The sequence below is a fragment of the Zootoca vivipara genome, chromosome 10 (assembly GCF_965207765.1).
Source record: "Zootoca vivipara chromosome 10, rZooViv2.hap1.1, whole genome shotgun sequence".
Classification (NCBI taxonomy): Eukaryota; Metazoa; Chordata; class Lepidosauria; order Squamata; family Lacertidae; genus Zootoca; species Zootoca vivipara.
The window spans coordinates 19432425-19576603 of NC_142593.1; the positions used below are offsets into that span (position 1 = coordinate 19432425).

General features: G+C 42.9%; 3 protein-coding genes across 7 annotated transcripts in view; all 3 read left to right on the forward strand.

Moving 5' to 3' along the window:
- Nucleotides 1-363, forward strand: part of LOC148684386 (uncharacterized) — a 2661-nt gene extending 2298 nt beyond the window's left edge. Inside the window, exon 1 of the mRNA XM_088653217.1 lies at nucleotides 1-363. This exon is cut by the window's left edge and continues 2298 nt beyond it. The gene's annotated coding sequence lies outside the window, so the exon portion shown is untranslated.
- Nucleotides 1-1045, forward strand: part of LOC148684387 (uncharacterized) — a 1288-nt gene extending 243 nt beyond the window's left edge. The window contains exon 2 of the mRNA XM_088653180.1: nucleotides 363-1045. Within this exon, the coding sequence (XP_088509306.1) occupies nucleotides 363-1045 (683 nt within the window). The remainder of the gene's footprint in view (nucleotides 1-362) is intronic.
- An 11805-nt stretch (nucleotides 1046-12850) lies between these two features.
- On the forward strand, nucleotides 12851-62047 carry TRIM36 (tripartite motif containing 36). 5 transcript variants are annotated; one of them, XM_088653220.1, is made up of 12 exons: nucleotides 12912-13161; nucleotides 28746-28983; nucleotides 30676-30705; nucleotides 39260-39585; nucleotides 47172-47318; nucleotides 49486-49581; nucleotides 52272-52525; nucleotides 53308-53432; nucleotides 54025-54318; nucleotides 55927-56224; nucleotides 57319-57411; nucleotides 59882-62047. In XM_088653220.1, exons 1-12 carry the CDS (start codon nucleotides 13099-13101, stop codon nucleotides 60246-60248), a joined length of 2331 nt encoding a protein of 776 aa, XP_088509346.1. In that variant the 5' UTR covers nucleotides 12912-13098; the 3' UTR covers nucleotides 60249-62047. The 5 variants fall into 5 exon arrangements, with proteins under 5 accessions (XP_034955834.3, XP_034955837.1, XP_088509346.1 ...); XM_035099943.3 differs by lacking the exon at nucleotides 30676-30705 and having other exon boundaries at nucleotides 12851-13161; XM_060280152.2 differs by lacking the exons at nucleotides 12912-13161; nucleotides 30676-30705 and adding an exon at nucleotides 25928-26237.
- The last annotated feature ends 82132 nt before the right edge of the window (nucleotides 62048-144179 follow it).

Here is a 144179-nt window from a genome sequence, read left to right on the forward strand (position 1 = left end):
GACAATGAATATCGTGGCCTTCTTTTGAATGACATTCAGTTGTCCAGCGCAGAACTGTTAGTACATATCCGCAGTTCGAAAACTGATCAGCGCGGCAAGGGTGCCTGGTTAAGGTTAACAGCTTCTGACCATCGAGGTCCATGTCCTGTGAAGGACACTAGGCGTTATTTGTGCCTGAGACCTGCTGGCGCTGGCCCACTATTTATTCATGAGGACGGTTCCCGGCTGATGAGGCACCAATTCACGCGGGTCTTGCGCATGGCAATCGACGCATGTGGGTTTCCAGCAAAGGAATATGCTGCACATTCTTTTAGGATAGGGGCTGCTACCTCTGCAGCACATTTAGGCCTCCCCACAGACAGGATTAAGGAATTGGGCCGTTGGAAGTCGAACGCCTATAAGGGGTACATTCGTAAGGATCTTTAGCTGGCAGCCACTTACCTCCTCCCTCTCCTCCCTTCATTCCGCAGCTTCACCCTCAGTACGAGTCTGGATTTGTGGGCACAGCATCGTGCACTGGGCGCGAGTGCGGGCGTGCAATCGGGGCCTTGGCAACAACCTGGGTTTGCCGGCTGACGTGTGCGTTTCCTGGATCTCAAGGCGTGGGATGCGTTGGGAAGAGCTGATGCCTGCTGTGACAGCTCGAGCTGCTGCTTGCGGTCCCCCTGATATCCTCATTATCCAGCTGGGGGAAAATGATCTTGCTTACAAAAAGAGCGTGGACTTATTGCTCCATATAAAAAAGGACTTTGATGGACTTGCTGCCTTGTTCCCGGCTACTACCTTGTTTTGGTCCACACTGCTCAAGAGGAGAGTGTGGCGCGACAGTCATAACCCACGGGCCTTGGAAAAATCCAGGAAACTGCTGAATCGTGTTTTGGCACGCAAACTGCGTAGCATGGAGGGCAATGTTGTGGAGCACCCTGAAATCAAGTTCAGTGAGGCGGCTCTCTACCGTGATGATGGCGTGCATCTTTCAGATCAAGGAAACGACATCTGGCTGGCTGATATCACACGAAGCATTAGGGCTTGGTTACAGCGGTGAGGGTATTGGCGGCGAGCCCCTTTTGGGCTCGGGTGGCGGTAGGCATTGGAATATGGAGTTGTCTGGTGTGTTCGAGGACTGGTTGTGGCCATCATCCAACCCTCCTCATATAGGGGTATCCCCTTAAGGGATCCGGCGGTCGTGGATCCCGTCCGACGCCCTGCGGGTGGCTAGGGCCATGGCACGACCCCGGTGGCACCAGGGGGAGCTTTCAGTTGTATTTGCATCAACAGGCTCCTCCCTTGGGGTGTTAACCTGATATGACCCCCCGCCGCGCGGGGTGGAGTCACGCTTGCTAGGGAGTCCAATGCCTAAGCCAATACCTCTCACTTGCTTTAACCAATAAAGTTGTGGCCTTATTCTACCCATTAACCTTAATACCACGTGTCACTGTGTCTTTATTTCTTGCGGGGGGGCGGGTCCTCGAACCGCAATGGGAACTCACCCCGTCCAGGGATTTGAACCCCCTATCTTCTGATCGGCAAGACCTAGGCTCAGTTGTTTAGACCACAGCAGCCACCCATGCCCCTATATGTCTAAGGTAATTCTCAGTAATTACTTCTCTACACATTTCCTTTCCAGGAATTCCCTTCCCACAGAGATGTGTCTGGCACCTTCATTGTGTAGTTTTGACATTGTATGTTTGAAGCTGCACCTCTTTACCCTGGTCTTTGACATTTGAGATAAGTGTTTTCAGGACTCCTCCTGTTCCTTTGATTGTAATTTCTTTAAACTGTTTTTAATACTGACTTTTAAAATATTGTATCCCACCCTGTGGTGATTGTTGAAGGGTGAGTGATTTATTCATTAACAACAACAACAACAACAACAACAACAACAACAACAAAACACATGGTCAAAAACACCAAACAACTACAGCTGCATTCAGATGTGGAGTTTATTGTGTTAGTTCTGGTGGTTATAATGCTAGTGTTTCTCTCCCAATTTCTAATGCTCCTTTTACACTGCAGTACGTGCTGCATTATGGAACTGTGGCTTTTTGATTGCTATACCACCATGTCACGCTAAATTTTAAATAGTGGGAAAGAACTGGGTGCTGGGATACCACCCTAAATTTAGCCACATGAAATTGCAATGCAAAACTCCTGTCATTTTCGGGGTTAACAGGTTTGGAAACAGATTTATTTCTGGAAACAACACAGAAACGAGCGCTAAACTTCCCTTAGATTTTCAGAAGTGGAAATTGTCAGGTAAGGAAACATCAGGAGAGTTGAATAAAGCGCTATCTGAATGTAGCCTATGTGATCATTGCAATATGGCTTCAGATGCCACTGTTCCTATAACAGCACACTAACCAATATACCTCCATCTCCTACCAAAGGCTGAAATACATAATCTAACAGTGGGAACATGGAAGGATGTAGCAGCCAATGAGGAAGGCCACAAGGACAGTTTTAGCCCTACCAAACAGAGGACTCTGCATTGCTGTCTTTATTTGTGTTTTCCTGAGCACACTGGGAAGGAAGAGTCTCTTGTTTTCCTGTGGCTGCTGCCAGTCTCCATCAAAGGCCCTCTCTACAAAGTCACAATAGTTTATGGAAAATTGATAAGCTACTAATGCAAAGGCTCTTATGCTCTGAATGGCCTGGGCGCAGCAGCACAGAACGTCTCTCTTAATGCAGCTGGCAGAATAGAAAGCAAACCCATTTCTGCACTTGAGAGTGAAGTGTAGCTGTGATTAGATTCATCTATAAAATGCTTCACACCATTTGTTGTTCTAACAGAAGGCAATTCCTAAGTGCAAGAAGGTTGGTTGCACTGAGATACTGTACTGCTTTCCTTGATCCGCTATTGGATCCTTCTGTTGCCTGGCAATAACCTAATCCTACACATAAGAGGACAATAAAAACACTTGCTACACCATTATAAATCTTCTGCTCTTGCTCATAGTGTTTGCCATATTTTGTACCCCACCCTTCCTCCAAGGAACTGGAGTGTTCATGAGGCTTTCCTCCAGAACACTGACCGATATTGTGGTTTGATGTACAGTCCTTAACTTTCCCCTGTGTCATCTCAGGATATTTCTGCCCATAAGATCCAGTATGTTTTTTGGTAACTGTTTTTATGAAGATGCCCAAAGGAGCTTTGAATATATTGTTATGAGTTGGTGGGGGCAGGCTGCATGACTTGAGCCCACTTCTAATTCCTGGATCCAGCACAAATTCAATTCCTGGAACAGCCAGGCTAGCTTCCTGGTGAGGTAATGACACTTTATGTATGGGCCATTAAGGTAACAAAGGAAAGTGCCTCTGTGCCAGATGTCAAAGTTAGAAAGACAAAGGCTGGAGTTGGGAGTTTTGAGTGATGTGAGATAGAAGCTGGAAGACGGCAGGCTGGGCAGCTGGGAGAAAAAGCCATGCCTGCTCTCTTCTTGATTCCAAGGTGGTGGCTATGGGAGAAGAATGACCTAACTTGGGGTCTTGATGCTGTGAGCCCCTCCATTGTAGACTCATTTGTATATATATGTTTAAATAAACCATATATCATAAGGACACCAGAGATTCCACTGTGCCTCATTCTGAAGAAACATGAACCCTTGGATAAGCGCCTGGGACCCCTGGGATCTCACACCACTCGGCGATTGGGGTGGCGTGCAACAATACGAAGGATTCCAAGTCCTCGGTTTGGTATATTTGGAATTAAAGCAACATAAAAGGGCTCATTGGCTGCAGGAATACCCCCCCTACCCTATTAGACATGCATTCATTCAGCTCAGATTTCACACTATGCCCATAATTGACTGGTAAATTTTAGGGGGGGTGTATTGTCTTTGAGTGTATCCTGAATAAAGGGGCGAATCAGGCAGATCCTCACATCCTGATTGGGCTGTTGGCAAAGCATGTTTGGGCAGGAGAGGAAACAAAAGCAAAGAAGAGGCAGCGCCGGAGTACCAAAAGAGGGCAATTGGAGAGGAGGTACAGCCAGGATGGGCAAACTGTCCTGAAAATCTTTGCCTTGGGGCCAAGGCTTGGCTTGCACCACCTGAAGCTGCTTGTACCCATTCTAATGCAGTTGAGCATTAGAGATATTTGAAGATGGCTAGCGTATCTCCTCTCAGTCTCCTCTTTTCCAGGTTAAACATACCCAGCTCCTTCAATTGTTCCTCATAAGGCTTGGCTTCTAGACCCTTGAAGACCTTGGTTGCCATCCTTGGCGCACATTCCAGCTTGTCAACCACCTTCCTAAATTGTGGTGCCCAGAACTGGACAGAGTATTCCCGGTGTGGTCCCACCAAGTCAGAATAGAGTGGTACTATTACTTCCCTTGTTCTGGACACTATACTTCTGTTAATGCAGCCTATAATTGTTGTTGTTTAGTCGTTTAGTCGTGTCCGACTCTTCGTGACCCCATGGACCATAGCACGCCAGGCACTCCTGTCTTCTACTGCCTCCCGCAGTTTGGTCAAACTCATGTTCGTAGCTTCGAGAACACTGTCCAACCATCTCGTCCTCTGTCGCCCCCTTCTCCTTGTGCCCTCCATCTTTCCCAACATCAAGGTCTTTTCCAAGGATTCTTCTCTTCTCATGAGGTGGCCAAAGTATTGGAGCCTCAGCTTCACGATCTGTCCTTCCAGGGAGCACTCAGGGCTGATTTCCTTAAGAATGGATAGGTTTGATCTTCTTGCAGTCCATGGGACTCTCAAGAGTCTCCTCCAGCACCATAATTCAAAAGCATCAATTCTTCGGCGATCAGCCTTCTTTATGGTCCAGCTCTCACTTCCATACATCACTACTGGGAAAACCATAGCTTTAACTATACCGACCTTTGTAGGCAAGGTCATGTCTCTGCTTTTTAAGATGCTGTCTAGGTTTGTCATTGCTTTTTTCCCAATAAGCAGGCGTCTTTTAATTTCGTGACTGTTGTCACCATCTGCAGTGATCAAGGAGCCCAAGAAAGTAAAATCTCTCACTGCCTCCATTTCTTCCCCTTCTATTTGCCAGGAGGTGATGGGACCAGTGGCCATGATCTTGGTTTTTTTGATGTTGAGCTTCAGACCATATTTTGCGCTCTCCTCTTTCACCCTCATTAAAAGGTTCTTTAATTCCTCCTCACTTTCTGCCATCAAGGTTGTGTCATCTGCATATCTGAGGTTGTTGATATTTCTTCCGGCAATCTTAATTCCGGCTATGATTATTTTAATCTTGAATCTTCTGTTTACTTTTGTTGACTGTTTGACTGCGATGGCATCTTTTTTATGCTGGGGTTGTTAATCAATGAGGGAGTGGGATAGAAATTGAACAAGCAAACAAAAATGCTGTCGCCCAATATTCCTCTTGTGGCAACTTTGCTTCGGGCCCAGCAGGAACTGTTGAAGGGAGAAGAAAGCAATTTGTCACAGGTCTAGCAGCTCTGACCGCTGTCATAGGTTAGAATGAGGTGACAGGACTTTAGCAGAGGAAGGGCCCACACCAGCCTGGGGGGGGGGGGAGAGCTGGAGCAATCTGCTTTGCCATCTAGGTCCAAACAGAATGAGGGTATAAAGTTACCACCTTTATGAACATCTTTTCCTCTGTGTTGGTTGAGGACAGTTCTTCTTTCTCTCTGTGCTCATGTTGTTAATCTGGATCCTTTGTCCCAAAAAGAAAACACAGAAGACAGTGTTGAAAAAAGTACTGGAGATGTGCCGAGAGATTCAAACAGCAAGCTATTTAGCTAATGAATTATCTAATGGAAGCGCACAGTATCTCGTAACAAATGAGCTTGATAGCTATTCATGCACTCAGTTTCCAGAGAAATAAAGGGTATATTGTGTCAGGGTTTAACCTGTAGAAAAGATATGGAGTAATGTTACTACAGTAACCTTAAACACCTGGAGCCTCTGAAAAGGGCCATTCTGCCATTCTAAAGTAACCTGTGGACACACTCCATGGATAGATTTAGTGAGGTTACATAATATGTTCGGGTCAGGTTTTCAGCTCCCAGTCTCTGAATAAGCTATTTTTCTACAGAAAATCTGAGGCTATGCAGGCATTCAAACCTGTTGGGAAAGTTATGGTACTGCATGTTCAGATTCAAAAAGGACAAAGAGAATAATGGCACTTCAGAAGGCAGAAGACACCTAGATTCTGAGCATGGAAGAATCAGAGCTATTATTGTTCTTTAGAAATCTACTTTTTAAAAGAACATAATTGGAATGAGGTATGTGAGGAATGAGCAGTGGCTTATTGTTCCTTGTACATTTCTTCTATATTTTCTCCCTATGAACAAATATCTCCTCTAACACCAGATTCAGGAGGCTGAGTGCCAAAGCATGGAAGTTTCTTTTTTCATTGCTGGGGGTTGGACTAGATGATCCACGGGGTCCCTTCCAGCTCTACAATTCTGTGTGTCTAAAATGCATAAAATACACACCATTAACGTATACATTAAGTTTGTCCTTCCTGGCTTATAGATACAGTGGTACCTTGGTTCCCAAACTTAATCCGTTCTGGAAGTCCATTCTAAAACCAAAGCGTTCTAAAACCAAGGCGTGCTTTCCCACAGAAAGTAATGCAAAATGGATTAATCCATTCCAGACATTTAGAAACAACCCCTAAAACAGTAATTTAACATAAATTTTACTATCTAACGAGACCATTGATCCATAAAATGAAAGCAATAATCAATGCACTGTACTATAAAATAAACAAGACAGTATTGTAGATGATAAAAATTAAAATAATTATTTTTTCTTACATGCACTGATGGTAGTCATTGTTTGGATGGGGGGGGGGAGTTTATCCATTTCTGTAGTCACACAATCAATCTGTAGCTGAACTGGGTTCCACAGTCACAAAAACAAGACAGAAAAACGAAGTCACAAGCCAAAGTCACAAAAACAAAGTCACAAGCCACACTCACATGTCAGTCCCATAAAACGAAGAACAAGTCACAGTCAAAAAACGAAAAAGCCACACAGAAATGCAAACAAAAGCTTGAAATACCACTTCTGTGTTGTGTGGATGATCAGGACTCAACAGTCAACAGACTCAACAGGAAGCTGGATTAGCAGCGGGCGACTCAATTTACGCACTCAACAGGAAGCGGAGCATGTTCCGCTTCCAAGGCAAAGTTCACAAACCAAAACACTTCTGGGTTTGCAGCGTTCTATTTCCAAGTTGTTCATAAACTAAGCTGTTCTAAAACCAAGGTACCACTTTACTGCCAGAGGGAGACTCGCCAAGGTGGTAAGGGTCAATGCTCCTCTGAGAGGGAACTGTTCCATTCAGCCTTAAAGAGCTGGTCCAGGTAAAGACTGAGTTAAGAAGGTCCTTTTTGAACTCCTTTGTATCAGGCAATTTCTGCCCATTCTTCAATGCTCCGTCCTTGGGCAAGGTGCACAGTGGTTTGGTGGCATCCCAACTCTTATTTCCTGCTCCCCCCGGATGACACAAATTATCTAGATTCATTGCTTTCAATGCAGTTCCAGTTCCAGTTATGGGGCAAGAGACAGCTCTTCCCACAGTGATGGGCACCAGGAACTAGATATGGGGAGTGCATCCCTGTTGGGTTTTCTTGGACCTCTTGGTGGCTTTTGATACCATTGTCCATGGTATCCTTCTGGACTGCATGGCTGGGATGGAAACCAGGTGGCACTGTGTTCTGATGGTTTCAAGCCTTTCCTGAGGTTTGGTTTCAGATGGTTGTGTGGGGGAGCTTCTGGTTAACACCTCGGCTGTGAACCTGTGGTCACCCACAGAGTTTCTACTCTGTCTCCTTCAAGACTTAACTTCCTGCAGCAGTTGAATGTAGATGTTATCTCTAGAGTTTGGAGCCATCACTATGCAGAGAAGACCCAACTCTATTGCTCCTTTCCATCACAATCAAGGAAACTGTCAATGTTCTGAATCAATTTCAGTGAACAGTGAACAGTCTAGATGAGAACAAATTAAAACTTACGGTAATTCAGACAAGATGGGCTACTTAAAGGATTTATTTATTTTGTATGAGCCTGCCCAGCTGTTTGTTGAGAACAGAAGTGTGTTTGTAGGGAATTTTGTTTGTTGCCTGCAGAACATTTGGGAGGCATTAAAACTGTATATCTCACCTGCAGTCTGACATGGTACATCCCTTCGTTTGTTCTGTGAGTCCATCACCTCTAAGCTCCGCCTTGGTGATGGTTCCTATGTCCAAGGCTTTTTAAAAAGCCGATTACTTTCAGCAAAACCAATAATGACAAGTAACTGTATTATAGGATAAGCTTTTATGGACTCGTACTCACTTTGTCTCCTGCCAACCTAGCAGTTCGAAAGCACATCAAGTGCAAGTAGATAAATAGGTACCGCTCCGGCGGGAAGGTAAATGGCGTTTCCGTGTGCTGCTCTGCTTTGCCAGAAGCGGTCTAGTCATGCTCGCCACATGACCCGGAAGCTGTACGCCAGCTCCCTTGGCCAATAAAGTGAGATGAGCGCTGCAACCCCAGAGTCGTCCGCGACTGGACCTAATGGTCAGGGGTCCCTTTACCTTTACCCACTTTGTCAGATGCATATGATCAGGTAGGCCTGGGTCCATGAAAGCTTATGTCCCAATACATTTTCAGGTGCTACATCTGAGGAGGTGGGCTTAAGACAACAAAAGCTTAGACCACAATAAACGTGTTAGTCTTGAAGGTGCCATGGGATTCTTGTTATCAATACCAGTGTCTTATACCAACCTAGTTATATTTTGCTTACATTATGAGTATTTGGTTCAGCTTTGCTCTTGACGCCTGGAAACTTCTGAGCGTTGCTAAAGTGCAAATAATAATAATAATAATAATAATAATAATAATAATGTATTACTTATACCCCACCCATCTGGCCGGGCCTCCCCAGCTACTCTGGGCGGCTCCCAACAGAATATTAAAAACACGATAAAACATCAAACATTAAAAACTTCCCTAAACAGGTTTGCCTTCAGATGTCTTCTAAAAGTCAGATAGTTGTTTATTTCCTTGACATCTGATGGGAGGGCGTTCTACAGGGCTGGCGCCACTACGGAGAAGGCCCTCTGCCTGGTTCCCTGTAACCTCACTTCTCGCAGTTAGGGAACCACCAGAAGGTGCTCAGAGCTGGACCTCAGTGTCTGGGCTGAACAATGGGGGTGGAGACGCTCCCAGGTATACTGGGTCGAGGCCATTTAGGGCCTTATTCTTTACCCAAACACCTCTGAATTCTAGTTCTGCTAATTTGCATGGTACTCCTTTGGATGCAAATATCTTTCTAATAAAACAAATACATTTTGACTTGCAAATCTGAAAAAGGGAAGAGGAAATTTCCTCAGGGACAGGGCACTTTTCAACATAACATTCAAATACAGCTGAAGTATTGATGTAAACCCCACAAAACAATGGATTTGTGTGCTTAAAGGATAATATTATGAGGAGTCATCCTTACTGTGCAGTTCAAACATGTGTATCTGGAAGTAAGCACCATTGTATACAATGGGGCCTTCGTTCTACAGATTCCTCCTTATTAGAAAGGAATGCCCACTGAATCAATACTAGCTATCCATAACTGAACGGCAAATGCACAAAAAAGAACATTTTTAGCAGCTGCTCCACACCTCCATGCTTTCTTCTCTATGAGGGTAACTAAAGGCTGAACATGGGCATTTTATAGTCACAGTCTTAGGGAGGCTTTTAATGTTTAATCAATTATTTTATTTTATTTTCTGTTGGAAGCCGCCCAGAGTGGCTGGGGAAACCCAGCCAGATGGGTGGTGTATAAATAAATAAATAATAATTATCTAGGGAGTTGATTTTTAAAAGTGAACTACCCACTCTGGGCCTTTAATCCAAAATACTAACATCCCTGCAATAGCTTATAAGTTGCATGTATTTCGGGAGGATCAAAACACTCATTTATTGGAATGCACGGTTCACATAACCATCTGCTTGATATTGCCCAATGCACTGGCTCCTTTCCTGTGGGTCATGTGCAACTGATGTCATTTGCATGCTATTTGCATACTTCGGCAAACCCACATTCTAGAATGTTAACAGTTGTATGCAAACAACAAAACCAGTTCTGCATGTGGCAACATCTGTGTGAAACCTGCAGGTTGCAGGCAGGGAGCTCACCTATGCATCCATTTCAAGTAGCCACCATGAGCCTTACTGGTTATTATGGGTATCAATCCTCACACACCTGTCATGTCCAGTGAAAACTAAGGATGCCCTCCTCTTCTACTATAATCCTGTTCCTAGGACTGAAGCTGTAATTGAACAGATTAAGAATATAAATTAGGGCAGTTTCTGGACTCCAGATCCCCTCATCTCTGACCTCTGGGTATGCTGGTTGCAGAAAATAGGAGTGGCTGTCTAACAACATCTGGAAAGTGGTGGGTTCCTCAACCTGCTTTATGGCATTGAGTGACAGCTATTCTATTATCTGTGTAATTCCAGCAGTGTTACGTATTTAAATCTGAGGCTGCAAATTTACCTGGGAACAGGTCCCGTCATCAGTGGGATATGCCTCTGAGTAAACAGGGACCCAGGTGGTGCTGTGGGTTAAACCACAGAGTCTAGGGCTTGCTGATCAGAAGGTCGGCGGTTCGAATCCCTGCAACAGGGTGAGCTCCCGTTGCTCGGTCCCAGCTCCTGCCCACCTAGCAGTTGGAAAGCACATCAAAGTGCAAGTAGATAAATAGGGACCGCTCCGGCGGGAAGGTAAACGGCATTTCCGTGCGCTGCTCTGGTTCGCCAGAAGCGGCTAAGTCATGCTGGCCACATGACCTGGAAGCTGTCTGCGGACCAACGCCGGCTCCCTCGGCCTATAGAGCGAGATGAGCACCGCAACCCCAGAGTCGGACACGACTGGACCTGATGGTCAGGGGCCCCTTTACCCTTTACCTTTAAACATGGGTAGGGTTGGGCTGCAACACTATTTTTGAGAGTTGTCTCCATTTTGCTGTAGCGCAGAGACAAAATCATTATACCCAGCAGCAGATAATTCTATAAAAGCCATTTGGTACAGTATGTGTGCCTTGAAAAAAAAAAAGACAAACCACTTTCAGCTCCCAACCATTAAAAGATCTATCCAATCAATAGAATGCTAGTTTGAGTGCGGTTAAGTGCCTCGTCATTCATCGTGACCTTGTTGTTATTTACTGAATCTTGTCACAGAGCCAGCTTTTGGGGGGTGGTTGGGCAACTTGTAGCATGGTACCCCCACTTCTGTGTGTGGTGGGCAGCAGCACAATCACACACGCACAGTGCATGGCTGAGGGCTGCATTTTTCATTTCCTACAGTGCCCCAGGCTGATGCTACACCAGGGAAATTGAACAGTGGGGAATTAAAACACCAGCTAGGTTCGGCAGTCTGGCGCTGCTCAGATCACTAGGCTGCAAATAAGAGGGATGCAGGGGGCAGGACAGACATTAGCGATGGGCCCTGGCAACTGCCCCGCTTGTCATCCTTAAACTAGGAATCTCGAGGTAATCTACAGGATTACCTCTGAACTAATCCAGAGGGGCAGGGGTAGGCCTTGTCCATATCTGAGGCTGGAATCCTATACACATCCTTTACCTAGGAGTAGGGTGACCATATCCAAAGGGGCTACTTCACCTTTAACAGCTGTGTCATGGAAGACACCAGATCCTCCAAGCATCCCCATTTTCCAGGGACGCCCCCAGATTTACATAATCATGGTTTCTGCTTTGATCCTGGAACGTCCCGCTTTTCCTTAAGAGGTCCCTATTTTCGTTGGAGTGTATGGAGTTATGCAACCCCCTCGAGCCAAGGTGATAAGTAACTATAGAAGACATCTGAAGGTAGCCCTGTATAGGGAAGGTTTTTATTAAAAATATTTTTTTATATATGTTGGAAGCTGCCCAGATTGGGAGGGATAATAATAATAATAATAATAATAATAATAATAATATGCCCTTTTAAAATGAGGGTTTTTTGGGGGGGTTATTGTTTTTATTTTATTTTTAGTGCATTTATATCAGGGGTAGGCAACCCAAGGCCCGGGGGCTGGATGTGGTCCAATCGCCTTCTCAATCTGGTCCCCGGACGGTCTGGGAATCAGTATGTTTTTACATGAGTAGAATGTGTCCTTTTATTTAAAATGCATCTCTGGGTTATTTGTGGGACATAGGAATTTGTTCATTATTTTTTTCCAAAATATAGTCCAGCCCACCACATGATCTGAGGGATGCTGAACCGGCCCATGGCTGAAAAAGGTTGCTGACCCCTGTTTTATATCTTGATTTTATTCTGTGAACTGCCCCGAGACCCCTGGGTATAGGGTGGTACAGTATATAAATTCAATAAATAATAATGGAATAGGACATCCCTATTTTCATCGGGGAAATGTTGGAGCGTATGGGGCTGTAGACCTATGCCCATCCTTTACCTGGGAGTAAAGTGGCCAGATGCAATGGGGCTTCTGCACCTTTAACATGTGAGTCATAGAAGCCTCACCTGCCGAAATTCCCCGCTTTCTGAAGGCGCAGGAGCCTCTTCCGCCCTTAGGCTACCCTACCTGGAAGGAAGAACCCCAGACTTAAGAGTGAAAGTTGCTTAGGAGTAAACATGAATCGGATCGGTCCGTATTGGGTTCTATATAAAGAGAGGCCTATAGTTGGGGTGCCTCGACCCTCCTCGCCGCCCCCCTCCGTTTGATCCCCGCTTGGCGAGCCCCCTGCCAGGCTCGCGGGGCAGCGAAAAGGATCCATCATCTCGTTGCCTCGAGGCGGAGCTTAAATATCCCGAGATGGGAGTTCAGCTTATGAAAATTTCACATCCCTCCAGCCTCTCATGTGTTCCTTCTTTCCGTTAGCTCAGCCTTGACCGGCTCGCAAATAGAATCAATTAAGGCAACGGCGTCTGGTTTCCCTCGGAGCGCCCAGGGCGCTCGCTCGCTCGCTCGCGACGGCAGGGTGGGTGGGAAGGAGAGAAAGAAAAAGAGAGTAAAAGGAAGGAAGAAAAGAAGAAAAGAAGAAAGAAAGCACTGCCAACTGAAAGTGACGCTGCCTCGGCGAAGGAGCCGGACTATATATTTATTTTTGTGTTGGGGAAGGACGTCGGGGTTGTTTCCTAGTCGCCTCCTCGTTTCTGTCATTGACAATGTCCGAGCCAGAGGAAGGGAGTGAGTTTGGCTACATAGTGGATCTGCTAGAAAAAGGCAAGGTAAGGCCACGAAACGGGGAACCCCGATTCCTCTTCTTTTCGAGTCGGGAACCTCGCAGTCACTCCCCCTTGCAAAGGCGTGACTGGGCGCGCGCGTTTGTTGCTGCTCGCCTCCAGCCGGGATCTGGCGCAATTGTTTATTTTCTTCCAGTTTGCAATGTGCGGCGGGAGCGGGAGGATTTGCCGAGTTGTTCCCTCTGTATTCCCCCCCCCCTCGAGGCTGGGAATATAACCCGAGAGGAGGGAGGGCGGTCTGCCTGGGTGCAAAAGAGCGACTTGTCCCTCGCCGTTGCTTTTGTCTCTCGGAAAACCTCCCGGGCTGCAAGCGGGCGATTTGCAAGGGGGCTGGGAGTGGGCGGCGGAACCGGGCGGGCGTGGCAGGCGAAACGGGACGGCCGGTCCGTCCCGTGCAAAGCGAGGAGTACACGCGAGGCCGCCCTGCTCCCTGAGGCAGCAGGTTGGGCTTTGCCGAGGAATCGATAAGCCGCCAGACTGCAGCCAAGCCCCGGCTCGTCTCCTTGCTGCGCCCCGCTCGGTGCAGCCGAGGACTAGACGCGCGGCAGCAGCCGGTGGCGCCTTGAAAGCCAAGGGAAAGGATCCGGCCAGTCGAGTTCTTTTATAGATAGGGATATATTTGCATGAAATAACCTGGCGGGTATATGTACCAGGAGCAATTTCCAAAGTTTGTGGTGGGGGAGCTTTGCTAATCTGTTGGAGCGGAGGTCTTGTTGTGGCACTTGCTGAAGCCTTTTGGCCCACGGAGTTTATTCCACGAGAAAAAGTGTTCCGTCTTTTAAGTGTTCCGTCTCCGACGTGGTGCCCTCTAGAGACAATGACACATTTGCCGTCTTCCCACCCCATTTTCCATTGCGGTTTTTTATTTCTCCCCTTTTCTGCACCCTATCTTCTATCTCTATACCATAACAACAATGCTATATAGCCTAATCTCGAATCCCTTCTGTTGCTTATACCGGTAGTTCAAATCCTGCTCGCGAGTTCATCATTTTAGAGTATTTAAGTAGTCCGGGGAAAAAAGGCTTCAATTCTTCCACCAAATAATCACCGTTAGGGTCTCTAATTTTGGCTGTTAACTTTGCCAATTCCGAATAGTCCATAGGCTATAATTCTCAACATGCTTGGCCGTTTGGCAATGCCAACAAGTTGATGGGATTTGTAGTGCAAAATATATGGAGGGCGCTGGTTGGGGAAGGCTGCTTTAAAGTGTACCATACTCTGTTATATCCAGAGCCAGCCCAATGCTGCCCCTGCCCCCACAATGCCCCCCCCATGCAGACATGGGCCCCCTCTCCCCACTGTAGCAGCCGCACTACCACCAGCCTGGTTGCTGCAACATAACAATGGCAAGGGTTGGATCCACCGCCTGAGGAAGAAGGCTTCAACTCACCTCATGCCCCTGGTTATATCCATCAGGTGGCCTTGGGCAAAACTGAACAATTCTGTTCTTGCCAACTCACAGGGTTAGTATGGCCCCCACATCCCTGAGAATAAGCCACTTAGTTCATGCTACAGAGGTATAGACTGGGGTTGACAGAGGAAAGCAGATCATTTTGGATCTATTTGAGAGAGCGATCTGGGGCCAGGTGTGCTCTCTTGTACTGGGAGGGCTTTGGTCAGAGAAAAGTGTCAAGGAAGGTGGCTGCTGCCTCTAGAGTCTTGGTTTCTAGTACAATGGTACCTTGGTTGTCAAACGGCTTGGCTCCCAAACAAATCGGCTCCCGATTGCCGCAAACCCGGAAGTGATTGTTCCGGTTTGCGAACGTTTTTCGGAAGCCGAACGGGCCGACACGGCTTCTGCGGCTTCCAATGGAGTGCAGGAAGCTCCTGGAGCCAATCGGAAGCTGTGCCTTGGTTTTCGAACTGTTTCGGGAGTTGACCGGACTCCCGGAACGGATTAAATTCAAGAACCAAGGTACCACTGTATTTTCTCCAGCGCCCCAGAATTATCTCATCTGAGGGGGTGGTGGTGGAAGCAGCAGTGATTACTGGATAGTTTTGGGGTGGGAGAGGCCTACCATTCAACATGGTTGTTGTGCAAGGAAAGTTGCAAGCAGGCTCTCCTTGTTAGGAGTCGTTCTGCAAAGAAACAGAAAAGATGATTGTAACTTTAAGAACTGTTTCTGTAAGTTCTGGGTGTGAGTTCTGATCTGATTGGTTGGTTACAGCTGGCGATGAGTACAAAAGGAGAAGTGGCAGTTTGAATTTGCCTGCAGAGAAAGAACACCCACATGCTGTATGTTTGTTGTTTTTGTAGAGCTAAAATAAATCCTTTATTTGAGTGTTTTATGCCAGTCTCCTCGTCTCGTGGTTCTGCCATCAGAGAAAACCCGCCTCCAATACTCCTAGCCTCCCACTTCCATTACTGGGGCTATTGGGGTGTTAGCTTCAGCAGGGTTTCTTCACCTTCCCTGCTAGTCAGAGCCTGTTCTGTGCTTTTCATGCATTCAAGGGGAACGTCTCTGTTTGGAGGGACTGGACTGTTAAAAGTGACAAATCAGCATGAGGCAGACTTGCGCTACTAGGCAAAGGAAGATCCCACTAGCTGCTTTCTCCTGGGCCCATACTTAATTCCTCTGTTCTAAAGTGTTGACGGTGACTGCTGGGGTTAAATTAGAATTAAGCAGGAATAGATGTAGTTTATGAGAACAAGTTGATTTGAAAATGTCTGGGGTGGAGGTTGAGAGAGAGAATATTCCTTACCCTGATGCAAGCATTTTAAAATAAATCTTCGGCTGAATTCTGATTAGGTTAGGATGAGAAATTGGAAACCTTCTGCTCAGTAATTTGATTACCGCAAACTCAAGGCCCATGCTAACAGCTTTTGGCAAAGGGGCAAAGCTTCTCAGCAAGGAGGAGTCTGTCTTTGATCACAGAACCAGAGTTGGAAGGGACTCTGAGGGTCATCTAGTCCATCCCACCGCAATGCAGGAATATTCAGCTGTTCCTTACGGGGATCAAACCTGCAACCTTGGCATTATCAGCACTATGCTAACCAATTGAGCTATCTAGCTGTTCTGTGTGTGCCCCCTTTCCAATCTGACTGGCTGTGTTTCCTTCAAGACACTCTTACGACAGCACAGATTGCAGGGCTTGGAAATGCTCCCTCTCGATAATTTGCATGTTCCTTACATACCATGGAGGTAAGCATCTGACAAATGCATCCTTCCAACCAAGTATATCTTGCAGGTATAAGCACCAGCGGGGTGGGATTAGCCATGGCTCCTTTTTGCAGGTGCATGCAGTGGCAAATGTGTGTTTTGTATTGCAGGTAAGGTAAAAGGTAAAGGACCCCTGGATGGTTAAAAGTAAAGGTACCCCTCACCATTAGGTCCAGTCGTGGACGACTCTGGGGTTATGGCACTCACCTCGCTCTATAGGTCGATGGAGCCGGCGTTTGTCCACAGACAGCTTCTGGGTCATGTGGCCAGCATGACAAAGCCGCTTCTGGTGAACCAGAGCAGCGCACGGAAACGCCGTTTACCTTCCCGCCAGAGCGGTACCTACCATATTTATCTACTTGCACTTCATGCTTTTGAACTGGGGAGGAGGAGCTGGGACCAAACAACGGGAGCTCACCCTGTCATGGGGATTCGAACCGCCGACCTTCTGATCGGCAAGCCCTAGGCTCTGTGGTTTTTAGACCACAGCGCCACCCGCGTCCAGTCAAAGGCAAAAGGAAAAACAAAAACAAGTCAAAAGTATTGCATAACACAGGTTGCCACCCTTTGGGGGCACATTTGTATAAAACTACAAGTGAGGCACTCAAACTATATCATTGTTCTTCCTGTGTGTGGCAATTATTCTGTCCGTGATGTTTCTTCCTGTGCTTGTAAAATGTTATGTCTATCTTTTCCTGGTTGTTGTTGTTCTCCATCATGCCTTGGGCGGAGGTAATATCCCATTGTTTCAGAAATTTCTCCATTGCTCTGGCATTTGTTAACCAGAGGGGTTGTCATGGGCACAGCAAGCATGATACAGCTCTCCCACATCCCAACTGTAACTGTAACACCCACCCACCCCAAACTTACCTTCTGTGCCGCAATGAGGCTTGAAGAAAAGTCTTCTGTATGCTACGGAACGCCTTCTAGTTTAAGCAGGAGGGCAGGATGTGACCCTCTCTGGGTACATACATGCTCACAAGCAGTATGTTGATGACCCATAGCACAATTTGTGAAGCGCCCTTGAGACAATACTATTTATTGAGCAAGATTACGTTTACAAAGTTTCTGTTGATAAAGATGACTGTGCTCGAAAACCTATCAGTCCTAACGCTTCCCTGAACACAACTTGATTTCCACAGAATCTTTGAGGTAATGGGTGTGTTGGGCACAGCAGAAACTCTGTTGACTTAAAACTTTTCTGGCTTTTCTGTTATCTTCATGTCTACAAATTAGTGTATGAATAAGCAATAGTCCCATGTTGCTAAGTGACACTCCTAAAAATAATTTCTCATTCTGTGGCAACAGATAGGGAATATGCTAGGGGAAAGTTGTCATCTTTCAGGAAATGATTTAGGACTTGTAAATGGAGCTGGGGGGGGGGAGAGGAACTGATGGTGTTTGCATCTTCTTCACACTTTGAAAACCAAACTCCTCCTAGTGTGATATCACTTGTTATTGTAACTTGGGTATTTTCTCTTCCCTGCCACACAAAGTGTGCAACCAGCAGCCTATAAAACCTGGGGGAATTGAAGTTGCTTTCAATACTTTGCTGCTGCATCACTGCCCCCGACTCTGTTGTTGCTTCTATTGCTTGGCCAGCAAAGGGGCTCAACCTGTGGCCTATTATCCCTATTAACTCCTTTGACCATTGGCTATACTGGAGGGGCTGATGGAACTTGGGAGTCGAGCAACATCTCCAGGGCCCACCCCTAGACTAAACATTTCTTGTTGAGGCTCAACCACCTCCATTGGGGCTCTCCATCATTCCCAAAGGGTGCGTTCGTCTTAGGAGGGCATTTTGTGCCCTCTTCTACACTAGTTTTGCTGTCTCTAGTGATGCAGACAGGAGTGCCTGGCGTGCTATGTTCCATGGGGTCACGAAGAGTCGGACACGACTAAACGACTAAACAACAAAACAGTGGTGCATAGGTGTCCTAGTGATAGGACTAGCCTAGGTGCAGTGGCATGTGGTCAGTGGGCAAGTGGGACTAGGATAGTCTCCTAAATGCTCCTGGTAAATTAGAGTATTAAAGCAATAAAGCTTGGTGCCTCTTTCCCAAAGTCCGGAAAACTTCTGCCCAGCTTAGGGAGGGAGGCACGATGCTTATGCACATAGCATAAGGAGATTGTGAGGTCAGCTTCCCCCCCATCGCCCCCCCAAGCTGGTGTCTTTAGCCCTAACTGTCCCCCTACGTCCAGGGGTCAGCAAACTTTTTCAGCAGGGGGCCAGTCCACTGTCCCTCAGACCTTGTGGGGGGCCAGACTATATTTGGGGGGGAAATGCTGTATGAACGAATTCCTATGCCCCACAAATAACCCAGAGATGCATTTTAAATAAAGGGACACATTCTACTCATGTAAAAACAACAGGCAGGCCCCACAAATAACCCAGAGATGCATTTTAAATAAAAGGACACATTCTACTCATGTAAAAACATGCTGATTCTGAGACCGTCCGTGGACCGGATTGAGAAGGCGATTGGGCCACATCCAGCCCCTGGGCCTTAGTTTGGGGACCCCTGCCCTACACCACTGCTGGTGAGAATGTGAAAAATGGCAGCACTAAACCCCAGTCTAGAAAGCGGTTGAAGCATTTCCCCCTGCCCTGTTTAATGAATAAAGTCCATTGGTAATTGGCAATTGCTCCTTTAGTAATTTAATTTTTAAAAATGAAGTTTGGGGGGGGGAGTCCTTTGAACATCCTCTTAAATTACCAAATTAAACATGCCTCAGCTGCACAAATTCATGTCAAAGAGGCAGCAAGGCAGCAGGAGAGTCTGTAACTAAATGGGAATGAAGCTCTCAGCTAAAATAACCAAAGTGATTTCATTTCAAGGTAGCATAATGATATTGCTGACTATAATTTCTTTGTTATTTGTGTGCGCTGTTACAATCTGGCTCTGTATATCCTGCCGTCTCTGAGTTGTCTGTCCATCGTCTAAAAGACTGGGCTTTTGGAGCAAGGGGTTGTAATAGATGGTGGTACTCTGTAGAGCAGGGCTCTACCCAAACTTCGGTCTCCAGCTGTATTTGGACTGCAATCCCATTGTCCCAGAGGACTAGTCCTGCTGGAGTCCAAAGACAGCTGGATACCCAAGGTTGGGAAACCCTGCTGTAGAGAAACTAAGACCCAAAATAAAAGACAAGCAAGGTCTTGCTTCATGTTGGAGAGAATATGTCTCTGATCGGCAGCTGCTTTGAAGCCTTAGTTTTTTTGATGTTAGTCTTCAATATGAATTGTGGCTAAGAGGGCTAAGGGAGAAACCATTTCCTCAGCTTATTCATAAAGTATACTTGCAGGGGGGGAAGTTTGCTTGTCTGGAATGTTGTTTAAAATTAATGCTGCTCTTTGTGTTGCAGCAGGAGTTTAAAATGCACACCATATGATATGCATTGTCTTGTGGAATGACAGCTCATATTCCAGTGCACTTCAGGATAGAGTGTCTAACTTTGCAGCGTAGAGAGCAAAAGAAAAGTTTTGCATAATGTTACCAGCAAAAATGCAGCACATTTCCATTATTAATATTAATATTTGGTAACTAAGATTTTTAGGGTCACATAACCTCCCTACACCCCCAAGAAAATTCTGTCCACTTCTGCAGGAGAGAGAATCTGCTTCCAAGTTTTCCATATCAAGATTGGGCATGGGATTATGGGGTTATGATTCAGGAAGTAAAACTCTTGACAAAATATTTTGTTTAGGGCATGTGTTAAGCACAAGCCTAACTCTATCCAGTAGGAACCAGAAACAACAGTAGCAGAGAAGCGGAAAAAAAAAGTTGTTTCAAATACAGGAAGCTTGGTTAAGGCTTGGTTAAGGCTTCTGGGCTATAACAGCTTCCCCAGTATTATGCAATCAATTTAAATATTTTTAGCGAATATATTGTGAAATCTTGAGCCCAAATTATTTTTGTAACTTCATATTAGAGAAATATGATGGTATTCTAAAATACCCGTGTACCTAATTTGTGAGGTTCTTGAGCAAACAAAGGGTAATAAACAAAAGAGCATAGTAAACTGGCTACTGTTTACTCCCAATTCTCTGATGACATTTAGATTAATATTTCAAAATCCAGCTGAATATATGAATGCAGAATCTCTTCCTGAGTGAAAGCCAGAGACGCAACATAGAGATTCCCCCCCCTTCAGACAGACGTATGTCAAAATGGAAAGGCTATTTATCAAAGGCATTTTAAATAATTCCTTGCTTACTCTTTCTGACAATAGATCCAAATAAATATATTGCCTAACAGTGGATCTTGGATTTTTTTTCTCATGAACCAACCTTTGCTTATTGTTCCTGTAAATAATTAAGTTACAGCTCTCTTCAAGAACTTTGCAAGAATCCCTTTCCCCCTCAAATGCCTAGTGCCCTTTTTTTGAGTAAAGATGGACAGATTGCTCTGTCTGTGTGTCATCTGCCCTGGATGGAGTGTGTATTCTGTGGTTTCCTGTGTCTTCTTACGCCAGCCCTGCCTTCTCCCAAGAGAGAGAAATGCTGCTCTTAATGTAATCATTTCAATAGATAGAACAATAAGTGTATGTCTCCAGGACCTTTCATGGGCGTAGGCAGGGGGGGCAGCAGGGGGCAATTGCCCCCCCCTAGAAGCAGGGCCGCTGGCCAGCCTGCCCCGCTGCCCGCCCGGTGCCGTCTCCCTTCTCCCTGGCTGGGGCTTTCCCTCCACCTGCCCCGGCGATTGCAGAGGGGGAGGAGGGGATCGGAGCAGCCCGATTTCGGGCTGATCCTGGCTCCCCCTCGCCCCTGCCAATCGCGGAGGGGGAGGAGGGAGTCGGAGCAGCCCGAAATCGGGCTGCTCCGATCCCCTCCTCCCCCTCCGCGATCGCCGGGGCAGAAGGAGGGAAAGCTGGCAAGGGAGAAGGGAGACGGCACCGGGCGGGCAGCTGTGGCCCCTCCCCCGCCCCTTGGCCCCGCCCCTTGCCCCCCTGATTTTCATCCTGGCTACACCCCTGGGACCTTTGCAGAATCAGAATTGCTTTGTCGAATCCCAATAGAAATTAGATGTGTGTGTCCAGGCTGGGGGTGGGAGCTGAACTTTCGCCTGCAATTCTGTATATCTATGCTTACCTGAGTAAGCCCCATTGACCTCGGAGGGGCTTGTTTCTATTTGTATAGGATTGCACTATTCATTGTATTCTTAAAGCTTTTGCGGGATTGTACTGACCTCACTGGTTTTACAGCTGCTGCTGTGATATTTTGCATTATTATTATTATGTTTTGGGGGGTTATTGTACAGTGGTACCCTGGTTTCTCGAACTTAATCTGTTACAGGAGACCGTTCGACTCCCAAAGCGGTTCAAAAACCAAGGTGCAGCTTCCGATTGGCTGCAGGAGCTTCCTGCACTCAATTGGAAGCCATGGAAAGCCACCCTGGACGTTCGGCTTCCAAAAAACGTTCACAAACCGGAACACTCACTTTCAGGTTTGCTGTGTTCGGGAGCTGATTTGTTTGGGGGCCAAGCCATTCGAGTACTAAGGTACCACTGTACTTGTTCTGCAATTTTAAATTATACATCTTCCTGGGAGTCTTGTGCAAAAAGGTTGTGTTATTTATCCCTACATAACAGTCAGAAGTCATCTGGTGTGGACTGGAAGGTCAACCTGCTGATTAAAACCCCGACTTTGTTTCAAATATGACACTAAACAGTAGACAATAGAAATATTCCGTCAAAATGCAACCCAAGGATGGTGCCTTTGTGCTTCTTAGGGAAGTTTTGTATACGCTTTGTTCTCCTGGAGCAAAACAGGATAATTGATTATCTGGTGCTTCTGAGAACAAGAAAAGAATTTTTAACTACCTGGTTTGTGCTTAGCCTTTCTGCTGAGATAATATTGGATTGCCAAACTTTTCAAGGTATTATATTACAAGTAGCTTTGAAATCTAAATTATATCACAGCTGAAACAGTTAAGAAGAGCAGAGAGATACTTACACAATAGCCCTGGTCCTAGGCGGTTTAAAATATGCTTCTGCTACCTATGAAAGTAAGATGACCTTTAATTCATTGCACTTTTAATCTGCGTAGTAGAGAAAGATAATTGAACTCTTGGTTTGAAAGGTCCTTAAATCCAAAACAAACAAACAAACAAACATATCAACAGGTTAATCCCTTTGATCTGTTAGTGACAGGACTGAGCAAGCAGATTTTCACAAAGGAGTCTTGACAACAACAAAAGTTGGGAGGGACTGCAAAAAAATCTGCCAGTTTTATAATGAATCTACTTTGTGCCTGTGTGCGTGCAAAAGCAGCTATTGTTGCCTTGTGGTCAGTGAATAGATAGATACTGGTTGTGTTAGTCTCAAGCAGCCTTTGTGCACCCCCTCACCCTGCAGTGTAAGAAAGACTTGTTTTTAATGGTCCCTAACAACTGAGCAATGATTCTATATCAATTAATTGTTGCATTAACCTTGAATATTATTGGTAGCACAGCAAAGACTGATAGGGCGCCATATGGTATTTTTAAAGAAAATTCTTTATTGATATATATAAAATGTTACAAAAGACAAAATTTACAAATCAAAATCACACCCAATCTTACAAAGCAAAGCAACATCCATTTACCCAAAATAGAACAAGAAAAAAGGCAGAAACAAAACAAAACAAACAAACAAAAATGCCAGAAAAAGGAAGATAATATATATAATGTATATATAAATCCCCCCTTCCCCCCCATCCCACCCTCCTCTTTCCCTCCATTTCCACCTACTTCCCCCCCTCCTCCCTCCCATTCCCTTTGTTTTGTTTATAATATATCATAACGTATATTGTATACGACAATACTGGAGAGAGGGTTGAGTGTGGAGGCCAATAAAGCAGAAAATGGTGAAACAAAAAAGGGTCTATCTAGTTTTTTCTTTTACTTATTTCTTTTCTCGTCAGACTTCCTGCCAGTTCCTGATGTATTTTCTTAGACTTATGCGGAAGGGCGCCATATGGTATCTATGGGTACTACTTATGTACTATGAAATACAGTAATCCCACTGGAATACTCTAGCATTCTCAAACTTCTTGAAAGTTTACAAATAAGACTATATATGCATTGGACTTTTTGGGAATGGGCTGCTTGTTTTTCTTGAAATTAGCCATAAACTAATTCATTTTTGCATATGAAAGATTAAAACTTCGAGGTTTAATGTGGAAAGTCTTTGCCCCCAACCTCTTCAGTCCCCTCCCCCATTATTTTGAAGCAGTGGTGACTAATTTCATTCTTCTGAGACTGAACATGTCTCTGGAGCCAGTAATATTTTTAGTCCATCTCTTTATATGTATGTAAACTTTCAAAAACAAACACAGTGCTGGACAGGGAGCTTTGCCAAACAGACAAAATGTGAATAAGAAAGTTGAAGTGCTTTGTTGCAGTGTGGAAAATATAAGAAACTACACTATCTCTTGTGACCCAAGTGTATTTTTAAAAATCCTCCTCCTGTGGTTTGGGTAGGAATTGCAAAGCAATGGTGGAATCAAGCCCCCCTACAAACTTAAATACTTCACGGAGCAGGCCCCGATTGAGTGGGGCAGGGGGGGGGCATTTGCCTCAGGCAGCAGGTTGGGGGTGGCAGCAAGACAACATCCTGTTCTAATAGGCAGAACCCAGCTGGAATGTCGCCGAGCGTGTATTGCGGCCCAATGGTGCGCCACGCTCCCACGCTGCAGTCCTCCTTCACTTTCTTGCTGAAGCAGCAGGAACATAAAGGGGAAGTGAGAGGGTGGCTGGTGCTTAAAAGCCCCCTGCCATGCTGAGGATGCCAGGCATGCAGCCTTTAATGTCTGCCATGCACGAGGTAGCCGCCCCTTCTAACACCTGGGTCACAAAAGTGTCCCACAGCCTGACGCCTGTCTCTCCCATCAGGATTCTCACAAGCTCAACTGTCTTGCCCTGTTCTGATCTGTGAAAAATGCAAAAACAATGAAGGCGAGAAAGTGTTTCTGCCCTTTGCCACCCCCCCCTTTGTTGCAATTCTGCTGGCAGCCCTGGTCACTGCTGCTGCAGTTTCTTGCCTTCCTCTTCCTCTTTTATGGAAGCCTGCATCTCCACCCCTCCCCTGCTATGCTTCTTTCAGTGGCAGACAGGGTGGAGGGCAGCTAGCTGTGTGGAGCTTTGCTCCTTAGGGCAAAATTTGTAGATCCAGCACTGCCCAAGGAGCATGTACAATCTGAATAGATGTAGAAGGAAAAGAGAAAACTGGCAAATGGAAAATGCAACACTATCAAAATAATGAATTCCATTAAAAAAAATCAAGTCAAGATGAGTAGTAAAGTCAGCTTTGTGTTAGACTCTAATTCAACGTGCTTTAATTAAGCCTTTCCCAAAAATGTGAGCCAAATACAACTGCTCTCAGTCTAAAAAAATTAAAATCTGGCGAATGTGATTTTAGAAGCTGAACCCCATGGAAGCACAGATGGTATTTCCTCCTCCTCCTGATGGAGAGATTCAGTTTGCTGGATGTTGATAAAGGAGAGGTCTGCTGCCTAGTTTCAGATAAGAGTTCCCTGAATTTGTTTCCCTCTGTTCTGGTTAATGATAGCTTAAGAATTAATCAAATTGAACTGACAGTGATAGAAACAGACAAGTACAGCCCATTTGCTCCTCATCCTCCTCTTTTTGGGCTCTCTGATGTTGCAAAACTATGTACAGTATGTATGTTTACTTAGAGGTAGGTCACTGGATACAGTAGGGATCGCTCCCCAGGAAGCATTGTTGGGAATACAGTTTTATCAGTCTAAGTTTGTGTGACTCACTTGAGCCAACTCATTACTCTTGTGCAGCACAAACTGTTAATAAGGTGATTTTAAAAGCTTCGCTTTTGCCTCCATGGTTCCATGATCATTCTTTTGTGCCTGGAAAACGGGCTTGCCAAAATAATCTGACTTCATTTGCAGAGGAACTACAGCAAAGATAACCCGCTCCATTTGCCGCCACTTGGGATGCCTTGTCTTGAAGGGGTACAATCCCCATTGCCCCTAAGGCAACCGAGCCCTTGTGGTGCTTTCCAGCCAAACAAATACGATGACTCACCGTACCCAGAAGCACCCATTTTGCATGGGGCTGCCTGTCAGGGCTGCACCGATTCCCCCAAAGCCCAAACACTACAACCCTACTCAGCTCCTCCCCTGCAGTCACCCCCAGCTGCACGTGGCATCAACTCAACAGGAGAAGCCATCCCTGTTGCAACTCAAGGCCGGGGAGAAGCAAGACTGGCCGGCATCTTGCTTTGGCTACGAGTCGCGTGTGCATGTTTTCTGGCACTGCCCCCCCCCCCGAGGGAGGACAGACGGGGCGGGGCGCAGTTCGCTTCCCCTTTCCCTCCACGCGTTTGGCTCCTGGCGCCTGTGTGTGTGTACGCGTGTACACGTGTCGTTCCCGCCCAGCCTGCTTCATTTCCCCTCTCAAGGAGTAAAGTCCCTCCGCTGCCGCCAACCCGCCTCACGGCAACAAAGGTGCCAGGTGCCGCCCCTCCCACATTGTGTCGTGGGCGTGGTTGCCAGGCGGCCCCCCCCCGCCGCGGCCCTGCCCCCTCTCCTCCCCTCCGCGCGCCAGGCCCCTCCCCCTCCCCCCGCGCCCCACCCTCCAGGCCAGCGCCGGAGTTTCCTCGGGGAGGTAGGCAGCAGTCGGGTGGCAGCTGCTGCTGGGCGCCTCGTAGCTGCTTCGCGCGCGCGCTCCTCTCTCCTCCTCCTCCTCTGTCTTCCTCCCTCGCGCCGCGCGCTCCCCAGCGGACCTCGCCGGTCCCGAGAGAGGCAGCGAAGCGAGCAGAGAGAGAGAGAGAGAAGCAGGCACACGCGCGCGCCGGGCACCCTTCGGCTCAACCGCCCGGGAGCAGCAGAGGCGGCGGAGGGGCGGTGGCGTGTCCAGGATGGAAGGGGACCGGCTGGAACCCGCCGTGAGTAGCCCCGAGAGAGGGCTGGGGCTGGCGGGAGTTCTTGGAGGGAGACGAGTGGGCGGGGTGGGGGGCACGTGTGTGTGTGTGTGTGTGTGTGTGTGTGTGTGGCGTTCGTCAGAAATGTGGGGAGATTTACAGGGACTGAGCAGGAGGAAATGCTCTCCTCCAGTTTTAGAGTAGTTGAGCTACCTACTTAGGTGCCTCGCCATGAGCAAGGGGGGAGGGGGAGGGACAGCTGCCCTTCTCCCTAAATCAAGTGAATAAATAATTCAATTCAATATACTTTATTCGACCGATAGTCAGAAACAAAAAAACAAGTGAATAAATAAAAAACACACTAAGGTTCTGCCCCCGCCCTAATATGAATCATGCCCCCCACAACATGAATCCTACCGTAGCTACACCCATGTGCCTTGCTTCTTGATCAGGGGTGCCAACTTGAATAAAACATTGGAGGGGGAGGGAGGTAAGCCTGACCCGCATAATCCATCACAAGGCACAGCATATACTATTTAAAAGGGAATGGCCATCAACCTCAGGGGGGGGGGGGAAGGTGCTCCCATCAAATATTTTATGCTGAAGGCACTCCGGCTCCTCTCCTCTGCTCTTGATGCACAGGGGAGGAGCCCACTCTTCAGGTAGAGTCGTATTTTGGCAATCGAAGCTCTTCCTTGTCTCTCCTTTTGGTGCTTAGCCTTCCTGGTCTGTCTGCAAAAAGATACCCCAGCCTCCTCCTCTGTCCTCTTTCAGCATTTGCATTACAGCTGCTGGTTTTGCCATGTATATTACAGTATATTCATTCTTTCCTACGTGGGACGTGACTTCTCCCCCTCCATCTCTTGTTCATTTTGACACGTACAATAAGCAGTACTTGGGTGTGTAACCTCTCGCTATATGTACCATGTACCTAGAGCATTGTGCAAACTCATGCTTGCTGCAGTTGACCGCTGGGTGGACTCTGCCCCAAGGAGGAGCTGTCAGCTGCTGCAGTCTGACCAGGGGTCTCTTCAGATCTCTTAAGGGATTTCTGGGCGTGGGTGGGATCAGACAATGGTGCGCATTGGAGAGAATGAGGGGTGTGCCAAAGGTGCTCACTGCACATGCTAAGAAGCTGTGAACAATCCCTGCTTTTCTCTGTGTGCGGAATAAAGTAGATGCATTTGTGTTAGGGTCACCTGTGGAAGCTTTGAAATTGAGGCCAGCCGCATGAGAGTGAGTGGCAGGCATGGGGAAAACATAGCAGTGATAATGCAGCCTGATCTGGTATCCCTGGGCTAATGCCTGTCATCCATGTTAATTTGGAATGTCCTGTATGGGCTGCATTGTCTCCCCCTGCCCCCTTTCTGGGATGTACTGAAAATGTAGGGGGGGGGACACTTTAAAGAGTGGGAAATTATTCTGGCTAATGAATCCATATAAAATTATCTTGTGTACCTTGTTAGATTGATGGTAGCTTAAGTAGTCACTTGCAGTTGGATCTGGAATGATCAGTATTGAACTGTGACTCAGGAATGCTTCAAAAATCTCTTTAGCTAGAACAATAGTAGCACAAAAGAAATGAGGCTGTACAACATAGGTAAGAGTCTGTACGTACAGCATAAGCAATGCTACTTCAACCAGACCACTTTCAGCTGGCTTAAAAACTACTCTCTCTCCAGTCAGTGTGTTAGGACTAATGTTCAGCGCCATCTCTCTTCTTCCTCTTCTTTGGATGAAAGGAAGGTGCAGCTTTTGTTTCTGGAGAATGAATGGAGGGTTGATCATCACTCACTGTGCTTTGGCAGCGCAGTTCGCAAACCCTTTTCCCAAAAGGCAAAGAGCTGGGCATTGCGGAGTCTGTCTCCTAATTTATTCAACCAGGCTATAACTTATTCTGACTGAGCTGTAACTGGGACAAACATCTCTTCTCTCTTACCTAACAATGTGCTTTTTTGTTCTTCAGAGTCCTTTTGGAAGAGAGGCAAAGCAAACTGCAGCATGCACAGTAGTGTCTATTTAAGGGGCAGTTTTATTTCAAGTGCTTTGGTTACCAAATACAACTTCCCTTGCAAGGAAATAAAATTTAATGAGATAATTTACTACAATTGCATATATTAATGGAATATTTGAAGAGTAATTGATTATACAACTGCTTTAATATATAAAGTTGTTCCTACATGTAAAAACATTTTGGTAGTAACTTCTTATGATATTTACTTCCTTACCAAGGGATCACTGAAAGTGCAACCCTCAGAATATATAGGAATTACTGAGATTTTCCTTTGGATATTTGTCCTGTCTGTGGCATTAAGATTTATTTTAGTGCACTCATATCCATAAGTTCAATAGGACCCTGTGCGGTCTTTCTGAAAACTGAATCTCAAATAAATATAGTTTAATAAAGTTGTTCTTCCATATATAGCTCTGTGGTTGAAATAACAAGTGAAATGGGAATACATTTTTTGTTTGTTTATGTAGTTGCCTTACTGCTGCTTGTAATTTTTTTCATTCCTTGTTGTTTGCTTCCAGGTTACCATTAAGAATATTGAACGAGAGCTCATCTGCCCAGCATGCAAGGAGTTATTTACCCATCCACTTATACTCCCTTGTCAACATAGTATCTGCCACAAGTGCGTAAAAGAAATTCTCTACTTTACGCTTGAAGATTCGTTCAATGATGCTGCCTCAGAGTCCTCCAATCAAAGTAGCCCTCGCAACCGAATGCATTCCCCTAGCTTGGATAGAATTGACAGGGTTAATAGATCAGGTATGTAAAAGTAACGCTGTGATTAGTGGATTGCAAAATTTATTTGGAACAAGCCAAATCTTTTTTAAAAAATTGTTACATTCCTTAGTGTTCTATAGGTCGTTCTTATTATTCTCAAGATGTATTAATACTATTATTAGATTTCCAGTGAAGTGGGCTGGATCATACATGTAGTGGTGGCTGGTCCCCAAAGGAACAGAAGGCAGGGAGACCAAAAGCAATGAAGCCAAGGCCAATGACAGGCAGAGCCAACTATTTCAAATTTTGTCCCCATCCTCCTCCTTGCTGAGTTCTACAAGAGCATTGCTGCGACTAAGGAGGAGGAAGCTGACAGGCAGTGCCACCCTCTGGTAAGAAGACAGGCAGGTAGAGACTGACTGGGGGCAGTTCCCCATTTGCCCTAATGAACCAGAGCCCACTGTATATATTTATATTTCTAGTAGTATTGCGATTGGGTTTACATTCCCTAAAATTGACTTTACTAAGCATATATTTTGTGTTTGCGCTGATTTAATTTCTAGACCTTTTAGAGCAGGCATGTCAAACATGCGGCCCTCCAGATATTTTGGCCTACAACTCCCATGATCCCTAGCTAGCAGGACCAGTGGTTGGGGAAGATGGGAATTGTAGTCCAAAACATCTGGAGGGCCGCATGTTTGACATGCCTGTTTTAGAGCACCTCTAAATCCATCTAATTGGAAATAAGCCCTGCTAATCGGTTATTCAAAAAAGGAGTGTTTCGGATCATGACTTTAATTCCCCACTCATTTCTCTGCTCTGCTATACCAGGTTTGCCGTGTGATGTTGTAATTGTACACAAAGCCAACTAAAATTGCCAGATAGGTTTTAGACATGCACCAGGTCAGGCAATGTGTCCACCTGCCATTTGTCTGGACAACAGTATTGCCTACTCTGTTTTGCAACAGTTCTTCGGGATCTGAGGCAGAGGTCTTTCCCATCACCTGCTATCTGATCCTTTTAACTGGAGATTTCCCAGGGATCCTGCAGTAGCATTCTTCCTTGTACTTTTGGTAGTTGTAGTCCTGACACACCGGAAACTAAATTTTACTAGTATTGTTACGGGGGTAGATGCCGTAAGTGGAATACCTTGTGTTTTCAAAAGGGCTTATATGACTGTTTGCATATGTTAAACTTTTATTTAATGAATCTATACGTGCTACTGCTGTTATAATGTGCTTAAGTAGGGCTATGAACTGTTGGCTAGTTAACTGGTTCTGGGTTTGTGTTTGGATATAGCACTATGAATAATCTCCTTATGGTAAGTAAATTTAAGGTTACATTAATTGTCTAAGACAATTATAATTAGCCAATAATAAATGCTTTGAAATGTAACAGTTATCTTATGTAGTTTAAAAGAAACAAGAACTGTATTAAAATAAACCCTCATCTTTTAATTAGAGATATTGACAACTTGATATTAATAGACATGATAAGATGAAATCAAGCCCCCCCCCCAATGCCTCATAACAATTGTGCAGCCTGATCTGGTCCTTGTTTACTTAGAAGTAAGTCCCCCTCAAACACAGTGGAACTTAAACGCAAGTAAGTGTGCATGCAGTTACAACCTAATCCATTTTTCTGTTCAGTGGGAAGAAGGGCAGCTGACCCATTATTTTAAGTATACCATAGTAAACCAGCTTCTAAAAACAATTTTCTGTTCATTGTTTACAGCCTCACAGAGGAGGTCTCTTGGGTGCAGAGGTAGAAATGCTTCACTTTTGTATGGCAGTAGTTAGTATTTGGCTCTTATAATAAATATGTTTGCCTATACTTCTCTTAGACATCAGTGGTCAAGTCCAAGCTTAGTGGGTGGATAAAGGGAATATTGTTGAGGAACTATTACTCTCATCTTTGTGGAACAGATATGAAGGTCAACTGGATTCAAGAGTGCAACTTGGTAGCTCTTATTGCATGATCTAAAAAAATCAATACAAATAAAAGAATATCCTTTAGGAATAACTATAACCACAATGCAATTCTCTGTGTTTCTACGGAGGAGTAAGTCCCATTGAATTTAATGGAGTTTACTGCTGGATAAATGGTATAGTATTGCAGCCCCATTGGCAAGGTCACTCTTAGATTGCTGACTTAAACTGAAAATAGTATTGTTGTTTGTTGGACAAACTATGCTTAATCTTAACTATTTTTAGTGTACACAAGCCAACTTAAAGGGTGGAATTCAGAATGGAAGCATTTCTGCTTGCCCAGTGCAATGTCCTCCGCCAGCTGCTAAATGGGGCATCTCCCAACCCTCCTGAGCAGATTTGGGGAGGGTGCAGGGGGAGTTTGTTGCACTAACTCCACCTTCTCCACAAGAGGTCTGAAGGGTGGCAACAGGAGAACAGGCATTTTCTGCTGTGGCTCCCTGTTTGTGGAATGCTCTCCCCTGGGAGGCTCGCCTGACACCTTTGTTACATATCTGTAGGCTAACATTTTTTCTCCAAACAAGAGAATTGCTTGTTCTTCAGTCTCCCCTTCCCATGAGAGACGGTCAGAAGTACCGTATTTTTCCATGTATAAGATTTTGCTAAAAAAAAGTAGGCAAAAATTGGATGTATTATACATGGATAGTGAATGCAGAGGGGGGATGTGCGATTAATGGCAGCAGCAAGCAGGAGATTGGCAGCGGCGATTGTGCGGGTGATTGGGGGCTGTGGCAAGGCCTGCTGGCAATTGGATGTAGCTGCGGCGATTGGGCAGGCGATTGGGGGCTGTGGCAAGTGGGTGGGCAGGCTGTTGATGGCAAGCGGGCAGACAATTTGCAGCTGCGGCGAGGTGTGCGATCGGCAGTGGCTGTGGCAAGCAATCGGCAGTGACGGGCAGGCGGGTAAGCAATTAACAGAAGTTACCCCCACCCAAGCTAAACAACTTAATTTCTTAATTTGGGGTTAAAAAAAAGAGTCGCTTATACATGGGGGCGTCTTATACACGGAAAAATACGGTACTTTCTACTTCACTGATATCCCATCTTGTGCTTGAAAATACAGATTACAAAATGTTTGCCTTATACATAAATTCTCTTTTTAAAGTGCATCTTGTGAGGATGAATGCATTCCAGAGTGACATGAATGGAACTGAAAAAGGGTTCCAATGCTGAATCGATTAGTAAAATTTATTAACCTCCAAGGAAAACAACATTGCATGATGTAAATAAAGGTTTCTCAAAGTTTGATTCCTAAACTGTAACTGAATACCTGCATATCCTTAAGTGAAATATTTTATCTGAGGAGAGCAAGCATTCATTTTTGAGCTTGAATCCAGCTGACCTTAAAACAATGTTTTGTTTCAAAACACACCCTGGAAATTTACTCTTTGATCTTCATTATGCTGGTGATATTGCTTATTAAAAACATGTAAGTTGAATTAAAGATGTGTTATCCCTTTTCTAGTTCTGCTGGCTTTTGTTGTAGGAAATCATAACAGTGAGAATGTTTTTTCTTAAGAAAAAACACACCCACACACAAACCTGTTGTGGGGACGGAAAGGCTCTGTTACTTACATGAAACTCATTGCATGTGTGTAAAAGAACATGAATTGCAGCTATTAATACTACCCTTGCCATGCATGTGGGAAGAAGATTAAGGTAGGTGGTAGTAAGGACCTATTTGCAGCATATATATATATATATATATATATATATATATATATATATATATATATATAGTCAAATTCTGCATTTATATTTGCATGGAGGAAAAAAGTGGGCAGAATACAGTTATTGCAATTTTTTTCCTGTGTTTATAATATGCACATTGCACATAGTACTTTTATAACCAAATTTCCAAAGCAATTAACAGCAAAATTAATTATAAAACAATAATAAAACTGGTGGAACAAAACCCTGTATGATTTTAAAATCATATAAAGCAGAGCAAGGCAATAAAAGTAGGACTCACTCAAACTTTGGAAAATAAAAAGGTCTTCGCTTGTTGCCTAATGATAAAATATTTGTTGCCAGCCAAATCTGCCTGCAACAAGGGATGACAGTTTGAAAACTTCCTCCCTGGTTGCTACTTACTTAACCCCTTGAAAGTTGGTGCACCTGAGGGTATCTAACGCAATAGCAATATTAAATTTTAGACAGATCCATATGGTTGAAAAGTCTTTCAAGTACCAAGATCCCAATATGACATGGCATGCCTAAGTTAAAAATAGGGCTGTTGTGTTCTGAACCAGTTGAAGTTTATGAACTCTCATCAACCAGATAGGAAAAAAGTTTAGCCCTGTTTTGGATTACAACTTGCATAATCCTCACAATTGGCCATGCTGCCTGGGGCTGATGGGAGTTGTAGTCCAAAGCACCTGGAGGGCATCATGTTGGCCAGCCCTGGTCTGCAACAAAAGTCATGTGATACTTAAAGAAAAATGCATCTGTTATGGCAGGGGTCCCCAGACTTTCTGCGCGGCGGGCCGGTGCCCGCCGCGCCGACCGCGCGGTGGGCCGGAGGGCAGGGGAGTGCGCGCGCAGCGGGCCGGAGGGCGGGGGAGTGCGCGCCCGTGCGCATGCGCACACGCACACGGGCGGGAAAAAAATCGCCAAAAATCGCTTGTGCGCATGCGTATGGGCCTCCCCCGACCCGGAAGTGCACCAGAAATGACCTCTTCCGGGTCGGGAGAGGCCCATACGCATGCGCACAAAGGATTTTCGGCGATTTTTTGCCGATTTTTTAGATCGTCGCTGCGCCGCGCGCCGTGAGAGCGGGCGGCGGCAGCGGGCGGCGGGAGTCGTCGCGGGCCGGATTGGAAGGCCGATTGGGCCGCATCCGGCCCGGGGGCCGTAGTTTGGGGACCCCTGTGTTATGGCATAAGGAATTGTGGATTAAAGCCCACTTTGCCTTGAAGGTGTCACAGACACTTCTGTTTTTGGATATGAAATATGATTGAATGCAAATAAGGCATATATAACATGAGCAGTTCATATTAACACTAAATTCTACCACCTTAATCATATCATATTCTCAAAAGCAAATAACGAAGCAAAGGAAGTAGTCAGTGGCTTCCCTACTAAAAGGGGAGGATTGCCAATTCTGCTGCAATTTAAAAAAACACACAAAAAACTGGGCTCTTTTGCAGCTGTGTGAACGAGAGTAAAATGCTATGTAAAAGTTTAGTCCAAGCAAAGATAAATAGACTACATGAAAAGGGATGGAACATCTTAGATCTTTTATATCTATGAATCATCAGCATGGTGTCACCAGTATGTATGTAAAAGCATGCCTTCATTATCATGCTTCTCCTTATTTTTAATTAATTGATACAAAGGCCACATTACTGTGTTATCTAACTCTATATTTTAGCCTGAACTACAGGGTTCACACCTGCCAACACTTCAGAAGCATGCTACTGGCTAAGCATTTCAGACTGCATTGTTTAAACTTGACCACTGCATCACAGTTATTTGTTTTTTAAAATTGGATTCTGTTTTTTGCATTTGCCTGCTTAATTGTCATTTTAAATGGTCAATAGTTTGAATATACCGTAAGTGATTTTAGTTGCCTGCCGTACTAGCCAACGACTGCTGCTGTGGCACCTGCTTTTAATTGCATGTTGCATGTTACATTCTTTTTTTTTGCTTTAAAGGCCTTGAGTTATTCAGTGTCTGCAATTAATATACTGCATGTATGCCTTGTTGTGACTTTTGAGATTAAACTTGTTTAATGTATGGGCATGCTTTAGGGTTCCGTGATCAAATTATAATGCACTCATCACTATAATTGCATATTTTTCTATGAATCTAAGGGTGGACATCTTTCCCTGGAGTGCGGTCTTAGATGAGCTGCTTTCACCTCTTTACCCTTGATAATTAACATAATGGGAGTTTTGAGTTCTGAAGTGTACCTACAGCTAATAGAAAAGATTGTTTTGAGGAGTAACTTTCTACTAAAAAATATTTCATGTGGCCAATTCTCTGTTATAGGGTTGGATCCAGATTTCTCTTTTTGTGTCAGGGACGAAGGAGTCCTCAAGATAAAGCCTAATGTTCTTAAAATATAGCTTTAGAACTAGGAAAAAGTTATATTGGCTTATACTCTGCATACTTTAACCAACTAATTTGGAGGTAGCCACTTCGTGGCTGTGATGCTACTATGCGTAGGGGTGACAGTATGTTTCCTGTATATAGGGTTGCTGCAGAGTCATAGGAGCCAACCCTGAATTTTATTTACTTTTACTATTTACTTTTACAATTTATATACCACTTTAATGTCTAAGCGGTTTGCAAACTAGATCTAGGACATTTTAAATAAAAAACTAACACAAAAAATACCAGAGGATTTACACATTATATAATACACTATTAACTAAACAGAATATCTTTTTTAGGATAGAAATAAACCACAAAATACAAAGAAAAGTCCGTATTGTAAAACATAGTAAATGCTAAATAAAGTATTTTCTAAACATCAGCAGATATATTGCATCTGAAAATAAATGTAATGCCCAATAATGATATTTAGGCAAAAGAAAAATCAACTCATACTTCCCAACCACCACCAAATCAGTTACCGTAAACGATTAAACAAACCAATCTGATCAAATTCCCAGCCCGCATGGAATTTAACCACAGTTTTGCCCAGCTTCCTTGCAGGATCAATGCAGTGCATCAAACACATAAACACTTGAATTTACGATTCTAGCACATCCTCAATCTGCACTGCACACCTCAACCACTACCATAATTCACTCTTGCATCCCAGAAGCGGTAGCAGCAGTAAACTTTTAGCCCTATGATAACGAGCAGGGTAATAAGCCTTTCAGTTGCAGTCCTACCTCTCTCCAGCATAACAAAGATGTATCTCCTGAACCCAATGTAGTATCACCTTCATTTTCAGTTGGCTGAATCACATGATTTTTGTATAAAGTTGTATCTTCATTTTTGAGAGATGGCTCCTGTGAAAAGAAGCAGAATTGCAAAGCATTTGCACTCTTCTCAGTACCTCAGCTTGCTTTGGAGAAATATTCATATGCATAAATGCTCTATATCTGAGAAATATTTCCTGCCAAGTTTTGACATCCCGAGCCCCCAAGTTTCATGGTTTAAGAAAACAGAGCTCTTACAATTAAAGAATGGCTAGTTAATTTTTGGAAACTGGTAGAAATGTGTAAACTTAAGAGTTGGTTCGACTGCGTGATGGAAGAGGAATTATTTTAAAAATGAATGGATCCTGTTGATTGAATATATGAAAAATAGATATAATATGGATATTGAAAAATATAATTAGCATCTCTATATGGTAAGAATACATTGTCAAAACTATTGATTATTGACTGTGGATTTGTATATATGCTGAGCTGGTATTTATTTTTAATGTGAAATAGTGTTATATTTATTTTTTGATATCTTGATTTTTATAAATATTTGGAAAAAGAAAAATAGAACTTAAGTGCTATGGGAAAAGCATAGAGAATGAAAAATAGGAATCCACAGGGCTTTTGGTGTCCCGGCAACTTCCTGATTTATTTTCATAGTATACATCATTCATTTTAATATTAATTTATATTCTTCTATTCTCCTAGTCCCCCCCCCTCCAAAAAAAATCCAAATTCTTTGAAAACCTTGATCTTGGAAACAAATTGTGTGAAATGTGTGAAAGTTGGTGAGACTTATATAAACATTCTTATGGAATTTAGATGTTTGTGATGTGTCTTGGAAAAAGTCAGAGTTTTCTCTTTGCATAGTGAATATGTCAAGATCTTAATACTGAAGAGGGCTCTGTTGCAGTTTGTTCCAAGTCACTATTATTATTATTGCCGAGCCAAAATGTAGTCATGAAAGCGACATGTGAATATTTCTCACTCATGTATAAAAGTCTATTCTCAGTTGAGGTGACTGAGACATCCAATAATCTGGATTAATTCTAGCAAGGCAGGGAACACATGACAAGCATTTGGGCCAGCCGTGTGCCCCTAAGCTCATCCCTCAGTTGGTTCCCTGCCTTGACCCAGGACCCATTTTCCTTGCTGCTCCTTTCTCTCTCAGCACTTGACTATTATCTTTACTCTTTTCTGGTTACCGTCTCATGGCTTGCTCATTTGCCTTTCTAGCCTACTTCCATGTTCCTCTCTTCAAAAGGAATAGTTTTTTTTCTTCTTGCTCTGTTCCTCCTCTCGTCTTTCCTTCCTTTTCCACAGCTCCCTCCGCCAAGCAATTAATGTGGGCTACAAAGAATATATTAAGTAGTGGTGCAGGAAAGATAAAAGATGCCTACGCCAGCCACAGTGGAGCCACCAGCTGAGATTTTGATTCATAGATACAATAGGTATCAAACGTGCTTTTTCCCCAGCAGATCCTCAGTGGGCTCCAAAAACTTCTGAGGGCCATTTATGGACTAGAGCAGGCACCCCCAAACTTCGGCCCTCCAGATGTTTTGGACCACAATTCCCATCTTCCCCGACCTCTGGTCCTGTTAGCTAGGGATCATGGGAGTTGTAGGCCAAAACATCTGGAGGGCTGCAGTTTGGGGATGCCTGGACTACAGGCTAGCCCCTGCCCTGTCTGCTTTAGCCTTTGTCTTCCTTATGGATAATTTTTTTGTTCAGTACATGAAATAGGCAGCGATTGATAACCTTGCATATTAGTTTGTCAGACAAGAGAAGGAAATGGGATGTCATTAGAGGTGAAAAAGCTGTCCTGTTGGTTCTAAACCTTCTGCCTCCCCCCAGTAGATACCAGCTGTTCCAAAGCTTTAGGATCCTATCCATACCTATGATGCTTCATGGAAGGAGACATCTCTCCTCTGCCCTCGGGCAGTGCACAGATTTCCAACTTCTACCTGCATATGATTGTTAAGGCTCTCACAGCACTTCCCTTTGCAGGATGATCTATTAAGACTGCTGTCCCCAAAGGTCTCCTTTTCTAATGGCAGTTACCACCACTTGCAAGTTCTTAGATCTGGAAGTCTTTTGATCAAAGAACATTAAGCACATTTTTCAGATCTTTTGAATGGATCCTCTATTTCTGATTGTTAACTCTACCTTCTTTAGGGTACAAGAGCTGAACTTGCCTGCAGCCCTCTCACCTAAGGGAGAGAATCTGGCACTAGCTAGGCATTATTATTGAACAAAAACAGTCAGTCAAACTTGCTCTTTGTTTCTTTCCACTAAAGGTCATTGGGAAAGAAAATATCTAGCACTGCAGCTGGCCAGATGGTGCAAAGCATGCATCTTTTTGCCTTACAATTTACAGCACCTCCCAAAACCTCAACATATCATGGTTCACTCCAGCAGGACAGCATACCCTTTGGCAACATTTTACGCTAATGATCCCTACCTAGAAATCTGGGCAGCCCCATGGAAGTCCCCACCTGCCTTTACTAAACATTATATATCTCAGTGGTCGTTGTCCCTCAATCTCTAGCTTGTATTGGGTATTCTCCTGTGAACGAGGATTCTGTGCCACTTGTTTTTTTTCTGGGTTCACATTGTGGTTTTGTTTCTTTTTTGGTTTGGACTTTTCTTGGCACTTCTGTCTCAAGCTTTGCTATGAGATGGAACTGGTGGAGAAGCTTAGGGTGACATGGCTGGCCCAAATGTTTGTCACATATTCCCTGCCTTCCATGGTGATAGGAATAGGATAATAGGATAGGATGAATAGCATATTGGATGCCTGTTCAACATAACTAGAAAGAACCTTCAAGGTAAGTGTCCAGTGTTCCTTTTCTCTTTCGTAGTTGCAATTGTTTTTATTATGCTTCAGCCAAGATTTGCAGTTGGGAATGAATTTAAACTCAAGCCTGCTGAGCATGCTGGAGGAGCTAGCCTCATCTTGCTATTCAGGATATTCTTACTGTTAGGTTTTTTAAATTTAGATTTGCATCCTGCCCTGTCTTGCACTCAGCATGTGCTATAGCAATATATTCACCAACTCATCAAAACAGTAATAGATTTTGGTAGGAGACAGTGTGTTACAGAGGATGTTAAGTGAAATTCAGGGTGAGCAAAAATTGAACAGAGACTTGCCACTCTCAGACCTCTCTCCCTTAAACTATGCTGTCTCTTCCAACAACTCCAGCATTTTTCAAGTTGGTCCGAGGATTGTCAAAAGATGAAATATCAAATGTTTTGCTCTAGCTTCCATATTATCTTTCTTTTGCAAAGTTGTGCAATTTATTTACAAGCTTACTAAGTATGGCAGCCACATGGCATATGCATTAAAGGAAATTTCTAAATAAAGATCTAGTAGCTTATCATTTATTCACCTGCCAAATCATTTTCCTTATCAACATTGCAACTAAATCAGGTCCTGCCATCTGCACAGGTTGGAAACGCAATTCCTTGACTCCTAAGACAACTACTTTCCCTTGTCCTGGATGCCGGCATGACATAGACCTGGGAGAGCGTGGCATCAATGGCCTATTTCGCAACTTCACTTTGGAAACTATTGTAGAACGATATAGGCAGGCAGCAAGGGCAGCTACAGCCATTATGTGTGATCTCTGTAAACCTCCACCGCAAGAATCCACAAAGAGCTGCATGGATTGTAGTGCAAGTTATTGCAACGAATGCTTCAAAATACATCATCCCTGGGGAACTGTAAAAGCGCAACATGAATATGTGGGACCAACTACGAACTTCAGGCCTAAAGTAAGTGAGTTTGTTTAATGTGCAATAGAACTGGCTTGCCTCTGTGCACATACAATTTGTATGCTAGCTGTTGCTGCATAACAATTACTTAAGCATTCTTGATTTTAAATTCCTGAATTTTGTCTTCTGATTCTGTTGTTATGACTGTTGATGAGCTGCATTTTAGAGAGAACTGTAATATAATTTCCAAACAGAAATTGGATGTTGAGCATAGTTTTGTAAACTTTTAAGAATCTACTAAAAGTTTAAATTTGTTTTAGTTATTACTTGCTTTGGTAGAATGAGTTCCAAGAATTGTTGTTGTTGTTGTTGCACATTTAGCATAGCATATAGTTTATGCTGAGTGGGATATTTTGGGGTGGTGATGGTAACTCTGTAATTTTAAGTATTTTACAGGTTTTTTTCTACCTTATAAATTAGGATTGGGCAAACTTTTTTTTCTGTATTAAGAGCCATATTCCCTTTGAGGTAATCAAGTGGGCCAGAGCCACGTGACTCTCTTTAAGGTTGGGGAACCTGTGGCGCAACCAGATGTTGTTGGGTTGCAACTCCTGTAATCTCTGACCATTGACCATGCTCATTGGGGCTGATGGGAACTGAAGTTTGAAGAGCGACGTGTTCCCCACCTCTGCTTTAAGTCTTCCAAGTTGGTGGCAACCACTACTTCCTATGGGAGCAAATTCCATAGTTTATGGACTGTGTGAAGAAGTGCTTTATTTTTGTCTGTCCTGAGTCTTCCAACATTCATCTTCATTGGATGTTCACAAGTTCTAGCATTATAAGAGAGGGAGAAAAGTGTTTCTCTACTTTCTCCACACCATAGGTAATTTTATTATGCTCTATGGTGTCTCTTCATGTTTTCTCTATATTGAAAGTCCCCAAATGTTGCAACTCTTCCTTTGCATGCATTTTCTAAACATTTTCCAGCTCTGCAGTAACCTCCTTGAGGTGAGGCAACCAACATTGTACTCCATATACCAAACAAAATTTAAAAAATTCCTTCCAGTAGCACGTTAGAGACCAACTAAGTTAGTCATTGGTATGATCTTTTGTTTGCATGCACACTTCTTCAGATACACTTCTTCACACTTCTCCATATACCAAGTGTGAGATCATCATAGATTTGTATAATGACACGATATTCACAGCTTTATTTTCAGTTCTTTTCCTAATGATCCCTAGTATGGAAATCACCTTTTTCACAGCTGCCGCACACTTGGTCGACACCTTCATAGAGGTATCCGTCACAACCCCAAGGTTACTACCCATGGTCAGTTACTGCCAGTTCAAACCCCAAAGGCGTATATGCAAATTTAAGATTGTTTTGCCCCTAGATTCATCACATTTTTTACAATGAATTTGTATTTGCCACTTTATGGCCGATCAACGGCGAAGCATGTGCCCCCCCCCTGGACTGGGCTGCTGGGGAGGGGGCACACATGGAGCCCATGTGGAAGGTGAATGGAGCATGCCTCCAAAATGCTCCTCGCCCGCTGCCTCCATCCATCTGCCCACTAGACAAACCTGCCTGTCTCAGGTCCCAGGGCTCTCTTCCTGTTGTGGGGGCGCCTGACTGTGCCCCCTCAAAAATGTGTGCCCAACGCCATGCCCCCCGGGCCCTCTAATGCCACGCCTCTGCTGCCCATTCACTCAGTTTAGAGAGATTACTTCATAATCTCTTTTTGTTTTAACCAACAATTTGGTATAATCAGTATGATCTGATGTTTAAGGTTATCAGGCTTTGCTGCTGTCGCATGGTGTTTTTAGTATCTTCACCTCATTTGCAAAGTCAGTTGGTAACTAACCCCAAGGCTCAAGTAATCAAGCTATGTGGTACATGACAGGGAAAGCAAAGCTGCTCAGCATTCGTTTGCGTTGGCTGACTTTTTTCCAACACTGTGAATGCTCTGTATATGTGCAGTGTTTAAAATTAATTTGACACAGGTCCTCCCATTTTCACATTTTTAAATGTGACAGAGTCTGATTCCAAGGGGGGGTGGGGAAAAGAGAATTCACAATCCTATTTGGTGCCTCCATTATAATTGCTACACCTCATGGGCATGGCTGGATCTTAATCATTTATTTCACTTCTGAAGTTTTCATTGCCTGTCCCCTTCACTGTATTACTTTCACACAGTATATGGATATCTTTATTTGGGACTTGATTTAATGTTGGAAACGGCTTTGTGAATGAGAATGAGAATCATTCTTGCCCTAAGAGGCTGTCTCATAACACCTGAGGTTAAAATTGGCTGTACAAAACGTATAACCTATTCAGCTTAGCAAAACAAATGAGGTTATTTGCTTTTAGTTTTATTGAGGCTGTGTTCCAGATTTTCATTCCCTGGATAGTTAACAACTTCCTTCCAATTTCCAGCTTATAAATCACTCAGAGTTGATTTATTTGTGTTTGCTTTCTGCTTTTCCCAATCCAAACATATTCTTTAGCCCAAATATAGGCTTGGGTCCCCCCAAAAAACCATTGCAAGGCACGGTGTGAATGCAGTGGTGCTTTTCTCTCCACTGAAAAGCTGAAAAATTCTGTGAGAGTTGGGGTATTCCTCAGAAAGGAATGTGGTGCAGTGCAAGAGCTACAGGTTGTGTGTGTGTGTGTGTGTGTGTGTGTGTGTGTGTGTGTGTGTGTGTAAAAATTGGTACATCCATTTGGGCTAGTGAGAGTGCCTTTCATTTGCACAAATAGAGCATTGTATTCAGCCCCATCATTGTAAAATTACAATTTTAATAGAAAAACTATTTTTAAAAGAAAGCTCTTCATGACCCCATGGACCAGAGCACGTCAGGCACTCCTGTCTTCCACTGCCTCCCGCAGTTTGGTCAGACTCATGCTGGTGGCTTCGAGAACACTGTCCAACCATCTCGTCCTCTGTCGTCCCCTTCTCCTTGTGCCCTCCATCTTTCCCAACATCAGGGTCTTTTCCAGGGAGTCTTCTCTTCTCATGAGGTGGCCAAAGTATTGGAGCCTCAGCTTCACGATCTGTCCTTCCAGTGAGCACTCAGGGCTGATTAACTTCAGAATGGATAGGTTTGATCTTCTTGCAGTCCATGGGACTCTCAAGAGTCCTCTCCAGCACCATAATTCAAAAGCATCAATTCTTCGGCGATCAGCCTTCTTTATGGTCCAGCTCTCACTTCCATACATCACTACTGGGAAAACCATAGTGTTAACTATACGGACCTTTGTCAGGAAGGTGATGTCTCTGCTTTTTAAGATGCTGTCTAGGTTTGTCATTGCTTTTCTCCCAAGAAGCAGGCGTCTTTTAATTTCGTGACTGCTGTCACCATATGCAGTAGTGATCATGGAGCCCAAGAAAGTAAAATCTCTCACTGCCTCCATTTCTTCCCTTTGTATTTGCCAGGAGGTGATGGGACCAGTGGCCATGATCTTAATTTTTTTGATGTTGAGCTTCAGACCATATTTTGCGCTCTCCTCTTACACCCTCATTAAAAGGTTCTTTAATTCCTCCTCACTTTCTGCCATCAAGGTTGTGTCATCAGCGTATCTGAGGTTGTTGATATTTCTTCCAGCAATCTTAATTCCGGCTTGGGACTCATCCAGTCCAGCCTTTCGCATGATGAATTCTGCATATAAGTTAAATAAGCAGGGAGACAATATACAGCCTTGTCGTACTCCTTTCCCAATTTTGAACCAATCAGTTATTCCATGTCCAGTTCTAACTGTAGCTTCTTGTCCCGCATAGAGATTTTTCAGGAGACAGATGAAAAAGAAAGCTACCCTACAGTATTTCAGACAAGATAGTGGTATTGTTGAGCTAGTCTCCATGCACAGCATCTGCAGGATAACTATTTTAAATGGTTATTTGTCCTTTCTTCTGTGAAGAAAGAGAAGCAGATGGAATCCTGTAATTGCTTGTAATCTTGTTAAAGTGAATTAACCTTAAAATGTTAAATTCAAGGCTGCTGTGGGTTTTTAGTCCAATCTAATTATAACGTCTCTTATATTAGCTTTCCTGCTATTTAAAATTGTAAACAATCATATGAATCGCTGTAACTGAGTAAGGTGAAAAAAGCAAATCTTTGTAACATGCAAAACAAGTAATTAGGTAAAACAACTAGATTGAATTTTGCTTTCCTTTTTAATGAACACCAAATGCAAGAAACAACATTTTCCATCCCTTTGCACAGCCAGATGGCTTGCTTTTAAAACACTTATTTTTTGGCAGTTAATGCTTCCATTTGTTCACCAGTTTTCCTTCACAGTCTTTTAACTAATAAGCATCCAGTGCCATCAGCAATGATATCCTTTTAAATTGTTTGGCAGAGATTGACCATCAAATCCCTTTTGGATTGCTTTTTATGGTGATTCCAGTTCTTTCTGAAGGCTTGATTTCAGAAAGTGGTGCTGAGGACTCTTGTTTGACTTCTTGGCCATTGGCCTATGGCAGGGTGGCAAATGCTAAGAACATGGAAACTGCCTTATACCCAGTTTTTATTGTATTATTATTCCATTATAAAGGTAAAGGGACCCCTGACCATTAGGTCCAGTCGTGACCGACTCTGGGGTTGCGCGCTCATCTCGCATTATTGGCCGAGGGAGCCGGCGTATAGCTTCCAGGTCATGTGGCCAGCATGACAAAGCCGCTACTGGCAAACCAGAGCAGCACATGAAAGGGCGTTTACTTTCCCGCTGTAGCGGTTCCTATTTATCTACTTGCATTTTGACGTGCTTTCGAACTGCTAGGTTGGCATGTATATTCCATTATATATATATATTTAAAAACACACTCTTTTATTTCTCTTTCTCTTGTTTTCCTTCCACTCTTCCTCTGGCCCTTTCCCCTCAGGGGAGCCTCCCTTCCTCACTCTGAATTTCAGATTCCTTGCCACCTTTGTTCAGCACGCAGGGAATTGTAATACTGGCATGGCTTCATCCAAAAGACTGTGACAGGGCCAGGGGATGAGGCAGACAAGTGAGGAGGCATTGGTGGGCTGTGTCAGTGAGGCCCACCTGAAAGTGAACTGAGACTCGTTGGCTGTCCCCAACCCATATGGTATCTTGCAGGGGTCAGTTTTGTTTCCCTCGCTGCTTAGCATATACAGTGAACAACTGGAATTTTGAGTGCATTGCCATTAAAATGCAGTTCTGTTTCCCTTGACATCAGATTCTGGAAAAAACTGTTTGGATTGTATTCAGCAGTGTTAGCGATAAGGCTTCTGTCAACGAACAGAGAAACTTTTGGCAACTCCCCCTCTCCCTTGCACCTGTTGTTGTTGTTTGTTGTTTAGTCGTTTAGTCGTGTCCGACTCTTCGTGACCCCATGGACCAGAGCACGCCAGGCACTCCTGTCTTGCACTGCCTCCCGCAGTTTGGTCAGACTCATGTTGGTAGCTTTGAGAACACTGTCCAACCATTTCGTCCTCTGTCGTCCCCTTCTCCTTGTGCCCTCCATCTTTCCCAACATCAGGGTCTTTTCCAGGGAGTCTTCTCTTCTCATGAGGTGGCCAAAGTATTGGAGCCTCAGCTTCACGATCTGTCCTTCCAGTGGGCACTCAGGGCTGATTTCCTTAAGAATTGATAGGTTTGATCTTCTTGCAGTCTCCCGCGGCAGGGGGGGGGGGAATCTCTGAAGATTGCTTCTCTTTGCTGCTCTGTTGACAGAAGCCTGGTAAGTGAGCAACACCATTGGGTACAACTATCCATGCTTCAAAACAATGCCTGGAGGCATTACTAGATGAGGACCAATAAAGTGGAGCTTAATCCAGATAAGGACATCAATGCTACTGATTAGGGAATAGAGATTCCTTTTGTCTTGGATGATACAACACTTTCTTTGAAAAAAATAGGTTTTCAGTTTGTAGGTAGTGGGCAGGGACTGACTTTGTATTTGGATGTCCAGATTGTAGCTGTGGCTAGGGGTCCTTTTGTCATCTGCACCTATTCCTGAACAGATCTAACATGCTTTGTTGACACACACCTTAAGAAGCTGATTTTGAAACAGAGTTCTGGAGTCCACAAGAGGGAAACACTTCAAAATCTAGTTGAGCAATTAAGGCTGCCCAAAAAGTTGGTTTTTTGAGTTCTCCAGAACTTTTCATTCAGCTAGAACAGGCATCCCCAAACTGTGGCCCTCCAGATGTTTTGGCCTACAACTCCCATGATCCCTAGCTAACAGGACCAGTAGTCAGGGAAGATGGGAATTGTAGTCCAAAACATCTGGAGGGCCAGAGTTTGGGGATGCCTGAGCTAGAAGTTACTCAAAGCAGGGATTGTGGGAATAAGAAATTAGGCTGGATGTTGAAGCCTGGCGATTGCAGTCTGGATTGATCTCAGCTAGCTTCTTGCAGGTATCAGATATACCTAGGATCCTGGGATAAGAGCAGCTGATTCCCCATTTTTGTAAACACAAAGCCCATATCTTATCCAGATTTCTCTCATGCATTTAGTGAAACACCGAGGCTCCTGGTTAATAATAATATAATAATAATTTATTATTTGTACCCCGCCCATCTGGCTGAGTTTCCCCAGCCTCTCTGGGCGGCTTCCAACAAAGATTAAAAATACATTAAGATGTCACTCATTAAAAACTTCCCTAAACAGGACTGCCTTCAGATGTCTTCTAAATATCAGGTAGTTGTTTATCTCTTTGACATCTGATGGGAGGGCGTTCCACAGGGTGGGTGTCACTACCGAGAAGGCCCTCTGCCTGGTTCCCTGTAGCTTTGCTTCTCGCAGTGAGGGAACCGCCAGAAGGCCCTCGGCGCTGGACCTCAGTGTCCGGGCAGAATGATGGGGGTGGAAAAAACACAGGTAGAAACAACAAATTGTAGAAACAACAAATTGATTTTAAGCCTAATGTTCTCTTGCATTGAGTGTAAGTAATGTCCATTTATGTGTGGGTCTGTGGGGTCTGGTTTTGTCAGTCCCTCTTCCTGCACATAGCGTCCTATTCATAACCAAGCCCGTGGCTTTTCAGTGGGCACAGGGAGCTGCAGGTGGAGAAATGAGGTGGGAAAGTCATGTTCTCTGCATGGAACAAATAAAAGAATCCAAACCTATGTGGCTGTTAAGAACACACAGTAGTGGGAAGTATGTTTTATTCCCCTTTTATTTTTTTCTCAACTAGTAAATTGCTGAATTTCAATAACATTAAATTTGCTGCTATCCTTCAAAATTCCCATTTGTTACAGTGGGTCATTCTCTAGGCAGAAATTATGGCATTCAGATATTTATCACATATGGTTGGCTTAATTATACTGAAACATGTTTGTATGTCTTCCCCTCCATATTGTCGACTTTTGATGGCTACTAGATTTAGTCTTTGAAAATCATGTTTCTGAAATGTTCTTTTTGCAAGAAATTGGTTGGATGAACTGAGGTATGATAGCTATATGAATTCTTGCCTTTGTCCCTTTTAATTAGTTTTTATCAAAAACTAAATATATTTTAAAATCTTGTTTTTAAGTTACATTTCGTTGATGCTGTGTGCATAGTCTAAAATCTGAGCATATTCATCCACAGAAAAATATATATAACATACTGAACAATAAATAACCTGTGTTGCTGAGCAGTTCGTGAAAGACCTTTTATATTATTTTATTCTTGTCAGATTTTAATGTGTCCGGAACATGAAATGGAAAGAGTAAACATGTATTGTGAAATATGCAGAAGGCCTGTTTGTCATCTTTGCAAATTAGGTGGCTCACATGCAAACCATAGAGTGACTACCATGAGCAGTGCCTACAAAACACTCAAGGTAAGTGGGAATGCTCTATTTCTTCATCTTTGGTAACAAAAGCACCATGAAGTTTTTTCCTGGTGTATTTTAACACACACCACAGATATTATTTGCATACAGGCTCGTTTTTGCAAATGTAGGCACCATCTGTTGAAATGGTACATTTTTCATTTATTTTATTTATCGGTTTGCTTTTTTATAACAAAAAGTCTCCACGCAACATGACAAGAATAAAATGCAACACATAAAAACAATTTTAAACCTGAAATATTTTTAAACACCGATAATACACAATACATAAAATGCTCATCAGGATGATCAAGGGCCTGGAAACCAAACCTTATGAGAAACGGTTGAGCGAGTTGGGTATATTTAGCCTGGAAAAGTGGAGACTGAGAGGAGATATGATTGCCATCTTCAAATATCTAAAGGGCTGTCACATGGAAGATAGAGCGAGCTTGTTTTCTCCTGCTCTGGAAGGTAGGACATGAACCCATAAGTTACAAGAAAAGAGATTCCAACTAAACACCAGAAAGAACTTCCTGACAGTAAGAGCTACTTGACAATGCAACAGACTCTTACGAGAGGTGGTGGACTCTCCTTCCTTGGATGTTTTTAAGCAGAGGTTGGGCGGCCATCTGTCATGGATGCTTTAGATGACCCTTGGGATCCCATCCAATTCTAGAGTTCTGTGATCCACAACATGTTAATAAGAACCAAGTCCCACCCACCCCACTAAGATATATGCACCACTATAGGAGGCACCATTAATTATCTAAAGGCCCGGGTAAACAGAAAGTTCTTAGCCTGGTGCTTGAAACATGGCAAAGGTGGGGTCAGGTGAGTCTCGCTGAGAAGACCCTTTCACAGCCCCAGGGCTACCACTGAAAAGGCCCATTCTCGTTTGGTTACCCTCTTCTCACATCTTCCCTTGGGTGGGGCACACTAGGAAGGGGCTTCTGTTGAAAACCACATAAGATTCTATTCTTGAGGTGTTTGCTCCAGTGGCAATGGGAGCCAAAGCACCCACTGGGCAGATGTCGTGTTTGTATTAGGCAGTGGCTCTGAATAACAGTCTGCTTGCATAGCATATCCTTCCAGAGCCAGCACCTGGCATTGCCTCCCATGGCAGGAAGCACTGCCATTAGCCACCCGTGTCTTGTAGGAGATTTGTAGAAATGGGTGATAGCATAGATAGATGGGGCTGCAGAAGAACAGATTTGGTCTCTGGGGAACCTTAAGGCCTTGGGTGCAGCCTGTCCAATGCAAACTCTTGAAATAGTTGTGGCAATGCCATTTTGATCGCTTTAGAGGTAAAATCGTTTTTTGGTTTTATTTAACTAACCAAATTACAAAATTATTTATTTATTTTTAACAATCAGACATTTTTAATTAGATGTTGCCAGCCTTAACCCATAAAACAGAGGTAGAGGTTATTGCTCTTAAAATGTTTAATATTCTTGAAGCATGGAAGTTTAAATTTGATTAACACTGTTGGCCATTCCTAGCATGGCTCATACCAGCTGTTCAAATAGACAGATGTTTTATGATTTTGTTTGTGGAACAAATGACATTTTAATTATTGAATTCACTTCATTCTGTAGGGACTTTTTTGTCACGAGGAGTTTTTATGTATGAACCATACTTTGAATAAAGCAATGAATGTTTTGATGACAGGAGTGAATTGGTACTCAGACCCTCTTAGTTACTCTTGTTTCAAATTGAAGCAGTCTAGTAGTGATTACAGAGGTTCGGATAGAATGAAGTGACATTGGTTTCCATGAATGAAAGCTGGTTTTCTTCACCTGTAGTGTTGCAGAAATGACTTTTGGGATGGTGGACATGTGGATCATGACTAGTTCTACCACACACTCTTTCCCATCATGCTTTAGCGGTACTTACTTGAATTATACATCGTTTTTATCTCACAGCCAGTGGCGATTAGCTGTAGTAGCACCTAAACACTTGCTTGGATGGGATGGTATTTTGCATAACACTGTTGCTTATTGAAGGGGATTTGCTTACTTATTTATTTAATATCCTGATATTCCTCTGAAAAGAGCCCCAAAATTCCCTGTTTGCTTCAGAGATTCTGACTCAAAAAGCAGCAGAACATTTAGCCTTAGAATTCCTGTGCAATGTTTTTATTTATTTTTCTAACCAGAATTGCTGATATTTTTAATAGGAGAAACTTTCAAAAAACATAAACTACCTCATTAGTAAGGAGAGCCAGGTGAAAAGCCAGATTACAGAACTTGGTCTTTTAATGAAAGAGGCAGAGGTAAGACTTATTTATTGGCATGTGTTAAGCTCTCTTGCGATGTGTGTTCATTTTTAACAATGCTCATTTTAATGGTAATTTCTGCATGTTGGCTAGGTGTTGTGTTTTGCCCAAGGCAGTAAATAAATGATTTTTAATAATAAGCTTTCCCTAAAAAACCCCTCATGTATATTAGCCATAGATCGTTCATTTATATTTAAAATACTTGCATACAAATTTCTTTAAAAGTGGAGTGGTTCCTCGATAGGTATTGTGTAATTGTTAAGCTGTTGCGCTAGGAGTGATGAGACTCTGGTTCAGATCTCTACTCAGCCGCAAAGCTCACTGCAGCTCAGTCGCTATCTTTCAGCCTCACTTAAGTTTACACTACAATGTATTTACACTACCCTGAGCTCCTTGGAAGACGAGTGGGGTGTAAATGCACCTAATATGAATCCGTCAGCCATTCTCCCTCCTCCTTCCTCAGGTTTTAGTTGGTTGTTTCAAAACTTACTTCCCTTTTCCAGTTCTGTTTTGTCCCTGAGACCCAGTTATTCATCCAGTTATTTGGCAGAGTTGCCCATAAATGTGTTTCTAAAGAACATTTAAAACAAATTACGTAAGCTGAATAAGAATCTGGCATATTTGGTTAGTAGGTGGGTAGAGAATATTTCTCTTCATTCTAGGAATTGGGGTGAAAAGATGCACCACGGTAGGCTGGTATTTATAATGCAGACTTGAAAATCTTTTTTGACTGTGATGAAGGATATGCCACAATATGGTATTACATGCAAAGTAATACCATACAATACAATACAAAGCAATACAAAATTCTAACATGGGTTAGAGGAAACCAGTATGCATTTCTTAAAAGCAAGTAACAGGAAGTTACCTACATCCTGAAGCAGATGAGACTGTGGGCAGCGGTTTATATTGGTCCTGGTAGGCATTTTGCAACCATTTTGGCTGAAGGCAAATTTAACATTTGGAATGTGTGAATGCATTTTGGAGTTTCTAATTTTAAGAAAGTGGTGCTCCGTAAAGAAAGAAGTCTAAAGACCATGGGTAGGCAAACTAAGGCCTGGGGTCCGGATCCGGCCCAATCACCTTCTAAATCTGGCCCGCGGACGGTCCGGGAATCGGCGTGTTTTTACATGAGTAGAATGTGTGCTTTTATTTAAAATACATCTCTGGGTTATTTGTGGGGCATAGGAATTCATTCACCACCCCCACCCCCAATATAGTCCAGCCCACCACAAGGTCTGAGGGACAGTGGACCAGCCTCCTGCTGAAAAAGAGTTTGCTGACCCCTGCTAAAGACTAATGTGAGAACAATGTTCCAAGAGTGACAGTGACTTATAAATAAATCTTAAGGCACGAAAATATGTAGAAACATTCTCCATAGAGCCTTTGTACAGATTCCATCGGATATCAATGTGGTTGCAAACAAGAGTATTTGATGGAAAAGTTGCAATCTCACAAGGAAAAGTGTTTCACCTGTGTGTGCGCGCTCACATGAGATATTGGAGACAGTGACAGATTTGTGTGTGAGAGAGAGGCTGTACCCAGTTTGGCAGCCTGATGCACCTTTGCAAGCAAATTCCCTCCCCCTCCCTGACACCACCAATTTTGGTGGCAGTGACAAAATGATAATAATAGTGTAGACACAGTGGTTGGGGGTAGGTAGAACTCAGAACCTGATAAAGATCCTTCATAGTCACCACCAGATCAACCATTTGATGAGCATAAAGGGGGCAATAACCTCTTCTCAGCCAGTCTGCATTGATAAGCTGAAGATGGTGGATTGAGCTCTGTCTGTGTGCATGTATGTGTCCTTTGTGCATGTATGTGAGAGTGCAAGACTGGGCAGCACACATCCACTTTTGAACACCCCCCCCACTGTTTCCATGAGATGCCCAGTGGGTTGTCCAAGGGTGAATGTGACCATCTAGCCCAAAAAGGTTAGCCAACCTTGTGCTTAACCATTCCCTCCATGCATTTTTTCTAGCGTGAATCCACTACTTACCACCTGGTATTTGCCCTGTTAGGTAAAAAGTATAAGTTTAGCTTGGTCTTAATTATAATGTAATTTTCCATTTAGGTTGGAACCAATATTTTCAATGAGTTACAGCTACTTGCATATTTGTAAACCCTCCAAAAACCAACTGTAACTGAAATAGTTTTGAAGTAAGTACAGTGGTATCTTGGTTCTCAAATAGCTTGGCTCCCAAACAAATCGGCTCCTGAACGCCGCAAACCCGAAAGTAAGTGTTCTGGTTTGCAAATCATTTTTGGAAGCCGAACATCCGACGCGGCTTCTGCAGCTTCTGCTTGACTGCAGGAAGCTCCTGCACCCAATTGGAAGCCATGCCTTGGCTTTTGAATGGTGTCGGGAGTCAAATGGACTCCCGGAATGGATTCAAGTTCGAGAACCAAGGTACCACTGTACCCAAGTTACTATTTTATCTTTATTGTAGCCAAAGGAACAATGAAAGTGATTTTAAAGGCTTGCATTATAATTAGTGCTATTTTTAAGTGCCACACCTATCTCTTGATAAAACAAAATAGTAAACTTGGGAGTTTTCTTTTAGTGTTCGTTAGAAATCTATAATTAGATTTATTTTCATACAACCACTTCAGGTAAACCTCACTGTCACCTGAATATGAGACCAGCTCTGGTAGTTATTGAAAAATATGTTTCTGTTTTTCAGCATAATGGTGAAAGAGCTAAGGAAGAAGCATCTCACAGCTTTGATAAGTTGTTCGATGTTTTGGAAGAGAGGCGAGCAACTGCACTCAGGGCTATTGAAGCCTCCAAAAACCTAAGACTGGAGAAATTGCATTCTCAGATAGAAGAATATCAGGGACTTCTAGAAAATAATGGCCTTGTAGGGTATGCCCAAGAAGTTCTTAAAGAAACAGACCAGTCTTGTTTTGTTCAAACAGCGAAACAGCTTCATGACAGGTATGCCATTTATATTCTAAAATGTTTAGATGATGTACTTCAAAACATGCCTTGTTCTTCACCATTATTTGAGTATAGAGATCTGCATGTGGGGCAACTTTCCTCATGTGGAAGTAAAATTATTTTCTGCCCACTTTCTGTATTTTGGATCTAAGTGATATGTTTTGAGATCACGGGTCTCAGGTAGCTCCAATACACTTGTAATTTCTTTGCAGAGGAGAACATCCTAGTAGACCGTGTCTCTACTTTCTTTCAAACGTTAGCTTATGTCAGCTATGCATCATGAAGTTTCTGATTAATTGGATAATCAATATATACTAAACTATTGGGGATTTCAATTCCACTGTTACATAGGAAAGTCAAAAAAGAAGAATACTTTGGCAGGTGACTCGATTTATTCATTCTGAGACATTAGCAAAAACTAAAGGATCATATATTTTAGTATGTGTCTCTGTAAGGTATTGTGCATTTGCAAGGACAATCAATATTATATTTTGTGAATGGTTCATGTTCTTATGTAGCCGCATTGTTTTATACAAATGTCTTACAAGTATAATACAAAGTAGTTGTATTCTATGTTACAAATCAAGCACTACTAGAAGTTGTTTCTTTTCGTTTTCCAAGGCATATCTTATCAGTAAAAAAATTTGGTGTGGTGCAACTTGCAAATTTTTATTCTGAAAGTGTGGCCCAGAGAGAAAAGTTTGAGAACCACTGGCTAACTTGTTAAGAAAGAATGCACACATATATATATCTAGCTAGTAAAACTTTTCCACATACAGAATTCAAAAAGCAACTGAATCTTTGAAGAGCTTCAGACCTGCAGCTCAAGCTTCTTTTGAAGATTTTGTTCTTGACATAGCAAAGCCACAGGAGGCTCTTGAGGACATGTCTTTCCTTTCGAGTGGTAAGTTTGAAGGGAAGCTCTGCTTAAACCCCCCCCCCCCCCAAAACAGTCTTTCCAAACACAATTTGCTCTCAGCTGAGTTTTCAAAGTTCTTCAAAAGTCAGTTGTATACCTGTAACAACTATGGGAATTTCTTAGAAAATACCCTAGTAGGCCATGTGTATTGGGCATTTTTGGGAGACAGAACAGGTCCTTTGTATTGAAGAAGTAATCATCGTGTGGCAAGGTCAAGTCAGTATTTGACACAGCTGTGTGTGCTGTCATGTGCATGCCGGAGTTGCTTTTTCTTGTAACCTAGTTGATCTCAAAGCATTTTTAGATTGGGAATGAGTCCTGGAAAGGTGTTAGCAGGAGCAGCCAATGATTTCCCTGGAGTTTAAATGTATTGTTACCAGGGGGTTGGTAGACTGTATGAGCAGCACTGCTGTTGAGTGAGTAACAACCAAGGATGAACAAGGTCCAGCACAACAAATTCTGTAGAATTCCCTCCCACCCCAACAACTATCAGCTTGGAGAAGTCTTTGTTTTTAATTTAGTGACGTTAAAAGCTTGTTTGCAAATCTAAAAAATTATTCTTGTATGTTCAATTCAGGTGTTGATATACCAGAAATCAATGAGGAACAAAGCAAAATGTATAACAAAGCTTTGATCTGTTGGGATCATCCACAGAAAGCAGGTTCAGCTGATACTTACATCCTTGAATACCGTAAACTGAACAGAGAAGATGCCAACCCAGCATGGCAAGAGACTGAGGTCTTCGGCAAGAGTGAGATCATCTCTGATCTTGACACTAACAGCAGCTATGCCTTCAGAGTCAGAGGATACAAAGGATCTATCTGTAGTCCTTGGAGCAGGGAGGTTACCTTGCACACACCACCAGCTCCAGGTACAATTCATGTATTTTTGCAACTCCCAAACTGGTGGCTGTGGAAGGTTGAAGTCTTGCTGTGCGTACATATATGAACACCCACACAGAAGTACATCCACCAGCAAGTCACAATAAAATTCCATTAAATTAATATTTTAAGTTCCCCACTCTGCCTGCTTTAACCATGAGCCCCAATATTTAGCCCAAACAGGTAGCTCTAGCAACATTTCTGAAATGCGCACAGGTTTGCTCTTTGGCAAGCTTTTAAGGTGAACTCCATAAATGGCAACTACCAGAAGTGTTTCTATATCCTATTTAAACTTGATGCAGGGATTTGTATTGTTAGAATGATGCACTTGGTTGATCTTAGCAGGAGGCAGTCTTTGCTTCTGTTTTATACATCACTTAACATTTACAAACACTAAAAATACAGTACCTCTTTGCAGAGATACAACCTAATAAACAATATCAAAGGGGCAAGGGACATGTAAACAAGCAAATACAGATACATAATTGTTTAATAAAGCTACGTAAATGTGACCAGGTGCAATGGCTATTGAAGGAGACAGTTTTAGGAGAGGAAGAACCAAAAGTCAAGTACTGTATCCATAGTGGAACAAACGAAATACAAAGGAGAAGTTACGGTAACCATGTAGAGCTCTGTTAATAAAAGAGAGGTCTCTTTTGATCACAAAAGCATTAGTACAATGTGCCCCTGATGAATCAGCTTCATTCTCCTACACCAAGACTTCTGAATAGTTTCCAAGGTCAGCCCAGTCACCTTGTCTCAGGGTAATGACTGATGAACACCAGGCCTCATCAGAAAGAATAGGCTGCAGTTTTCTTACCATGCGTAGCTGCAGTGGAGATGATGCCCTTGGCTGCTAGTAACACCTGAGCTTCCAGGTGCAACGGCTAGTCCTGAAGCACTCGAGGCTTCTGGTTGTGAGGGGCTGGGGGGCAGGTGGGTGGTGAGGTTGGCACTGGCAGAACCATTCCAGCACTATCACCAGTGTGTCCTGACATGGCTACTGTCCCTTCAGGTAAGTCACAGCAATACTGCTGTGGGGAGGGTGGCTTCGCAGCACCACCTTACCATGCTGGTTACCCATCCCACATAAGTGTTGTGGTCTGCTGGCCAATCTTGTTAGGATTTGGTTTTGTGTTGGGAGTAACCTTGGCTAAAGAACCAAGGAGGAGATTGTAAACCATAGCAAGCAAAACTGTTTAAAATATTAGAACTCCGTAGCAATCACAGTTTCTTAAAATAACAGATATTTAAGGGAAGAAGGGAGAATGTAGTGCCCCAGTTGTTAGCAATTTCAAAATTATGATATAGAGAAGCCAATACCATTTGGCCCACAAAAGGAAATGAGCATAATTATGGTGTCTTAAGGAGAAGGGCATCCTTAGCGTCATGCTTATCAAAACAAACAAAATTTTGGGAGGTGAAGTTAATTCCTTGCACTTTAATAGGAGTCATGGTGCCACTAACGTGTTCTAGTAATTATGTCTGAGATTCCTTGTCCAGTCTGCTGATAGAGTAAAAAAAAAAAAAGAATTTTATTTAAAAAGAAAAAATAGGAATATGTTATTAGATGCTGATCTAGGATGCGTATTTTTCAGTTTTTAGTTTCCTTTTCGATGACAAGTGTGGCTACAATAGCGAACGCCTCATGCTGAATGCGAGGAGAAATGCTGTGGAAAGCAGGGCTGGATTTCCTTTGCTTCTGGGAGCTGAACGTATCCAAGCTGGTTGCTACACTACATTAGACTATGTTGTTGGAGACACCGGTATTGTGAAAGGGAAGCATTTCTGGGCTCTCCGCGTGGAGCCCTACTCATATTTGGTGAAAGTAGGAGTTGCATCTGATGCTAAGATCCAAGAATGGTTCCAAAATTCTCGTGATCTAACAAGCCCAAGGTAAGTAATACTTTTCATCTCTTTCATAGAAGCTAATGCAAAGGTTATACAAGATAAAAGCCATATTGGTTGAAGTAACAGCTGGATTGCTGCGCCAGCTGCCTTCGCATGGGGAAGGCGGTCTGCCTCTTTCTCCTGGTTTTAAATTCTCAAGTTTTAAATAAAACTTGGGATTCTCCCAAGCATGCTGATACACCCCACATGCTTCTCAGCAGCCCTCTTTCTGGTTCCATTTCCAAGATTTCACTATTAAAGAGTGATCGTTTCTTTTTAGAGATTTTGTTTCACGTGATTTCCATTGGAATGGGTCTCTAAAAAAGCGACATGCTCTTGATTGCTTAGTCATGTACATGACATTTGTTCCTGCCTTTTCCCCCTTGTGAATATCGGTCACTGTAATGTACATTTCCTAAAGCTTGTGTAGGGAAGATGAGCACAGATTTGATGCTAGTACTTGTGTATCAGAGTTGGTGCTCGCACTCGTGTATCAGATATCTATATCTGCATTTCCAAGAAGCACATGGGCATAAAAGGACAGATTGCTGATTTCGTTTTGACTTGCGTGCTTGTACAAGTCAAATTTCTACTCAGTGCAGCAGCGGCAACAATAAAAAAGCATTCATTTCAGAGGTGCGATGGAGTGTGATTCAAAAGCAAACTGTTACAGATCATTGCTCAGCACTGCAGCAGCTCACACTAGCAGGCAAGAAGCCTCCTTTTTACGGTATTGTATACATTGCTTAAATTGAGCAGAAATAATATGTGCATGCATGCAGACAGCAATCCTTTCACTGCTACTCTTCTAACTCAGCTCAGACCCTTCAGGTCAGTCTCCTTTGACCTCCTGCATCTAGCAGGAAGGGTGGAAATGAGGAGGACAGGATCTAAGCTGCCTTTTCAACTTCTTCTATTCATGTTCAGCATCTGGGGAAACTAATCCTCCTTCACTGGATGATGATTCCAACGCGGCTGCTGTGATGGGTATTTTGCTAACGCTGGCTGCCCATATTTGTCCTGAATCAGTTGCTTTGTTCATAATCCTTGTTTTCCCTTTTCTATAGTACTGACAAGTGCCGTTTTAATTTTTTTTTAAGATTACAGTTGCGTGACACTGTCGGGGAGAGAAAAATCTTACAACATGAAGAAAAGGGCCAGAAAGAGGAGGAGGGGGGAAGAATGGAAAAAAGGTGGACAATTTTTAAAAAATTAATAGTTTGCACATTTCTCAGAAGTACAGTTCAGATTGTTGCTAGTAGATACATACATCTGCCCAGCTACTTTACATCCTGTGTAAAGGAAAGATGCAAAGACTTGTCTCCTCAGCATGTGCTGCTGCTAGTAATTACTACCATTACCACTACACTCAGCTGCAGTGTTTTCTCCTGTTGCACTCTTAAAAATGGAAGTAAAGCCTGTTTGGGAGAAGAACTGGAGGCCAAAGAGATTTCATGGGTGTGGGAGGTGTTACATCGGCAAGTGCGAGCTTGGAAATATTTGTCCGCAGGGATATAGATGGAAGCTCTGTAACCAATATGTGGGTAATAACCTGCATAGAATAAGTCCACCTTAATCATCATCATCGTCGTCGTTGTCGTCATCATCATCATCATCTGCCTTAAACAAAGAGTTGTATCCAATGGTGACTTGGCATAGAAGTGCTTCGTCCAACCAAGGCTCCTTCTTTGTGCTAATCCCCCTTACCAATTGCAGCCCTCTAGTCCAGGCTTCCAGAAACTCAGCCCTCCAAATGCTTTTGGCTTACAACTCCCATGATCCCTAGCTAGCAGGGCCCAGTGGTCAGGGATGATAGGAATTGTAGTCTCAAAACATCAGGAGGGCCGAGGTTGAGGAAGCCTGCTCTAGTCCATACCATTCTAGAGTGTCCCATAATCGGTGCTTTTTTATGGGGGTACACAGGGGTACGCATACCACTAAACATTTTGTGAATCTTAAGTTTGGCCTCCCTGAGGGCAGTATTTCAATATGGGTAGGAAAATGAGAGTACACCTAAACATTTTTTTTTTACAGAAAAAAAGCACTGCCCATAACCCTTGGGAAAAGCTTTTGGGAGTCATTGGATAGGGAAGGATCTGTGAAATCGAGTGCCCTCCCTTCTTCAGTTGGAAGCCCTTCTGTTAGCACAAAGCCGCCATTGGATCTAATCCAAACGCTAAAAGTTTACTTTTAGCATCCTGTAGCTCTTTCGTAGTAGTAGTCGTAGTAGGTGGAGTTGAGAGAGAAAAAACGTGAAGGAGTTAAGTTATGACACATAGACACTTATAATTTCCAATTTAGACCTGGTCTTTCTGCTCTTGGCCATTAAAGTACATGTTTTCTGGTAGCCAGTATCTAGTGGCTCACTTCTAAGAGTGTAGCTTTTAGTGTTAGGGTTTCCTGCTTGCCAGGAATAGGATCCTGCTTTACCTGCTGGGGATTCCTTTGTTATTTGCCCCACCTCAATTCATGGAGAGCAGTAGACTCTAGCTGTAAGGTTCCAGATAATTACTCTCATTTCTGCTCAATTATCTGGAAAGCCATGTTAGGGCTGACCTAGTTCCTAGTGATTTTTGCAGAGAACTTATCACTGGAGGCCTGCATATGGTAAGTTCAGCAGAATTACAAGGAAAGGTGTTTAATGTTTATAACATTTGGCATAGAACAAAATAGTAAATGACACTGCAAATTTTAATCCACTGTACCATGTGTTCACGTTGCCAGAGCCTGTTTGGCTTCACTTCCTCAAACATGAGAATTGCTGGTTAACACTGCCACTGAAATACTATTTTCAGAAGAGGAATTATTTTAACTGTTTCAGAAAGTTAGAATCCTCTTTGATTCGTTTGCTTTGTTGAACGTTGCTGATAGAAGTTAACCTGTAGCATATAGTAGCATAGTCCTCTTGATCTCGGAGATACCAAAGTTGCTGCTTTACACAATGCCTCAAACTTTGACCTTGTATACTATTTTCTCAACTGTTTACATTTGTATTTGGCCTTCCTCGGAGGAAATCAAAGCAGCATTTTAGTCTTACAACAGCTTTTGAAGCTGAGAGACAAGTGACTTGTCCAAATTTCCTGAGCTTGCTTCACAGTTGAGAGGGGACTTACCTAGATTTTCATTCTTCAAACACATTTTGATTTCTTCCATCCTGTGGAAGGCACATCAATGGGGCAGGATGCCCTATATGCATTGCAATTGGTGCTTGCCTTGAGCCTTGGCCTTCGGCAGTACAGATCAATTGAATAATGTGGTATCACTTGAGATGGATGTAATGTATCTCCAAGGACACAAGCCAGGATCCTGCTCCAAGGACCTTGCTGTGGTTGCAAGCCATACTGGCAGGATCACGGAGGAGGGCCATTTTTCCATTGTGAAAAAATGTGGTTAACTCACATGATCATGCACTCATTTCTCATTTAAATCTGCGCAAATCTTCCTAGTGTTGATGCTATGTAGATTCTCTGCACACCTTCTCCCTGCCCTCTAGCATACTTTGGGACTGCATGGCAGAGGATCTGGCTTCATGCACAATGTTTTAAGGTTCTGTGTTTTATTGTGTGAAATTTATTGTGCTGGACTGTGAGAAAACATTGAAGATTTTAGGAGATATTCCAGTATGTCTAGTATACATCAATCAATGTTGTGTTCTTCTTCTAGATATGAACAAGACAGCGGTCATGACAGTGGGAGTGAAGACATCTTTGTTGAGTCCTTGCAGCCTTTCACACTGGTAACCTTAGGCATGAAGAAATTCTTTATTCCTAAGGTTTCTCCTGCTCCAGCTGCTTGCAAAGATTCTATGAACAGAATTCTTCCCATGCCATCATGCATTGGAATCTGCCTTGACTATGACAAAGGCAAAGTTGGATTCTATGACGCAGACAGGATGAAATGTCTTTATGAGCGTCAGGTAGACTGCTCTGGTAAAATGTATCCAGCTTTTGCATTGATGGGGAGCGCAGGAATTCATCTGGAAGAAACGATTGCAGCAAAATATTTGAAATACGAAGATGAAGACATGTAATGCCCAAGGATCCATCTTTAGCATTATGTCTTAATTACATCATATCTCCTAAGTGCTTTTGCTGCAACCCTGCTTTTGAGTCAGTCTGTTTTCATTTCGTTTTTTCAGTGTCACAGAATTTTTTCCATCTCTACCAGATTTCTTTTGTCTAGAAAGAGCTTTCTGGAGTCACCCCTTGGCCTGCCTTTGGAGCCTTCAGAAATCAAATGGATTAGCAGTCTCATTGCCTTTCATAAGCTGGAAGTCTGGTGGCTATCTGGTTTTGATTTTTTTACTTAGCTGATGCTTGCTGGCATTCACATTCAATTTTAAAATGGAAATGGGCCCTGTGTAACAGTGCATTTCTTATGGTTATGCATTATGTATGCTCCTTGCTTGAAAAGGAGTTTATTTCACTACATTGTGAGTGGTTATATTTCCTGGTTACTATATTTGCATGTAGGCAGAGTACATTGTGAATCCACACTGCAATAGAACACATAATAGATAGATGTGAATCACAATGATTGTATCCAAGATGAATTTATTGTGACTTACGCAATTGACTTTTACAAACCTGTCTGTCTATCAGTGATTAATAGCAAGGTTCTTGTGTGTGTTTTCAGTATTGTTGGTTATTTCCTATATACTGTATTTCAGTATATTTAAATATAAGTGCAATTTCTCTTGAAACATCAGACCTTGCTGTTGAAAACTGCATATAGAGAGAGATTTAAAAATGCAGGCCCAAATGGTAATATTATAGATTTATTTTTTTAAAAGAAAAAGTGAACTTCTTTTTTTTTGCATAGTTTATACTGTAACTTCATTTTAAAAAGGATTTTAGTGTGTTTAGAATAAAGTGTACTGACCATTAAGTTTGGAGCACTTTTGCCTTAGGGTGTCCTTATCAATTAGACGTGTTAGCTAGAAAGTAATCCATACAAAACTGACTGAAGCTCCATATAGTCTGTTTAGCTTGTGGCGAATGTCGCTCTTAAGCAGAGGTTGGTGAAGCACTGCACTTCTGATCATCGTTTTCTTTTGGTGGAATTAAATTTGAGTAATATGTTTTGCTAAATACTGTTCAAAAATACCGCAACAGGTTTCCCAAGGTTTGGCAGCTGCTGATCATTCGGGATCATAAAACTGTAGCCCAAAGCGTTACTTTTAGCTTGTGTTTATTTATGAGATGCTGACTAAGCCATAACTTATTTATTGTACAGTGAAGTGATATTCTGCTTTTTAAAAAGAAAAACCACCCCTCCCCAATCATAATTTAATCAACAAGTGGATTTGGACATTTCTGCTACTTTTATGCACTGTACTGCTTCAATTAGTACTGAGAATTAGTGGAATGTTTGGGACCTATTTAATATAAATGTGGTGCTTACACTTCAGTTGAAGGGACCAGGGACAAAGATACTTACCTGTCTATGCAGAGCTCCGTGCTTTAAACTAAAATTGAAAAGTTTTAAACCATCCAGGAAGGTTGTGTCATGGTTTCATTTGGGGGGGGGAGGGCGGGGGGACCCCATCCAGTTTCTACTGAAAAGAAAGAGCACTTTACATTCAGACTAAGTGAAACCTTGTGTGGATCATTCACATATAGCTGCTATAACTAACAAACCTGTTAGGGACTACTGTGTGATCTGCAAAGCTCTATACAAGTACATCATGTAGACAATTTTTGGAAAATAATATTTGAAGCTTTAATGCAAACCGTAAGGCCTTGTTTGAAAATATTGTGAAGTGGAAATGTAACTTTCTCAAGATTTTTTTAAAAATAAAGTATGTCAAATAAAAATGTCCTTATTAAACTCTCTTTGTTATTACTAAGATAATGGCAACTCCCTAATACTTGCTGCAGCCTCTAGAGTCTAGATAGACCATCTACAAGGGCAATCTGATGCAGAATCCGTTACAGTAGTCCAGGTGGGATGACCCGAGAGCATGGGCAAATAATGTGGGTTAAACCACAGAGCCCTAGAGCTTGCCGATCAGAAGGTCGGTGGTTCAAATCCCCACGACGGGGTGAGCTCCCGTTGCTTGGTCCCAGCTCCTGCCAAACTAGCACTTCGAAAGGACATCAAAGTGCAAGTAGATAAATAGGTACCGCTACAGCGGAAAGGTAAACGGTGTTTCCGTGTGCTGCTCTGGTTCGCCAGAAGCAGCTTTGTCATGCTGGCCACATGACCTGGAAGCTGTACGCCAGCTCCCTCGGCCAGTAACGCGAGATGAGCACCGCAACCCCAGAGTCGGTCACGAACTGGACCTAATGGTCAGGGGTCCCTTTACCTTTTTGCTGCACGGCTGTAGCTGAAAAACCAGCCTAAGCTGGGCATAAATACTTTTAGCCACTTGAGATTTCAGTGCCAGTTGGAATCCGGTACTCCTAGATGCACCCCTTTCATTCAGGTGGAATGCAACTTTTCCCCCAAATATTATTAGGATCCCCAATTCCTGGACATGAGAATTAGCTATTCATAGCATACCAGTCTTGTGTGTCAGGGTGGAAGCATCTTCCTTCCTCATTGCTGGCCTGCCAGCCCCAAACCTACTGATTGGACCCATAAAAGAGATGTTCTTTGCAAGTTTGGGCTTGACTTGATCTGGAGACTATTTCTAGATCCTTGGCCCTGCAATAAGGCCTTCTCTGTGCACACTGCCAACTCCAAACAGTACATCAAGCCAGTCCAAGTATTTATGAAAGGATTTGTTTGTTTAGCTAGCCCGTTTGGTTAGATATGTCCTGTCCCAGAACTCTCAACCCCTTCCCTTCTCCATTTGCTCAGATAACGCCCCCTGGCTTGTCTTAAAGATTCTGATATGCAGTTTTATTTTCCATTGCTCTTGATGCATAAAAGCTTTTGTTTGCTAGTCCCGGTTCTGACACTATCTTAGATGATGATTACACATTTGCTGGTAATGTTTTAAAAGGGCTAAATTTTGAGAAGTAGATTTTTTATATATAAAAAATATACTTTTATTTGTTCAACATAAAAATTCCACAAAGATGAACAATTAACAGTGGGAACATACAGAGTTGGGGAAAGCTAATAGTGCTGTCCTGTCAAGTGATTTGAGTACAGTATCAGATGAAGAAACCCCATTCTCAAACTGATTGTTTCTTGAAGCTTATCATAGATATGCTAGTATTGTCATTAAAGCTTTCCCCTATATTTTTCTTAACTAACTTGTTACGATTGAAGGGTTTTTCCTTTTCCATATTTGAGCAATGCAGAGTTTGTCTCCAGTCAATTGGCTTGTTATAGGCTTGTTATATACATTTCTTATTTATTTATTTTTTTTTTATAATATTTTTATTGAACATTTTTTCAACAAACATACAACAAACATACAAAATACAAAATACAAAAACATATCAAAAACATCAAAATACAAAAATATAACAGAAAAATATATCATTTCTCATCCATTATAATACTCATTGTCTTCAGGCTTCCCCAATTCCCTACTATCTGTTTTCCATTTTTTTAAACTTCTATAGCAGTTTCTAAATCATCTTCTTTCCCATCATGCAATCCCTTTAAAACTTCTAAGTTAATTCATCTTCATATCATTTACCCTAATTTCAAACTTTAAATCTATTGTTTCCCTAATGCCTTAACCTCTTTACTTTCCTGGATTTTCAAACTCTAATTATCGAATACATTTCCTATATACATTTTAAATTTCTTCCAGTCCTTTGAAACTTTGTCATTTGTCTGGTCCCGGAGTCTTCCTGTCAATTCTGCCAATTCCATATAGTCCATCATTTTCATTTGCCATTCCTGCTTCGAAGGCAATTCTTCTTTTTTCCAATATTTTGCTAATAAAATCCTAGCGGCTGTGGTGGCATACATAAACAGATTAACATCATCCTTGGGGATTTCTTCCCCAATTATTCCAAGCAAAAAGGCTTCCGGTTTTTTCGAAAATGTGTTCTTAAACATCTTTTTCAATTCATTGTAAATCATTTCCCAGAAGCCTTTTATCTTAGGGCATGTCCACCACATATGGTAGAATGAGCCAACATCCTGTTTACATTTCCAACATTTATTGTCGCTTTTGTGGTACATTTTAGCTAGCTTGACCGGCGTCAGATACCATCTATACATCATTTTCATCAAATTTTCCTTCAACACCGTACAAGCCGTAAATTTCATACCTTTCTTCCACAATTTTTCCCACTCCGACATCATCACATTATGACCCAGATCCTTGGCCCATTCAATCATAACTGATTTTGTTTGCTCATCTTTCAAATGCCATTCTAACAACAAATTATACATTCTGGACAAATTCTTGTGATCTGTCTCTAATAACTCCGTCTCTAATTTCGATTTTTCTGATTGGAATCCTAATTTTTTGTCTAACTTAAATACCTCATTTATCTGCACATACTGAAACCAGTCACTCAACCTATCTTTCAATTGTTCGTATGGTCTTAACTTAAGGTGGTTTCCCACTTCCATCAAGATATCTTTGTACTTCAACCTATTCTCATCCATATTTGTCCTTTTAGGTTTCTTTGCCTCAAGAGGTGAGATCCACCTAGGAGTTCTCCTTTCCAACAAATCCTTATATCTCATCCAGACATTAAACAATGATTTCCTGATTATATGGTTTTTAAAACCTTTATGCAATTTCACTTTATCATACCATAAATATGCATGCCAACCAAATGCGTTATCATGACCCTCTAAATCCAACAAATCATCATTATCTAACAAAAACCAATCTTTCAACCAACAAAAGGCAGCAGCTTCAAAGTAAATCTTTAAGTCCGGCAGGGAAAATCCTCCTCTTTCTTTAACATCAGTCAAAAGTTTATATTTAATTCTTGGTTTCTTCCCCTGCCAGACAAATTTAGACAATATCTTCTGCCATTCTTGAAAGCATTTCATTTTATCAACTATCGGTAGGGCCTGAAATAAAAACAACATTCTCGGCAAAACATTCATTTTAACAGTTGCTATTCTACCCATTAAAGACAATTTTAACCTCGTCCATACTTCCAAATCTCTCTGGATTTCTTTCCATAATTTCTCATAATTGTCTTTATACAAATTCAAATTTTTTGACGTCATATTAACTCCTAGATATTTCACCTTTTTTACACACTTCAGTCCTGTGCATTCCTCTATATTCTGTCTCTCTTGTAGTGTCAGATTTTTATCCAATACTTTAGTTTTCCCTTTATTCAGCTTAAAACCCGCCACACTGCCAAACCATTTCTTATTTATTATAGCAGGGGAAACTGACTCTCCCATTTCCCCACTTGTGCAAAACTGTGGCTGCGGCCTTACTTGGCTTTGGGGAGGCATGAGGGCTCCGGCAGCACATTGGGAATAATGCTTGAGGGCTCTGGCAGGGTTCTAGAACTTGCATCTTTCCCAAAGCTGGGCAAGTGCTTTGTGGGATTTGGGAAGGTGATGGGAGGGCTCTGGAACATTGCCAAAGCCCTTGCACCTCCTTCCCAAAGCCAGGTAGGCAGGTCTCCACCTTGTGGGGGTAGGGGGGTTGGTTCCAGGTGTTCTTGGCTTTACTTTTTGTATGTGTACAGTGGAACCTCAGTTGTCGAACGTAATCCATTCTGGAAGACCGTTCCAAAACATTCGACAACCGAGGCAGAGTTGCCAGTCAGCAATTGCAATGGAGAAACGTGCCTTGGAAGCTTTCAGCTTCCGAGGCGCATTCGAAAACTGAAGCATTCACTTCTGGGTTTTCGGCATTTAGGTTCTGAATCGTTTGACTTCTGAATGCTCGAAAACCAAGGTTCTACTGTATATACATCATAACCGTCAAGTCTCCTGTTTTTCACGGGAAACCCCTGTATTTAAACCCGTTTCCCGCTGTTATCCCAAATTGAAAAAAATCCTGTAAATCCCCCCGATTTAGAAAGCAGCTCCTACCGGCCAGGGAGGCTCCTTCTGCGCATGTCTGGACATGCGTAGAAGCGACTTCCGGTGCCGCGCTGCTGCTGATCCCTTATTTTTCAATCTGGGAGTTGACGGCTATGATATACCCTATTTCCCCTATTTTAAGACGTCATAAAATAAGCCATAGAAGGATTTTTAAGCATTCAAGGAATATAAGCCATACCCCGAAAATAAGACATAGTGGTAGGCGCAGCAGCAATGCCGGCTGTGGCAGGAGGGAAAAAAACAAGATATCCCCTGAAAATAAGCCATAGTGTGTATTTTTTTAAGGGAAAATAAATATAAGACTGTCTTATTCTCGGAGAAACATGGTTACATGGACCTCTGGAGCTGAACTCTTGTGTAAGATAGCGTTAACACTGGGAGAGCTCATCGCAGAACAACTGATAAAGCGGAATGAAGTGTGGATAGTCCAGTATTAACCCACCTCCTATACGCCGGCTCCCTCGGCCAATAATGCGAGATGAGCGCGCAACCCCAGAGTCGGTCACGACTGGACCTAATGGTCAGGGGTCCCTTTACCTTTAATGCACTATTATTGCTACAGGTAGGTAGCCATGTTGGTCTGAGTCGAAGCAAAATAAAAAAATTCCTTCAGTAGCACATTAAAGACCAACTTGGTCTTTAAGGTGCTACTGAAGGAATTTTTTTATTTTGCACTATTATTGCATCAATGACATGCCAAATAACATACCCACAAAGCCATCCCAGTCTGGAGGGCCGCTTATAGCAAGCGTTCATGGAGGAAGAGGACAGATTTAAGTTTGGGGAGTGTGCTGTGAACTTTAAAGGCTCCCTCATCCCATGCAAGATGTTTCAAAAGGAAACTCTTTAATCTCTTTAGCTGAGACACATCTGCACAATATTTTTAAAGCGCTGTGATGTCACTTTAAGGATTAATCCTGGGAACTGTGTGCTGAGTGTTGTTAGGCGATCCCTATTTCCCTCACAAAATTGCAATTCTCAAAGTTCCATGGCGGGAGTGTTAAAGCTCTCTGGGAATTGGAGCTCTGTGAGGGGAATAGAGTTCTCCTGTTGACCCTAAGCATCCTGAACAAAGCACAGTTTTCAGGAGTCTTTGGGAGAATGCCACAACAATTAGAATGGTAGGATAGTGCTTTAAATAAAGCATCCCCAAACTCAGCCCTCCAGCTGTTTTGGGACTACATTTCCCATCATCCCTGACCACTGGTCCTGTTAGCTAGTGATGATGGGAGTTGTAGTCCCAAAACTGCTGGAGGGCTGAGTGTGGGGCTGCCTACTTTAAATGTATACGGTAGCACCCCGCACCCCATATAGCTCAGCTGCTCTATAGCAGCTGCTCACACATAAGGGCTCCTCTTCAGATGTCCGAACTTAATGCCTGGATATTGGGGCCAGATCAGCCACATGACACTGGGGCAAGACATCCTCATTCCTACTGTGCCCGAGTGCCTCCATGTGAGTAACAACTGTGGGAAGAGCTTCTGTCTTCACCTTCTAACATCCTCCATGTAACGTGTCCAGTAATATTGACTCAACAACGTGAGATGCTTTTATTTGCTGTTCTTCGGTCTTGCCAGTAGATGGCGACCATTGACCATGCAGCAAGTAAGGAAGAATGATTTTAATTCACGGCCATTCCTTCTGTCTAGCAGAGTTGCTGCTTTTTGGTATTTATTGCTGCCAATCCTTCGGGACAAACAAACAAAACTGGCAAATTCCAAAGCAATCACTGTGGTTAGGTTGCCAGACAAAAAACAAAACAAAAACAAAAACAAAACCCTGTGTCTTTTAAGGTTTTTAAATAGTCTGTGGAGAAATCATAGCAACAAACAACAAAGTCTCCCCATATTTTATTTTATTTTATAAAAGGCCTTTGTAGTAATAGCATTTCACTCATGATTAATTTTCAGAAGTTGACCAAGGAAACTTGACTTGATGGTTTTATGCTAGATAAGGGAGTTGGGAAGGGAGGTGAAAATCCCAGAACGATAGGTTGAAAGTTCCCATTTGCAAAGTTGATCAAAAGAAGAATCTGCAATGCAATCCTATACATGTCTATGCATGACATACAGCCAGGAAACTCTGTGCATAGGACTATGTAGCTTTATAGTCTCTCTTCATTGGAGTCCAGGATGAAAAAGGTTTTGTTTATTTCCCTGCTTATGGCTTTGTGTGCACAACCTCTGGTACAGGGGCAACCCTCTAGTTGTTGGACTGCATTGCCCATCAGCCCCAGCCAACATGGCCTGCGGTTGGGAATAATGGAAACTAGTTCATGAACATCTGAGGGAGTCACACTGATTATCCTTGCTCTACTTACAACCACTACTAGGGGCAGATGGGGATTGTCAAGCCCATCTAGGAGAAGCAAAACTCTGATCCTAAACCTCCACTGCCTTGCGGGATATCTTTGGGAGAAGAAAAGGCTAAGGCGTAAAAACTACACAAATCCTGAGTGGAGTCCCTAAGACAACTGGATGGTGTATTGTTGTACACCTCCTTCTGGCAACTCTTGCAGCCAAGCTGGTGCCAAACGTAATTGCTCTGCTTCCCTTTGGAGCACATCAGCAAGGCCAAGAGAGGGGTCTTGTCTGCCAGCCCAGGACCTCCATGCACTCTGCCCAGGCTTGTGCCCTGCTGAGGTCACTTGAGTGCTGCTAACACAGCAGTTTGACTTCACCCCCAGAAGTCTCCATGGTCTCTCCATTGTCTCTCAAGATGGACAGATGCCAACAACACAGGACAACCACCACATTCTGAATCCCATATACCAACCAATGAGATCCATGGGCTCTTTCAGTTCAGCTGAGCTGTATTCTCCACCTGCCCCGTCCTAATCTGCAGCATCTTCTCCAGGGACCCAAGCAGGTGAAGAGCTACCTGCTTTCTTTGTGACAGCCCAGAGACAACATCACTGTCCCACTTGCGCAGTAACTCTTTAACAAACCATTTGGTGGCTTTTCTAACCTCGATCTTTCATTTCATTTGGCTGCTTTGATCCACCAAACTATCTGATTGCCTTGGGGCCAAATTTCACTATCTGCTTAATGTGTGACATGCAGCTGTTTTGTCTTGTTTTTCTTTAAGTGTGTGTGCGTGTGTGTGTGTGCGATCATTTTCAGGCTTGCCACCTCCAGGGTGGGGAGAACACAGCCATTAAGATTGCGAGACCAAAGAACTGGGACTATTAATATTTAGAAAAAAAACTGTAAACGGCTGTGAGACTATGGGAGAAAATAGGAAACACATCAAACCAACCAAACAGCCAACAAATTCCTGTATCGTTGGGCATCAAATCAAGTGCCCTTATCAAACAAAACAGCCGACCTGCTCAGGGCAAACCCAATTCTTGACCCACATCTGATGTCCAGCCAACTTTTTTACTTTTTGCTGTTGTTCTAAATGTGGTTGGCAGGATTCATTTGTCCCGATGTCCCTGTAATACAATGTTTGGATCTAAACGTGCTGAAAGTGGAAAGAGTAATGGGGCTTTTTGCATCCTATAAACCCCGAGGCCTTTTCTGTGTCCCCATCTGGATTATCTCATCTGAAATGCATTGACATCTGATGAGGTTGTTCTCTTGAACCTGCCTTTCTCTCTATTGTTACCGGTACACACATTGGAAAATTGGAGGGATAACCTCTGTGATCTTGTTTTCCTGCATGAATGCAACACCTATGTTTAATTTATTATTCTTTGGCTATTGCTGTTGCTTCTGAGTGTGACTTGGATATTTCGTGCCACAGTATTTAAAATAGTCTCGACGTACTGAATGGCGTCTTGCTTTTCTTAAATAAAGAAATAATTATTGTTATTCCTGATTGGCATGCTATCTTATGCTGAACCAGGAAGTTGAACTTATTTTAAAACAACCACTGTCTCCTTAAACTGTGTATCTTTTCTGCACTTTACCTTTTTCTATGCACTTATAAGACCTTTTAGTGCCTATGTTAAAAAGTTTAAATATCAGCAACTTTTCTTTTTTATAATTTTTATTAAATTTTCTGTTTTACAATTTCAAATGCTCATTTTACATCCTTAAAATATCAATGACTTCCCTTCTTCTCTTTCCATGGTTCATTTTACATATTTTAAATCCCTGCATATTTTACAAAAACTGTACCAATCAGTTTTCCATTGTTGCATCCATCAAAACTTATTTACACTGTTGAATTTATCTTAATGCTGTCAGTGTTTTCAGCTGTATACAATTATCTTCCATATATTCAATAAATGTTTTCCAGTCTTCTTTAAACATATGTTCTTCTTGTTCTCTTATTCTGTATGTTAAGTCTGAAAGTTGTGCATATATTGTCAACTTAAGTTGCCATTCTTCTTTGGTTGGGATATGGCAATATCAGGAACTTTTCTATCCTCTGTTATCACAGACCCTCCCAACTCTTCCTATTTTCCAGGGACAGTCCCGGATGTACAGAAGCAATCCCGGTTTCTGGTTTGATCCCCGAATGTCCCACTTTTCCCTTGTTGTTGTTGTTGTTGTTGTTGTTGTTGTTTAGTCATTTAGTTGTGTCCGACTCTTTGTGACCCCATGGACCAGAGCATGCCAGGCACTCCTGTCTTCCACTGCCTCCCGCAGTTTGGTCAGACTCATGTTGGTAGCTTCGAGAACACTGTCCAACCATCTTGTCCTCTGTCGTCACCTTCTCCTTAGGACTTCCCTATTACAATTGGAAAAATGTTGGAGGGTATGGTAGGACGTCCCTATTTTCATTGGAGGGTATCGAGTCATGTGACCCCCGAGCCAAGGAGATAAGTAACTGCCTTCTCTGGTACCATAAACAAAATGTCTAAGGAAGAATTTTATTCTTCTAAAGCTCTAGTGAACTCCGAGAATAAACACTAGGGGGCACTTTAGTCCATGTATGAAACATCATTTCTGTCTCAGCAGTGCCTTATTTAGTATAAGTGGAAGTGCAACCACAATTTCTTGCCACAATTTCTGAATGCAGCTCATTTCAGTTTGTGCAGATGTAAAAGGCACAAAGCTGAAATACCTATCAAGAAGAGTTGGACTGAAGTATCTCTATGTAACAGGGGTCCAGCATCCTCTTTATCTGCTGATATTTTAAAATATTCACAAATTTAAAACCACTACCGTAAGTAGAAATGAGGTTACTAGAAAAACGGCCATGAGGGGGGAAAAGGAGGATTGACACATAGCTGGCTGAAAACTCCTGACTAGATTTTTCCCTAAAATATTGACACAAAGGTTGACATTGGGTTATAATAATAATAATTTATTATTTATACCCTGCCCATATGGCTGGGTTTCCCCAGCTACTCTGGGCGGCTCCCAACAGAATATTAAAAACACAATAAAACATCAAACACTAAAAACTTCCCTAAACAGGGCTGCCTTCAGATGTCTTCCAAAAGTCAGATACAGTCATACCTCAGTTTAAGTACGCCTCGGTTTGAGTATTTTCAGTTTAAGTACTCCGCGGACCCGTCTGGAACGGATTAATCCACTTTCCATTACTTTCAATGGGAAAGTTCGCTTCAGCTTAAGTACGCTTCAGGTTAAGTACGGACTTCTGGACCCAATTGTGTTTGTAAACCGAGGTACCACTGTAGTTGTTTATTTCCTTGACATCTGGTGGGAGGGCGTTCCACAAGGTGGGCGCCACAACCAAGAAGCCCTCTGCCTGGTTCCCTGTAACCTCATGTCTTGCTGTGAAGGAACCGCCAGAAGGCCCTCGGCGCTGGACCTGTGTCCAGGCTGAAAGATGGGGGTGGAGACACTCCTTCAGGTATACTGGGCCGAGGCCGTTTAGGGATTTAAAGGTCAACACCAACACTTTGTTGTAGCCATGGAATTGTGCTCATGGAATGGAGGGTTAGGGTTGAGTGAAATCCCAGAGCAGATTTGCTGGTGGGGACATGGAAGGGAAGTTTGTTTGTCTTACTACATTTATATTCCACCTTTCCTCCAAGGCACTCAAGATGGTGTACATGGTTCCTCCTCATTTTATCCTCCCAACAATTCCCTGAGATAGGGTTAGGCTGACAGACTGTGCCTGGCCCAAGGTCAGTTTCATGTCTGTGGGGAGATTTGAACCCTGGTCTCCCAGCTTCTCACTTTAACATTCTAAAGCATTATATACCACACATTGTGTGAGCACTTTGACTTCATTGGATACAACCGGTTGTCTCGGTTGTAGGATTGCCCCTATCCGGCAATAGGAAATGGGTTTGAGAACTGGGTCTTGCACTCCACATGTAAGGGGGGGGGGACCCTTTCACCTGGCCTTAGGAAATGGTGCAAATAATTGTCCTCTCTTAAGCAGAGCTGTGCACACCCATTGAAGAAGTGGCTGGCAATGTTGGCTGTAAAAGCACCAATCACCTAATGAGGAACTAATTAGGAGGAAACTATCCAGGCACTTTCCATCCATCAACAGATTGACACCGCAACCAAAGCTTAGAGAACTGACCTCTTTTTCAGGGAGATTCTGTATGTAACCTGATACAGAAGTTAGCACTCTACCCGGCCCTATATATTCAGATATAATAATTAAAGGATGCTGAATATTTCATTTAGACCAATATAACATGTTTGCAGAGTTACTGGTATTTAAATAGGAAACAAGACTATAAATTCCCTCTCAGAGGACAGTAATTAAAAATGCTTGGAAAATTTTATTTATCAGTTTGTAGCTGGAAAAACCAGCAGCAAGAATCACCTCCTTCAACTTACAAGGTACTTGACATCCATCTTCCATTAGTGATATTAAATTAATGGAAGCTGATTTGCCAGCAGTTCACTTGCTGAGTCAAGACTCTGAGCGTTTAGTTTAAGCTTCCTTGCAAGGCATTTTGCATCGCAGTACTAAAACTCAGTCAGCTTAATCTAAAAAACTCCTTCATCTGAAGGATGTGGAGCCAAGCCTATGCTCACTCAATGAAATCAATGGCATGGAGGCATTGCCTCCTCGATAAGAACCAGTCACAGGTTAGCATTTGCACAATACTTCCACAAGTCTTACATCTGGGGGAAATGTTGGATGGCAGAGGGGTTGCTGTATAGCGTCCCATGAAACACAGTTTATTCTGTGATGCTATTGCCTGTGCTTCTGAAATGTACGAAATCTAAAACGGTGATGCTTTTTTAAAAAGCCTGATTTTGTTTTTATTTTTGTTATGTATTTTGTGCTTTTATATTGTGCTTTTATGTTGTGAACCGCCCTGTTGCTTCGGGTAAAGGGTAGTATACAAATTTAATACATAACAGCAACAGCAACAACTTCAATGGCTCTTTCCTCCTAATAATGGAGCCCAATCAAACTTGATATTTTTCCTACTGAAGCACCATGTGAAGTGAATACGAGCGCACATGGCTGACCTGTGCCACTCTGAAGCCTGCTGCATGCATTACTTACATGAAGGGGCTCTACCTGGCAAAAAAGGAAGTGCGGCCCTGATTCCTGGCCCCACCCCCAATCTGCCATGCTGGGCTGGTTCTGGTCTTCAATATCCACATGTTGATGACTATAGCTGCTCATACCTAAGTGTTCCATGCAATCAGTACCCCAAAATGAGTTGCATGGTACATTTAAAGGTGAGGAGCAGCTCACACATAGATACCCTTCTGCAGACTTCTGTGGTGTGTATGTAGAATTCTACCCTTACACGTGATTTTGAGGTGGGCCAGGAGATGCACCCAATTCCCTTCCATCATGCAGAGGCCCCTATACGAGGGGGAGGAGGAGGGGGAGGGGGAAGAAGAGTGTGAAGAAGCAGAGGAGGGGGAATTAGAAAAGTAACTGACTAAATCATCTGGACTAAATTCCTCTTATTCCTAACTGGAAGACTGTAAAGATTTGAGAAGGAACTTCTTTCCCTCTACTTTATAAAACCCCTTAACCCTCATCCCTCCCTCAAAAACATTGTAATCTACCCCTCATCCCTTTTTAACATCTTTTTACTCTCCTTTTTCTCTCCCTTTGATATATATTAATTTCCCCCTTCTCCCCTTTTTAACCCTTTTTCTATTTTCTTCCCCTCTTTCCTCTTCTCCTTTCTACTTAATTGATTTGCATATTATTAAAAGAATTTGAATTAAAAAATGAAATTGAATGCTATCTCATGGAACGTAAATGGTTTAAATAATAAGAAGAAAAGGAATCGATTAACCCATATATTAAAAAAACGAAATTTGGACGTAATATGCCTCCAGGAAACCCATATCAACAAAACGCATCAAAGATTACTCAAAAATGAAAAATTGGGAATGGAATTTATATCTGCAGATGTTAAGAAAAAAAGGGGGGTTGTAATGTATATCAAAGATAAGTGGGAACCAAAATTAATTTGGAGGGATGAAGAGGGGAGAATTGTGATGGTAAAAACTGTGGTAGAAGGAGAAGAATGGCTATGGGTGGGGGTGTATGCCCCAAATGGGAGTAAAGTAGAATTTTTAAAAAAATTGGAAAATAAATTAATGGATTATTTAGGGCAGAAGGTAATCATTATGGGGGACATGAATGGTGTAACAGATCCAGCCTTGGACAAAACAAAAGGTATAAAAAAGAAAAGAGATAACAAACTACCCAATTTTTTTTTTGAGATGATGGAAAATTTTGGCTTGATTGACTCTTGGAGATTTAAATATCCCATCCAAAAGGAGTACACATACTTCTCCACTGTACATCAAACGGCATCTAGGATAGATAGTATATGGATAGCTTTTTCTCCTCCTGTAATGGGGACCATTCTAGTTTTCAAAAATAGCTCTGAGACCCCAATTCTCAGCTGCTATAAGGTTTTTGTTTGTATTACGACACAATGGTAGCCGTTGCTGTCTGTGGAACAGCACTTCTTTACACAGATATGTAATTCATTCCTACGGAGCGTTACTGAAAAAGAACATCATAATACAAAACAATTTCTCTGCGACTTTCTCCGAAGTGAGACGGGACTACTGCTGATCGTGATTAGTTCCCTTTGTGTGCCACGTTCAAATCAACACAACCTGGTCCATTAACTCTGTGAGAACTCTTCTTTATTGAGTCGCCTTCCTTTCAGCTTGTGGGGACCACAACCCCCCCCCAAACAACCTGGCATTCAAATAAAAGTGAGGTTTCGATGGAGCCGAGGGAATGTTGAGCAGCAGAACTTGTGGGCAAAGTGCATTTAGTCGTAATAAGAGACCATGTGGATTGAAAAATTCAAAGAAATGGAATGAGAAGAAAAGCAGAAGAGAAATGCAAAACAGCAGTGACTTTTGCTATAACAATTAAGCCCTGTTCATTGTAATTATAGCTCCCAATCTGTCCTCTGCCCAGTTCATAAAACTACTGGGAGGATGCATCCCTTCTCCTGAACCAGGCAATTCCCATAAAGCATGGCAAGATGGCTTCAGGCATGTGACTCTACACATGTTGGACTGGTTACCATAATAGTTCCCATATTTTTTTAGAGGGTGAAGAATATCACAAACTGATACTCTGTGCCCAAGGCCTCATAGGCAGGATATCTGCGAGAAGGGAAGGAAACAACATCACTTCTCCTACACAGGAAGGGATTTGATAAGCTGGTAGTGTATGAACCCATCTCCATAATTTGACAGATAGGGCCTATCCTAACATATATCCATATCTATCTATCTATCTATCTATCTATCTATCTATCTATCTATCTATCTATCTATCATCTATCTATCTATCATCATCTACCTACCTACCTAATCATCTATCGTTTTATACAGTTTTCATTTATTTTTGTTCTCTGGATAGCTAACAAAGTAGTTAGAAACAATAAAAGTACAATAAAAATAGAAAATAGAATTAAGCACACAAACTACCACAACAAACTAAAATAGCAACTGTCAATAGGTAAAGGTAAAGGGAACCCTGACCGTTAAGTCCAGTCGCGGACAAGTCTGGGGTTGCAGCGCTCATCTCGCTTTACTGACCGAGGGAGCCGATGTTTGTCCGCAGACAGTGTCCAGGTCATGTGGCCAGCATGACTAAGCTGCTTCTGGCGATCCAAAGCAGTGCACGGAAATGCCGTTCACCTTCCCGCCGGAGCAGTACCTATTTATCTACTTGCACTTTGATGTGCTTTCAAACTGCTAGGTTGGCAGGAGCAGGGACAGAGCAATGGGAGCTCACCCCATCACGGGGATTCGAACCACTGACCTTCTGATCGGCAAGCCCTAGGCTCTGTGGTTTAGACCACAGCGCCACCCACGTCCCGAACTGCCCATAAATACAGACAATAAAATTAAAAGGGATATACCGGTACCTTTCGGCTTAGGTGAACCTTAACTGCTTGGGATAAACCAGGGTTGGGTGTTAGCAGTATATTGTTGCATGCCACCCTAATATCTACAGCAGTTTGAGATTTTACAGGTTCCAGGTGCTTACCCAGCGTCCATGCTTCCTTTGGAAATGAGGCACAACAGAGTCTGTGGTGTCTTTATGATAGATGGTTTATTTGCACATATATCCAAGCTGCATCTAGATGGAGAGAGTTCATAGCATTCACATCCCAAAAAGGTCCTGTTCCTCCCATTGCTGCAGCCTCGGATTCCAAGAGACCCCAAACATCATGTCTGAGCTTCTCTGCAGCATAAAACAGACTGTGTGCCCCATGCTCTGTCCCCCCCCCCTCCAGTTTGCAAAAGGGACACTTTTTCCTGTTTGATTATTTCAGGACCACAGTAATTCTGAAATATCTCCTTCCTGACTGGTATTGCGTTACCAGGCTGCGACAGCCCCAGCCCCCAGGGATCATAAGAAAAGAATAAAGACTCTGACAACGTGTTATGGAATTAAAATTAGGACACAACTTTATTAAACTTCCAAATGTAGGAAGACCTTGGCTTAGGCCTTGGGCGTGTATCCCTCCCAGCCCCCCAGCCAGGAGAGCTGGGGCACATCAAGGTAAATGGGATATGGGGGTGCTCTGCGAGACGTATGTATATGAGGCATCCCAGCCCATATCCCCACACGCAGGGTAGTTCATTGACAGCCCTTCGGTGTATGGAGAGAGTTCATAGCATTCACATCCCGAAAAGGTCCTGTTCCTCCCATTGCTGCAGCCTCGGATTCCAAGAGACCCCAAACATGACACCCATTATATAACACTTTTTAAGAGGCTCCACCCCCTGTATATAAATAGGACTGGCCCCCACCTCCCAGCAATGAAACTTGACTATTGAGGCTGGGCGCGAACCTCCAAATAATAACACTGAGAGGCAGGGCAACCCCTGTTTGCCATTAAGCTCCCTGGGAACTGTAGCACCGCGCGCAATGCCACAAAGGGCACCCACAATGTAACGTGTGAGTGCTCATTGTCTTTGCTAACTATGCCCCATTTGTGGCTGGCACAACTTCTGCTTTGCTGATATCCAGTCTTGGTTTCTTAATAGCTTATCTGCCAGGGGATTCCCCTTCTGGAAGGGGGAAACCAGGGTTAGCCTGTATTTTTACACTGCTAAATTAAGGGGTGGGGATTTGGCAACAAGGAATTTACGGACACTACACGCACCAATAACATTATCCGTATATTCCGGTGTATAAGACAACTGGGTGTATAATAAGGCGACCCCCAACTTTCCCAGTTAAAATATAGAGTTTGGGATATACTCGCCGTATAAGAAATACAACCTGGCGTATAAGACGACCCCCGACTTTTGAGAAGATTTTCCTGGGTTAAAAAGTAGTCTTATACACAGGAATATACAATATTTTGTCTTGAAGCCTTTTGCCCTGAAGAGAGAAACAGCACGTCCCACCTATGTACCTGATGCTGCTCCATTTATCTCAGATGAGAAGAGGGTCGCTGGAGAAGAAAGATGTCTGTGAAGTTTACAAGCGTAGATGCCCAGCAACATGTTCTCCCCACAAGTCCACTCATCCATTCATGCAAGAGAAGAGACAAAGATCTGCATTTAATGGCTTCATGTGGCAGCAGTCTTGCTTTATAAGAGTATGGATTGAAGAGTGGGGCTATTTTAACACTATTTAATTTGCAGTAAAAGCCAGTTTATTTGCGACCTACCAGCACAATCAGATGTGTCTACTGATATCCAAATCCATAAATTATGCCTCCAACAGGAGGTGAGTGGAAAGCTAACAACCCCCAGAATAGATGATGGCGTGATTTGAAAGATAAAGCTTTATTTCCCCCACCCCCAGTTTATGAATAATTTTTATTGCATATGGGATGAGCCAAATAAAATGTTGAAATAGATGTTTGGATGTAAAACTTCAAGCATTTGGGCACGGTCACAAAGACCTCTTAAGATTGATAACTATTAAATGAATATTATCGCCACAGGCATTTATTTAGCTGAATGTTGCTATAATTAATTCTAGGTGCACACAGGCAGATAAAAGTGTTGGATAAAAACCAGCCAGATGCAAGACTTCCGAAACATAGATTGGCACAGATCTTGAAAAAGAATTTGATAATTAATAGTTCACGACTGCTTGCAGTCTATAATTATGTTAGGGAGACCTCTGTATCCTGTGCTCAGCATCAAGCTGTTCAGCTGGGGCTTCCTCCAAAACTAGCTTTGAATAAATCCCCAACTATGTTGGGCTACCTGTTTTGTGTCATCAACCACGGAGTCGGTTGAGATAAGAAGCTAACCAACTTCACAGACAGTTGCATAACCTTCTCCTTTTTGTTCACCTCCAGTTTTTATTTATACTTTTCAAGTTTATGCATTTCATTAGTTTTACAATTAGTTTAACATTTCAAAGTTTGACTTACTTCCCCCTCTTTCTGCATATCCAAATTAATTTAATTTTAATTATCTACTTTAAATATATACTCTTATGAAACTGCAGGTTATTACAATGATCCTGCTAATGTTTTTATCTGTTTGCAATTTATCTGTAAATATTCGATAAACCGATTCCATTCTTTTATAAAACGTTTGTTATCTTGATCTCTTATTCTTCCGGTAAGTTTTGCCATTTCTGAATATTCCATAAGTTTTTGTATCCATTCTTCCTTTGCTGGGACTTCTGCTTCTTTCCATTGGCAAGAAGCATACTTGCTGCTGCACTGAGGCCAAAATCCTAAACCTATTTACTTGGGAATAAATCCTATGAAAATCATTGAGTTTTTCTTCTCTTAAAATATGTTTAGAATTGGAGTGAATGCTTTGGGGTTCTTGTGCTGTTGGTTTTTTTTCTAAAGCAAAAATGAGCATGCCCTGTCACTGGTGGAGGGAGGAGGAGGAGGAGGAGGAGGAGGAGGAGGAGGAGGAGGAGGAGGAGGAGAAGAAGAAGAAGAAGAAGAAGAAGAAGAAGAAGAAGAAGAAGAAGAAGAAGAAGAAGAAGAAGAAGAGAAGAAGAAGAAGAAGAAGAGGTGGTGGTGGTTGGGCTTGTTATCCCACCTTTCACTCCCCCATAAGGAGTCTCAAAGCGGCTAACATTCTCCTTTCCCTTCCTCCCCCACAACAAACACTCTGTGAGGTGAGTGAGGCTGAGAGACTTCAGAGAAGTGTGACTAGCCCAAGGTCACCCAGCAGCTGCATGTGGAGGAGTGGGGACGCGGACCTGGTTCACCAGATTACGAGTCCACCGCTCTTAACCGCTACACCACGCTGGCGGGTGCGGGGGGTGCGGTGTCAGCTGTGAGGGCAGGTGACATCGCTGCGCCACCCCCCGCTTACTGGGCTGATGGCGCCCCTGGATGCTCGCTGCATGGGTGGCAGGCTGCTAGGGACGATGCTGCCGCTGGCGGCTAGTGGGACCCCTCCTGATGCTCGTCGTGTGGGCCAGGCTAGCCCCACCCCCGCGGGCCAGCTAGCCCTGCCCCCGCACGGCTCCAGGTGCCAGGGCAGGTAGCTCCGCCCCTGTGCCCTGTATTCCAATGGCATAATATTTACTCAACTGTGAGGAATTTGATTTGAAGCTCTGGCCTAGAGAATGACAGAATGAGAGAGAGAGAGGCATGTACTTCTGAGGATAACAGTTAACATATTCCGAAAACCCAAACTCTGGCCACCAGCCAGGATTTGTTTTGCTTGATCAAAGTGCTCCATTCCCATGTGGCGCAGTATTAACATGGAATGCAATTAAGAGGGAGGCCGAATTTGTTCAGAGGCGTTTCAAATCTGGAAATATTTTTGGCATTTACCCCCCAAAAGGGATATGAAATCCCACACTGTTGCACTGATTGTTCTAAACTGTGGAGGATTAGCACTCAGTTTGAAGTGCTGTGCCAGTCATTGGATTTCTTATTTGGTTACTGGAATGTGAATGGCAAAGAAGCCTTGAGCAAGAACAAAGTGCTCTACATGAAGAACCTTGCGGGCTTCAGCACTAACCCAATAAGCGGTGATCATCCCTCTTAGCTCTGGGTGGCAATTTGCAAGCAGAGGGCAGGAATCTAAGAGGATTCTGTGCAAAGAAGGGCCTCTAGAAACCCGACGCCTCTACAAATTATTGCTCCATTAAATATTGGGGCAATACTGCATACTATCCTCAAGGCACACAAAAATGGAGGTGAGAAGAGCTCTCTGTGGTGTTTGTGGGTAGCATCCACAAACAACATGTTGCCTCAAATGAGACAGACTGGTTTCTGCGAACCTGAACTGTCACTTCTTCACCAGGTTAGTTATATGCAGTGCTTCCCCCCCCCTGGGGGTACGCATACCCCCAAAACATTTTGTGAATCTAAGTTTGGTCTCATTGAGGGGCAGCATTTCAAGATGCGTAGAAAAATGAGAGTACCCCTAAACATTTTTTTAAAGAAAAAAAGCGCACTGGTTATATGTACTTTTCAGAGGACAAACTGCTCCCACTGCACCCAAACTACATATTATGTATAAAAATTTTGACCAGAAACCCTCATGGCAATGGAAAAGCCATTTCCAGGGAGAGCAACTGTGTTTGTTTGTTTGTTTTTGTTTGTGTTTGTGTGTGTGAGAGAGAGAGAGAGTGGGGGAGAGAGAGGGAATGGGTTTCGTGCTCATTTCTCGTTTCCAAATCATATTCTCAACAGATTTTCTTCCACCCTCTTTAACATGCATGCCTGGAGGCAACTGGAGTTTACCCTCAACATCTGATCAGATAGATCAGAGAAGTTAAAAAAATTATTTTAAGATTTTGTTAAGCTGAATTGGGACATGTATCTCTACTATAGCTTATAATGTGGAAATTCATTAGCATCCGCTGTAAATTTTAACTAAAGTTGATGGAGTAAAAGGAAGGGACCCATCACTTAGAATCACAATTGACTTAGAAAATTAAATGTACACTATGCTAGCAGCATTCTTTTAAAGTGACTAATCTGTTTTGTTTAATTGAATTATCACCGACAAGGAAGTAATCATTCTTACTTGTGTATGTCACTCTGCTGTTTTAACAGTTTAGGTGACTCATTCAGAAGAAATAGAGCAAGAGATATCCATTTAATATTGTCTCATTCAGCTGTAGCTGTAAGCCATTTGAGTTTCCTAATTTGGAAAATTGTTAAGGGGGGGAGAGTCATCTCCACTTCACTGTTGTCCTTGAAGGGGCTTGCAATGAGAGCTGATCACTTAGCAAAAAAAGAATCACCCATTCTCAGAGCTAGTGCCAACTCTGTAGGGTGATAATAATTATCACGTTATTTAAAAGTGTTGAGTTTGTTTGCCACAACTCAAGCTTGTATCTTTAGCAGATAGAATATGAAGAAATAACACAGCGAGTGGATCTAAGACCTGCCCTAGCATTTTACGGAGGTGCTAACATAATATTTACAGTGCGAGCTTGCAAGTGGTACTTGCCATTGTTTCACGATAAATATGGCTAGGGTGCACTGATGCACTAGATAACTGGACTCTTAAATCTTTAACAGCTATACAGAAGAGGAAATTCCAGCAGGCCAGCTTCTTAGATAATAAATGCTTTTTGGGGGCAAGTTGGGGTTGGACTCAGAAAAGCTGCATCTGTTAAAATTCCTAATTTTGTGGGTCAAACTAGATTTTGCATAGCCCTAGTTAGCAGCAGATTTCACTTGCCAATATTTTCCTTTGGAATCATGGATTTGTTAGCTTGCTTTTAAGTTAAGCTAAATCATCCCAGGAACCTCTGTTTTCGTGAAGACACGTGTTGCCAGTTGAATTGTATTTCATATAATTTTAGAGTTGGAAGGTCTCTTGCAGGTCCTGCTGGCAAACCAGTTTTCATATAGCAAGAGACCCTAACTCTGTGATGCATGACAGATACTTGTCTATTTATTTTTCTAAAAAAAAACATCCATAGTAACAGTTTGCACACATCCCTAGCTAGTGTGTTCCTTGCCTGTCATGTTTCCTTGTCAAATAAGTCAATCACACATTTTTGTTTTGTTTTTAGATTTAGATGACATTCCAGCTTTGTTTTCATTCTCCTTTACTGTCCCTGTCTCTTTTAGGTGACACAATGTAGTTGCAGTGCAAGTTTTTATTTCTGCTCTTTCTCTGTGCAGGAGCCAAGAACTCAGCAGGGAAATGTAGTCACCATTTCTTTATTGTTCTCTGGAGCTATTGCACAGCTTTCATCCGGCTGTTTTGTCTAACTTCCTTATTGCTGGTTACAGGTAGGTAGCCGTGTTGGTCTGGGTCGAAGTAAAATAAAAAAATTCCTTCAGTAGCACCTTAAAGACCAACTAAGTTTTTGTTTTGGTATGAGCTTTCGTGTGCATGCACACTTCTTCAGATTATTGCTAATTCACTTCTTCCTTATTGCTAATAGTGCAGCAGGTACTAGAGCTGTACCACAAGAGTTGGCTTGTACCACTATCCATAGTGCTGGGAAGCAACCTACTGTAATTTGTTTCAGATCCACTCTACGTCTTCCTGACTCGTTATACAAAACCAAATTAAATCTATTGAATCTGAAGTTCTGTTCTTCCTCTGTTCCCTATAGGGAATGTAAAATGGTTAGACCTTTTGTTGTGATCTGAGCCGAAAGTCTGAAAACTTAAAACAAAACCAATGTGAACCGGGGGGGGGGGAGGGGAGAATGAAAACAATTAGACCAAAGGGTTGATTTTAATTGTTTGTTAGAAAGAGATTGGGAAGGAAGCCAACAGTTCACCATTCTTCTCCATTTTTCCAGCCAGATAGTTGGAAGAGAACAATGACCGTGAAAAACAAACCCTTATTACAGGCATCCCCAAACTTCGGCCCTCCAGATGTTTTGGGCTACATTTCCCATCTTCCCCAACCACTTGTCCTGTTAGCTAGGGATCATGGGAGGTGTAGGCCAAAACATCTGGAGGGCCGCAGTTTGGGGATGCCTGCCTCTTATTATTTACTTCAGCATCCCTCCCCCAAAATCACTGTGATTGGAGCATCCTGGAGAAGACGCTCCCAGTGATTTAAACCTAGACCTGTCTATCAAAGTGAAAGATATCCCCACTTCTCCCCCCCTCCCCGCTGATCCACTTTGAGTTGCCTTGTTAATGGTGAAATCCAGCTCCAGCATGTGAAAACTTCACCCCTGTACACCTCGTGATTTGCACTGCACACTCAGCTGATGCACTTGTCTTCCAGATATATTGTGCAATATTATCCAAGGGATGTCAGCTGCGTTCAGCCAAACAAAGTTGTCAGCCGGTTCATAAGGTCCCTCCCAGCCCAGCAGAATAGCGGTCTCTGACACATTGCCCTAGTGGTCTACCCTCATGCTGTTGGCACAGATACAAGGGCATTTACATGGTAATAGATGAGAGGTCTCTTTTCTGTTGACCTTTGCTTATTGGATTCAAAATCCATGCAGTTATTGACAACTTAATAGATTTCTTTTCTTTTACAAGGTTATGTATGGCTTCCTGGAAGAGGGCTCTTAACACAGGTTTTTACCCAGAGTTTTTCCTGGCTGAAGGCATGTCTGAGGGTTGAGCTGTATTTAAGGGGACAATGAACTGCTACCGTACTTCACTATGCTTGAATAAAACGGGGAAGGGCTGGGGTCTGTGTTCAGAATTTAGAAATCAACCTTTGCCACCCTGGAGAGCTCATGATGTTGTGGATGGCAAATTGTCTTATTAGCCCAGTCAGCACAAAATTATGGAGGGTTCATTTTAGTTTTGAGTGGAGTGATAGGTAACACAGAAGATCCATCAATACTTGCTAAAATGTATAAGACTAAATCAGATTGTTGGAGATGCAATGAGGCTGAGGGTATGTTATATCATATGTGGTGGACTTGTAAAAGGGTAAAAGAGTATTGGGAAATAATTTATAATGAATTGAAAAAAGTGTTTAAACGTACTTCCCCCCAAAAAACAACAACAACCAGAGTCCTTTTTGTTGGGGATAATTCAGAATGAAATTCCCAGGTGTCAAAAAAGATTATTGATGTATGCCTAGTGGCCTGTGTTTTGTTAGCCCCCAAATGGAAAACAAGCAAGGTCCCAACTAAAGAAGAATGGCAACTTAAGCTGATGGAATATGCGTAGCTTGCGGATTTAACATATAGAATAAGAGAACAAGAAGAACATACTTTTAAAGAAGATTGGAAAATGTTTATTGAATATGTGGGTGAAAATTGTGTACATTCGAAAACGTCAGCATTAAGATTAATTCAACAGCGTAAATAAGTTTTGATGGATGTAATAATGGAATGCTGAATGGTTTCGTTTATGTAAAATATGCAGGGATTTATGATAATGTAAAATGAAGCATGGAAAGAGAAGAAAGGAAGTCATTGGTATTTTAAGGTTGTTTAAATGAATAGTCTAAAATGTAAAATAGAAAAACTTAATAAAAATTATATACAGCGGTACCTCGGTTTTCGAACAGCTTAGTTCCTGAACAACTCGGAACTGAACGCTGCAAACCCGGAAGCAGGTGTTCTGGTTTTTGAACTTTGCCTCGGAAGCCAAACGTGCTCCTGAGCTTCCATTTTCACTGTTGCGCCCCTCATTTGAGTCCCCAGCATAGTAATTAAAGCTTTTTTCATCCTGTTTTACCCTTGAGCAGCAAATTTTAAGCCCCCCCCCCATTGTAATTAAAGCCTTTCATTTCTGATTGCAGTGTTCTGAGGTGATATTTGGTGCTTTTGTTTTTGCTATTTTTTGCGTTTCTGTGGCTTTTTCATTTTTGTGACTGTGGCTTGTTTTTTGTTTTATGATTGATTGATTGTGTTGCTGCGGAAATGGATAAAAGCACCCCATCCAATGACTATAATCAGTGCAGGTAAGAATTTTTATTTTTTTAATATTTATAATCTACAATACTGTCTTATTTATTTTATAGTACAGAACATTGGTTATTGCTTTCATTTTGTGGATCAATGGTCTTGTTAGATAGTAAAATTCATGTTGAATTGCTGATTTAGGGGTTGTTTTTAAAAGTCTGGAACGGATTAATCCATTTTGGATTACTTTCATGGGAAAGTGTGCCTTGGTTTTGGAACGCTTTGGTTTTGGAACAGACTTCTGGAACCGATTAAGTTTGAGAACCAAGGTACCACTGTATATAAAAACAGAAGATCCATCAAGAAAGCATTGCGCCTGTCACCTTAATGACATTGCAACTTAAGTCCTGTTTTTATTTTTTAAAGACAGGAGAGGGAGTTGGAAGGCTTCTGTAATTTCTCTTTTCTTTTTCTTCGTCTTAGTTTTCAGATTATTATGGAACCACAGAGACAAGTAAACAAACAAACAAAATCAATAATATGTCCAACTAAAGGCAGAGAATGCAAAACCTAAACATATTAAATAATAACAGTCAGTCTAAAATCATGACAACTATATTTCTCTAGAAGGCAGAGAGATACCTGTAAATCTGAAACTAAACTACATATAATAAAATCCCACCATACTGAATAGAAATGAGCAGGATCTTCCTGGCCCTTAGATACCAGTATCAATGTCAAAAGTTCCTTTTAACCAAAATCTCTCTTCCCAATATCTGTCCACGTATTTAGTAGGTATAACAGGAGAAAAGTTTATATATTTAAAATATTCTTTGCTATCTCCTGATAAATTTCATTCCAGAATAAAGCAATATTTGAGCATTCCTACCAGAGATAGGAAAACAGTGCACATACAGCTTAAAATTCCCAAGTGCTTTCCCATCCATGTCCTCTGTACAAATCCTGAAATCCTTTTCCCAAAAGGATTTTTATGCCTCTACCTCCTTTTTCTATTGAAACGTGTGCAGCCCACACACTAAGGAAATCATAATGATTTCATGTCAGTGAAACATGGAATGTTCTGCAATCAGTCTCCAAGAGCAATGACAGTTGTTCCGTTTTTTATCTTTTTTAAAAAGAGAATTGATATGCTATGGAAGTTCTGCATTTCTTTAAATCACAAGTATTTACAATTAAAACACATGTAGCATTGTTTTATTATATCCATTTGTATTTTCCAATATACACTAGCTTCTCTTTGTGTGGCTCAAAAGTAAATTTTGCCTTCATATTCCTTCCCCAGTGAAAATGTGTGGTTTGTTGATCTTTTATGTGTACTCTTAAACACTGCAGTAATATCCAATAAGAAGCATAGAGAGATTTAAAGATCTTTGGTTGGTTTAGGAATGCCTACTAAAAGAACCATAATGCATGTTACATGATCCATGCAATTGAAGATTGCTAGATGGAACCATAATTGCTGTACATAAAAAATAGGGTTGTGCCAAATTTTACTGGAAATATATTTTGAGCAAAAAGGCAAAAAGTAGTGTGAAAAGCTCTCCCAAAATCCAACTTTGGGCGGATCTACATTCATGGTTTATAATGTTAAGGAAGAGTTAAGGAATGGTTTTCATAACATAGATGAACACATTACGTCCTACTTTTAACGTTCATAATGTGTTATTAAAATGAGACACCAGAGGGTGCTGCAGAGCAACCAGGAACCAGCAGTAGGAAAATGGTGTTATTACAGAGAAAACAAGGTCTGAATTTACTTTTAATTTACCAGGATGCCCTGCGACATTTTAGAATGCTGTATCCAATATTGTTCTAATAACGTTAATAAGGTCCGTGTAGATCCAGCCTTTGTGCCATTTCACTCCCCTGACCACCAACACCCACTCACAGCCCACTCCGCCTGTGCCAGTGATCCAATCAGGTTTGACTACGTAACTGAAAGCAAATAAACAGATTGTTCTCCTTCAGAAAGGCTGGTGGAGAACAGAAAAGAAATGCATCTTCATTGCCGACACAACAGCTGCTCCTTAACCTGCAGCACTGTGCTGTAATTTCATTTCAATAGCACTTCGTGACGCACCAGAATCAGTTTCCTTTCTCCGACACCTGTTATGAAAGAGGGGTCCTGCGTAAGGGACAAACATTTCGCGCTCCCTTTTGGGGGACCTCCTGGAAGGTTGCTGAAAGAGGGATGCAAAAAATACTTAGGGGAGAAGCAACCCCCTCCCCTTTTAGCCTAGCGTGAATAATAAAAATTAAGATATACTGAAAACCTTACTGTTCATTATCTCTACACTAAAAGAATTGTGCTGAAATAATTATAGGAATGCATCAGAACTACAATCTAATGAGCTCTCTCTGTGGATGAAAAGCAGCTTCTCCCATTGATGGGAAGAGCATGGGACAACACCCCTGGCATTCATGGGAGCGCCATCCATCCATGATAGTCAGCAGCGAGAGCTTTGTGCGCAGTGCTGTGTATTATAGCCAATCGATTTAAATGATTAACACTGGGAAATGTGACAAAGCCTGGACTTCTTTGAATCGGCCAGCAGTATATTTATATTTGATTGGTATTCAGCAGGAAAAACGCTGGGGGTGGGGTGGGGGGAGGCAACTTATTCTGAAAGCTTAAATACCAAGCACTCTTTTCTGTAATTTGACCGTATTGTGACTGATCTGGACCATCTCTACTTGGCCTTTGAATCAAGTTCAGATTATGCAATTACAAATATCTGAAATTTGCACAGTCTGCCCACATATTGTAAATCATAGAATTGGGCCCTCGGTTTCCATGTATTCTGATATGGTAAGCTCTTACTAGATAGCTGGGATAGCTCAGTCACAGTAGAGCTTGAAACTCTTAATCTCAGGGTCGTGGGTTCGAGCCCCATGTTGGGCAAGATTCCTGCATTGTAGGGGGTTGGACTAGATTATCTTTGGGGGAATTCCAACTCCACAGTTCTATGATACTCTGAATCTTGTGTAAAATAACTTTGTTTTGCATCCTCATAAGAGGATTGTTGCCTCAGTTGCTCAGCATGTGATTATTATTTTTTTAACAGAGGGGGCCACAATGGCTCTATCTGCTGGTCGTGGTCCAATATAATTGCTGTTAATTTATTATTATGCACGTTGGCCTAACAAAGTATTGAAGAATTCCTGTCATCTGGACCGTAATAATCTACATCAGGAGTGGGGAATCTGAGGGTTGCCCTCCCCTCAGGGCAAGTTGCCACATGCTATGTGTCTCGGGCAAAAATGGACATGGGCCGAGGCAAAGGTGGAAGGAGCAGGAAATGTGAATTTTGCTTTTGTATAGTAGGGTAGTTTCACACAAACTCACACCTCAACCCCTCAATCTTCTCCATCCAGACAAGCAAGAGGCATTATCAGAATTCAATGGCGTTTTCCAGAGTCTAACAGGATCAGCGAGGGTAGAATCAGGTTGAGGGGTCTAGTAGGCCACATTTAGTCGTCAGTCTTGAGATTCCGGTCTCTGGCCTAAATGGTTTCCCTCATCCCAGTCAACCAAAGGGCATAGCAGCTATCTAGCAAAACATCCATTTATAACTGATATCCCTTTAGGTGCAAGAAGACCCAGTTTTCAGAACTTTCTGAGATCTAGTATTACCACGTTTCTCCCACGTTGCCATAGATTATGCAAATGCATACCCTCCAACGTTTCTCCAATGAAAATAGGGACGTCCTATTGAATTATTGTTATTGTTATTTATTTGATTATTTATAACCTGTCCATTTGACTGGGTTGCTCCAGCCACTCTGGGTGGCTTCCGACATATATAAAAACATAATAAAACATTTTAAAAAAACTTCCCCATACAGGGCTGTCTTCAGACGTCTTCTAAAGGTTGTATAGTTACTTATCTCCTTGGCTTGGGGGGGTGTCACATGACTCCATACCCTCCAACATTTCTCTGATGAAAATAGGGATGTCCTAAGGAAAAGCAGCGAGTGGCGCTGTGGGTTAAACCACAGAGCCTAGGGCTTGCCAATCAGAAGGTCGGCGGTTCGAATCCCCGTGACGGGGTGAGCTCCCATTGCTCGGTCCCAGCTCCTGCCAACCTAGCAGTTCGAAAGCATGTCAAAGTGCAAGTAGATAGAAAGGTGCTGCTACAGCAGGAAGGTAAACGGTGTTTCCGTGTGCTCCTCTGGTTCGCCAGAAGCGGTTTTGTCATGCTGGCGACATGACCTGGAAGCTGTATGCCGGCTCCCTTGGCCAATAACGCGAGATGAGCGCCGCAACCCCAGAGTCGGTCACAACTGGACCTAATGGTCAGGGGTCCCTTTACCTATACCTTTACCTTTAAGGAAAAGCAGGATATTCTGGGATCAAATCAGAAACCAGGACATCTTCTGTAAATCTGGGATTGTCCCTGAAAAATAGGGACACTTGGAGGTTCTGTAAATGCATCTCTTGTGAGCCAAACTTTTCATAACCCAAATATTCAAAGCCTTCTGGCCACTTCAGATAAATGAGTGTTTTGCTGCAAATAGAACCACATGAAACCATCCCATTGTAGCCCAGTAAACCAAAGAATCCAATACAATCCACAACAACTTCACATTGGGGACTCTCTAATTAACAGAGGGCCACTTATCATTTTAAAAGCAGCATCACAAAGTAATAAATAGCTCCAGGGACTTCTGAAGGCTAATTGAAAGCAGTTTAGAACATTAATCACAAAATAGTTCAAAAGCAATTTCCAGATTGCTTCCTACAGAGTTCAAGTTATCGATATACACATTTGAGTCAGTTGGCCTGTGAAGAAATCAACATTGGAACCAAAGATCAATGACAAAGCATTTAGCTGGAGTACCTAGCAGATGATTTCAAAGTAATCTTAAAATACATTATAATCAGTGCTTTTTTCTGGGGGGATGCAGGGGCACACGTACCCCTAAACATTTTGTGAATCTAACGGGAGAAGAAACTAAAAATTTAAAATGTTTTAGTTTGTTCTCTAGCACGGTGAATCGTCAGTTCTGTTGCTACCCCCGATGGCGGCCTCATTTCCTGTCACTGTGTTTCCTGAGTCTCAAATGGAATGAGAGTACCGTACCCCTAACCTTTAGAGAAAAAAGCACTGATTATAATAATAATCATTATTATTTATTAGATATATTTCATGCTGTTATTTCTTCTATGTTTTTGTTGTTGAACGAAGCACATATGATGGATGTGGCTAGATCAGGGGTCAGCAAACTTTTTCAGCAGGGGGCCGGTCCACTGTCCCTCAGACCTTGTGGGGGGCCGGACTATATTTTGAAAAATATATATGAATGAATTCCTATGCCCCACAAATAACCCAGAGATGTATTTTAAATATAAGGACACACTCTACTCATATAAAAAACCAGGCAGGCTCCACTATAACCCAGAGGTGCATTTTAAATAAAAGGACACATTCTACTCATGTAAAAAAACATGCTGATTCCCGGACAGTCCGAGGGCCGGATTGAGAAGGCGATTGGGCCGCATTCGGCCCCCGGGCCTTAGTTTGGGGACCCTGGGCTAGAAAGTCTATAGCTGAGGTAATCTGCATTTGAAGGTAGCTTTGCGTTCCTCAGAAGAATTTCTTCTAGCTGACACGCCTTGCACAAGTGTGTTGGCTGTTCACAGTCACCACGAGAGTCACTTTTAACTCCCAGGAAGGAAAGACAATCATTATTTTTTTTCTTTTTCATTCCTTAAACAGCAAACATGCAGCCCCAGTTATTAAAATTGATTGATAACAAAGGTTTCGTCTGTAGTCCTATCCAAGTCCGGAGGGTGGCCACAAGAACGAGCTTTATCTGCAGTGGCTCCCTGTTTGTGGAATGCTCTCCCCAGGGAAGTTTGCCTGGCGCCTTCATTATACACCTTTAGGCGCCAGGCAAAAACATTCCTCTTCAACCAGGCCTTTGGCTGATTGACATCCAATGCCCTTTTAAAATGTGTTGGGGAGGGGAGGATATTTGGGTTGTTCTTGTTTTTATTGTGCATTTTATGCTTTTATATATATTGTGATTTCATCTTGTGAACCGCCTGGGACCTGCGGGCAAAGGGCAGTAAATAATAATAATAATACATACTTAATTTGGAATTGGTCCCACTGAAATCAGTGGGGCTTTCTTCTGAGCAGACATGCATAGGATTAACTTAATTTTCGACCCATTAAATTATGCAGTACTGCAGTATAGACAGTACACCCATATGTCTCCGGGGGCCATGTGCTCTACATTGCAGAGCAGGGCTGCCTGTTCCAAATCTGTTTTTAAAATAAAGGGTGGGATTCAACTAATGAGTCTCATCAGTGGAAACTCTCCCCCCATGTGCCCCAATACCCTCTGAAATTGGCTCAGGGGGCATAGAGAACTCCCAGAACAGTGAGCGGGGGGAGAGAAAGGGGAGGTTGTTCCATATGGCAATCCAAAATGCTTGCCGTCGATTGAAATAATCAACACAGTGCAATTTTGAGATCCCCCCCAAAAAGGAGGAGAGAGCAGAAGCTCTCAGTTGCCCATCAGCAGTTCGCACATGGACTGTAGGCTGAGCAGAGACACAAATCACCGGTCACAGTCTTACCCATTATTTATAAGTTTGCACCTATGCATATACATGGTGGATGGAGCTTGCAAAGCTCTGACAACGGCTGATCATCTGAGCCAGTAAAGCCAGGTGCACCTCAATGCCTGACAATCAGCTGATGGTTGGAGCTTGCAAAATCTTACCCACAGTGCAATGCAAGACCTGGCAGTCAGCTGATTTTTGGGGTTTGCAAAGCCCAGTACAGAGGGATTTTACCCAGGGCTTGCAGGTGTGTTTGGTCAGCTGATCGGTGATGCTTGCAAACTCCTTTTGGCTATGCCACATATTTTTACCTGCCCCAATATCATGAGCAGAGGAGAACACAGACTTCTAGAACGGCTCCCCTCTGTCTCTTTAGCTTTGTTGTTCTGTTTTGTTAATGTTATTTTAATGTCAACTGCTTTGTGAGGTTTGCCCCAAAGGTATATAACAGCCTTATCACGCACAAAAAATACTCACTTGCCTTGAAGGCTGTAGTAAAGATTCCTGACACAAGCAAGTGAGATGTCCAGAACATTCAGAAAGTGCTAAATATTGTTCTAAGTGACGAGCCTTCAATGCGATGGTGTAAGTTTTATTATTATTATTTCTCATAATTATGGCAAACGAATCAACCTGTTCATAAGAGCCAAGCACTAAATCTTGGTACAGAGACTGTGTATAAATAAATAAACCAGTGGGTAAAAGTGGAACAAGTTATAGACAGTAAAATATAAGAATTTGCTAGAAGACGTTTGATTTGCCACTGGGTGCAATACCTTTCCCATTTCCTTCTGTTAACTGCCATGTTGAAGCCTTATGAGAACAATGATTCAGACCCATTGGCAGCCATTTATGCACCCTGACAGCACACACTTTCCTCCTGCCTGTTGTCTGCACACCTACTGTGAGGGTGTTCATCATAATGACATTATGAAGCCTTTTGTCTGGGTTTGTTTTTTTGCTGTCAGGAATAGGATGGCATGCAAATTGTCCCATAAATTGTGTGCATCATAAAAACGGAAAGCAGAGTTTTAAAACCTATTCCATATCAAGAATCCACGACTACCACCATCATCACCACCTCTGGAGTTTTATGAACACAGAGATGAGACATTTGCATAACAATTTTTGAAGTGAGAATGGGAGGGAGGTGAAAAACATAAGCTATTTAGAGGAAGTCATTATAGCCTGTATAATGTTCCACTGTGGAGATAATGGCAGATAAATGATTTGTACGAACCACCTAAAAGCTGGTGCTAAAGCACTGTGGGATCTGTTCCTGTTTGCCTCTTTAAAGTTGAGTATTTGCACTGTTGAAATGCTTTCGTTTTGGGTGTGCTTTTGCATTTATATTCTCACTCTCCTTGACAGATACATTCTGGTGATGGTGATATTGTTAATTAATTTGTTCTATGGCTTTCGAGCCATAACCTAAGGGTAGAACACCTGTTTTGTGTGAAAGCAACCAGGCTCCTTCCATGGTATCCCCAGTTTAAAATGGCAGGGCTTGAAAGGGCTTCTGCCTGTGACCGAAAGAACTGCTTTTGGTGTGAGTAGGGGGGTGGATTGGCCCTTAACCACATACTACTCAACTGTCACAATTTGAGCGGGACATCCCAGAATTACATAAGCCATCCCAGCTTCTGATTGGATCCCAGAGTGTCCTGTTTTTGGTTCAGCACTCTGGCGCAAGTCAGCAGGCTCCTGTGAGAGCTCGTAGCCCAAAACCTAAGCGTCTCAATTTGGATCACCCAGATATTAGTGGGTATGCTACCAGGATAAGTTCAAGGTGCTGGTTTGGGTATATAAAACCCTATGCAGCCTGGGACCAGGATACAGTACTTGAAATATTCTCTCGCCCCTTACCCAGTTGATCCCCGCACTCTGCAAGCGAGGGCTTCCTGCAGATATCATCTTATCAGAAAGTTTTATGGGTTATGGCTTAAGAGAAAATGAAATGAAAATGATATATCGTTGGTATCTAACATCAAGTGAACTGGCAAAAACATATAAATCTAAATTAAACATGTGTTGGAAATGTAAAGAGAAAGAAGGTTATTTTTATCATATGTGGTAGTCTTGTAGTAAGGTTAAGGCGTACTGGGAAATGACATATCATGAAATGAAAAGGATGTTTAAAATAACGTTTGTAAAAAAACACAGCCAGAAGCCTTTCTTCTGGTAATTATATGGATAGAACTACCTAAATTGTATAGAAATTTATTCATGTACACGATTACAGTGGCAAGAATGCTACTTGCCCCAAGGTGGAAAGAAGCAGAAGTCCTAGCAAAGGAAGAATGGATACAAAAACTTATGGAATACAGTACAGTATGCAGAAATGGCGAAACTTACCGGAAGAATAAGAAATCAAGATAACAAACTTTTTATAAAAGGATGGAAATGGTTTATTGAATATTTACAGATAAATTGCAAGCAGATGAAAACACTGGCAGGATTATTGTAATAACCTGCAGCTATATAGGAGTATAAATACAGTGGTACCTTGGTTTATGAACACAATTGGTTCCGGAAGTCTGTTCATAAACTGAAGCGTTCATAAACTGAAGCGAACTTTCCCATTGAAAGTAATGGAAAGTGGATTAATCCGTTCCAGACGGGTCCACGGAGTACTCAACCTGAAGCGTACTTAACCTGAAGCATGGGTGTAATTGGTTCCGGAAGTCTGTTCATAAACTGAAGCGTTCATAAACTGAAGCGAACTTTCCTATTGAAAGTAATGGAAAGTGAATTAATCCGTTCCAGATGGGTCCGCGGCGTTAGTAAACCAAAAATTCGTAAGCCGAGGTGTTCATAAACCAAGGTTCCACTGTATAAAGAAGATGAATAAATGAGTAAGTTAAGTTAATTTGGATATGCAGAAGATATTAAAAATAAATTAAAGGAACCTCAGAAAGAAGGGGATGGAAGTTTTAAAATGTCAAATGAATGTAAAATCAGTGAGATGTACCGTATATATCTAAAAAGTATATATTTTATAAAGTTTTATGGTTTGTGTGTTTGTTTAATAAATTGCCCACTTCGTTGAACCTCCTGGCAAGCGACTTAGGAAGAATGCTTGATAAACAGATCTCCTTGGTGTAAACAGATGACAAAGTAGTGTTCAGTTCTTACACCAAGTAGGGAGGGGATATTCCTATTTGGTTCCTCTTTGTTCTTGTGTGCTACTTTTTAAACAGGTCCAGTGGAAGGAACCTAGGAGCTGGGGGTTTACCCTTGGGACAGGATGAACAATATAATAGCCTTTCTCTGCTGGTCATAATAAACCATTATAAAGGACTGCATAAAACCCTAAAACCCCAAATGCCTCCCTGAAGATTTACACATCATCCCTTGCGGTGGATATGACTTTGATTAAGAATCACTGCAGTAGACCACACTGGACTAGAAGGATCAATGACCTGAACCAATATTGAGGAGCTCCATGTACAGTATTCATGTTTTGTTACAGACAAAAGAAAACCTAGGCCTGCAGTCCTAGGCTGAATCTAGACATATATTAAAAACACTGTGAAAATGTTGTTGTTTTTTTTAAAAAAGTTTTAAAATATACCGTATATTCTGGTGTAGAAGACGACTGGGCGTATAAGACAACCCCCAACTTTTCCAGTTAAAATATAGAGTTTGGGATATACTCGTTGTATAAAAAATACAACCCGGGGTATAAGACGACCCCCGACTTTTGAGAAGATTTTCCTGGGTTAAAAAGTAGTCTGATATGCAGTATATTGAATTCACCATTAGCTCACCATTGCCATCTAGTGTCAGATTTGTAGAATGCACTTAAAATGCACTTAAAACGTTATAGTTGAAGCTGTATAGCTGAGTCCCTAAACTCACCTAGCTGGTTGGGGATCTCATTGAACACACTGGGACTTATTTCTAAGTAAATATGCTCAGGCTTGTGCTCTTCAGACAATACCTGTGAAAAATGGAAAAATTCCATGTCTAGCTAAACGTATTAAGTCACCCCCCCCCCCCCCGAGATCTACAACCCGAAAGTCAAGAAGAAGCTTTCAGGAATGGGCAGCTTTACTTCCATGAAGATGTCATTGTTGTATACAGTTTAGTTTGATGTGTGATGCTAAATTGGAGAGGCAAATTATAGAGATGCTGTTGGGGAAGTGTTGTACCCCAAAGGAATTGTGTGCCATCACCTCCCACTCTAGGAAAATTAAAGCAACGTTTATACTGTTAATGGGAGGTTAACAGAGTATATCGAGAGTAACTTCCTGAGGGGAAACTTTGTGCTCACATCAGAAGGGTTTATTTTATTAATGACAGCTCTATGGCAAACAAAAGAGAGGGAGGATTCATTGTCAAATGCAGACCTCGTGTTCTAAATATAAACGATCCATCATTAACAATGTGCAAACGGAACAGTACTTTTGTCATGAGGTTCTTCGTTCGTTTGAAGACTTGACGGCTCAAGAGAACTATGGAAAAAAAATGTATGTCTAGAAATATCTTGGTTCCTAGATATTACTGAATCTCCAGACTGTAAATCCTCTTTTGTTTGAGGCGATTGTATTCAGCGAAAGATATCTTCCATTTCCTCTGGATTGGTTTCAGAAGGGCTTCCTCTGACAGGGGAGCTTGCTTCAGCAGAGAAAGAACCTCTGGTTCAACCCTCCATGAATAAACAAAGATGTGAAAATAGGACAATTGGTGCTTTAGGTCAGGAGTGTTGACCTTTCAGTTGTTCTTGGGACTCCAACTCCCATCAGCCCCAGACAGCATGGACTAGGGATGATAGGAGTTGTAGTCCAACAACATTTGGAAAGCCAAAGGTTATGCAGCTTTGATTTATGTGAAAGATGAATCGAACCACTTACTTACATTTTACAGCAGAGATTTAGAACGAAATAACAGAAACTGTTCCCAGCTTAAAAATAATAATTCATGATTAAATGTTCTTACTTCCTTGAGTTTTCCTTGCCAGACTCACCTAGCCTTCTCCCTTGACATCTTTTCACTAGGGATGGAAAGATCTGTAATGTTTGGCTCTCTCGGTTTTTCATTTTTCCAATCTTAATTTCAGTTCTTCACGGTTCTGCAGCAATTTGAGGTGTTGTTTTTTTTAAAATCTTCATGAAAATTCTCCAGTATTTTAGTGCTAATTTCTCCTACCAAACATATTTTTGTATTCAGTTTTATAATAAAAATACAGTAATGTTATTATTTATACCCCGCCCATCTGGTTTTGACTAATGCATACATTTTCGCAAGCAATTTTAATATGATGCATTTTCGTATGTTGTTTTCCCTAATACAGTATATCAATATAGTTGATAAATATAATATGGCTGATAAATTTGGCTTTAAATGAAAATTGAATGGAATTTCTTCCTCCATTCCTCTTATCCACACACCTTGTAATTTAAGGATATTTTAGTCAGGTCAATTTGGGTTTTATGTGTGTGTGTGTATGTGTGTGTGTGTGTGTGTGTGTGAAACCAGAATATTGTTACAAAAGTCGTGTGCCACTCCCACTCTCTGTTGAGTGATAGCAAGATCCCAGGGGGTTCCAGGCACTCAGAGTTTGTGTTCCTTTGGAGACTTGAGATATGGCAGAGACTGGCCTAGCTTTAAGAAATATAGTTTCTTCACATATTTACAGCGTCAGTGTAAATGGAGGGACTCCAGAACTCACAGCATTGTTATTTCAAGAGGGGCTTGTCGCCCACAGCAGTGCAGCCAACCTTCAGCCAACCTGCCCAAGATGGATCCCAGACTTTCTCCTCCCTTCTTCTTCCCAGAACACCCTGCTAAAAACTCTCTTTTCCTGTCACCTCATACCCAATTACCCTGGCAACATCTGTCTCCCTAGGCCAAAAGATTCCTCTCAGGTGGCCCATCAACACCTATTATCATGTTAACAGATCTGCTCTTCGCTAGACCAGCCAGGCTGGTTTTCATGAGGCAGCCCAGGGATTCCTTGTCTGGCACAGTTCTGCAGCTTGTACTTTCATCAATATCCCAATTAATCAAGACCTTACCATTTATTAATTTATAGGGTTTAGGGGGATGTCCTCCAAATATATTAAGCAGATCCTCTTCCCCCCTTCATTTACTCCCTGCCCTGCTTCCCACAGACCCCTTCTTCATTTCACCTGTCCCTCTTTCCGCTACCATTGTTGCTTTTCGTTGAAACTGTATGAGGATGTCCAACTGGAAGGCACAGCAGCTGTACCTGTATTGATTAGCACAGGCTTTCCTACTTAGAACCAAGCAAAGGCTACAGAACACATTCAGGAGGCAGTATTCCGAAAGAGCTCTGTTTAGCAGGATGAGAGAGAGAAGCGGGAGGGTTGGGAGCTCAGTGAATATGGGCATATGCTCTGTGAGCAGACCACAGACTGCTAAATATGCACCTCCAGGAAATTAGCTGCCAAGTTTTCCCTTTTCTCGCGAGGAAGCCTATTCAGCATAAGGGAAAATCCCTTAAAAAAAGGGATAACTTGGCAGCTATGCCAGGAATATAACCTTCAGTGCAAACAAAACACATGTGCAAGGACAGATCCCACACCTGGGAGGGGTGAGAGGAGGACTAGGAGAGGTGTCAAAAGTGCTCAGATTTCTACCTTGAACCCTCCTTTTTTGTGAGGTATTGATTACATAGCTGTGATGTAGGAATGATGTATTGGGGGGTGTTTCTTGGTGATGGGAAAACTGAGAAAGGTGGAGGTTCTCTTTTGTTCTGGGTTCCTTCCTTGTTCTCCTGCGTGAGGGGAAGGACCCTGTTGCAACAGCAAAATTAAAAGCTTTGCTTCTCAAACTTCTCTGGTTGGCCCCTGTTATATTCTCCGACCGATGGAGAACCCAATAAGGGCTCTTGTGTACCCCATAAGGGAATAAGGGCAGATTTTTGCTTATAACAGATGCCTCTAATTTCCATCATTGATGTATAGATGCAGAGTTAATAAAAGGGACTTACCCACCTTGGCAACACTTTCAGGCAGACTAGGTACAGTTTTGATGTTGTTAATAAAACAGATCTGCTCTACTTTACTCAAATTGATTACTTGGCTCAGCCATTTCATTTCAGGAATTTTAAAATCTTCTTTCACACTTCAGTATGAAGGAAAGACAGCTACGTTTTCCTCCAAGTTCAATGTCCACAAATTAATTATTAAAGATTTGGATAGAGAAAGTGGTATTCTACTACATTGCCTTAGGAAACAGAAAACTTGAATGATCATTTTCTACTTTTAATACATATTTTCTAAATTCTGAAACCTCGGCTTGTGCTTTTGGCTTATTTTGAATCTGCCTCTTGTATGATGAAGTGAGGGGGCTTGCAATTTTTAATTTTTTGCCTAGGGTAAGAATAAAAAAATAAATAAATGCTTTTTAAGAAAGCAAAGTGAAAAAAAAATACTATCCTGTATCCTGAACCCAATGGACCGCATGCCTGTTTCCATCTTCTGGCTATTTTTTACCCTACTCTCATTTCAGGTGACATACATATCCAATCCTCAGACCATTGCATTGGCTGACTCCCTAGTGTGGGCTCACCCAAGTGATGTCCTTCAGATGTCATTGGGCTGCAAAACCATCCTTTCTGACTATTGCCCATGCTGGTTGATGCTGATGAGAGCCTGTCATGCTGAAAGGGATCATGTTGGCTAACCTTTCCTCAACTCATTCTGATGAAACCTTTCGGTCTGACTCTGCAGCTTTTATTTCCCCTACTCACAGCAGCCTCCATTCTCGTTTTGGAAACAGACAGAATTTGCTTCCTGACTTGATTACGTCTTGCAGTGTCAATCTGTTGAAAAAAAGCAAGGCTCATTAAAGCTAGCTATGTTTGCACTCTGAAGGAACGATGTTTACGCTGCTTCTAGACACGGGTACCTGCCCTCTGTATATGAACCCATATGAAAGATATTATTGGCATTAGCAGACTGTTTTCATCTTAAGAATCTCACAGCACTAACGCAGGCACCAGCTAATTTAAAAATGACATCTCAATTAGCAAAACAAATGAGAGTACATGGGAGCCCAAACTCCATGTGTTATGTGGAAACCCGTTAAGATTCACTTCTGCTGTGGGAAATAAGGCTCCATCAATTTGTCTTCCTGAAAATACGAAAAGTGTATATGGTTACAGTAATTGAGCTTTATGATCTTAGCAAGCCTTGCTAAACTCTCCAGAAACAGGTGTTTAATAATGGCTGATTTTAATGAGATTGTCTTGAGAAAGTCTTGGGGAAATTGACAGAGACATCCAAAATGGAAATGAGAGGCGGTGGCAGAAACAATCACACGGGATACAGAGCAACCTGAGACATGTCTGGAGGGCAAAGGTTTAAGGCAATTGCTGTGCGAGATAAAGCAAAAAAGGATTGCACATTTAGCTTATGCTTTCTTTTGTTCTGAATTGTCGACACATTTTCAGACATGGAGAGAAACATTTAAATATGCAATGGCAATAACAGGATAGATGAACAGCAAGATGACAGGCTTTCGGTGCATTTTCAAAATCACGTTGCTTTCCACTGACAATATCCTTTTCTTGTTTACTCTTTTCCCATCAAGACAATCGAGCCATTCAGTGGTCAGTGTGCAATGGGTATCTATGCTAGTGCAAAGGCAAGGAAGACCTGCGGCAGGGAATTCTCTCCTCCTCCTCTCTACTGACCTTCCCCTATGGCCTTGCAAGAGATTGGACCATTGACACCAATGAGGGATGGGGCACGGCTGTGTGTGCATCATGCAAAACCAGACACAAGACGCCTTGTGCAAATGGAGCTGTAAATTTGGAAAGTTTCCTAATGGCTTTCTCAAGCTTTTTACAAGTCTTAGAGGAGTGCATTATATGACTGCATCTGATGTCGATGCCAAACTGAAGGGAGAAAGGTCCATGCTTTTGAACTTCAGGTAGCTTCTAGATTATCTGTTTATTGAGCATTCATTCTGATTATTATTATTATTTTGCGGGGATGTGAAGCAATTGTTACCACACACTTTCCCATAACTTTCCTTACCACAGAACGTCTGAATTTTCTGTTTTAATTTTGGAGGAGTGTTTGCCGTGCAAGAGTGACAAATCCCCTTTAATTGTGAAAACGGGATTCAAATTGCACCCGAAACAGTGGCAGTCTGGAAGCACCTGAAGTGACAAATTTAAAAGCCACTGGGGTCAGATGGCATGCACCCAAGAACTCATAAAGAATTCACGTATGAAATAGCTGATAGTTTGACTAAAACACAGAATTGGTATCGTTATCAGTTGGCTGCAAGGCTTTAAAGAGATGATAGTTTGATAACTCTGTAGATATTAGGAAAAGATGACATGCCTAACCGGGTAACAATGCTATATAGTTATTAGGAGATTTAAGAAAAGAAACACGCAGAATGATTTTAAAATATACGGTGATTTAAAAATATATGGTGATTTGCAATTCACTCATTCCCTCTCCCCCATAGAAGGCATTTGAGTCCCTCTAGGAACTTTGAGCCCCCTAGCCATGATATCTTTTTGCATCTCGACCCCAGAAATCTGAAGGGGCACCCCTGTTCATTAAATTAATGTGATCAGTTCAGGTAAAATGGAGATCTGGTTAATGGTACAGCTACTCTACATGACACAAGCCATAATAATCTCTTTGACATTTTAGTCCTTAAGAGTCACATAAGTGAACCTGCAGCAGCCTGAAAGTCAGTCAAGGTTTCAAACTGAGCAAAATTGTGCTCTTTTCAAGGGCAACTCTGTTATTTCCAACGCTTTCCATAGCCATTGTGTTCGGTTTAAAAACCCTCACAGCTCACCACAGTGGCTGACAGCTTTCCTTTTGTGTCAGTCTTCTAGGTGGGAGGAGAACCGGAGGGGGGGTGTTAACAGTGAAGTCTCAGGGGTTTTAACCCCCCCAAATATGTTGTAAACAAGCAAGAAAAGGCCTCTCTCCCTCTGAGGAACAAAGAGTAATGCACAGGAAAGAAACAAAGGCTTGGGACAGAACTGAGTGCCTTTTCAAAATGCAAATTCATATGCCATGACTTAAAAGGGAGCTGACCACTGAACAATTTTACCACAGAAAGGCAATCAAATCCTTGGCAGGGTGTTCCGGGACAAAGGACCCCTTCTTTCATGAAATTTAATTGTATAACTATATAGCAGCGTGGTCCCTCTTTTCTGTATATATGAACCATTGCTTCTATTGAGGAGTTTTTGCAGGAGAACATTTTGAGAAGTTTAATGCTCTGTTCCCCCTCCCGCTTTCAATCTGCGGGGGCTTCAAACGGGGCCCTGTGCCATTCTTAAGCTTCCCATCAAGTTGCATTCTGCGCTGCTGAGCGATTGCCACCCATTCCTAGCAGAATAAATAATTAAGCTAGTCATTACCACAATCTGCCTCTAATTAAGCAAACAACTGGCTCTTTTCAGCTGGGGGGGGGAAGGGAGGATGTTCAGGCCACTTATGTGTCAGCCTGCAATTTTGAGTTGGCGGTGGTGGTAGCAGAGCAGCCGCAGCCACTATGCGTGTGGTAGAGGCCAGCACACCGAAACATGGGCATGAGCGCAAGGATAAAATGCGCACTTTGCAAAGTATCAGTTGATGGAGGCCAGATAACGAGGGGAAAGAGTATTGGGTGAGAGAAGCCACATGGGTATATTTTCAAAAGAAGATGGTAATGAGAAAGGCGGTGGAGAATGCTGGGACTCAGTGGTGTAGTGTGTGGGGACGGCGACAAAGGGTTGGTTGCCCTGGGCACAACATTTCAACACCAGGAGGTGCTGCCTCAATACAGCTGTGTGCTTCTGTTGAAAACGGCTTCTCCATTCAAACCAGGAAGTGACCTCTCCAGACAATGGAATGGCTTTTATTTTCTTGTCTCTGTGGCTGCGCTCTCCTGGGTGACGCAGATGCCGTTAGGCAGTTGAAGGCGCATGTGTACTCCATTCGTACTCCCCAGGGGCTGGCAACCCATGGTACGCCACTGCTGGGACTTAAAGTAGAAGGCAGAATGAAAGGAGAAGAGACATTTCTGCCTATGGAGCACCATTATCTAAAAGATCTCCTTGGAACCTGGGGGATTTCTAGGCCAGGAGTAATTAATGTGGTGCCTTTCAGATTTTGCAGGCTACAATTCCCCATCAGCTCCAGCAAGCATGGTCCGCATTCAGAGGTGATGGGAGTTGTAGTCCACAACATCTGGAGAGCATCCTATTGACTGCCCTGGTCTAGAACCATCAGATACATGCCCAGAGGAGCTGTAGCCCAGTGGAAGAACACAAGCTTTGTCTTCTGAAAGCCCCAAGCTTGTTGACATCTCCAGGCAGGGCTTCTGCCAGTCAGTGTAGAGACACTGGCGTGGCTCAGTAAAAAGTAACACCCTATGTTCCCCTTGACTAAATGCAAGCACAACCCTGCTGTGCCCAGGAATGGAGGACAAAAGCCTGGAAAAGAGACTGAGGAGATATGATAGCCATCTTCAAATATCTGAAGGGCTGTTCTCAAGGGCTGAAGGGTAGGACATGAACCAATGGCTTCCAATTACAAGAAAGGAGATTCTGACTAAATATCAGGAAGAACTTTCTGACAGTAAGAGCTGTTCGACAGTGGAACAGTCTCCTTCGGGAAGTTGTGCACTCTCCTTCCTTGGAGGTTTTCAGAGGGTGGCCGACCATCTGTCATGGATGCTTGAGCTGAGATTCCTGCATTGCAAGGGGTTGGACTAGATAACTCTTGGGTCCCTTCCAACTCTACGATTCTATGATCTGTTCTATCAGTGGCAACCAACACAGGCAGAATCTGCACATATACTTTAGGTAGTGTTTATCCACATTCAGGGATCAACAGGTAACAGCAGGAGAAAAGCTATACGCATATGATTTTGAATACATCCTTACAGATGTCAGGAGGTAATGAGGGATGTATTTTGGTCTGCAGCCTGCAGGTCTGATTCTAGGGAACATTGCCTGCCATGGCCATGGATAATCTTCCTGTGCAGGTGGATGCAGGGAGACCAGAAAGCTAGTGGAACAGACTTCCATGACAGGTGGTGTGCTCTTCTTCCTTAGAGATTTTCAAGCAGAGAGGTTGTATGATCTAGTTGAGATACCTAGATTACCAGGGGTTGGACTAGATGACCCTCGGGACCCTTCCACCTCTACAATTCTATCAGCGGATGCCTCCATCAAACACAATGGCCCCCAATGAACATCATTATGTGAGTAATCATCCTCATTCAGATATGCCTCTTCATCAGTTGCATGCCTGCAGATTTCTCTTGTGGGATTGGTGCAATATTCTCTCTCTCTCCCCAACCCCCCAGATCCAAATCTTCTTTCATTTTCAATAATTGTTCGGTCAAGAAAAATGCATTGCCCCCTTTAATGTTTGAGTGTTTTTAAAAACTGCCTATCAAGAGTCAAGCTTCTCTGAGCCCCCACTCCTTTCTGTGAAGATATAAGCTTCTAAGGGCTTTGAATATAAACATAGCTGCCAAGTTATCCCTTTTTTACAGGGATTTTCCCTTATGCTGAATAGGCTTCCTCGCGAGAAAAGCGAAAACATGGCAGCTATGAATATAAACCATGTGTCAAGCATAAAAATGACTCAGACAGAGACTTTGGTAAGTCTTTTTTAATCCTGTCATTGGCTGTTTGGACCTTTCCATTTGGAATCCTCTGAAGAGTGCTTAGAATCCTTTTAGATCTCAGATGTTAAGTGATCTGTCAATACACGTACTGATGTGGGCATAAAACAAAAAGCAAAAGCCGTTTCATGAATTATATCTGTGTAAGAGGTCTGAATCACAGTGCTGCTATCACAGGTTCTTTTCTTTATTATTATTATTTTTAAAACTTCTTTCATCTCTTGGCATTGACAAGTAGGAAATAGCCACAGGCATTCGAAAGGGCAAGAGAACCATCAGTCTGGCATGTCAGGAAAAAAATAGTACAGATAGCCCATATATCAAATGTTCAGTGTCAATGACTGTGCCTTGGGTATCACACAAATATCCAGTGCCATTTCACTTCTAGTTTTGTTTTTTGCAGAAAGGTGGAGAATTTTTAATAGTCCCATGCCAAGGGGAGGTGCATAAAGACAGGATAATAGCTAGTACCTCTCAAATACTTCAGGAAAGGACCATGTCTTATTTGTGTAACTGCAGAATTTTCCCTTAAGGCTAGGGCTGGGTCAAAGAATAAACAAGCACAAAACAGTAGAAATGGCTGTTCTCCTAAGCCCAGCTTGGGTATAAATGTTGGGCTCTTTTAAAGCTCACCTCAAAACAAGCGGTGGTTGAAACACTTCACCATCTCAGATGTAAAGCCAAGCTAAAGAAGAATCCACGGCTATCTATCTATCTATCTATCTATCTATCTATCTATCTATCTATCTATCTATCTATCTATCTATCATCTGTATAAATGTAGATCCCTTCCTGGTTGACTAGTTGTATACAAGAAATAAAACTACAGCTAAATCAGGGCCAGCAATTGGAAAACAGGATATGAAGTCTTCTAAGCAGTACAACTGGATCAATCTCATTTAGCTATGAAGTGGCACCTTTCAGAGAGTCGGGAAATGGAAGGATAGTCCGGGAACAATAGCTGTAACCGTAGCCCGGTACTTGCCAGTGCTTTTTTTGGAAAAATAATAATAATGAGGAGCTGGTACTCATAGCTGCGATTGCCAGCACACAATGGCCAGCGTGAGCAGCAGAAGGAAGATACAAGGGTACTCCTACCAGTGAGTAGCATCACACACAAAAAGTACTGGCTTTAGCTCCTGGAGACTGTTTTTTATTGCAACTATGGGGATGAAAGGTAGTGAATAGAGAAAAGGAAAAATCTAAAGCAGTATTATCCCCGCCACCTATGGCTGCCCCTTGCTGACTCTTACAAAGTCTATGGGGAGGAAGGAGAGCTGCTATAGCACCACGGTTTGAGCCTTGTTAAAAACAACAACTTGCTGACATTTTTTTTGGAGTGGGGGCAGGTCTGAACTGCCTGAGATGACCTCTTAACTTGCTCAGATCTTGCTGAAACTGGTTTTATTTTGAAGTGGTAAGCTGGAGGAGAATGCCCTTGAATGCTGATGCAATGCCCTTCTCTCGCCTTTGAGACACCATAGCCTTAGGGTGACCAGGGGCAGAAAGGAAAGTGTTCCTGTCTCTTTAATTGGCTCTGTAGTATAGGGAATTGCAGTGAGACTTGACCCTTCAGCAGTAAATGGAACCTGCTGAAATTCCCCAGTAGCTAGCTCTACTATTAGGCAGAGTAGCACAAGGTGGGGAGCACAGGTGAAGTTCTGAGGGACAGAGGTGAACCTGTTGTGTGCCTCTGAATGTAGCCAGTGGCCCTCTGGAGTGGTGGAAGACACCATCCCATCTCCAATACTGACGTAAGACAGCTGCCGGTCTGGTACATGGAAGAGAGGGAGGTGCCCTCTTGTTCTCTGTCAATGTTCAAGGATGTTGAACATCTGTAGACATCATATTGGTGTCCCCTGCTTTAAAAAGTGTGACTGCATCATTCAGGCACCAATTCCTGCTTTCACCATTTCCCACCCACCCAGGGCTGTCTGAAGCAGATCTCTTCACCCTGCCTGCATGGTAGGGCGGATCATGCCCCAGACAGTTTACAGCTGATTATAATTCAGTCCTTCTGACTGAATTTGCAGGAGGTGGTGACATGTGGAGGGGGGCAAGGTGCTGTTATGTAACAGAAGAGATTGATCATGATTTGGGTGGGGAAAACATACAGCTAATTGACATTTCTTTTATTTTTGCCTTGTCATCCTCATTCCAGGTCTATGAAACTCACATTGTCTAGTCTGCACACAATAATTACAGAAAAGAAAGGAAGAGTGACAGAGATCACTTAGAATGCAGCTCCTCCACCTGTGACTAAATAGGGCTTTGAAGACACCGCTTTACAAGTCTCACTGCTGCCTCTTACAAGACTGTTCCTGCACCGTTAAAGGCCTAGGTAAACTCTTTTGCACACAGTGTTGCTCTACAAGCATGGGTACCACATTCTGGGAGTTTTGCACCATGCAGAGCATCATTCCATAGCTGTGTGTGACTTGCAAAACTGTCACCTCTGCAGGAAAACCTGTGCCATAGCCAGACTTTGTGGTGCAAGATTTCTTGTTTCCTATCAGCTGCAGTTAGTCGTCCAACTTCTGGGAAAGCAGCTTTTCTGAAAATGAGGCCATTTCTCTGAGCACATTAACAGTGGCAGTGTAGTTTTCCTGAAAAAAGAAAGTCAGGGGGTCTGGAAAGCACAAAGTGGTCTGAAGATGACCCAAACACGACTGAACTTTGCAGGCTTCCTTGCAGATATGGTTGTGCACTCTTTTGGGACCACCATTTGTATTTCAGTTTGCATCCTGTCTTCTGAACAAGATGCCCAAGGTGGCTGAAAGTGATGCTGATGCTGCTAATGATGGTGATTATAATAATTTACAAATCTACTGCATAATTTGGAAAGCTGTTTGTCTGTTCACTATGCATTTGCCCACCTCCTAAGATATTGTAACCCAATTTTGCATGGTGATTCTTGAGATCAAGGAGCAGGTTTTTGCCTTGGGTTGCATACAATTGGACACCATTTTGAAGCCAGGTGGTGGACTGAACCTTTAAAAATTGCACTGATTTTAGCCACTGATTTCAAAACGGCACTGAGTTTTTGGGTTTCTCAGAATTCCCGAGCAACACTGAATACGAGACTGCTAGTTCAGTATAAATCAGATATCAACGTCCAAATAAAGCAACAATTAAAAACAATTGAAATAAATATAGTAAGGGCAAGAGCAGATATAAACAGCAGTCAATGGGAAACCACCAGCAGAAAAAAATGAATCACGCCTGCAGGCTGAACACCTTTCTAAACAATAGGGCCTTCAGTTGTCAATGCGAGAAGTGAGGTTACAGGGAACCAGGCAGAGGGCCTTCTCAGTAGTGGCACCTGCCCTGTGGAACACCCTCCCACCAGATGTCAAGGAAATAAACAACCATCTGACTTATAGAAGAACATCTGAAGGCAGCCCTGTTTAGGGAAGTTTTTAATGTCTGATGTTTTATCACTTTATCATCATCATCATCATCATCATCATCATCATTAATTCTGTTGGGAGCTGCCCAGAGTGGCTGGGCAAACTCAGCCAGATGAGCGGGGTATAAATGAAAAATTATTCTTATTCTAATTAAGGCAATGTCAACAGCAGAGACGGGGATAAATGGGCCTGGTTGAAAAGGGAGTTCCAAAGCCTTTCTCACTACATATTATGGACATAGCTGCCAAGTTCTCCCTTATGCTGAATAGGCTTCCTCGTGAGAAAAGGGAAAACTTGGCAGCTATGATTATGGGAGAGACAGGGCTGGCACTGAATGCCACTCCCTTCCTATAAGACCTAGCTTGTGTTGTGCTGTCATACGGTTTTGTGTTTTCCTGCACAGTTGTTGCTGGCAGGAACTGGGAATGCACGACATGGTGACATCCAAGGTGTTCAAACAACTTCAGGGGTTAAAGGGGATTTGTGGGGCTCAGGGCTGTCTTAAGCATATGCAGTGCTGGGATGCAAATATTTGTGCGGCCCCCCTGGCTGCCCAGTCCCAGGTGCGCAGGAGGGCGGAGCTGGCCAGCCGGCCGCCTCAGCATCTCGCTGGCTCTGTCACCCCCGAACTCGCGGCGCGGAGCCTCCTGCAGCAGAAGAGCCCACCGCGGCACTCCGACCAATGGATGGGCTCTTCCCCAGACTCAACTCTCAGGCCCTGGACTCTTGGCCTGGCGCCCCTGAGAGCCCGGTTCCCGGATGCCCTGCACCCCTAGCGCCTATGGGTAAGACGGCCCTGGCTGGGGCTGCATATGGCAGCCAGTTCTCCCACCATTTTGTACTCTGGCAATGCTCCTGCAGGTTGGGAGTTTGGCTTATGTGAGAATGTGCATGTCGATTCCTGTGCCAATCAGGATCTCCCTCTTTCTTTCTTTCTTTCTTTCTTTCTTTCTTTCTTTCTTTCTTTCTTTCTTTCTTTCTTTCTTTCTTTCTTTCTTTGCATTTATAGACCACTTAAGATTTCAAAGATCTCTAAACGGAGTACAATCTCTAACCAGTGTAAAAACTATCTGTTGTTAAAATGTTTAAACAGCAACACAACCCAAAACCAGTAAAACGTCAACGTCAACACACAGGCTGCCACCAGGGGCACAGCTAACCTGCACAGCTCTGCAACCCCCTCATTCATTTATTTTAAAGGGGAACGAGGTAAAATTCTCACACGAAGCATAAGAATTTTACACTGGGGGTCTCAGGTTCAGAGGGCAGCCCTGTGCTTCCAGCATTGTGCAGTTCCACCTTACACATCTGTTCATGTGAACTGCCCTGAGATCTTGTGATGAAGGGTGATATATAGATTTAAGAAATAATAATAATAAATAATAATAATCACATGTAGGAACTCACAGTTTCCCAGGGGTTCTAAAAACATGCCCAAACGATCATGTGACTCAGCCCTTGTGCTCAAGGGGATGGAAGAAGCAGACCTCCGCTCCCAGGAGGGGTGATTATTCTTGCTCGAAGCAGCTTTCCTGATAACAAAAGGAACTCCCTGTGATAAAGTTTGAGAGCCCCTTTTATAAGGACGCTTGGCCTAATTAAGTCGATAGTGTTTTCAGGGGCATCTCCTCTTTCCATTCAAGAGGCCGAGTTTGATGGAGTATAATGAGTGTTAATCTTGATAGAGCATTGGATTTCTACCAACTTGCACGGTTCTGTTCTGTGATGCATGAGTGGATCCACTTTGCCAAGACAAAGGAAGAAACTTGCTTTTGGCTTTCACAAAAGCACAAAGGGGGGGGGAGGAACTGTCTTCCAAAATGGCTTAGGGTTGCACGTAGATCTCAGCATATGCCAGAGGCATTTGGGGGCAAACCTCGTGAGCATCATAGACCACATCAGATATAAAAGCTGGGGGACCGCATGTAATTTGTGCAATTTCAGCAAAGGAAGTCATGAAAAATGGCTCAACATGTGCTGGGATCCACATGGAGAAGGTCCAACTGCTTCTCCATCTGGGTGTTCTTTCCAAAGATCCCTCCCTCCCCCTGGATCCTCTTCCACAAATTTGTCTAATTCTCTCTGAAAGCCACCCAAGTTGGTGGCCAACACTCTCAAATGGCATAGCTGTGTGAACATGTCCATTCTTTGTCTGTCCCGAATCTTCTGACAATTCAGCTTTGATGACATTCCCAACCATGGTGAAAAAGAACTGCCAAAGGGATGTGCATCTAATCTAGTTAATGATCAAGTCTAAGACAAGCAGGAAGATGCTTCTCTCCCCCTTGTAAAAAGCAACAAAACGAAGCAAAAAACATATTCATCGCCATTACTATCCATGTTTTCATTGGCCAGTTGTCAGCAGTTGGGTTACACAAATGGCAGTCTTTCTCCATTGATGTGTAATGTGTAAAGTAAGACAAGAGGCCTTTAAATTGGCTGGAAAAAAAATTCTAAAATGTGCTGTAGGAGGGTGGGAGAGACCTCCTAAAAAGCAATGCTACACCACCTGGCTTCCTTGATGTTCCAAGCAGATTAAGGCTTCGTCTTGCCTTGCCCTGCCCTGCCAGACAATTATTGATATTTGAGGTCTCTGTTTCAGTGAAAGCCATCCTCCTTTGCCTCCCTGGCTTTTCTACGAGGCTGTCAATCTCGGGTCAGGATGAACATGCTAATTGACTGCCTCGCTAATTTATTTATGGCTAATGACAGAAAGAAAAATGTGGGACGCTCATGGTCCGAGGCCTTCAGTGAAGAACTATTCACGTTTTAAAGGAATGCCTTTAACTACCCACCATTACTAATTTAGCTGATCGTCATGCATTATATTTAAAGATCATCAACACCCAGCAAAGTGCTGCCTTATTATGGAAGGAAATGTACTGGGGAGAGGAAAGCATTACATGTTCCACACAACAATTGGAGCTTTCAAGCATATTGTATTACGAGAACAGGGAAACTGTTCTAGCATTTGAAAGTAGGATGCAGAATAATTATATTCAATTAACTAAGGGCTTCTTGGGCAGTTGGCCCAACAACACACTTTATATGCCAAGGCCTCAGAACGGAGAACGAAATCGGTTGGTGGGAATTATTTTTCCCTTGCACCAGGCATCTTGGCTCATGTTAAACATATTATAAAAGGGCCAGAATTTCTATTAACATTAAAACAATTAGGAGAGCCTTGTGTGGTGCAGTGGTTAGAGTGTTGGACCAGGACCTGGGAGATCAGGGTTCGAATCCCAACTCAGCCATGAAACTCGCTGGGTGACCTGGGGCCAGGTTCGCACTCTCAGCCTAACCTACCTCATAGGGTTGTCGTGAGGATAAAATGGGGAGGAGGAGAACTATGTTCCTTGGGGGGAAAGTGGGGTGGAAATGTAAACAAACAAACAAAACCATAACCCCATTATATCTCTGCTGCACCCGTATTTTATCCACATTTCTATGTTTGCGGGTGCAACTGTGCAAAACGGATGAAAATAGCAATCCTGGCTATTCAAACATTGGGTATTCTGTATCTATGGTCATCCTCTTATCAGCATATATTTTCCCCTAGAAGATTTCTTTTTATATACAAAAAAGTTCAGTTCAGTTGGTGTTGCAGAACTGTTTTGTTCCTCCTAAAGTGGATCCTGCAGCCCAGTCATCCATTTCTGAATGGCATAAACTGCCACCCCTTTGCAAAGGATGGATTCTGCATGGGGGGATGCCTCAATAAAGTTGAGCAAAACTGCAGTAAATGCAGACAAAAATATGGCAGAAACCAGCTCAATTTGTAGGAGCTTGCTTGCCAAAATCCTTGCAACAAAAATATTGATGTCTGGCGGGTAATCAAACACTGATAGGACAGGCAGATTACCTTCTCAGAAGAAATTCCATCCATCAGCTACGGCAATGAAACTGGGACACTGTAGAAAAGCTTGCTGTACTTTAGCGATAAGGATTAGTGTGGAAGTGAAAGTGTGAAACATGGTAACTGAGAACATTTAGAGTGCCCTATTAGCAGTTCCACAATGTATTCTTCCTTCTTTCTTTATGTGGGAGAAGCAGGAGGAGATTCGAACTCCTGCCTACAGGGCTGTTTAGGGAATGGCAAGGCTGGGGCCACTGCATGTGCTATGAGACTGGGGCATGGCCCTGTCTTCACTCGCTCCCTCCATATATGGGCATTTTTATTTCCTTTTTGTACTTTCTGGCAAAAGTCACCTGCCCCTTTCTGTCACCATGAACAAAATTTGGATCCAACGAAAAATGTTTTATAGTGTGTAAAGAAAAGTGAAATTGGTTTTTGTTTTAGGAAATCAGAAAGAGTGGGCATCCACAAGTAGCCCAGTTTGTTTGCTGAGGACACTCCATAGAATATGATAAATGACGTTTCATCCCAAACTAAATTATATGGGGGAGAAGCCCTTGCAAAAAGAAGTCAAATTATGATACATTCCCCAAACAAAACAGTAGCTTACAGAAATCAATCAGGCTATCACTTATCATCAAGAAGGCCATCGGTTCAACTCATACTTGGTTGCCATTTGATTACAGTAATCTAGTTACTGTAGAAAAATGAATGTTTGGACCATAATAAAAGGACTTCCCAAACACCTGTTAAGGACACGAAGGTATCTCATGGAGTTGGCTCCATGGGCTCACTTGATACTGGGAAGCCCACTATCAGTTAAACAGGTCATTGACCAGGCAAATGCTAACCCTCCACCTAGTCCTCAAATAGAGATTAACAGAGGAATGAATGCCTGATGTACCTTGACCCTGATATACCTTGAATAATATGTAGGAGCTTTCTCAGTCATTGCTCACCGTGAGGATAGGAATTCCCCTGACACTTTGTATACACTGTTACTTCTCCTCCAATTCCACATGTTTAGCCCTGACTTCACTGCAAGACTCCATTGCCTTTGGACATGCTGATGACCAAACCACACTTCACTCCATTTGTAGAGATCCATGGCTGGCACCTAAAGTTTGAGTCACACGTGCTTCGGCTATGCTTTAGATAAAGGATGGGAAACCTTTGGCCTGCCAGATCTTTCCTGAACCACAGCTTGCTGCATCCCCAACCTTTGCTTGCTTGTGCTGATTGGAGTTGCACTTCAGCAACATCTGGAGGGCCAGAGGTTCCCCACATCTCCTTTAGATGTTACAGAAGCAGAGCAGGAAACAGTTTTCTCTGTGTACATTCAATGGCACTGCTGTCACCCCCCACTATGGGATGGGACAAGTCATGCTGATCCTTTCTGCCTTGTTATTGCCTCCCAACCATGATGTGGTAAATATACTGCTACAAAAGTTTGATGCCACCCCACTCTCTGCAAGACTCCAGGGGGTTCCAGGCACTCACCCAGTTGTGTTCCTTTTGAGAATTGGGACACGGCAGAGACTGTCGTAGCTTTGACAAATATGGCTTATCACTTTCGGGCTGCATGGAGGGAGTCTAGATCTTACAGCACCATCATTTCAAGAGGGGCTTGTCCCACACAGCAGTGCAGCCATGGTGTCCAAGGCATCTCTCCCAACCAACTTTCCCAAAATGGATCCCAGTCTTTCTTCTTCCTCCTTCCCAGAACACCTTGCTAAAACCTCAATTTTCCTGTCACCTCACAGCCAGTTACCCTGGCAGCCTTCCAAATCCCCAGTCTCTGTTTGCACCCCAGGGCAAGAGGGCGGGAGGACAATTCTCTTGTATCGCAAATGGCCCTTTACTGTTTCTTAATGGCCCTAGCTAACCCAGGAATTCCTCTGCAGCTTGCATTTCTTGCTTCACATCCCAAATAATGGTGTCCCTGAAATTTTTTACACATCACTTGGGAAGACAGGTGAACTAATGCCAGTGTACTGGAAAGAAGCAAAGATCACCAGTGTTGAAGCAATGATTCTTCAACATCAACTTCATTGGACTGGTCATGTTGTGCGGATCACTGATTATCATCTTCCAAAGCAACTACTCTATTTTGAACTTAAAAATGGAAAGCCTAATGCAACAAAAGATGTTTAAAGACTCTCTCAAGGCAGATCTTAAAAAATGTAGTGTAAACACAGACAACTGGGAAACACTGGCCTGCGAGCGCTTCAATTGGAGAACAGCCTTTACCAAAGGCTTTGAAGACACTCGAACTCAGGATGAAAGGGGGAAATGTGCTAAAAGGAAGGCACGCTTGGCAAATCCACACTGTGATCAACTCCTGCCCGGAAACCAATGTCCCCACTGTGGAAGGACATGTGGATCCAGAATTGGCCTCCACAGTCACTTTCGGACTCATTGTTAGAACTGTGTTTATGGAAGACAACCTTACTCGGCTACGAGTGATTGCCAAAGAAGAAGAAAGACTCCAAATCCTACCATTTATTAATTTCTAGGGTTTAGGGTAGGTCCTCCTCAATCTGGAACAATACACAGAACTGTCCTCAGGCACATGACCTTTAGATACTACAGCAACAGCACAATGGGATGAACCCATGGGAAAATGACTCCTCTGCAATTCCTGTAATGTTTAAGGTCCTAAAGCAAGCCTGGAGAACTTGTGGGCTTCCAGACATTGCTAGACTACAACTCCCATAATTCCTGGCTATTGGGCATGCTGGCTTGGGCTGGTGGGAATTGGCATCCAATAGCATCTGGAGGGCCACAGGGTCACCAAAAGGGTGTCATTGGAACTGTTCTTTATAGCCGGCATGGCATAGGATGCATTTTTTTCCTAGCAGCACAACCCTTTCCCTTTGCAACTGATGGTGCTGAATAAAGTGATTTCATATGCTGGTGGCACTTACAGGGCCATTTTAAAGAACACGGATCACTCCCAATTTTAAAGCTTATATTTCACTTTAGGTTCCATTAAAGAGCCAGTTTTATTTTACCTTTTCAGTAGACACTTTCAAGTATAAGGTACAACCTCAGTTCTTTCACAAGCAATTGACTGGGAATCTCAAGAGACAGGTTGGGTTCCTGAAATCTTTTGCCATAAAACCATTTAATGCCTTATTATACTTTTCATGGTTCTGTCAGTTTAAAAAGCAGGTCTAAAATGCAACCTGTCTGATTCCATATACCGGTATATGGATTACTTCTTCTTTGGCGATCACTCGTAGCTGGGTAAGATTGTCTTCCATATACACGATTTTAATAATGGGTCCGTAAGTTACTGTGGAGGCCAATTCTGGATCCACACGTCCTTCCACAGTGGGGACATTGGTTTCCAGGCAGGAGTTGATCACAGTGTGGATTTGCCAAACGTGCCTTCCTCTTAGCACGTTTCTCCCTTGTGCCCTGAGATTGAGTTTCTTCAAAGCCCATGACACCTTTGGTAAAGGCTGTTCCCCAACTGGAGCGCTCGCAAGCCAGTGTTTCCCAGTTGTCAGTGTTTATACTACAGTTTTATAGATTTGCATTAAGACAGTCTTTAAACCTCTTTTGTTGATCACCAGCATTACGCTTTCCATTTTTTAGTTCGGAATAGAGTACACTGGTACCTCTACTTACAAATAACTCTACTTACGAATGTTTCTACTTACGAACGGAGCTCCGTCCGCCATCTTGGATGCGGTTTAGATAGGATTTTTTTCTACTTACGAATTTTTAGATAGGGTTGCTTCTACTTACGAATTTTTTTCTCCCAATGCATTCCTATGGGATTCGACTTACAATTTTTTTCGACTTACAAATGTGTGTTTGGAATGCATTAAATTCGTAAGTAGAGGTACCACTGTAGTTGCTTTGGAAGACAATAATCAGGCATCCACACAACATGACCAGTCCAACGAAGTTGATGTTGAAGAATCCTTGCTTCAACACTGGTGATCTTTGCTTCCTCCAGTACACTGATGTGATGTGTAAAAAATTTCGGAGACACCGTTGATGGAATCTTTCGAGGAGTTGGAGATGGCGTTTATAAGTGGTCCATGTTTCACAAGCATATAGTAAGGTTGGTAGTACAATAGCTTTGTAAACAAGCACTTTAGTCTCACACACACACACACACACACACACACACACACACACACACACGAGAGAGAGAGAGAGAGAGAGAGAGAGAGAGAGAGAAAGAGAGAGAGAGAGAGAGACTCTTCATAGCAAGATTTTGTTATGTTGCTCTTTATCAAATGTATGTATTGATTGATTTTCAGTAATGCTAAATAAATAAACAGGAATTAAACTGGTAACTCTTCTTTCCTGTCCCATCTTGCTCTTCAATCCTTGAGGGTCTAGGTTTCTCATGACCAGCATTAAAAGATGTATAAATGCCTTACTTGTTTAGATGCTCACATAGCATAACATAACTTATCCTAGATTTATTTTAACAGATCCACTCATAATTGTCCACGTGTTGCCAGTGGAATATACGGAATAAACTAGGGCCATTGTTCAACAAGCTCATCATCGGAATCTGCATTGGCCTTCTTTGCTTTAAATGGTTTGCTTTTAGTTGTTACTCTTGAACAAGTAGTTTTGGAATTTTTAATATTAATCTCAGTGATTGGTGTTTGAAATTGACCAGCTCATTTGATCTTATTTAGTTTTTACTCTGCAGAGAATATTACATTTACTTTTATCTTGAAAGGGAATATTTAGGGTTTTTGGATTTTTTAAAAACTTAGCCCCATCAGATGATAAGAGAAACAGGAGGGGGGAGCCACTCATATTTTATCTTGTTTTCAAACCTTTGCTGCCTTGCGAGTTTTCCCTTTCATGCTGTCTTAGTTCTCCTCTCCCACTGTGCTCTCTTTGTGTGTACAAATGAGTGTTAAGTTGCCCACAAAGGCTGGCTGATAAAGAATATAAAGAGCACCCTACCAGCAGCAGTGAATGGGGGGTTGGCTTATAAGTCAAATGTTAAACTTTTAGACTGTGGAAAGATGAAGGTGCGGATTCCAGCTATTCTATGATCGCTCAGCAGGGATAATAGGATGCTCTGTGGGAATCTCAGTTTTCAGCTTATCCTGTATCCAAGTACTCACCATAACTTTGCAAATCAACAACATAGGGAGTTACACGGTCTACTCCCACTGTCATCATTCTGCCCCCCCCTACTTATGTAGGTTTCATTCTGTCCAGTGGCTCTTCTGATTTAAAGGATTATGAATCTTCTACCTCCCACCCCAGTAATCATTTGTACATCTGAGAGACATAGGTCTGCAAATGTCAGTCATGAATGTCCCATCACAGAAAGGAAGATCACTTCAATCCGGCCCGCGATGACCCCCGCCGCCCGCTGCCGCCGCCTGCTCTTGTGGCGCGCCGCGAGGCGGCGCGATTCCAGATCTGAAAAAATCGCCGAAAATCGTTTCTGCGCATGCGTATGGGCCTCTCCCGACCCAGAAGAGGTGCACTTCCGGGTCGGGGGAGGCCCATACGCATGCGCACAAACAATTTTCGGCGATTTTTTCGGCCTGGAAGCGCGCCACCGCGCCAGTAAATGGGTTTGCGCATGCGTACTGGCGCACACTCCCCCACCCTCCGGCCCACTGCGCACGCACTCCCCCGCCCTCCGGCCCAAAGGCGGGTAAGTATGGGGACCCCTGGGTTAGAGTGTGGTGCTGATAATGCCAAGGTTGCAGGTTTGATCCCCGTATGGGACAGCTGCATATTCCGGCATTGCAGGGGGTTGGACTAGATGATCCTCAGGGTCCCTTCCAACTCTATGGTTCTATGATTATCTGATTTTCTGGAGCATTGGTCCTTTAGTCTCCAAGTTAGGAGAGATGCAGAGAACAGGGCCATTCACAGCAGCCGTACTGAAAAGCCAACTCGATCGGGCTTGCCCTCTTCCTCAGCTGTCTGCCATCTAGCAAGAGATGTTCCATGGGGCTGCAGCAAAGCGAGAGAATGGAAGCAGGGCCACCAACAGGCCTGATGAGAAGTCAGCTGTATCAAGCTCTTCCCTCTCTCACCTGCCACCTGGCAGCAGACATGCCGTCAGATAACAGTAGAGGCAGAAAAAGAACGCAGAGCCACTCTAACCACTCAGCTCAGAGACAGACAACTTTTTCTATTTCACCTGACCATTATAAAAATTAGTGTTAGCTGCCCCCCCCTTTTCCTTTTGTGTCATGTCTTCTAGGTTGAAAGCCTGAGAGTGGGGTCCTCCTTATTACCAAACTTTGTAAGCTGCTCTAGGAGCCTTTTCATTTGAAGAGCAGAGTAAAAATGCATAAACAAAGCAGGAAACCACTGTTTTCAAATAGTCTTGGTTTAAAAAAACAAACAGACTTTTTTTGTTTCAAGTGAAGTGCAAACTTGGTTAAATCAGTTGGTAGTGGCTCAGTCAACTGATGGCAAAATGAGAAGGGTGAATGGATGTACCCAAGAGAACAAGAGAAACTGGGAGAGATGGTGCAAAAGACGTGTTAAATGTCTACATATTAATAAGAAATAACTAGCCAGATTGTTGCGTACAGGTCCCTAGCACTGACTAAAATAATAATTTCATGTGGTGAGATACGGCCAAAGGGGATGTAGTTTGAAATAAATCTCCTCTGGGCACATGGCGATGCCTTGTTCATCCCATGATCGCATTTCATTCTTACGTTATTTCACCTGGGTAATTTTGTTAAGGCTGCCAATCTTAGGGTTGGAATGGATTTGAGGCCAGGAAGGATGTTTCTGCTGAATGTTATCTAATAAATCAATGAGTCAGCTTTGTGTGTAGCATCAATGGTAAAGACATTTGACTGGAGACCGGGCCACTCATGTTCAGTTAAATGGGCTGCTTTCATCGCAGAAGGGATTGTGTGCTAATGCAGCAGTGGATTGAAATAAGAGTTAGAACTTGCAGAATGTTCATGGGTAGGTGACAGGGGCTGGAGAATAAGCATTTGGGACAATAGAAAGGAAAAAAAGGAAGCTTTAAAGGTTGTAGCTAGGGGGGAGAGTACATAGTCTGCATGCGAGAGAAGCATTTATTATTATTATTGTTATGTCAAATAATTGCTGATCTATTGCAAATCACTTGGTGATCTACCAGTAGACCCCAGGCTACCTATCACCCCTAGAGCAGACAATATTGCTAGCCAGACCAGAGGTCTGACTAGGTAAAGGCAGCTTCCAAATAAAATGAATGATGTCTGATAGTCTCTCTCTTGATCCTTCTGCCCCAAGCTGCCCCATGCTAAGTATTGTTTCCTGCATATGTGCTGGCCTGAGCAAACTTCCAAGATCCTCTCATTGACTGCTGACCCCTTTGCCCATCCAACTCTCCCATGTCCTAGGGGACAACATAGGAATGGACAGCACAACACATCCATTGTCTTCATGTGCCTAAATACTTCTGCCTGAATGCAGCTGAAAAATGTACTTCCCACTGTACATAAGAAGGTTGCTGTTCATTAAGTAAATGCTGAAAGCCCACTTACGTAGAATTATACTAGACTAGAATCAGCTAGAAAATTAGTATTATTGTTTGCTTTCCATGTAGTCCATTGTTTTACTTGTTTCCTTATCTGAAGACTTTATTTATTAATTAAAAAAACCTATCCAGCCATAGATTTGTAAGATGAGGTACATGGGAATGACAAGGTTAAATTCAGATAGCTGTGTGTTGTGTGCTTGAGGAGTGTTACTTCTGTACTCTTGAAGATTCCTATAACCTTGAAGTTTCCCCAGCTTCAAACCACAGAGCATTTGGCAGCAACTACATAAAATGTGAGGCACAACTACCTTGATCTTATCATCACTGGTAATAAACTTACTAAGCGTCTGTGGGTCAAGCTATACATTATGCTAAATGTGATGCTTGTGGGTATGTCATGGAGTTTTCTTTAATTAATTACCGGTACAGGTGTGGGAGTGCCAATTCTAGTCTGGATTGCAGGGCACAAGGATGAGGGAGATTTCCCCCCCACCAGTCATTCCCTCCTCATTGCACATACATTTACTGGGAATCTCCAGCCACTATTCAATATCCGTCAGTGCTCATGTCACCATTATGTTTGACAGCTTAAAGGACAAAGGTCTGCACTATGGGTGAGATTTAAAGCTGTTCGCGCACACAACAGGGTTTCTCCTTGCTTTCCTTTTCCTGCAGTCCCAATGCGCCCCCCCATTTTCTGCAGAGGGTTGGGGCACACAAACACACCCAGAGTACATTTGGGATGAGACAAAAAAACCAGAAGTCTTGCTGCAGAAGTGGCTTTCCATTGCACAAGTGAGCAGACATAATTGGCTGTAGCCGTTTGTTATAACTGTATAAAATTGAGTACAACTGAAAGAATAACATGCCAGTTCAGTGCCTTCTTTAATAAGGTGTCTGTGTACAAAATGGTTTTAATTTGGAATCTCTACTGGAAGTGCCAGTTGAAAATAGTCAATAATAAACTCAGTTGCTTTATTAATTTAATTTTGCATTTGTACCGGGTTCATATTATAGTAAATAACTTTCAAACCAGCAGTGAGATCTAATCAGCTTTGTGCATTCAAAGAGACTAGGCCATTTATGATAAGCACACGAAAGTCAGATGTAAGGATGTACACTCACTTTGTGACAGTTTCTTATAGTTTGACCTCCTGAAGACCTATAGTTGATAAAATCAAATGGCATGTTTAACAAAATGATGCATTGTGGAGTGCTTCTGTTCAAAGTTCCAGTGTTCTAGCAAGCCAACACCATCTTTCAGAATTTTCTATTCTCCCAATAGTCAGCATTTCATAACCACTGAGCATTCTCAGTCTGCAATGGACTGCTTTTGGGGTATTATTTTGAAGGTGTTTTTTTTTTTGTATTTCTGCAAGCATTGAGATCTACCCACACAACCCCAAAGTGAGGGAGGCAAGTGGTTACAGTACCCTGGACAGTTCTGATGAAGGCTGGGGGTGAACTGCAACCTTAGGAGCCTCTTGCAAAAATCTAACACCACTGCTTTTCTAAATTTGTCTCCTAAAATAAATCTGAGACTCAAGTTCAGGTTTTGCTAATACAGTACAACATGGCCACTGTTTGAACACAGGAATATGGCCTGGACTGAAACTGACTGAACAAGGAAAGAGATAACACAGGACAATGAGCAACATCAACTGGTTCTTTTGTGCTCATAAATTCACTTTTTGTACTAGAGGTTTGAGCACACAGAGATACAATTTGGCTTTAAGCTAATTGGTGTAGAACAGGGGTGGCCAACTCCCAAGAGACTGATCTACTCACAGAGTTAAACACTGGGAGTAATCTACCCCATTTTGGGGGGGTTCAGGTCAAAGCTGTTGAGTTTTTTTTAAGGAAGGGAAGCCCTGTTTTTTGGGGTTTAGGTCAAACTTCTTGAGCTTCTTTTAGGAGGTAGGGAGGTCCATTTTTGTTTAGGGCTTCAGGTCATAGTTAGCTTTTTTTAGGGAGGAGGAAAATTTTGGGTGAGCTTTTTTTAGGGGTGCCAGTGATCTAGCAGTGATCTGCCACAGACATCCAGTGATCTACTGGTAGATCACAATCTACCTGTTGGACGTGCCTGGTGTAGAATGTACGTAGCTTTTGCAATAGTGGGATTGTCTTAAGGTGAATTGGCATTCAACAATATCTATGTATGGGTAAACTTGTGTGGACCGGACACATGAAAAATAAGTAAATGATATATAACCAAGTAACATATGAAGTGGTCCCAAGGCAACATTATGCTTTAACAATCATATCGTCAATGGGTACTCTTCTTCTGCAGCCCTTTAGCCGTAAGCCTCATCTTCCCCCATCCTTCCTCATTAGAGGATCTCCTGCTGAGAACTTCTTAATAAACTAGATGGAAATTGTTCATAGAAACAAATGCGATTAAGTAGGAAGTTCTGGGAGATGCTGAATTCATTACCAAAGTCCTTACGAAAGTTTTTCATTACATACACAATTTTTTTTTTCCAAATTAACTTGATGATTTTCCAGTTAGGCATTATAATAAGATGAAATACCTAAAGCAGTTTATAACATTTGCATAATGGTTGAAGATTCAAGGTCTTCTAAAATTCCATTTTTTCACAAGGAAAAAAAAATCAGAAAACTTGTGTCCGTGCAGGATGAATTGTTAATGCTATCCTCTTGCTTGAGTTTATGAATAATAGCAATAAAAATACTTTTTCAGATTCCTTCAGGAGCAGGTCTGAAGAAGAAGAATGGTGCATATAATTACTGTACCTTAGGAGCTGGTGTAATTGAGTGCTTTGCTATTCAAGAACTAAATTTCCAATCCCATGGCCTCATTGGGGGCTGAGTGTGGTCGGGATGTATTCGTTATTCCCATAGGTGCCAACTCTCAGATTGAAAAATCTGGGATCGGCAGCGGCGTGGCACCAGAAGTCGTGCTGCGGCCATTTTGGAACTGGGCAGAGCGGCACCGGAAGTCGCTTCTACGCATGCTCTGCCCATTTCCAAAATGGTCGCAGCACCAGAAATTGCTTCTGCACATGTCCAGAGACTCCAGTAAGAATCTGGGGGATTTATGGGGTTTTTAAAAATCCGGGCTGCCAGCGGGAAACGGCTGGAAAAACGGGGGTTTCCCGGGGAATACAAGAGACTTGGCAGCTATGGTTATTCCAACCAAAGGTTGAAATCCTAAATGACATGTGGTGCCAAGTCATGTGTATCCCCCACCCACTCTAAAAACAAAACAAAGAGCGAAAAAAAAGTTTTGAGTGAAGGACTAGGGGAGGAGAGGAGCTGCTTGACCCTTTCCCCTCCAGTTGCTTTTGAAGTCAGCATTGCTCTCCTCAGCTCTGGTTCCACCTGTGCAGGTATAGATATTGATACCTAACCCATATATTTTATCTCGCAGGACAAAAGGGGCATTTTGGGAAGGGCACTTTGAGGTGAGAGATTAAAGGTTTCAGCCTCTTTGCCCTCTCCTTAGCCCAGTTCATTACTGAAACGAACAGCCTCCCACAAGTGCTTTTAGCTTTTAAAAAATGAGGGGAATTCATATGTAATTTGGACATTAATCACCACTCATGGCAAGTACATGGATAGTTCAGTTTTCAAAATCATTTATTTGTAACACTAGCCAAGTTGAAGGGCTTGGGTTTCTTTTTTTAGCATCTTACTTTCTGTGACATGATGCAAGTTAGTACAGTTTATCCCTCATCACCCCTGTTGGTTATTAATCTAATGCAGAAGAGAAGAAATGCATATCCCAGAATGTAACTTCTCAACTTCCTGTGGAGAACAACGTCTACAGCACAGTAGCTAACCAATTACCTGTGCTGAAGATGAGGTCATGGCTAGAGTAAGTGCTGCTCAGAAAATAAAAAAACTACCACCTCCAAGCAATAAATTTCCAGCCCCTGCTTTTAAGGGATCGTAGCAGCACACCATTTTAGAAGGAAAAGAGAGAACCCTTCTGATCGAGGACAATTGCCTGATGAATGGTGCTCCACTTAACTCTACTGGATGCACCAGCACTTACTGGGAAGTATCAAATCTCAGTATTTAGGTGTATTCCATAGTTAGCATACAAGGCAAACTTTATATCATGAAGAAGGTGGTGGGATGTTGCAGTGTTTCAAAACAAGAAGTCTTTCCACAACTTAAAGCCAATAGGGCAGCGGTAGCCAATGCGTTGCCCTCCAGATGCCATTAGTCAGGGACTGGGAGGAGGAGGAGAAGTAGTGGCAGCCACCTGACTAAGAGCCCTACAAGGAAAGCACACAGAGAAAGGATTTGGATCCAGGATCCTGGTAGTGGCAAACCGGCCAAACCCCAGAGGAGGGGAAGAGCTGGGAAATCCTGGAGGCTGGGAGGTGGAAGGATGAAGAAGAGGAGGCAGGGCCGTCTTAAGCGCCCCTGGCGCCGTGGAGTGACGGATCCCTCCAGCGCCCCCCACCCCGTTCCCCCTCCGACGCCCCCGCCCCGTTTCCCAGGCGCTGCTGCGCTGCTGCGCGGCGGGCGGGCAGGCACAGCACGGTTGCCGTGGGCGCAGCTGCGCGGCAGACCGGTGGACCGGCCGGCCAGCGGGCGGGCGCAGCTCGCGGCGCCCTCCTGGCGGGCCGTGGCCGTGGTGCCCTGCGCCACCCAGCCTGGCCGTAGGGCCGGCTCTGAGAGGAGGAAACAGGCAGGTGCCCCAGCACAGGGCAGGGACAGGAATCAGACTTGTCAGAACCACCAGTAGGGGGAGCCCCGCCAATGCGGATCGACTCGAGCCCCCCTGGGTTCCCTCTGGGGTCGTGGCATGGCCCTAGCCCCTCCCTGGGCTTCGGATGAGATCCACACTCCTGGATTCCTTTAACAGAATACCACCCTTACACATGGAGGGGCAGGTGATGGCCGCCCCGCCCCTCCACCATACATCGCTATTCCAATGCCTAACCTTACAATGCACAACCTTACAAAGATTTGATGATTGCTACAAGGTAGGCGAAAACCAAGTGGCTGGTGCCAATGAGTCCTACCAGGCCCCTCAACGGCGACCAACCAAAGTCCATAGCAAGGCCAGTGACCCTACCTAGAAGAGGGCGGGGGACCCGCAGGGCGAGGCTGAAAGAGGAACTCCCAGAGTTGTGCCGTGTTTTAAATTGGCCCCGGCCACGCCTGGCAAATGGTGTGGCTGGGGCACCCTCAGCGTGATGCAGGATGCTACCCCGCCCCACGCTGAGGTGGGGGTGGGACCTGGTGGCCCGAGCGCAACCCAGTCCCACTGAAGCGGAACTGATTTCCACAGTGAGGGTCCCACCACTGAGAAGACCTTCATCTTTGTCACTGACCATCTTACTCCAGATAGTGGCCGTAGCATCTAGAACAGGCATAGGCAAACTTGGCCCTCCAGAGGTTTTGGGACTACAACTCCCATCATTCCTAGCTAGCAGGACCAGTGGTCAGGGATGATGGGAATTGTAGTCTCAAACCATCTGGAGGGCTGAGTTTGCCTATTCCTGATCTAGAACAAAGCCACCTTTGAAGACCTTGGAGCCCAGCACACCTGGTTCATCATTGCACAATTCATGATAGTTTTCGACTAGCATCATTTTAGCGCAAAGCATATGATACATAGTATTTTCTTCAGAATATTTCCTTCAGATAAGATATTCCAGCTGCATACCCTACAGCTGGGGGACTATATCTGATCAGGATGTCAATGTCAAGTACAAACGATGTTTTGGCTTTCAAAATATAATTATATATGTTCTGTATTGGCCCTGAAAGCCTGACATTCCATTTTTACACAGCAGGATGTATTATTAAGAAGTTTAAGGAAATACCATTCCTAAGTGCCAGAAGTATTATTACAAAACTAATGTCAAATGATAAGCTGTTTTATTGTCATAACTGATAATGAACAATCAGCACTGAACGGCTAGAATGGAATCTCTCGAGTTTGTGCTATATTAGCTAATACATGGAAATATAGTTTAAGAAGCTTAATTGTATCTCTGACAAGCCTACCGAAAGGCGCAGTCTGTTTAGCCTACCCTGTGTGAAAAATCCAACCAACGTCTTTCAATCAAATCCAGAACAAGGACCCAGCAAAGCATGGAAAATGAGAACAGTATGGACTGTAAAAGCTACATTGATAATATTTTGAGCCTGTCAGCTTTGCTTTATGTCATGGAACATTCATGATAAACAACCAGATCGTGGGCGCAGTACACATATAGGGTTTGGAGCACGAAAAGATTAAACTTGAAGATATTGCAACGTTACCACATTGTCAGTCAAAAGGGCTTATATCTTCCTGAAATCCATTCCCAGAATCTGCCTGGCTTTTCTCTGTGGGTCTGTGCTTACATATCCACCTGGGTTTGTTTTGTTTGCAAATCACTTTTCAATATAGCCAACTTTGTCCCGGTGACCCTGACTCTCAAAGTTTTTTTATTTTATTTTATTATTTTTTCCATTTGCAAAATAAAAATAAAAATCTATACCACCAACATTAAGGTCACCCCAGAGGGAAAGCATGAGTGAACAGGTAAGTTTCTAGTTATAGAGTTGGAAGGGACCCCAAGGGCCAGCTAACTCTCTCTTTTTAAAATTAAAAATCCCATTCTCTTTTCAAAGGTATGCCTTGGACGACTGCTTGTTACATAACATGGGAAAATGAAATCATGAAGTGTCTGTGTGCCCAGGTCTCTCTCTGTACCCGACACTCACTTGACAGGGGTTACCGGTAGCTAGGTAGGTCTTTATTATGGCATATTAATGTGTCAGGTCCAAGCCTGAGGATATTGGCACAGCTTGAAACTTTCTTTGATCTGCTGATTGGATTTCAGCCAGTGACAGATTAGGGAGCATCACCCAGTTTCCCATCACATTCCACTTCGTATCCTATGCTTGTGTCTCTCGGTCAAATGCAATTTCATTTGCCATTATTTTGCATTCCCAAGCTTTGCTCAAGGACTCCAAAGCTACCTCACATTTCTTTCACTTTGGAGTTAACGGGGCCAGCCAAAGTAATTCCGGCACTGGAGGCAAACCACAAAATGGAGCCCCGTTCCCTGCCAGGCAAGAAGGGATAAGTGAAGATCTACATCAGAATCTGTTGCCCCTGTGAATCCTGCCACCTGAGGCGGAAGCCTCACATTGCATCATGGGTGGGCCAGCCCCAGGAGTTAATATGTACCGTGTTTCTCCTCAAAAAAACACTATGGCTTATTTTCAGGGGATGTCTTATTTTTTTACTCCTCCTGCCAGCATTGCTGCTGCACCTATTACTATGTCTTATTTTCGCGGTATGGCTTATAGTCCTTGAATGCTTAAAAATCCTGCTATGGCTTATTTTATGGCTACGTCTTATTTTCAGGGAAACAGGGTATTTCTGTACAGCAAATCCCACCTCTAAATAGCAAACTAACAGAAGCAGAAGACATCAAGAAGAGGTGGCAAGAATACACAGAGGAATTTTACCAGAAAGATATGGAGGTCTCGTACACCTCAGGTAGTGTGGTTGCTGACCTTGAGCCAGACATCTTGGAGAGTGAAGTCAAATGGGCCTTAGAAAGCATTGCTAATAACAAGGCCAGTGGAAGTGATGATATTCCAGCTGAACTATTTAAAATTTCAAAAGATGACGCTGTTAAGGTGCTACACCCAATATGCCAGCAAGTTTGGAAAACTCAGCAATGGCCAGAGGATTGGAGAAGAAGGGCAGTGCCAAAGAATGCTCCAACTACCGCACAATTGCGCTCATTTCACACGCTAGCAAGGTTATGCTTAAAATTCTACAAGGCAGGCTTAGGCAGTATGTGGACCGAGAACTCCCAGAAGTGCAAGCTGGATTTCGAAGGGGCAGAGGAACCAGAGACCAAATAGCAAACATGTGCTGGATTATGGAGAAAGCTAGAGAGTTCCAGAAAAACGTCTACTTCTGCTTCATTGACTATGCAAAAGCCTTTGACTGTGTCGACCACAGCAAACTATGGCAAGTTCTTAAAGAAATGGGAGTGTCTGATCACCTCATCTGTCTCCTGAGAAATCTCTATGTGGGACAAGAAGCTACAGTTAGAACTGGATATGGAACAACTGATTGGTTCAAAATTGGGAAAGGAGTACGACAAGGTTGTATATTGTCTCCCTGCTTATTTAACTTATATGCAGAATTCATCATGCGAAAGGCTGGACTAGATGAATCCCAAGCCGGAATTAAGATTGCCGGAAGAAATATCAACAACCTCAGATATGCAGATGACACAACCTTGATGGCAGAAAGTGAGGAGGAATTAAAGAACCTTTTAATGAGGGTGAAAGAGGAGAGCGCAAAATATGGTCTGAAGCTCAACATCAAAAAAACCAAGATCATGGCCACTGGTCCCATCACCTCCTGGCAAATAGAAGGGGAAGAAATGGAGGCAGTGAGAAATTTTACTTTCTTGGGCTCCTTGATCACTGCAGATGGTGACAGCGGTCACGAAATTAAAAGACGCCTGCTTCTTGGGAGAAAAGCAATGACAAACCTAGAGAGCATCTTAAAAAGCAGAGACATCACCTTGCCTACAAAGGTCCGTATAGTTAAAGCTATGGTTTTCCCAGTAGTGATGTATGGAAGTGAAAGCTGGACCATAAAGAAGGCTAATCGCCGAAGAATTGATGCTTTTGAATTATGGTGCTGGAGGAGACTCTTGAGAGTCCCATGGACTGCAAGAAGATCAAACCTATCCATTCTTAAGGAAATCAGCCCTGAGTGCTCACTGGAAGGACAGATCGTGAAGCTGAGGCTCCAATACTTTGGCCACCTCATGAGAAGAGAAGAATCCTTGGAAAAGACCCTGATGTTGGGAAAGATGGAGGGCACAAGGAGAAGGGGACGACAGAGGACGAGATGGTTGGACAGTGTTCTCGAAGCTTCTTACATAGGTAACATTTACATTTGTCTCTCTGGCCTTTTCTGCCTCTCAACCTGCCCAACACAGTCATGTGACCCTCGAAAGGTTGCCCACACCTTGAACTAGAATGGCTCCCCACTTGACAAACAGCCTTGTTTTCACAGAAGGCATTTAAAGGCATTTTGACTGTTTTGGAGGCAGGCCTTTCACACACCTACAATCCTACATGCAACTACTTGGGAGTAAGCCCAACAGGACTCAGTGGGGTTTTCTTCTTTTGCGTAAACATGCATAGGGCTGTATTGTACATTTTGTCAGTATAGATTGTTGCTACTGTGCTGCACTCTAGAAAAATACTTCAGCCCTGAAAGTCTTGATCTCAAGATTCACAAACAGAGCCCATCCATGTTTTCTTGTTCTACAGCTTGTTTTCCTCCTGCTCACTGCTTCTCTCCTTGTCACCCACTAATTAGTCTCGAAGGGCAATTAAGTGCAACAGTGTTAGAAGCAGGGTGGTGGTGATGTGAGAAGGGAGACTGACAAACAGTTTTCTCTCTTTAACAAAAGTTTTCCAGAGATTCAGCCAAATTATATGAATACAGAATATAGAAAGTCACAGAGATTTGTGTTTGTACTTCATTTACATGCAGTGTAAGTTCACCTCTGCAAAAAAGGAAACAAAGAGGTGTGTTATTTGCCTTTCTAAAGTGCAGGATATATTTTCAATACAGACATGTTACTTTCATACTAGTTTAATATTCAGAGCTTTCTCATAAAGGATGTGTAATTTGATGTGGGTGCTGAGCATTCTCTCCTATTTCCCATAACAGAACTACGGTTCCCAGGATCCCCCAGGGAGAAAGATTGACATTTAAAACAGTTTAAGTCTGTGGTGGGTGATATGATCAGTGGCTCAGTTTACATTGAAGTATTATCTCAGTTTGGCCAAACTGTGTTTTTCATTATGGTGCATCCAATTTAAAGTGTTAACGGTGGGACCAGTGGAGGATGTCGCAGTGGGGCAGAGCTCATCTGACCTCCTGAAAGCTGAGTCATCTCAACCACCTCACTGCTGCCTTGCCCCTTGCCCTCCTAGTAAGCCACATTGATACTGCTGCCAGTTAGTCAGATGACTGCCTACCTCCACACCATTTGTTTCTGATAGCATCTCTGTGTAGGTGTAATCTTCCTCTGCTTGGGTCCTTTGGAGCTCAGGAGCGGAAGGGGTGGGGGGATGATGGAAGTCCGGCTGGCTTGCATGCTTCCAGCCCCCTACACACTTTTTGGCCTCATGTGTTTTGGCAAAACACCTGAAGGAGTCATTCAGAAGAACTATACCAAACAAAGAATGCAAATCCTACTCACAGTAGACCCATTTAAATAGATTGATATCAGTGGGTCTACTCTGATTAAAACTTAGTTGACTATCATCCTAAATTCAGAAATGTTGTGTTTACTCCTATGCAAATCTATCAACTAAATTAATTGTCTATGTCTCATATCTAAGGCAGCCCTGTTTAGGGAAGCTTTTAATGTTTAACAGACCATTGTATTTTAATATTTTGTTGGAAGCTGCCCAGAGTGGCTGGGGAAACCCAGCCGGATAGGTGGGGTATAAATAATATATTATTATTATTATTATTATTATTATTATTATTATTATTCTTACACAAAGTAACTGATGTACTCAGAGTAGATTTTGAGCTCATATACACATAGGAGTACATTGTAAAACTGATAAGGATTAATTGATCAAGATTGTAAAACTTTAATAGATTGACAGTCCTAATTCTAATCTACGAGCCAGTTTCCCCATAACTAAATCCAACATACAGTCATACCTTCGGTTGCAGACGTTTTGCAAACCGCACCATTCACAACCCACAGCACCGCCTCTGCACACGCGTGGGACGAGATTCGGTGCTTCTGCGCATGTGTGTGACGTCATTTTGCGTTTCTGCGCATACGCAAGCGCTGAAACCCGGAAGTAACCCATTCCGCTACTTCTGGGTTCAGCGTAGTGCGCAACCCGAAAATGCACAACTCGCAGTGTTCGCAACCTGAAGTATGACTGTATCTGCAAAGTCCTAGATCACTGTGGTTGTCCTCAATGGTATATCCACATTTTATTATTTCATTTATTTATTTCACAACATTTATATATGGCTTGACAGTAATAAAACCTCTTGGTGATTTATAAATATATATATATGTAAATGAAATGAAAACATCAACATTATCAGTAACAAATAGTGTAAAACAGGTTTTTAAAACATTCAAAAAATATTTGAAACCAACAGTAAATGAAAAGAGATTAAAAAACTCATTTGAACTTTCAACATGTCCAGAAAGGCTTGCCTAAACAAAAAGGTTTTAAACAGACACTGGGGGAAATACACAGCAAAGGCATGCTGGGAGTTCTAAAGTATAGGTGCTGCCACACTAAAAGACTGATTTCTTACAAGTGCAGGATGAGTGGCAGTTCCGCAGACTGAGGTGGCTGAGTGGGCATTTACAGGGTAATGTGACTTTGCAACTAAACTAGTGCCAACATTTCTAATTCCTGATGTCCCTTAGCATCATGGGGATCCTTCTAGTATACCATACACATTGGACGCGGGTGGCGCTATGGTCTAAACCACTGAGCCTCGGGCTTGCCGATCAGAAGGTTGGCAGTTTGAATCCCCCTGACGGAGTGAGCTCCTGTTGCTCGGTCCCAGCTCCTGCCAACCTAGCAGTTTGAAAGCACATCAAAGTGCAAGTAGATAAATAGGTACCGCTCTTGTGGGAAGGTAAATGGTGTTTCTGTGTGCTGCTCTGGTTCGCCAGAAGTGGCTTAGTCATGCTGGCCACATGACTTGGAAAGCTGTCTGCTGACAAACGCTGGCTCCCTCAGCCAGTAAAGCAAGATGAGCGTTGCAACCCCAGAGTTGTCCGCAACTGGACTTAACAGTCAGGGGTTCTTTACCTTTACCTTTACACATGCTAGCAATCCAACAACACCAGTATTGACTTTCTTGCCTGTCTGCCCCTCCGCTCAGTGGTTGCCTTGTGCCTGTCTCTGTACTGTATATACAAGATTTTGACCGAGGATTTTGTAATCGAGTGCTCCGGAATCCCAACTTTTGTTTATTGGAAATGAAGTACCTGCACTTAACAGAGGAAGTACATCAATGTACAGAATGGGGAAAAAACCCAGCTCTGTTGTAATGGAGCCTAATCACCATAGGCTGTTAAAACTTGAAAAGGGAGTTCAATTAATCAAATACAACCTAGCAGGGAAATAAATTAGAAAGCCAACATATCACTATCCCTTTTTGCAGAAAGGCATAGTAATCATTTGATTTCCTCATTAGGGTTTTTAGAAGCTTGAATTGTCCATAAAACACATCCAAGGCACACTTCACAAACATATTTCTGCTGTTTGTTGTGCAAAATATATTATTGTGGGATACTCTCTTCTTCATTAATTCCCATTACATTTGAAAATGGGAGTTTGCCTTTTAATGCATCCTGAGTGGAATAGATAGCATTGAACTTTCTTTCTTTTAATGAGGCACATATATAACTGGAATAAATTGGCACTGGGCTTCCATTGCCTGGCGCCAGCTTCATAACATTAGGATGCAGTCCTGTAAAATGACTGCAACTCCCTTCAGCCCCTTAGCTACATTTGATCTGCATCTTTTCTCTGCTGTGACTTTTTTTGGCATTTATTTACGTTACACAATTCTGAGCCACCTTTCCCCCAATTTTGTGTGAATGTGTTTTATTTGGTAAACATCTCAAAGCCATAGCATTTTATATATCGAGGGCTCTCTGAGCCAGACGCCAGGGTCGATATTTTTAATGAATTAAAAAATGAAATAAATATCCATATGTTTTCCAGCTTCTCCAGACCTTATGGAGAAGACCTTTGGAGTACATTTCCATGTTCTTCCCTTGCTAGAGTGGAAAACCTGTTCTATCTGCTATTTCCTCAAGTTAGGGTGCAACCCTCTGTATCCATACCTGGGAGTAAACCCCATTAATCTTAGTGGGACTTAGCACTCACCCACACTCCCATTTGTCCCACCATAGGAGCCAACTCCTAGGGGCCAAGAGGGCTTTGCCCCCCAATAAAATATTTAAGGGGGCTGCCCCCCAAAAGTTGAGGGGCATTGCCGTTCAACTGGGGTGCATTTCCTGGATCATATGATCGATTAAGTGGGATGAGGCTTACGTGAGCTCCTCCCTCCCAAATATTTTATTCAAGTTGGCACCCCTGTGTCCGAGAGAATTTTCTTTGTTCTTGCTGCTTTCCCCGGGAAAGTCTGCTGTTTACTGCTGAGCTGGAACAAGCATCAATTGGGTGGATCGACATTTGTTCTAATTCAGCAGTAAACAGCGGGTTTCCCAAGGGAAAGAAGCAGGATGAAAGAAAAACCTCTTGGACCCATGCCTAGAGATCCCGGGACCAATGGAATAAATCATGGGACAAATGGAACGAGCCCATATTTCTGAGAAGACATGCACAGGATTTGCAGTGCTAAGTGCTCAGCATCCATTTGGCCCATACCTGCCAAGTTCCTGCCGGAAAAATAAGGGATCGGCAGACCGGAAGTAGCGCTGCTGCCATTTTTGAACTGGGCGGAGCAGGCTCGCTTCTGAGCCTGCTCTGCCCAGTTCCAAAATGGCCGGCATGCTGGTAGGTCGCACTGCAGCCATATTGGAACTGGGCAGAGCAGCATCGGAAGTCGCTTTTGAGCCTGCTTCGCCCAGTTCCAAAATGGCCGCCGCGCCAGAAATTGCTTCTGCGCATGTTCAGAGACTCCAGACATGCGCAGAAGGAGCCTCCCCCAGCCAGTAAGTAAACTGGGAAAAAACAAAAAAATCCGTTTTTCCATCTGGGAACGGCTGGAAAAATGGGGGTTTTCCGGGGAATACGGGAGACTTGGCAGCTATTATTTGGCCACTCTAGGCTACCACCCTGTGGCACATCCTGTCTTTGGAGGTGCAAACACATGAAGGATGTGTGTGCTGTTGAAAAGCTGTATTTGGGACTTGTAAGAACACAGGTTATGTCCTCCACCTGAGCTTTGAACATGCCAGTTGTCCCTTTGGAGGCATGGGGGCGGCCTGGTCATTTGAAAAGCCACATATTTGGTCTTAACAAGGAGCTAAATCACATGCTCACCCATGGTGTGATAATTGCCGTTCATTGCTGTCAGTAGCATGTGCTTAAGTGGTTGTGAGATGCTGGTAGAACACAGCAGTTACCATTCTAGAGGTCATTGTGTGCCTTGGACCTAAATTGTAGACCTAATCAGCCAAACTCCTACAGATTTGTATACTTTTCTTCTAGCAAGTTCTGGAAAATCTCGAAAGGTCTAGCTTGGAATGATTTATATGCCTTTGAAGAAGTGCCAGTCCCCACTGGCCTTTGAGGGGTGGCAATTTACTCTCTCTCCTTTCCCTCAGTTTGTAAAAGAAAGGCTTAAGCTTTGCCCCTACAACCACTCAAATACACTCCATCCATGCAAAAGTAAGCCAACTTCTGCAAAAGAATGTGAAGGGCCCTCTCAGCATGACAAGTTGTTTTCATAAATGCCACTTTTTATACAAGAAATAAAGGCATTCTGCAATTATTTTGAGCCAATTGGAAAGACACAAAAAAGAAAAATAGGGGGGTGGGAAGAGAAAATCTTTATAATCTAAAGCACTTTATTCCATGTTGGGGGGGGGGGGAGAACCCTGTTAATGGTGACTCCCTGTTGCTTGCTGCATTTCCAAAGCTGGAGAAGAATATTAAACTGCAGAATCTTTTTGTAAAATGCAAAAGCCATTTGCAGTTCACAGCTCACAAAGTTGTGACTAACTAGCAGTTTAGGACAGCCTTTTCTCTACACGCAGAAGTTCAAATCATAAGCTGATTGTGTGGTGTCAATTATATCTCACGCATAAATACTTGATTTTTGTGGTAGAAGGGAGAAAATAAAGGAACACCACTCAGCCAACAGCACAGGAGTGTTGTAATGGTGAGTTTGAATCTATCTTATCATGCAAAAAGTTCAGGAATGTTGATTAGAATTCTTCTCTCAGTGCTAAAGCGCCCCCCACCCCCTGAATATTTCATTTCATTTTTGGTATATAAATTTGACTATGGTATAAAACAGTTCATCACATAACAAAGAAACAGAAAATAAGAGCATTGGTCATATTGCAGTACTGAAAGAAGTTGATTGTGTTTGGCCATTCTTCTATTTTTCCTTAAGTGTTATCTTATATGGTCTTTCCAAAAAAGTCAATGTGTTGTGATTTTCCGTTTGTGCCACATATGCAACAAAGCTAAACCAAATTACTTGTAATTTGTCCACTGTGTTTCTGTCTTTTATTTTTTGTGCTTTTATTTTTTTGTCCACTGTCTTTCTGTCTTTTATTTTTTGTGCTTTCAGTGCCAAAGCTGAAATAATTTGCTTCAGTGAGTCCTCAATTTGCATTCAATTATCTTGGAGGAGGGATGGACAAATCTCAATTTTGATGCTCTCAATTTCTCATTTTTCCAATCTTAATTTCAATTCTCCACACTGCCACAACAATTAGCATTTTTTTTAAAAAAAAATAAAAAGCTCTTATGAATTTTCATCAGCATTTTAGTGTGATATTGTCCCAATACAGTCGTACCTTGGAAGTCGAACAGCTTAGTTCTTGAACGCTTTGCTCCCAAATGCTGCAAACCCGGAAGTGAGTGTTCCATTTTGTGAACTATTTTTGGAAGCTGAAGTCTGATGGGGCTTCCACGGCTTCCAATTGGCTGCAGGAGCTTCCTGCAGCCAATCAGAAGCCGCGCTTTGGTTTTTGAATGTTTTGGAAGTCAAACGGACTTTCGGAACAGATTCCGTTTGACTTCCAAGGTATGACTGTAAAATGTATTTTTGTATGCAGTTTTAACTATAGTAATACACATTTGCAATTTCCCCTAATATAAAGCATTTTTGTATGCTATTTTGGTTGGTGCAAATACACATTCAGAAAGAGAGAAAGAAAGAGAGAGAATTAGGGCAAGTTCTCTTTGTTGAAAGAACCCTAGCAGAGATTTAAAGTCACAAAATATTCAGCAAAGTAAAGCATGGAGAAATAGGCTGTTGGCTCTGTAAAACATGCCCCTCAAAGTGAATTCCAAAATGTCTTCTTAAAAAGTTTCTTTACAAGGTTTCCCTCTTACCCCAGCATAGGAGAAAGACCACGTTTGGTAAATTAAAAAATGGTTTTACTTACCAACTCTCCAAAGGTCAGATTTATGTGCTTTGGAAAAGGTTGCACAGGCAGTGTACAGTATAATATCAGTGTACTGGAAGAAGCAAAGATCACCAGTGTTGAAGCAATGATTCTTCAACATCAACTTCGTTGGACTGGTCATGTTGTGCGGATGCCTGATGATTGTCTTTCAAAGCAACTACTCTATTCCGAACTTAAAAACGGAAAGCGTAATGCTGGTGGTGAACAAAAGAGGTTTAAAGACTGTCTCCACGCAAATCTTAAGAAATGTAGTATAAACACTGACAACTGGGAAATACTGGCCTGCGAGTGCTCCAGTTGGAGAACAGCCTTTACCAAAGGTGTCATGGGCTTTGAAAAAACTCGATCTCAGGATGCAAGGGAGAAACATGCCAAGAGTAAGGCAAGCTTGGCAAATCCACACCGTGATCAACTCCCGCCTGGAAACCAATGTCCCCACTGTGGAAGAGCGTGTGGATCCAGAATTGGCCTCCACAGTCACTTACGGACCCATTGTTAAAACCGTGTTTATGGAAGACAATCTTACTCGGCTACGACTGATCGCCAAAGAAGAAGAAGAAGAAGAAGAAGAAGACAGGCAGTAAAACTTAGCTTAGTTACAAAGTAGTTAAAGTTCCTAAGTTGGTATAGGAACCCAAGAATGGCTTGTGAGAGTCATGCTGTTGAGCTGGTCCAATCAGCTCTTCACACGTTGAGCTTCTCATGTAGACTGAAAGAGAACAAAGGCTCGATTGCCTAGTCGTCATTGTCCCTATGTGAGGGGAAGTAGACATAGCTAAGTCTGGCCAGACAGCTTACTCTATGGTATTAACCCCTTCATGTATTAATTAACCTTAAGCATGTTGGTTATATGAGGCTGGTTAGCACACAGTTTCCACAAATATGTGCATTTTATGCACCATTTACCCTAATACATGCATTTTTGTACACATTACTTGACTGGAGGACAGCACTGCAAAATCTGGAGAAGTGCAAATTTCAAAGAATAGCTGTTTGCTTTTTTTTTTTTAAGTGAGGATTTGGTAGGTTCACCTTTACATGTGGACTGAATCAAATTTCTCCCCCATCTCCCTACCTTGCAGTAATCCTCATGGGGATGCCTTAATGGGATTTACTTCTGTTATTTTCTCATATAAAATGACATTTGGGTTTGTTGGACTGTAAGACACTGAGAAAGCGGGCCTCTTTCCCCACCTTTGGTTGGGCTCCGTTAGGCTCTTGGGAAGAAGAAGCAGTCTTATACCAGACACAAATAACCACACTATTGAAGAAAGCAAGATGCTAATAAAATGTATGCGATTTTCTGCTCAGTATCAATTTTGTTGTATCAGAAAATGCCACCAATAGAAGCAGCCTGCTAGAATAGTTGGTATGAAATTGCTCCTCCAACCCCAAAATTAAATACAGGAGTATATAAGAGCTCTGTTGGATCAGACCAAAGGTGTACCTGACCAAAAGCCTAGCTCAGTGGTGGGAGACTGGAGCTTGCAAAACAGTCCAGCTCATCATCTATGCTCCAAAGTGCTGAGCAGGGCTCTTTAGTACTCTGTCATAGGATCCTGGTGGACAACCAGGGAAGCGTCATTGCCTTCTCTGGAAAGGTGGACACCATCTGGGCGAAACAGGTCCACAGCTGGCCAGAAGGGCCCTGGTCCCCACTGCCCAGAACTGCCAGGCTGTCAGAAAATGACACCCTGCTTTCTTGACCACACAGATGGGTGACTTATAGCTATAGTGTAAGAAGAACCCTATTGGATCAAACCAAAGGGCAGCCTAGCCTAGCATCCAGCTTCTGTAGCTTCCTAAATATGAAAGTTCTATCTGTGGTGTTTGACTCATGATGCTCCACCAACACATGCAGAATTAAAGATCCACAACACTTGATGCTGCGTAGCCACTGAGTGATAAACATGCCCATGTGAACTATTTTTCAAAGGATGTTTTCTGTCTCGCTCCTACACTTGTAAAAGAATAAACAGTCCCCTTGTTTGACACTGTGCTGGTCCCACAAGGGATCACTTATGAACCAGGTAAAAACATGCCTTATTATCAATGCAGGGAGCTTCTTAGAGATGTGTTGCTATGGGTAGTGACCTAGGAGGCCCTTGAGCATTCTCTGAACATAACACAAGAGGAGCAATTTGGTTACCAAAGCTTTTCATTACCGTTTCATTAAAACAAAGAAAGAAGGCAGCTGCGAAGATCTAATGTTACACAACTCATCGTTGCAAGTACACCATGCTGCTCTTATAGTTACCATGAGTTTCTACTGGCTAAAACATGTTCTATCCAGTATAAAACACTGGAACAATAGTGGCTGGGGAGATGCCTCAGGTGGGGCACCATAGCTCTCCTGGCTTCCCAATACAGTGGGTCTCTGAGACTCACCAAGAAGGAGAGAGGAGGGGTGAGGCACAGGGAGCTTGGTGCAGCAGTGGCAGCAATTTGACACTCCTTCTGCCGCACACAGTCTTGCATTCCTGCAAGGTCTTCACTTAAAGTGGCCCATTACCTGCAGGTGATCCATCCCAATTATAGGAAACAGCTTAACATAGATGCTGGGAGCAAGACGTCTATAACAAGAAGTCCATAACAATCATAGGAGAAGGAGGAGGAGGAGGAGGAGGAGGAGGAGGAGGAGGAGGAGAAGAAGAAGAAGAAGAAGAAGAAGAAGAAGAAGAAGAAGAAGAAGAAGAAGAAGAAGAAGAAGAAGAAAGAGGAGGAGGAGGAAGAAGAAGAATAGAATTGTAGAGTTGGAAGGGACACCGAGGATCATTTACTCTAACCCCCTGCAATGCAGGAATATGCAGCTGTCCCATACGGGGATCAAACCTGCAACCTTGGCGTTATCAGCACCATGCTCTAACCAGCGGAGCTATCCAGGCCCGTTCCTACCAACCTAAGGAGATCGGACATGGGGTTGTGGTGGTCCTGCTGCAGCAATCACGAACCCCCTGCTACAACGGCTGTGAAAGTCTGCGGATGTCCTCTTAACAGAACCACTGAATATAAGATCTTTGTTGTAAAGTAACATTTCTCAAGAAATATCAAGAGTGCTTCACCCTCAGGCTTAGCAGATCCCCCAAAGAGACAAGCCCAATTTAGCGGGGCAGAGTGCATCTGTGTGTAGACCCCCTAGCCGATTTCAGCTCCCAGTTTGCCATTAAATGCCCTGTGGGTGGTTAGCGCTGACTCCTTTTTGAAAGCACACTGAATTCTCTGGCTGAGAAGTGCCATGTAAGAGCTGTGTATTTATTAATAATGCAAGGTTGAAGTGCTGGCCCTGCTCGGTGTGAAGAACCCCTAATCACGAGTAATGAGATGTCATTGGGAAACGACTTGGAGCTTGGCACAGTGCATTGTCTTGATGGAAATGAAATGCCATGTACCTCACTCTTCTGAAAGCTAATTGCATCGGTGTCGTAGTTTAACATGAGCCAATTTCATAATTTGCCAAGGGAGGGGGGAAAGCAATTTATTTTAGTATTAGGTTGTAGGCATGCACTTTAGAAAGTGTGTACTTGGTGGCTGACAGTCTGCCTGGAGTAGTAGATAGAATGTTAGCCCAGGACTAGGGAGACTTGGGCCCTTCGTCCAAACCCTCACTGAAAAGTCCAAATCTGCACCCACCAATCAAAACATGCCTGTCTTCTGTCCTTCTTGTGCACACTGAGAATTCTGACACCCATCCTTCCTCATAGCTCTCAGTGAAAGTCCAAAACAACTGTTAAACTAACTTTCACCAGACAAGACAGAAAACTTCCCGCATCAGATACATTACAAATGTCAGAACGCATAGCACACAATACACCTGGACTGCAAGCGAATCACAATTTATACTGTCACCATCCTCATGCCCTCCAGATGTTTTCAACTGCAGTCCAAAAGATCTGGAGGGCACCATGTTGGTGAAGACTGATTTCTATCTATCTATGGGAAAGTCTAGATACAGAGGAGCTATGTTTGCACACCAAGATGTGCACTGGCACATTCTGAGGGCTTAGGACTGAAGCGACAGAGTACTATGAAGATTTCTCCAATGACCTTTCCCTTATTTGGCCTATGAAACGAAATATTCCATGCAAATATTGTGAATTACAAGTTCAGTTGCTTTGGTGTTGTCTTTGTTAACCAAGCCAATGCAGCATCCTGTTCTTACCGTGACCTGTGGAAAGTAGTTACTTTTGTTCCTCCAGGGAGTTTTAGGCTTGCAGCAATCCTAGGAGGTACCTTTGGCTGAGAGACCGTGATCTGCCCTAAGGCCACCCTGTGTGCTTCACGGCTGCATTGGGATTTTTGAATCCGAGTTTCTCTGCTGCTCTGTTGCTCTGTTTGGCAGATGGAAGAGAGGACCCTCGATTTAGGATTTGGGATGGCTTGATTGCACATAGGGGAGAACAGATGCTTAGTAAATGGAATAATTAATTGCTCTTTGTCCCATGCTAGTTTAGGAAAATGTGCAAAGCAATCATACTCATTGCCAAAATTGCAAGTGTTGGAAAATCTCCTCGCACACTACAGCCTTTATCCTGACCAAACCCTCTGCAGTTCCTATTCAAAGCTTTCTTAAAAAAACATACACACATTCACAGACACAACGGCAAACCATGGGCAGCATTTAACTAAATTCTTAAACTAGTGCAATGGGTTGGGCTTGGACCCCCTAGGTAAAGGTAAAGGTACCCCTGACCATTAGGTCCAGTCGCGGACGACTCTGGAGTTGTGGCACTCATCTTGCTCTATAGGCTGAGGGAGCCAGCGTTTGTCCGCAGATAGCTTCCGGGTCATGTGGCCAGCAAGACTAAGCCGCTTCTGGCGAACCAGAGCAGCGCACGGAAACGCCGTTTACCTTCCCACTGGAGCGGTACCTATTTATCTACTTGTACTTTGACGTGCTTTCAAACTGCTAGGTGGGCAGGAGCTGGGACCAAACAATGGGAGCTCACCCCTAGAACAGATTTAATGGGAGCAGGATGGGTGACGAGAGGAGGGGGAAAAATCAACTGCACAAGGAGAAATCCTTGCACTGTTGGAACGTTCACCATAACACTATGTTGAATGCACACCTGTGTATTTTTTTATATGTGCATTGTGGCCACACCATTGCAAGGAACAGAGATGGATACTGCTGAACTTCTTGCAAGCTGACCAGACCCCATGGGACAAAGTGGCATATAATTAATAAGCCAACAGAAAAGGCATGGGACAGAGAGGCGCTTGGTAAGAAACACACCTCGGCTAGCAGTTTTGGGCAAGAGATGAAAAGTTAGCGTTGTCATTTACATTATTCATAATTAGTAGGGCCTGCCCCATTGCGATTTGATGAGTCAACAACCATTCTCAACTATACCGAGTGTGCATGCATGGAAACCCAAAAGAGAACCTATCCTTTGACTGCTGCATGGATAAATTGCACTTAATTCTCAGTGAGCCTCTTCAAACAGGGCACTATAAGTCAATTTTTAATCACTGCACCCACTTGACTTGCTGACTTCTCAAGATGCAGAAGCAGCAGCCGGCTTGCTCTCTTCTAGAAAGGACTGATCAGAATTTAATTAAGTGGCCTAAATATTCTATAATCTAGACTAAGAAAGGTCTCATCATTGTTGCCGAAAGCACTTAAGCAATTAAGCTTTACCCTGCAATGTTGTCATGTTGGCAACGAGCCTCTTCAGTGACGGATGCCGAGTTTTTACAGGAATAACATCAATTGGAATTATTCATACACTCTGTATATTGTCTTTTCTCTGAAGACCTGTTTTTTGTTTTTGTTTTTGGCACTGGCCCTTTGCTCACATTCTTGGAATATTTTTATGGTTGCCATGAGCTCACAATCCTACACATGGCTGCTAAGAAGCAAGATCTGTTGACTCCAATGGGATTTACCTGCATTTCATTTTAATTTTTGTTTGCATACCTTCTGTCAGGCTGAGCATGACAGGGTGTATAAGGTGCTTCCAATGCCTTTATATTTCACACCCACAAACACAAGGATTACAGCCTAAGAGGAGAAATGGAAGGGGAAAAAGGCTATACTTCAAACCATGACTATTTAAAAAATAACACATGATGTCTGAATGTGCTGCCCTTCATTTAACAGATCACAGCCCCTCCAAGTGTCATTGTTTTCGAGGGACCCCTGACTATTAGGTCCAGTCGTGACCGACTCTGGGGTTGCGGCGCTCATCTCACATTATTGACCGAGGGAGCTGGCGTACAGCTTCCAGGTCATGTGGCCAGCATGACAAATCCGCTTCTGGCAAACCAGAGTAGCACATGGAAACGCTGTTTACCTTCCCGCTTGGAGAGGTACCTATTTATCTACTTGCACTTTGACGTGCTTTCGAACTGCTAGGTTGGCAGGAGCTGGGACCGAGCAACGGGAGCTCACCCCGTCACAGGGATTCAAACCGCTGACCTTCTGATCAGCAAGCCCTAGGCTCTGTTGTTTAACCCACAGCGCCACCTGCGTCCCACTCACTTGAATAGGACATCCCTATTTTTGTTGGAGAAATGTTGGAGGGTATGAGATTATTCATGAGAGAGGCGAATAGGACTTTTGTTCTTTTTTGCTTTCTGTAGTCATAGCCTAACATTAAGTGCCACGCTGGTCATTTAGAGCAGCAATTGAGCACATTCTTCCATAGCTTTTGGGTGTTTAAATTGTCCCAGCCTGATGCCTTAACTTTACTCTTAATGGTTTTTTTTCCTTTTCTTTTTTTAATCTGAAAGAATCTGGGTTAAGTGGTCCTTGGTGCCTTCCGTGTGAAATACCTGAAAGCTTGGCCTTTCTCTTGCATTTTAGAAATGCTGTTGTGCAGATAATACATATTTTGAATTAAACACAGATTGTGCTTCTTTTCAACCTTCAGCTAAGGAAGTCTACAGATGCCTTCCTGCCTATGTGCTACTCTCAAATGAGTTTATCTTTGAATTATTTTATTGCCATGATGCAAGTTGATCTGGGAACGTGTTCAGAGAATGGTGGAAAAATACTATAATTTTAATCTTCACAATGTAGTGAAATAGGTTAAATTGGGCTGAGTTTCATGGATAAGTAAGGGATTTCGTCTTGGGGTTCTGTTCTCCTGTTCCCTGGCTAACATCGGGTTGCCATATTTCAAAAAGTGAAAATCTGACACAAAAGTTGTTGGCCCTTTATTGGGCAAACCCACAACATGGGTTGCCATACATCTGATGTGAACATGGAGAAAAGTCCCAAATGATGAAGAGCAAATAAGACATTAGGATAGTTTTGGAGCTAAAACCTTTAACCTATGAGGCTCAATGGAACCAAATATCCATCCGATGGGGGAGCAATTCAATGCAGTTGGCCTTATTTGCATTTCCCAGGAAAACATGTGGAGAAAACAGCATATTAGTGTACATTATGGAAAAACACATAAGAAATGTGCATATCTAGAAAAATGGGCACTAAAATGCCAATGAATACTTGAGAGGACTTTAAAAATAAAATAAAAACTGCAACCTAATGTGGCAAGTTGAACTTAAAGCGGGAGCGGGATATGAAATAGAGAGAAACTGAACTTTATTGATTTGTCCATCCCTTGAAATGCCTTTTGAATCTTCTCCTGAAAAGGTTGGAGACATCAGTCCATTTACCCCAGGGGTTCCCAAACTAAGGCCCGGGGGCCGGATGTGGCCCAATCGCGTTCTAAATCTGGCCCGTGGATGGTCTGGGAATTAGCATGTTTTTACATGAGTAGAATGTGTCCTTTTATTTAAAATGCATCTCTGGGTTATTTGTGGGGCCTGCCTGGTGTTTTTACATGAGTAGAATGTGTGGTTTTATTTAAAATGCATCTCTGGGTTTTTTTTTTGTGGGGCATAAGAATTCGTTCATATTTCCCCCCCAAAATATAGTCTGGCCCCCCACAAGGTCTGAGGAACAGTGGACCGGCCCCCTGCTGAAAAAGTTTGCTGACCCCTGATTTACCCTTTTATTTCCAATGTAGGGCTGGCATACGTTCAGGATACTGGGATTTCAAAGGCGGAATTGACGTCTAGGGGGAATTTTTTGAAAGGCAGTGCTTGTCCTGGATCTTAGGCAACTTTCAGGTTTTCCTAAAAAATGAACAAACAAACAAACAATTTGGGGGGCTTCCTAGTTTTTACTTTTTGAAATATGGCAATAGAGAAATGTATCTCACTATCTTTCAGAAGGATGTAAAGCTAATAGCTTTTAAATACAGAAATTATTCATGGTCTTATTTTACTCCAGACAGATAGTCAAAATATAATCTCACAATTAACTGCTTTAATTTTGCAGTGATTAATACGTCTGACCTAAAAGCCACTCTGTTGCAGGAACACTTAATAATTTACACTGAGTAGTTGGAAGGACGTCCAAACACCAGTGTGGCTCTAGCCATAGCTGTGTGTTCACTATGAGTATGGAAAGAAACAACGCCATTCTCCTCCGGTGCAAATTCTGTCAAAGCAAAATTTATTTGAGGGTCACAGGACCTCTCAGCCTTTTACTCTGTCTCCAGCAGTGTCTATCCACATGACTCCAGAAAGTTAAAAAGTAAGATGTAGCCATCCCATATCATTTGCTCCCGGTATCTGAAAACATAGGTATGCTGCTTTGGAACATACAGGTTCCATTCTTAGTTTCCATAGCTAATAGTCACCTATAAAGGTAAAGGTAAAGGTAAAGAGACCCCTGACCATTAGGTCCAGTCGTGACCGACTCTGGTGTTGCACACTCATCTCGCATTATTGGCCGAGGGAGCCGGCGTACAGCTTCCAGGTCATGTGGCCAGCATGACAAAG

Coding starts and splice junctions, on each gene's coding strand:
- TRIM36 (XM_088653220.1), top strand. CDS start 13,099: ATGTCCGAGCCAGAGGAAGGGAGTGAGTTTGGCTACATAGTGGATCTG. Junction 30,706..39,259: donor GAGGTCTCTTGGGTGCAGAG/GTAGAAATGCTT, acceptor CCATCTGCACAG/GTTGGAAACGCAATTCCTTG. Junction 52,526..53,307: donor GCGAAACAGCTTCATGACAG/GTATGCCATTTA, acceptor TTCCACATACAG/AATTCAAAAAGCAACTGAAT.